General features: G+C 47.8%; 3 protein-coding genes across 6 annotated transcripts in view; 1 reads left to right on the forward strand and 2 right to left on the reverse strand.

Annotated features, from left to right (window-relative positions):
• The window catches only part of LOC142244084 (carbonic anhydrase 3-like), a 34,933-nt gene extending 32,560 nt beyond the window's left edge, over positions 1 to 2,373 (reverse strand). The window contains exons 1-2 of the mRNA XM_075316275.1: positions 2,138 to 2,373; positions 1,862 to 2,050 (exon numbers count right to left, since the gene is read on the reverse strand). Of these exons, the coding sequence (XP_075172390.1) occupies positions 1,862 to 2,050; positions 2,138 to 2,177 (229 nt within the window). The 5' untranslated portion in view covers positions 2,178 to 2,373. The remainder of the gene's footprint in view (positions 1 to 1,861; positions 2,051 to 2,137) is intronic.
• A 17,552-nt stretch (positions 2,374 to 19,925) lies between these two features.
• On the forward strand, positions 19,926 to 95,200 carry LOC142244085 (E3 ubiquitin-protein ligase RNF31-like). 3 transcript variants are annotated; one of them, XM_075316276.1, is made up of 15 exons: positions 19,926 to 19,967; positions 30,151 to 30,191; positions 34,000 to 34,045; positions 43,059 to 43,129; positions 46,787 to 46,957; positions 57,114 to 57,296; positions 59,530 to 59,628; positions 65,865 to 65,954; positions 72,464 to 72,566; positions 76,097 to 76,215; positions 80,060 to 80,173; positions 80,245 to 80,302; positions 81,853 to 81,931; positions 93,493 to 93,658; positions 94,924 to 95,200. In XM_075316276.1, exons 2-15 carry the CDS (start codon positions 30,156 to 30,158, stop codon positions 94,975 to 94,977), a joined length of 1,389 nt encoding a protein of 462 aa, XP_075172391.1. In that variant the 5' UTR covers positions 19,926 to 19,967; positions 30,151 to 30,155; the 3' UTR covers positions 94,978 to 95,200. The 3 variants fall into 3 exon arrangements, with proteins under 3 accessions (XP_075172391.1, XP_075172394.1, XP_075172393.1); XM_075316279.1 differs by lacking the exon at positions 57,114 to 57,296; XM_075316278.1 differs by lacking the exon at positions 46,787 to 46,957.
• Positions 95,201 to 108,243: 13,043 nt separating this feature from the next.
• Positions 108,244 to 144,179, reverse strand: part of IMPA1 (inositol monophosphatase 1) — a 78,893-nt gene continuing 42,957 nt past the window's right edge. For both annotated transcript variants that reach the window (XM_075353124.1, XM_075353123.1), the window contains exons 7-9: positions 115,895 to 116,003; positions 115,473 to 115,624; positions 108,244 to 109,111 (exon numbers count right to left, since the gene is read on the reverse strand). In XM_075353124.1, coding sequence (XP_075209239.1) covers positions 108,993 to 109,111; positions 115,473 to 115,624; positions 115,895 to 116,003 — 380 coding nt within the window. In that variant the 3' untranslated portion in view covers positions 108,244 to 108,992. The remainder of the gene's footprint in view (positions 109,112 to 115,472; positions 115,625 to 115,894; positions 116,004 to 144,179) is intronic.

A 144,179-nucleotide genomic window follows, 5' to 3' on the forward strand; every position in this document is an offset into this window, starting at 1 on the left:
TCCACAGACAGCTGTTTCGGGGTGTTGCCCCTCATCAGTGTAGAGTAGGATTCTGGCTAGGTGGGAGCAATGCCTAGTAGATCAACAAGACAAAACAATCACTGATCTCGGGGAGACCAGCCAGAGAAAACACTGCCAGCAGCCAACAAAGGCGCTCAAAACAGTGAAATCCTAGGTGCATTGCCCCCTGGGAAGTATGCAAATCAAAAAAGGTCCATGGAGCCTTTGTTAGGAGTCTCGACACAGAACTAGCCACTCAATATGGTGGTTATGGTGGTCTCCTAAAAAGAGCCACTCCTTGGCTAGGTCCTTCCTGGAGGGATATCTGGCTAGTTCTGTGTCGAGACTCCTAACAGAGGCTCCACGGACCTTTTTTGATTTACATACTTCCAAGGGGGCAATGCACCTAGGATTTCACTGTTTTGAGCACCTTTGTTGGCTGCTGGCAGTGTCTTCTCTGGCTGGTCTCCCCGAGATCAGTGATTGTTTTGTCTAGTATGGTGATGGACAGTTCAGCTTTTCAATCTCGGGCAGCGGTATGCTGGGCTGTCAGTATGGTGATGGACAGTTCAGCCATCCAATCTCAGGGCGGGGCGTGCTGGGCTGTCAGTATGGTGATGGATTGTTCAGTTGTCCAATCTCAAGCAGGGGTGTGCTGGGCTGTCAGTATGGTGATGGACTGTTCAGCGTTCAATCTTGGGCAGGGGCGTGCTGGGCTGTCAGTATGATGATGGACAGTTCAACCGTCCAATCTCGAGCCGGGGTGTTCTGATCTGTCAGTATGGTGATTAAAAGTTCATCCATCCAATTTTGGGCAGGGGCATGCTGGGCTGTCAGTATGGTAATGTACAGTTGAGCCGTCCAATCTGTGGCAGGGGCATGCTGAGCTGTCAGTTTGGTGAGGGATAGTTCAACCGTTCAATCTTGCGCAGGGGCGTGCTGGGCTGTCAGTATGGTCATGGAAAGTTCAGCTGCCAAATCGTATGCAGGGGCATGCTGAGCTGCGAGTATTGTGATTGACAGTTCAGCTGTCTAATCAGAGGCTAGGGCATGCTTTGTTTCCTCCATGTGTCTCCTATTTAGAGTGATTACCCGACTGTTTAAATTGCCTGATGCCTCCAAACTACTGGCAGTTGTTGCTTAGGCTCAGTGGTGTCTGCGTGATTTAAGTTCCTTTGTTCAGTATTTGATCTATTGTTACCCAACTTTGCACCTTTCTTCTGACTATCCAGTCACCTAGCCTCTTTACCTTTTACCTTGATCCGCTATCTTCCTGGAATTCTGACTTTGAACCATGACCTGACTACATCTTTTGTCCTTTGTTTATTATGAACACTCTTTGTATTTGACCCTGGCTCTCTAAACTACATAGCCTCATGGCAAACCCTTGAGTAGTGACTAGCTGAGTAGGGAGTGACTAGTGACACAGAATCTACTTACTCCAATAACCCTTCATACTCTGCTCTGTTTTCCACCCGTCTCTAGTGTGTGTGTGTATGTGTGTGTGTGTGTGTGTATGTGTGTGTGTGTGTGTTTGTGTGCATATATCCATATTGCACAAGATAATAGCAATGTTCATGGAAATTTAAATAGGAATCAGCAAATATTTGGCTTTAGCATTAAATGTATCTACACCTTTTGGGTGATCTTTATTCTTCTGCAATGTCTGCAATGCTACCATATTTCATTTTGATAGAATCTATTGTCTCATTGATTACAAAAGATCATACAAGGTGCCAGAATTCTGACATCCTAAGGATTAGTAAAATTGAAGGATTTCATGTATGTCCAGCGATATATACCAGATCAATTGTACAATTAAAACAGAAGCATCATTATATATAAGGTAATAAAGAATCACCTGATGAACCATCAAACATCACTCTCACTGTAGTACCATCATTAGCAATCGTCATAGAAGATGCTGCGCGGTAGGAAAAAGTCCATGGTCGCAGACTGCCATCATGCTTAATATACCGCGTGTGCAGCTCAATAGGCGATTGGCTTTCTCCTTTGGCACATGGGAAATAATCTGCCCAAGTGTCTGGACCTATAAGGTTAAAAAAAAAAGATTTACTATATATTTGTTATAATAAATATATTAATAAATATTTTGTATTGATAATATAGCACTCACCATTGAAACTGCCATATGCCCAGTCGTGTCTTCGTGACATCACTAGATGTACGTCCGTTTAGCAAGCCTGGATTGTCTGTTTGCAGGTACCCCTCTGTCATTTATAGATTGCTATAGCCGTCAGTGCTGAGACTGGGTTGACTCTTCCCCTCCCCTAGGTTCTGGGTGGACTTCATGGAATGGAAATGTTATGTTGACTAACGAGCCCTCCTGCCCTGCAGGAAACCATTCAAGATATTATGATCCCACCTCATATTTAGAAATTGCAGAAGATAAAAAGTTAATCTGATCACAAGGATGCATCACAAAGCCAAGCGCGCTCCGACACGGGCACTGAGATCCTGACAGTAACCGAATCATCTGAGATGGTGTGAGAAAATGTGTCACCCGAGCCAATGATATTGTCTGCGCTTAACACGTGCATGATTAGAACATTTATAAGTTCATCATGTCGTTATATAAGTGTGATTGAGATAAATGTGATAAATAAGAGACAAGCAGCTTCAGATTTCGTTAACAAGAACTGGGAAAATCTCAGAATTTGGTGAATGCAATTTATGTAAATAAAATTAAAGGTGAAGCCATACGTCAATGTGACATTTTATTTTCACAACTGATTATTTCTTCTTTATTTCCGATTATTAAAACCATATTATCCTGATATAAGACATTGGGGGATGAAAAATTGAGCGTAGCTTAAAGGGAACTTTCATCTGGTTTGTACTGTCTGATCCACACTGGACACTGGCTGCGTCATTGCAGCTATGTATGCTTTAGGGCTTATGCAGTCGTCCAGTGTTCTCGTACGAGTCCTATCCATGGTTTTCATGGATGGCAGTCATATCTCTGATAGTCCATGGGGTTATTCATACAGTTAGGTCCAGAAATATTTGGACAGTGACACGAGTTTTGTTATTTTAGCTGTTTACAAAAACATGTTCAGAAATACAATTATATATATAATATGGGCTGAAAGTGCACACTCCCAGCTGCAATATGAGAGTTTTCACATCCAAATCGGAGAAAGGGTTTAGGAATCATAGCTCTGTAATGCATAGCCTCCTCTTTTTCAAGGGACCAAAAGTAATTGGACAAGGGACTCTAAGGGCTGCAATTAACTCTGAAGGCGTCTCCCTCGTTAACCTGTAATCAATGAAGTAGTTAAAAGGTCTGGGGTTGATCACTGGTGTGTGGTTTTGCATTTGGAAGCTGTTGCTGTGACCAGACAACATGCGGTCTAAGGAACTCTCAATTGAGGTGAAGCAGAACATCCTGAGGCTGAAAAAAAAGAAAAAATCCATCAGAGAGATAGCAGACATACTTGGAGTAGCAAAATCAACAGTCGGGTACATTCTGAGAAAAAAGGAATTGACTGGTGAGCTTGGGAACTCAAAAAGGCCTGGGCGTCCACGGATGACAACAGTGGTGGATGATCGCCGCATACTTTCTTTGGTGAAGAAGAACCCGTTCACAACATCAACTGAAGTCCAGAACACTCTCAGTGAAGTAGGTGTATCTGTCTCTAAGTCAACAGTAAAGAGAAGACTCCATGAAAGTAAATACAAAGGGTTCACATCTAGATGCAAACCATTCATCAATTCCAAAAATAGACAGGCTAGAGTTAAATTTGCTGAAAAACACCTCATGAATCCAGCTCAGTTCTGGAAAAGTATTCTATGGACAGATGAGACAAAGATCAACCTGTACCAGAATGATGGGAAGAAAAAAGTTTGGAGAAGAAAGGGAACGGCACATGATCCAAGGCACACCACATCTTCTGTAAAACATGGTGGAGGCAACGTGATGGCATGGGCATGCATGGCTTTCAATGGCACTGGGTCACTTGTGTTTATTGATGACATAACAGCAGACAAGAGTAGCCGGATGAATTCTGAAGTGTACCGGGATATACTTTCAGCCCAGATTCAGCCAAATGCCGCAAAGTTGATCGGACGGCGCTTCATAGTACAGATGGACAATGACCCCAAGCATACAGCCAAAGCTACCCAGGAGTTCATGAGTGCAAAAAAGTGAAACATTCTGCAATGGCCAAGTCAATCACCAGATCTTAACCCAATTGAGCATGCATTTCAAATACAGACTTAAGACGGAAAGACCCACAAACAAGCAAGACCTGAAGGCTGCGGCTGTAAAGGCCTGGCAAAGCATTAAGAAGGAGGAAACCCAGCGTTTGGTGATGTCCATGGGTTCCAGACTTAAGGCAGTGATTGCCTCCAAAGGATTCGCAACAAAATATTGAAAATAAAAATATTTTGTTTGGGTTTGGTTTATTTGTCCAATTACTTTTGACCTCCTAAAATGTGGAGTGTTTGTAAATAAATGTGTACAATTCCTACAATTTCTATCAGATATTTTTGTTCAAACCTTCAAATTAAACGTTACAATCTGCACTTGAATTCTGTTGTAGAGATTTCATTTCAAATCCAATGTGGTGGCATGCAGAGCCCAACTCGCGAAAATTGTGTCACTGTCCAAATATTTCTGGACCTAACTGTATGTCTTGGAATTTTTTGTGGACCAAGTGGTGCGATGAAAATCATAAAGACATGTCCCATTTTGATCAGAGTGAATCAATGTTACAGGTGGGCCCCTGGTACCTCAATCCTTCATTGAACTCAGTGGGTTTTTTTACTTCTGAGGCCAGGGATGAGCTACAGGGTTCTTTATTCATGAAAAAAGGACCAATTATTTAGATCAAACATGTATTTTCTGCTGGCTTGTAAATTGCTGCTGGGGTCAGAGGTGGCTGAAGACCTATCACAGCCACCTCCACCCTTTTAACCCCTTCAGCCCCAGAGTGTTTTCCGTTTTTGTTTTTTTTGTACTCCCCTTCTTCCGAGAGCCGTAACTTTTTTATTTTTCTGTCAATCTTGCCATATGAGGGCTTGTTTGTTGCAGGACAAGTTGTACTTTTAAATGAAACCATAAGTTTTACCATATAGTGTCGCGGGCGGAGGAGGGACGGCTGCGCTCACCCACTGCTCGGGTCCGGCTGCTGCTGCTGCTCGGTGGTGGCTCGAGCGGTGGGCCGGATCCCGGGGACTCGAGCGGCGTTCCTCGCCTGTGAGTGAAATGGGGTGGTTTGGGTTTAGGGATATTGTCCGTGACGCCACCCACGGTTGTGGTGAGATTGGTGACACCACCGCTGCTCTGGACGGGGATCCCGGGAGCGATGACAGGGAGCAGCTTGGATGTTGGTTCTCCCCTCCGTGGGTAGGGAGGTTGGTTGTCCCGGGGCCCGATGAGGGGGTAGGAATGGATGGCAGGCGGTCTACGGGGCCTGGTGAGGTGTAGGGTCGCGGGGGCAGCGCTGTGCTGCACGGCACGGTGGTAATCACTCAGCCAGTAATTCACACGGAGTCTCTGGTCAAACAAACAGCTGGATGGACGGGTCCCACAGGCGGCCACGGTGTTCTCCTCCCGGTAGGTGATGGTGACTGCCTTTCCCACCGGTAACCCGCTCCCCAGCTTGGATGGATGCTGAAGGAGCCCTTTTTGCCCGCAGGCTCTGGCCCTGGGAACTGTAGCCTTGGCGGTGACTGTGTTTCCCTCTACGGTGTGAGCTGTTGCCTTCAATCGGGTCTTGACTGCTGGGAAACCCCGGAGGTTCCCTTCGCTAACGGATTTGACCAGTTTTACGGCGACTCCTAGCCTGGTTGGGGTCCGTAAGCCCTGCCGGATGGTGCTGGCTTTCCTTTGCTTTCCGATCAGGTACCGTCGGGCCACCGCCTGTCCACGGTCCTTACGGTTTGCTCCAACTAGCCTCTCCTGCAGACAGTCACCACCGTCTGCCAACCTTGCTGTTCCGTCCGGGCCACACACCCGGACGCCCTCAGTCTGCTCCTCTACCACTTCACTCCTCACTCCTCAAACTTCAAACTCTATCTGCCCTGCTTCCTTTTCCCGCCTCCAGGACTGTGAACTCCTCGGTGGGCGGGACCAACCGCCTGGCTCACCCCCTGGTGTGGACATCAGCCCCTGGAGGAAGGCAACAAAGATTTTGTGTTTGACTTCGGTGTGCCTAACTGGGGTGTGGGGTGTGTTGGTGTAGTACCTGTGACGACCTGGCTTGTCCAGGGTGCCACAATAGTGTGCTGGCAAAAAGCAAAAAAATCCCAAGTGTGGAGAAACTGCGAAAAAAGTGTGATCGAACAATAGTTTTTGGGATATTTCATTCACCGTTTTCACTATATGGTAAAACTGATGTGCTGTTGTGATGCCTGAGGTCGGTGCGAGTTTGTAGACATCAAACATGTATAGGTTTACTTGTATATAAGGGGTTAAAAAAATCACAAGCTTGTTCAATAAAAGTGGCGTACGTTTTACGCAATTTTCCAAAACCCGTAGCGTTCTGATTTTTTGGGATCTATGGCTCAGTGATGGCTTCTTTTTTGCGTCTCAAGAGGACGTTTCTAATGGTACAATTTTTGCACAGATGCTACGTTTTGATCACCTGTTATTGCATTTTGCGCAAAACTTGCAGTGAACAAAAACTGTAATTTTGGCGTTTTGAATTTTTTGCGGCTACGCCGTTTACCAGTCAACTAACTTGAGTTTACATTTTCATAGATCAGGCATTTATAAACGCGGCGATACCAAATATGTGTATATTTTTTTATTTTTTAACCCTTTCATTTTCAATGGGGTGAAAGGGGGGTGATTTGAACTTTTAGTTTTTTGGGTGTTTTTTATTTTTTAAAACTTTTTTTTCCTTTTTTTTTTAATTTTACTAGTCCCCCTAGGGGGCTATATGGATCAATAATCCGGTCGCTCTGCCATATCAGTAGATCTCAGCTACAGAGCTGAGAACTGCAGATACGCTGCTTTACTCTCAATGCCGGAAGTATGCCGACACTGAGAGAAAGTGACTCATTTTAGCTACAGGTATCATCACATGACCCTGTGCTACCATGGCAACCACCGAAAGTCACGTGATCACGCACGTGACTTCCGGTGGGGGCGACGGTAAGCAAAAGTAATGGCTGCGCACATATACATCTCGCTGCCAGACTTTGGCAGCGAGATGTAAGGGGTTAAAAGTTGCGGGTGGAAAGCGATTCCACTCGTAACTTGCAGGCACACATTTCAGCTGTTGAATAGAGCTGATATGTGCGCGGATCCTGCCAATGGTAGGGGGCGGGGATTAACCTCAAACGATCCGTGACGGATATATCAGTCATGGATCATGAAGGGGTTAAGGATGGTGGAACCTGGTCCCGCATGCTGACTATAGCTCTAGCTTTGCTCCCGCGATACCAGTCTTTGTGCATGGCGATCCAGTTGTTTATAAACTGTTGTATGCTATTTGGTGTGCTGTGGAAATATCCTTGTTGTTTGTTTATTGCCTCGCTGTACTTTAGTTCTCCCTGAGCACGTATTGTCTTTTCCCGTGTGTTCTTGCAGTGAGTTGAGTCTTGGTTTTTCCCTGTCTGTCGGTATTTATCAAACTCCTAACTACCCCCTACCTCACGCAGGGGTCGGCACCCTGGTAATACACGATACAATATGGTGCCCCCACTCCACGAGGGCTGTCCCTGAGATGGCTCTAATGCACCCAACAACAAATCATATACCGTATTTTTCGGACTATAAGACACACCGGACCATAAGACGCACCCTGGTTTTAGAGCAGGAAAATAGGAAAATAAAATTTTAAGCAAAAAATGTGGTCATAACACACTGTTATGGGGCGAGGATCTGCTGCTAACACTGTATGGGGGTAATGTCCCCAAATTCTCTACTAAGGTACCCTATCCTGGTAATGATCCTCCTGCCTTGTATATATATGTATGTATATATATATATATATATATATATATATATATATATGTCCCTTATCCTGGTATAGCTCCCATCCTGCTATATACTGCCATCCAGGTATGTGCCCCCATCCTGCTATATACTGCCATCCTGGCATATGGCCGCATCCTGCTATATACCCCAATCCTGGTATGTGCTCCCATCCTGCTATATAACCCCATCCTGCTATATACCCCCATCCTGCTATATACCCCCATCCTGCTATATACCCCCATCCTGGTATATGCCATCATCCTACTATATACCCCTATCCTGCTATATACCCCCATCCTGCTATATATCCCCATCCTGGTATATGCCATCATCCTGCTATATAGCCCCATCCTGCTATATACCGCCATCCTGCTATATACCCCCATCCTGGTATATACCCCCATCCTGCTATATACCGCCATCCTGCTATATACCCCCACCCTGCTATATACCCCCATCCTGGTATATACCCCCATCCTGCTATATACCGCCATCCTGCTATATACCACCATCCTGGTATATACCCCCATCCTGCTATATATTGCCATCCTGCTATATACCCCCACCCTGCTATATACCCCCATCCTGGTATGTGCTCTCATCCTGCTATATACTCTCACACTGCTATATACCCCCATCCTGCTATATGCCGTCATCCTGCTCATATACCCCCATCCTGCTCATATACCCCCATCCTGCTATATACCCCCACCCTGCTATATACCCCATCCTGGTATATACCCCCATCCTGCTATATACCCCCATCCTGCTATATGGCCGCATCCTGTGGCACACACAAAAAAAAAATAAATGTTCATACTCACCTTTCCTCGCTCCCTGCAGCATCGCTCCTCCTCCCATCTGTGTCAGCAGCAGCGCGCTGACCTGTATGGAGCCGGCCACGATCTCTGCAGCATCGCGATGTCCTCCTGTCTGTGCTGGCCGCGGCTGTGTGGACACGTGCGCACAGCGATGACATCATCGCTGTGAGCACCGCTAGTCTCCACACAGCCGCCGCCGGCAGACAGGAGGACATCGCAGTGCTGCAGGGATCGTTGTCGGTGAGCATACTGATTCACTGCCCCCCGCACTGATGATGATGCGCGGGGGCAGTGAATCCAGCCGCACATGATCACTTCAGGCTGTAGTTGCCAGGGGTGATCACGGCCGGCTGTTAATTATGCACGCATCCCCCGCCCATCATCCCGCCCACCTGCCAGCACCGGCTTCAGCGCTGAGATGGGCGGGAGGATGGGCGTGCATATTAAATGAGCGGAACCACGTGGTCACGGTTGGCGCTGCTACAGCCTGCTCATACCCCCGATGACCCGCTCCTCCGCAGCACCCTCATTCCCCGCAGCCATGCCCTACATTCAGACTATAAGACGCACCCCCCCCCATTTCCCCCAACATTTTGGGGGGGGGGGAGTGCGTCTTATAGTCCGAAAAATACAGTATATATATAAAGTGCCTGTGCTGAGGACTTAAACTGCATAGTACATATATGTATCAAATTTAAACAACAGGTGGCTTTACTGAAATGTATTGATATATTGTAGCAGCATTTAAATCAACAAAGTGCCTGTGCTTAATAAAGGTGCATAGAGGAAATTTAATGCAACCTGAGGATCGTGTATCTGGCTGTATCAGTGATGAGTATGTAAGGGGTGGGCAGACCCCTTACAAGGAAGCACAGGTTTTCTCTGAAGTGGTTAATGCTGTCCCCATAGAAACTGTAGAGGAGGGAGGAGGAGCCGGCAGCTTAGGGGGAAGGGAAGTGTGTGCTGAAGGCAGTTGTGTCCGGGAAGGGAGAGAGGAGACAGCCAGGGGCAGAGTGTGGAGCTGAGTGGGCAGAAGGAAAGAAAGAAAGAAGGGAGCTGGAAGAACAGGGAAGCCGGAGAGAAAAGGAGCGGGCGGAACCTCATAGTGCGAAGCAGTCCCGGTGTGGGTCCGGGCTGTGGGTAGCCAGAAGTGGGAGCCAGGTGAAGTAGAGTAGCCGGGCACATCCCCACTGGAGGAGACGTCAGGGCAGGCTTTCCCCAGCTAAGAAAAGAATGTGAAGTCATCTGTAACTGCCGGTTTTTGGAAAGAGTTATGAAATAAAGAATGTCTTTTATTTGCATCGAACCATGCCTGGAGAGTGTTTATACATTGGACGACATCTGCACCACCACACTCTGCCCCACCAAGACATCTCCCGTCCCGATAGTGACGGCGGAGCCAGGGGTAAGCCTGACAGAAGGGGCCACGACTACAAGCCCAGAGGCGCCCCTGGCACCCCGTTACAAGTACCCCTTACTGTCTTAGTACTATGCAGCTTTAATAAGCACAGGGTGCATTAGGGCCATCTCAGGGACAGCCCTCGTGGAGTGGGGGCACCATATTGTATCGTGTATTACCAGGGTGCCGACCCCTGCGTGAGGTAGGGGGTAGTTAGGAGATTGATATTAGGGTTTATGTTCTGACTAGGCAAACCCATCTCCCACCCAACCTCTGCAAAAGCACCTGCCCCTGACCCACTAAATGATTATTGTGAGGCAATTAGGGCACGAGGGAATTTGAGGCATACACAATCCTTTTTTTAAGCATATTTCACTGGCTATCCTTACTGAGCACTTTTTTGCAATTTATTATTATTAGATTTGAGCACCTTTCATACCTGCCATTAGGGTATTCTAGGGCAGGTTAAGGATAGCCGTCGAGGAGTGGGGGCGCCATATCGTTTTCCTTTAGGGTTCCAACCCCTGCGTGAGGTAGTGGACAGGAGGGAGGTCTATTTTTAGGGCTTTATCTTTAACCCTCCTCCCTTTTCCACCTGTGCACGTTAGTTATTGTGTGTCTTTTTGATGTTTTAAGAGATTCTAATAAAATTGATGATTTTAAGGGTTAATATACTATTTGAATATTCAGTGAGTATAATGAGCGGGGGTCAGGAGTGGGAGGCAGCAGAGCCGAAGACAGCACCGCTGGATACAGCTAAATATAGAAAATCTTTTTATTTAAGAGACCCGTGCTTTCTCCGGTACGTGTCACACTGATGTCACACGGATCACATCAGTGTGCAATCAGTGTGACACCCGTGCTGCCGGAGAAAAGACGGACATGTCTCCATGTTTTTGTGCGGGGTCACGAGGGATCACGCGGTCCATGTGAAAACACGACCGTGTGAGCACAGCATAGAATAACATGGGTACGTGGGGCATCAGTGTTAAAAACGGATGTCACACGTACCTGAAACACGAACGTCTGAAACCAGCCTAATACTGCAAGGGACAGTGGAAAAATTAGGACACAACGGCATCAATTCATCATTTGTGTTTTTTTAAGTCACTTTTCAACTTTTGTCTTGTGGTATTCGCTGACATTTATTCAGTTTATTCAGTTTCATTTAGTTAGTGCCAAACTCATCAAAATGTGTAAAAATAAAAAATAAAAATGGGCCTTTCACCTGTCACTAAGGAGAGTACATATATCTATATATATATATATATATATATATATATATATATATATATATATATATATATATATATATATACATATATATATATATGTGTGTGTAAAATGTCATTTAAAAAAAAAAGGAGCAGATAGAATAGTGAATGGATGCCAACAAAAAAAAGGCACAAAATTAGACAAAAAACAAGCTCAAAGGCAATAATAAATTGGGGCCATAGTTTGGTGAGGGTGTATTCTGGTATATTCATAGAGAGAGCTTTTCTGCCTCCGCTGCACCTCAGTACAGTGACACATACAGGGGATAAGGCTGCTTTCACACATCCGGTTTTTGCAATGCGGCACAATCCGGCACTTTCCAGGAAAATCGCAACCGTTTTTTTTTGCTGCCAGTTGCGTTTTTCCTGCATAGACTTTAATTAGTGCCGCATTGTGCCGCATGGGCTTGCGTTCCGTACGGTTTTTACCGCATACGGCAGATTTAGCCGATGCGGCGGCCGGATGGAACGTAGCCTGGCACGTTTTTTTGTGCAGCAAAAATACCCGCATCGCGCCGCATTCCGGCCGATGCGGTGCATTTTCCAATGCATCCCTATGGATGCCGGATGCGGCGCAAAGCGGTAAAAACCTCATCCGGCCGCCGCATGTGGTTTTTGCCACTGCGCATGCTCAGTGGCATGCCGCAAGCGGCAAAAACCGGACGGGCCGCATTTAAAAAACTTATGCAAAGGATGCGGTGTTTTCACCGCATCCGTTGCATAGGTTGCACAGCCGGATTGAGCCGCACCGCTCAAACAGGATGTGTGAAAGCAGCCTTAGTAAGGTGAAAGAATGCTACATCTGTCATTATTTATACCATTATTTTATGTTATTTTAAGCATGCAATTAATCCATGAGGTTGGGAAACAAAACTCTCCCATAATTGTGATGTATTTTCTGCTTTGAAATCTTCTAACATGCAGAGCACAGCTCAATTTAAGGCCTCTTTCACACGTCTGTGAAAAACACACACGTTTTGCACGCACGTGTAAAAGGTGCGTATGGCCCTCCATGTGCTATGATTTTGGAACATGTGTGTCTTCCATGTGCTATCTATGATATAATATCTCTCCAACACTGCCCCTATGTATAATGTACCGCCACACGATTACCCTCTGTATAATATCTCTCCCACACACTGACGCTCTGTATGATATCCCCCCACACAAACACTGCTTCTCTGTACAATATCTCACACACACACTGCCCCTCTGTATAATATCCACCCACACACTACCCCTCTGTATAATATCCCTCACATACGCTGCCCCTCTATATACTATCACCCCACACAAGCTGCTCCACTTTATAATATCCTCCCACACACACTGCCCCTCTTTATATCACCCCACACACACTATTCCTCTGTATACTATCCCTCCATACACACTGCACCTCTATATAATATCCTCCTGGTATAGATGTCCTCCTCCTGGTAAATATGTCCCCATCCTGGGCCCTTCCTGGTATGTATGTCCCCCTCCTTGTATATATGTCCACTTCCTGGGCCAATCCTGTTATATATGTCCCCATCCTGGTTTATTTGTTACCTTCCTAGCATATATGTCCACCTCCTGGTATATACAGTATGTCCCCTTCCTGGGTCCCTCCAGGGATATAAGTCCCCATCCAGGTTTTTGTCTCCACCCTGGTATATATGGCCCATCCTGGGCTCTTACTGAGATGTATATCCCTCTCTTGTGCACATTCTGGTATATATGTCCCCATCCTGATTTCTGTCCCCTTCCAGGTATATATGACCTCCTCCTGGTATATATCCCCTACCTGGGCTCCTCCTAGTATATATAGCCTTCTCCTGGGCACATTCTGGCATATATGTCCCCATCCTGGTTCCTGTCCCCTTCCTGGTATATTTGTCCTCCTCCTGGTATATATGTCTCCTTCCTGGTCTCCTCCTGGTATATTTGTATGCCACAAAAAGAATAAAAAACAAACATTTTACTCACCCTTCCTGGCTCCCACGTCATAAGGCGTCCTGTCTGAGCCGTGATGCATTTCAGCTGGATGTGCGCCCCCCAGACGTGCATGCAGCTGAAGCACATGCAATTTGCATGTGCTGCCCCTGAAGCGCTAGTTCACATGGATATTAGCCAGTGTAGTGGCTGAAGCAACATGGCCAGGCCCCTCTGCTGTGGCTGTGACTGGGGCCTGGTGAAGAGGCCAGGCCCCACTGCTCGGACCTGGGGCTTAATAAAGCTAAGTAATTAACCTGGGCCCTGGCCGGGCTCCCCTCTTCACTGGGCCCAATGTGTAATAGGGTGTCCAGTGCCCTACCGCCCTCAGATCGAAGTTGTGAGTAGGGAAAGTGCAATGTAAATGTTTGTGACTATTGTATGGTATTCTTGTGCTAATGTAATGCATTCTCCTGTAATACGACCGGCTGCCACCAGATGTCACAGGTTCCAGGTTCCCTTGGTGAGAAGGGATGGCTATAAGGAGTGACAGTGAAGAAGGGTTAAGTGAGAGGGTGGCTCACCAGCACAGGAAGAGATAAAGGAAAAGACAGCTTCCTGTTTCAGTTATATAAGGAGATGTTGCTATAGTGTGCAGAACAAGAAAGGGAGGACCAGAAGTATCAGAAGAGCGGAGTGGAGTGAACAGGGTGGAGGTGATTGAAGCAGGACAGAGACAGGACAGAAAGGAAAAGAAGAAGGAAGCAGCAAAGATATTTCAAGGGGTTCATCTGCAGTGGAGTGTAAGTCCAGTGGGTCATGGAGACGAAAAAGAAGCTGGTGCGCCCCCACATTAGAATGGCATCTGCCAGTACCTGTGGGAAAGAAGTTGCGGCGGGAGGGCAACTGGGTCCATCCGTCTGTGAGCCAAGCTGAACGATCAAGTACCATGTTGGAGAAGTGGGTCTGAAGTGGGAGGATAAGTCGCCCCATTACGGCCCTCCCTGTAGAGCCGAGCCGGTTACAGAAGCAAATGTACATGAAAGATGATGACGATGAAGACGTGTCTGCTCTAAGAAACTGGAAAGCAAATGTAAAGCATCTGTTCAGTAAAATCATTCAAGTTTTACCTAGTAGTCCTCTGCTTACTGAGCGCATGGGGCCTGAGGCCCATGGAAGTGAAAAGGAGCTGAAGGAGCTGGCTGAAGAAATGGAAGCGCAGCAGTCAGCAAATACCACCTCTACACCACATACACACTCCACTCTGCCCCCCCCCGTGTCTGTACTGTGTCGGGGTGGATTGAGGACCGCCATGACCCTCGCCCACGACTACCCCTCCCTGGCACTTTACACATGCATTGGTCATGGTTGTCATGCCCTCATGGCGGCCCTGACAATCCACGATGCTATATCCTTCCGTAGCAGAAAATGGAGTGAAATGATTTGAAGGCTTCTACATTCCCTATAGATCCTGATCAAAAGTCAGTGCAAGGGACAAGTTTATATTTGTACATCAGAAAGGCAGGACGCAGGGTAGACGATGTCCGTGTGTCTGGCACTTGTGAAGGGGCTCTGTGTTTGACACTGGCTAAGGTTGCTCCTGGGCTGAGCTCTCTGGCATGGATTACTTCGTGACTTTGGTCCGTGTTATGGATCACTGCAGCTTATGGAAACAATTTTTGCCTTTAACTACATTTTTTGATTTGTCGCCTTTGTTTACAAATTGGTTATATGTCAGCCTGAAGCATGCTATTCAGGGTGTTGGAGGTGTAATCCCGCTCGTTCACCCATTTCCAATGAGGTAATGTCCCAGACATGTTGGCACCTGTGAATTTTTACAGGGAGGATTTCTGGAAACGAGGACATTGCTATGTTTGGTGACATATCCCAGCTGATGTTTGCTTTACCAGGAATAAGCTCATCAAGCCATTGATTTAGTAAAGAATAGCTTTAGGCTGGGATCTGAACTATTAATGTACCGCTGCCAATCTGGTACTTAACTAGACATGCCAACATCACGAGTTATCCTTTAATACCCTTAGATATACCCTGCCAGTTTGGGCTGCAGCTGTTTTGTAGTTAGCAATTCTCAAAGAATAAAAGGAAAGCCGTTTCATTCTGCAGCTGATAAATAAAAAATAATTAATTGCTTTTCAAGATTTAATGATATGGCTTAGGCCATGTGCCCACAGGAGAACGGACCTGCGGACTTTTCTGCAGGTATTTCTGTCGCGGGCGGGGAGGGAGCCGTCGCTGCTGCGCTCTCACTGGCGCTCGGGTCCGGCGCTGCTGCAGCCTGCTGCTTGCTGCTCGCTGCTCGGTGGCTCGAGCGGTGGGACGGATTCGGGGACTCGAGCGGCGCTCCTCGCCCGTGAGTGAAAGGGGATAGTTTTTGGGGTTTGGGAAGTCGGTCCGTGACGCCACCCACAGTTTGTGGTGAGGTTGGGACACCACCGCTGCTCTGGACGGGGATCCCGGGAGCGATGACAGGGAGCAGCCGAGATGTTTCTCTCCCCTCCGTGGGTAGGGGGTTCTGGGTGGTCCCGGGGCCCGGTGAGGTGACTGGAATGTGGATGGCAGGGTTTGGTGAGGTGCAGGGTCGCGGGGTCACTCAGCCAATAACGTACACGGAGTCTCTGGTAAAACAAACGGCTGGATGGATGGGTCCTGCAGCCGGCTGCAGTGGTCACACCCGGTAGGTTGGCGGTGGCTGCCTTTCCCTGCACCTGTACTGTGTTTTCGGCCCCGATGGCTTCCCACCGGTAACCCGCTCCCCAGCTTTGATAGGCGCCGGAGGAGCTCCTTTTGCCCGCAGGCTCTGGCCCTGGGAATTGTAGCCTTGGCGGTGACTGTATTTCACTTCACGGTTTGGACGGTTGCCTTCAATCGGGTCTTTGCTGCTGGGAAACCCTGGAGGTTCCCGTCGCTAACGGATTTGACCGGTTTAACGGCGACTCCAAGCCTGGTCGGGGTCCGTAGGCCCTGCCGAATGGTGCTGGCTTCTCTTCGCTCCCCGGTTCGGTACCGGCGGGCCACCGCCCGACCCCGGTCCTACGGTTCCGCGTCGATCGGCCTCTCCTGCAGACGGCCACCACCGTCTGCCAACCTTGCTGTATGTGCCCGGGCCACGTGCCCGGGCCACGTACCCGGACACGGTCAGACTGCTCCTCACTTGCCACTTACTCCTTCACTCTCCCTAACTGTTCTGCTTCCTTTTCCCGCCTCCAGGACTGTGAACTCCTCAGTGGGTGGCGCCAACCGCCTGGCTCCACCCCACCTGGTGTGGACATTAGCCCCTGGAGGGAGCCAACAAGGATTTGTGTGTGACTGGTGTTCCTAACCGGGGTGTGGGGTGTGTTGTTGCAGTACCTGTGATGACCTGGCTTGTCCAGGGCGCCACATTTCCGCAGGTTCACGCAGCAACTCCCCGGAATCCGCAGCTATCCATTACTGCAGTATTTCTTCGGAATTGTTGCGGTAAACCTGCGTAAACAGTGCAGATTTCGTGCGGAATTCCTGTCCTCTATCTCCATAGTGGAAAGGCAGGATTACGCTGATAATTCCGCATGAATAATGGACATGCAGTTACGTGCTGCTGCAGGAAATCTGCAGCATTTTCCACAGCTGCAAATACCGCAGCATTGATACAGCACTCCTCAAATCCCATAGGATAACATAGGGAGTGTCTGTACTTGCGTAAATTCGTGGATTTATCTGGAAAATCTAGAAAATCCATGGGTTTTCCACAGCAAATTCCTCAGTAACTTTCTCCCATGGGCACATGGCCTTACAGGAAAAAAAACATTCATTGTGAAATTAAAGATGTTGTTTCACCTTAACCCTTAGGGTATGTGCGCACGTTGCTTTTTACCTGCTTTTTACCTGCTTTTTTGCTGCTTTTTCTTCTGCGCTGTTTAATGCCAAAATGGATGTGTTCTTCTATTCAAGCAAAGTCTATGGGAATTTGGGTTTCTTGTTCACACTATGTTGTTCAAAATGCTGCCTTTTTGTGGCAGAACTTTGGTCAAAAACTCAGCTTTGCAGTGCAAAACCCAAATGGCAAAAACAATTGACATGTTGCTTCTTTGAAAAGCTGAGTTTTTGACCAAAGTTCTGCCACAAAAAGGCAGCATTTTGAACAACATAGTGTGAACAAGAAACCCAAATTCCCATAGACTTTGCTTGAATAGAAGAACACATCCATTTTGGCATTAAACAGCGCAGAAGAAAAAGCAGCAAAAAAGCAGGTAAAAAGCAGGTAAAAAGCAACGTGCGCACATACCCTTACTGATATTGGACGTACTGGTACGTCCTACTTTGTAGTGACTTCCCAAAAATAGACATCCTGGAGAACGTGTGGGCACAGGAGTAGTGTACGCACAATCGCCGCTGGGAGCTCAGATTATGCGATAGGCGGCCGATCTTTGGCTGTCACAGCCAGGGCCAATGCCTGCACCATCCAGTACAGTTTAACCCTCTAAAAACCACAATCAAAAGTGATCGCAAAATTTAGAATCTTGAGAGCGGGAGTACGATCCCTCTCTCACCCTATCGGGACCACCACATTGTGATCACTGGAGCCCGATAGTGGCCATAATAGCAGAAGGTCAAGTAATAACCTCCTGTTCTGTCAACTACAGTGGCCTGTTAGACCACACCAGGAGCATGGTCTAACAGGCGTTCTGCCAGGGTCACACTGATAGGTGTAATGAATTACAATTTAATTTATATACTAATCAGACTAATAAAAGTCAAAGTCCCATAGAGCGACTAAGTAAAAAAGATTTTAAAAATGTAAATATATATATTAAAAAAAAAAACAACAGAAAATTAATAAAAATAACTATGTAATAAATACAAAATTTTCAGGAAAAAAAATCAAAAATAAAGAAAAAAGTACACATATTTGGTAATGCCACATTTAAAAAAATATCATTTAGGCATTTTCATCAAACCACCAGAAAAAAGTGAAATAAAATGATGAAACAACAGTCAAATGTATGTAAATATGCTATCCCTGAAAAGGTCATCATGTCCCGTAAAAAACAAGTCCTCAAATGGCTCCATCAGCGGAAAAATTAAAAAGCTATAGCTTTTAGAATATAGCGAGGCAAAATCATTTTTTTCTTCTAAAAACCGTTTTTATTGTGTAAAGGAGCAAAACATAAAACACATAAATGTCATATCGCCGTTATCGTATTGATACGAGGAATAAAGCCATCTTATCACTTTTACCCAACAGTTAATGTAAAAAAAAACCCAATCTCCAATTTGCTTTTTTTTAGTTCATTCTGCCTTCTCAAAATTGGATTAAAAAGCGATTAAAAAATGTTATATGCCCAACAATATCAATAAAAATGTCAATTGATCCCAAACAAAACAAGCCCTTACATGACTTCAGCAGAAAAATGGAAAACTTAGAGTGGTGTCCTTCGCCCCCCTGCAAAGTGTGACAGGAAGCTAAGCCTGAGAGATGAGCATTTTTGTTGTGCTCCCGCTGCAGGCACAGTTTCACCTGGCCCATGGCCTCCGCCTTTTCATGCACCATCAGCAGCATGTCCACTTCCCCGTCCCTTACCGCACGCCTTGCGCATTTTAAATTAGGTAAGTAATATATACTTGCAAACTTTACGGTATTGATAGGGAAATTAAAATACGTACTGTTTTTAGGTTGCAGCAGCAGTATATCTCCAGAAGGTCTGTAAGGCAATACACCCTGCCTATATGCCTCTAATCCAAAACTATCGCTCCTCCAGCAGCCATCTCTACACTAAATGCAGGACTTTTGTTTTAATGGTGCAGCAGTGGTATACAATTAAACACTACCTATATGCCTGCTTTAATCTAGACTCTCCCTCCTAGATCAACTTTCCTACTACACCATACTGCATAATGTAGACTGCAGGATGCTGATTACATTCAACCCAGGATATGCAGTAAAAAATAAAATAAATATATATACATGAAATGACAAATATTATTGTTATAATTGGTTCTGCTATTGTATATGGTAACTGCTCCATAGAGATAGGAACTTTGGGTCCCCCTATTGGGGTTACCGCCACCCATTTGGGTTTATAGATTTGAGCACCAAATTTGAACCTTCTGGAATAAAACTGCACTGAAACGGCATCAAAACCATTTTTGTGCATTTTTTTTTGCCAAAAGATGTAGATTTGGTGCTGAAATTTTTACACCATATTCCTGCACCCAATCAACACCTACACGGATAAAATCATCCAGATGTGAGAATGCAGCCTATAGAAAATTTTGAAGCATGCAACCTCATTGTGTACTTTGCCCGGTGTAGAACATCACACACCTATGAAAGTTATTTCATTATAGTTATCAAGTAACTGTTATGCAAATCTTTTACAGTTTTCATGCACAAGCTATTCTAATAAAACTACTGATCTCTTAAATTCCATATATACAAGAAAGTGCTGAATCCTCTAAACTATATCAAGACAAAAAAGGGTCAACATTGTGAGAGCAATTCAGAGCGGAAGCTGGCAGTGCTAGGAGGAGCCGCACAATGCATAATGGGTCTTGTATTTTCTGTATGACCTCTATTCTCTCCAGACCCGCACGGACCAGAGCATAGTCCTGTAAGTCATCATCCTTATTGTATATATTGTATTTATTATTGTACTGACATCCCTCGCTATGATATAGATGTATATAGTAGTAAAACTACACATAACTAAAACTAACAAATGAAACAAGTGTTTACTTGATCTTACCAGCTACTACCATCTAAGAATAGCAAAATAGGAATATACCCCTGAGGAAGACAGCTGTTGGCGGACCTAGTGGGGTTTGGTTCCTTTTCCCTCCACCATAGGTCACATGTCCTCATGCCTAGTTATTCCCATTCGTATTAATGTTGCATAGGTTGTGTGCATCCTGCAGGATACTCATTCACCTACGATTGAGAGTTGATATTTATATTATATATATTAAGATAGATATTTCATATGATATTGTCTGCCCTGTTTATTAATTTATTTGTGTGTACTTCTTTATCTCGATACTATGGGAGAAGGTTTGGGTGATGATATATTAATATATTATGTGCAATCCCATGTTCTGATATCTCACTTTGCTGTGATATTTAATTATTTTAGAATGTCTAATGCTGAATGTTGCGTTTCATAAAGAGATAATATTTCTTCTGTATTTTGTGCTGCTTTTTGTTAGATAAGGTCGGCTAGTGCCTTTATTACACACCATCCTTCAGTAGTTGCATTTACTTTCGGGTGTGGGTCACAGCACCGATTAATATCCCAGTGGTTCCTTTCCCTAATGTGTTCCTTTAATAAGAATACATTTATTGTCCTGACATTATGTGTATATTTCTATGGATATTAGCATAAATAACACCTAAGTCATTTACCTCCCAACCGTCCCGGATTCTGCGGGACTTGCACGATTTATCAGGGATAAATGGAGTGAATAAATTAAATTATCGGCCGGGACTCGGGACTCGAACTCGTGGAGCTGTGAGTTCATTGTTTCAAAGGCAGCAGCTCTAACCACTGAGCTACTGCCTCTATTGAAAGCAATAGGAAGATTTTGTTATCTTGACCTCTATACTGCAGGTGACACACCAGAAGCAGGGAATTCAGCAGCAAAGATGGATGGAGGGATGGATGAATGGAGGGATAGAGGGATGAATGGAGGGATAGAGGGATGAAAGGAGGGATAGAGGGAGGGATGGATGGATGATAGAGGGATGAATGGAGGGATAGAGGGATGAAAGGAGGGATAGAGGGAGGGATGGATGATAGAGGGATGAATGGAGGGATAGAGGGATGAATGGAGGGATAGAGGGATGAAAGGAGGGATAGAGGGAGGGATGGATGGATGATAGAGGGATGAATGGAGGGATAGAGGGATGAATGGAGGGATAGAGGGATGAAAGGAGGGATAGAGGGAGGGATGGATGGATGATAGAGGGATGAATGGAGGGATAGAGGGATGAAAGGAGGGATAGAGGGAGGGATGGATGGAGGGATAGAGGGATGAATGGAGGGATAGAGGGATGAATGGAGGGATAGAGGGATGAAAGGAGGGATAGAGGGAGGGATGGATGGATGATAGAGGGATGAATGGAGGGATAGAGGGATGAAAGGAGGGATAGAGGGAGGGATGGATGATAGAGGGATGAATGGAGGGATAGAGGGATGAATGGAGGGATAGAGGGATGAATGGAGGGATAGAGGGATGAAAGGAGGGATAGAGGGAGGGATGGATGGATGATAGAGGGATGAATGGAGGGATAGAGGGATGAAAGGAGGGATAGAGGGAGGGATGGATGATAGAGGGATGAATGGAGGGATAGAGGGAGGGATGGATGATAGAGGGATGAATGGAGGGAGGGATAGAGGGAGGGATGGATGCATGGATGATAGAGGGATGAATGGAGGGATAGAGGGAGGGATGGATGATAGAGGGATGAATGGAGGGATAGAGGGATGGATGGATGATAGAGGGATGAATGGAGGGATAGAAGGAGGGATGAATGGAGGGATAGAGGGAGGGATGGATGGATGATAGAGGGATGAATGGAGGGATAGAGGGATGAAAGGAGGGATAGAGGGAGGGATGGATGGATGATAGAGGGATTAATAGGGATGAATGGAGGGATAGAAGGAGGGATGAATGGATGGATAGAGGGATGAAAGGAGGGATAGAGGGAGGGATGGATGGATGATAGAGGGATGAATGGAGGGAGGGATAGAGAGAGGGATGGATGCATGGATGATAGAGGGATGAATGGAGGGATAGAGGGATGGATGGATGGATGATAGAGGGATGAATGGAGGGATAGATAGAGGGAGGGATGGATGGATGATAGAGGGATGAATGGAGGGATAGAGGGATGAAAGTAGGGATAGAGGGAGGGATGGATGGATGATAGAGGGATGAATGGAGGGATAGAGGGAGGGATGGATGGATGATAGAGGGATGAATGGAGGGATAGAAGGAGGGATGAATGGAGGGATAGAGGGATGAAAGGAGGGATAGAGGGAGGGATGGATGCATGGATGATAGAGGGATGAATGGAGGGATGAATGGAGGGATAGAGGGAGGGATGGATGCATTGATGATAGAGGGATGAATGGAGGGATAGATGGATGGATGGATGATAGAGGGATGAATGGAGGGATAGAGGGAGGGATGGATGATAGAGGGATGAATGGAGGGATAGAGGCAGGGATGGATGGATGATAGAGGGATGAATGGAGGGATAGAGGGAGGGATGAATGGAGGGATAGAGGCAGGGATGGATGGATGATAGAGGGATGAATGGAGGGATAGAGGGATGAAAGGAGGGATAGAGGGAGGGATGGATGGATGATAGAGGGATGAATGGAGGGATAGAGGGAGGGATGGATGGATGATAGAGGGATGAATGGAGGGAGGGATAGAGAGAGGGATGGATGCATGGATGATAGAGGGATGAATGGAGGGATAGAGGGATGGATGGATGGATCATAGAGGGATGAATGGAGGGATAGATAGAGGGAGGGATGGATGGATGATAGAGGAATGAATGGAGGGATAGAGGGAGGGATGAATGGAGGGATAGAGGCAGGGATGGATGGATGATAGAGGGATAAATGGAGGGATGAATGGAGGGATAGAGGGAGGGATGGATGGATGATAGAGGGATGAATGGAGGGATAGAGGGAGGGATGGATGGATGATAGAGGGATGAATTGAGGGATAGAAGGAGGGATGAATGGAGGGATAGAGGGATGAAAGGAGGGATAGAGGGAGGGATGGATGCATGGATGATAGAGGGATGAATGGAGGGATGAATGGAGGGATAGAGGGAGGGATGGATGCATTGATGATAGAGGGATGAATGGAGGGATAGAGGGATGGATGGATGGATGATAGAGGGATGAATGGAGGGATAGAGGGAGGGATGGATGATAGAGGGATGAATGGAGGGATAGAGGCAGGGATGGATGGATGATAGAGGGATGAATGGAGGGATAGAGGGAGGGATGAATGGAGGGATAGAGGCAGGGATGGATGGATGATAGAGGGATGAATGGAGGGATAGAGGGATGAAAGGAGGGATAGAGGGAGGGATGGATGGATGATAGAGGGATGAATGGAGGGATAGAGGGAGGGATGGATGGATGATAGAGGGATGAATGGAGGGATAGAGGGATGAAAGGAGGGATAGAGGGAGGGATGGATGGATGATAGAGGGATGAATGGAGGGATAGAAGGAAGGATGAATGGATGGATAGAGGGATGAAAGGAGGGATAGAGGGATGGATGCATGGATGATAGAGGGATGAATGGAGGGATAGAGGGATGGATGGATGGATGATAGAGGGATGAATGGAGGGATAGAGGGAGGGATGGATGGATGATAGAGGAATGAATGGAGGGATAGAGGGAGGGATGAATGGAGGGATAGAGGCAGGGATGGATGGATGATAGAGGGATGAATGGAGGGATGAATGGAGGGATAGAGGGAGGGATGGATGGATGATAGAGGGATGAATGGAGGGATAGAGGGATGAAAGTAGGGATAGAGGGAGGGATGGATGGATGATAGAGGGATGAATGGAGGGATAGAGGGAGGGATGGATGATAGAGGGATGAATGGAGGGATAGAAGGAGGGATGAATGGAGGGATAGAGGGATGAAAGGAGGGATAGAGGGAGGGATGGATGCATGGATGATAGAGGGATGAATGGAGGGATAGAGGGAGGGATAGAGGGAGGGATGGATGATAGTGGGATGGATGGATGATAGAGGGATGGATGATAGAGGGATCTATAGATACACGACAGATAATAGATAGATAGAGATAGAATCATAGATAGAATCATAGATAGATAGAATCATAGATAGATAGAATCATAGATAGATAGATAGAGAGATAGAATCATAGACAGATAGAATCATAGATAGATAGAGAGATAGAATCATAGATAGATAGAGGGATAGAGATAGATAGATAGATAGATAGATAGATAGAGGGATAGAGATAGATAGATAGATAAATACTGTATCTTAATGTTGGTGAAAGAGTCAAATTCATTTGTTCCCATAAAACTACTATAAAGAAATGAGGAAAAAAATACAAATACAATTTTTTTTTTTTTTTTATCTTCACCACCTTGGATTCAAACCAGCAACGTTCAAAACTTGTGTCCAGCAACCTCCTGGCTTTCCTAGCTGCTCTAGCTGTTGAGCCACTAGGATTGATGATATCAGAGGGAGGATTTCACATAAATGAACCTACAATGCAGCCTCTTACACAGCAGATTACACAGAACACAGCATTGTACAGAGCAGCATCTCTATATCCTGTATTCTAGAGGGAGAGGAAAAGAGGATTTTTTTTCTTCTAATAAAGTTACTAAAAATAATAAAAAAAAATAGAATAATGTAATTTTATTGCACTTTTTTTTTAAAATAATAAACATCACAAATCAGCAAATAACATGGACATATTTGGTGTCCCTGTAATCGTAATGACCTGAACAACACAGCGATCAGATTATTTATGGGGATCGGTAAATGGCGGGAAAAAAAAGGCGCAATTTATTATTTTTCTTTATTAAAACCCATAAAAAATGTAATAAAAATTGATCACTGAGGCCGTGTTCACACATAGCGTAAATGCTGCATTTTTTCTGCAGGTGTCCGCGCAACGAGTGCAATAACAATGTTCTCTGATTATTGCGTGTTTGCGGTATTTTTTATGCATTGTCCCCTTATTTGATACATGTTTGTTGCTGATGTGAATCCTGAAGCTTATAAAGAAAGAAACACCAAATCCGCACAGTTCAGCGGCGTCTTTCCACGCACCAGGAGCGGAGATTTCAGGACGTCTCATCCACTTTGCTTGGACAATTAGTCCATATTCACATGTAGTGTAAATGCTGCATTTTTTTCTGCTGTTTTTTTGCACATTTATTCTGCTGTGTTTAATTGTCCAAGTAAAGTGGATGTGATTCCATGAAAAGACGCTGATGAATTCTGCGGTTTTCGGGGGGGGGGGGGGTTTGTCTGGAGGTTTCTATGTGGAGCTTAAAAAATGCAGGAAAAAGCTTCTCTGTACAATAAAAACACTTAAATACGCAGATTCACATCTGAACCAAAAACGCATTAAATAATGGAGAAAAGGCAGAAAAAATGCAGCAAAAATGGAAAAAACAGAGAAGATTGTTATTGTGTAGTTTGGTGCAGACAGAAACAAAAAGAAACAGAATTTATGCAACGTGTGAACACAGATTGATAGGCACAAATAAGCAACATGTCATATAGTGACACATAGAAATATAAAAAAATTCTGACTGCTATGAATATGAATGAACAGTCCACGGCATCTGCTGAATGACCCTTACTGCCAAATGGGTGTGGCTAGGGGTGTGGCTAGGGGCGTGGTCAAAATTTGCCTCTTTCCTTTCTTGAAAAGTTGGGAGGTATGCATTATTGTTACTTGTCTACCTTTGATCTACTGTGTACATGACGGCCACTTTGCTAAAACTATGGGCCTGATTCAGCAAAACCTTTTACGCCAGTATTCTAGCTCAAATGTCTTTGAAAGATCTCAAGCTTTTGGAACACCACAAGCCAGCACTAAAATGTTGCCATTTTTGTTGGTCTCACAACATTTTTACTCAGATCTCACAAAGTGGTTGAACATTTGCTTGTCAATCCCTGCTGACCAAATTCATGAGGAGTGGTGGCATTTTTTATGCACCAATTCGTACACCAGTCCTTGACTGCAGAAAGATTAGTAGGGAGGTGCACGCAACTTTTTAGATGTGCCTGAGTCCCCTAATTAGACAACCCTTTCTCAAATACAATGTTTGCCCCGTTTAAACAACAACATGGTTTGGGGGTAAGTTTACCTCCCAATAAAGGCAAACACCCGAACATCTGCGTCGCTCCTAGGTCCTCCTGCAATCCACAGCGAGCGCTCCCTGCAGGTCTTCGTGTGTTCCACAGCGGTCCTTCTCTACTTCTATCCAGCAGGGAGGACCTGGGAGACGCTGTGGAATGCATCCCTCGGCTCTCAGAGACAGACACACACACACACACACAGATCTGATAGCAGTAATTTCACACACATCCGACCGCAGTAACATCACACATCTGGTGATACTGCACTGTGCAGGTCCTCTATGCATTCCACCTCAGGTCCTCTATGCATTCCACCCCAGTTCCTCGATGCATTCCACATCAGGTCCTCTATGCATTCCACCTCAGGTCCTCTATGCATTCCACCTCAGGTCCTCTATGCATTCCACCTCAGGTCCTCTATGCATTCCACCCCAGGTCCTGTATGCATTCCACCCCAGGTCCTCTATGCATTCCACCCCAGGTCCTCTATGCATTCCACCCCAGGTCCTCTATGCATTCCACCTCAGGTCCTCTATGCATTCCACCTCAGGTCCTCTATGCATTCCACCTCAGGTCCTCTATGCATTCCACCCCAGGTTCTCTATGCATTCCACCCCAGGTCCTCTATGCATTCCACCCCAGGTCCTCTATGCATTCCACCCCAGGTCCTCTATGCATTCCACCTCAGGTCCTCTATGCATTCCACCCCAGGTCCTCTATGCATTCCACCCCAGGTACTCTATGCATTCCACCCCAGGTCCTCTATGCATTCCACCCCAGGTCCTCTATGCATTCCACCCCAGGTCCTCTATGCATTCCACCCCAGGTACTCTATGCATTCCACCCCAGGTCCTCTATGCATTCCACCACAGGTCCTCTATGCATTCCACCCCAGGTCCTCTATGCATTCCACCCCAGGTACTCTATGCATTCCACCCCAGGTCCTCTATGCATTCCACCCCAGGTCCTCTATGCATTCCACCCCAGGTCCTCTATGCATTCCACCCCAGGTCCTCTATGCATTCCACCCCAGGTCCTCTATGCATTCCACCCCAGGTACTCTATGCATTCCACCCCAGGTCCTCTATGCATTCCACCCCAGGTCCTCTATGCATTCCACCCCAGGTCCTCTATGCATTCCACCCCAGGTACTCTATGCATTCCACCCCAGGTCCTCTATGCATTCCACCTCAGGTCCTCTATGCATTCCACCTCAGGTACTCTATGCATTCCACCCCAGGTCCTCTATGCATTCCACCCCAGGTCCTCTATGCATTCCACCCCAGGTCCTCTATGCATTCCACCCCAGGTCCTCTATGCATTCCACCCCAGGTACTCTATGCATTCCACCCCAGGTCCTCTATGCATTCCACCCCAGGTCCTCTATGCATTCCACCCCAGGTACTCTATGCATTCCACCCCAGGTCCTCTATGCATTCCACCCCAGGTCCTCTATGCATTCCACCCCAGGTCCTCTATGCGTTCCACCCCAGGTCCTCTATGCATTCCACCTCAGGTCCTCTATGCATTCCACCTCAGGTCCTCTATGCGTTCCACATCGTCTCAGGTCCCAACAGCAGAACAATGTCAGTGGATGTGTGTATGTGACTTTAGTGCAATCGCATGTGTGTTTATGTGTGAGAGAGTGGAGGTATCCTGGATCCAATGTGTGTGTGCGAGCGGACCTGATAGTGACGCAAATCTCTGTGGAAGAGCTCATACGCCATCGGCGTATCTGGTGAGTACGATTGCGGGGTCTGTCTTTTCTCTTCTGGGGGGGATCTGCTTCTATTATGAAGTGTCCTGCAGTATTCTTTAATTTTTTTTTTAGCTGCATGGAAACTTCATTATTGAACCACAACTAGGGCTTATTTTTGGGGTAGGCATTTAAGACTATGTGCGCACTTTGCGTTCTTACCTGCGTTTCAGGTGCGTTTTGAGCTGCAGCGTTTTCATGCCAAAATGCATGCGTTTTGATTTTCCAGCAAAGTCTATGGAAAATGGGGATTTCTTGTGCGCACTTTGCTGTTCAAAATGCAGCGTTTAATTTGCATATTTTTGGGCAAAAACTCAGCGTTCAAAGAAGCAACATGTCAGTTGTTTTTGCCATTTGGGCTGCGTTTTGCTAACATTGAAGTCAATGAGAAGTAGCAAAAATCAAGCAACATCAAAATTCCAGCATTTTACCTGCTCTTTAGCTGCAGAAATCATGCGTTTATGACATCAAAATAATGGAATAATCTGTCCCTTTACACACACACATAGTCCGACAATTAAATTATTGAAAAATATTAATTTATTGTTATTTTAGCCATAAATGGTAAAAACCGCTATAATTATATTAAATATAACTATTTTCGTTATGATTTAAATAATTATATTTGTTTTTGTTTTTTTTTTTCCTTTTTTTCATAGTGTTTGACTGTTTAAACTTTATTTAGCAGTGTCAAAGTGCATCTGTCTTTACGCAATGGAAAAGCATGTAAAAGCGCTAAAAACGCAGCTAAAACGCGTATTTATCGCGTTTCTGTGGTCAAAAGCAACTTTGGCAAAAGCAATTTCTGCCAGAGGATGTGTTTAGAACTGCAATTAGGATGACGCAAAGTGCGGACACAGCCTTAGTACGAAAAAGCTGAGAATTCCTGCTAGGGCTTATTTTTGGGGTAGGGCTTATTGTAAGGGAAATAGACAGATAGATAGATAATACCGTGTTTCCCCGAAAGTAGGACCCCCCCGAAAGTAAGGCAGGGTGGGGGTTTCGGGGGGGTCCGCCAATGTAGGGCACCCCCCGATTGTAAGGCAGGGTAGCGGGGGGGCCGGGGAATGTAAGGCCGCCTATGGGTGGTGGTCGCGGCGTAATGTAAGGCCGCATATGGGTGGGGGTCCCTGGGGAAACAGGGAAACAGGAACTTGCCGCTGTTCCCTCGCTCCATCCAGGCCTTCTCCAGTCTCGTGCCACCCGTGGTCCGCCTCCGGTGAATGGCCCCCGCAAGGCTCCCTGCTGGCCATCAGCTCGAGCTGTGATTGGCCAGTCAGCCGGCTCGCAGCTGATTGGCCCTCAGCTCGAGCTGCGATTGGCCAGTCAGCCGGCTCGCAGCTGATTGGCCCTCAGCTCGAGCTGCGATTGGCCAGTCAGCCGGCTCGCAGCTGATTGGCCCTCAGCTCGAGCTGCGATTGGCCAGTCAGCCGGCTCGCAGCTGATTGGCTGAAATCAGCCGCGACGTCACCGCCTGCAGGCTCGCTCCGATTTCGGTAAGTTACGAAACTCTGTGTGTGTGTGTGTGTGTACGGTATGTGTATGGGTGCCGTATGGGGCTGTATGTGTCAGTGTGTGTGTACGGTACCGGTACGATATGTGTGTGGGTGCCGTGTGGGGCTGTACCGGTACCGTATGTGTCAGTGTGTGTGGTGGCAGAGTGGGGGGCAGAACCACTGTATGGGGAGGCTGCAGGGGGGAGGAAGGGGTGGATGCCGGATCTCAAACAATGGGGAGGCTGCAGGGGGGAGGAAGGGGTGGATGCCGGATCTCAAACAATGGGGAGGCTGCAGGGGGGAGGAAGGGGTGGATGCCAGATCTCAAACAATGGGGAGGCTGCAGGGGGGAGGAAGGGGTGGATGCCGGATCTCAAACAATGGGGAGGCTGCAGGGGGGAGGAAGGGGTGGATGCTGGATCTCAAACAATGGGGAGGCTGCAGGGGGGAGGAAGGGGTGGATGCCGGATCTCAAACAATGGGGAGGCTGCAGGGGGGAGGATTGTCATTTTTTTTCCAATGTAAGGCCTCCCCCGAAAGTAAGGCAGGGTGGGACTTTTGGGGGTAAAATTAATGTAAGACAGGGCCTTACTTTCGGGGAAACACGGTACTATAAGCCTTTGTATTATGACATTTGTTTCTGTTTCACAGATACTATGAAAATAAATGCACAAGGATATAGCTGCTTCCAGGTCAGTTATATTTGTTATAAACGTCTCAGAAGCCTCTCATCAGACACATTACAAGCAGAGTTTTTACCTTTTGCCGTAACTGTTGTATTAAATTTTAATATTTGTAAATGAATAGTACACATGAAAATAAGCAACTCTGTAATATATCTTATCAGAAAAATCGGCTTCTTTCTCTCTCAGAATTGATCAGTCGTTATCACAATTCTCAAATCTGAGCTAAAATCTGTATTCAGTGAAGACTTTCCCATTACTGAGATAGGAGATGGCAGCTGGTGCTGGTGAGATTCTATGATGATGGGAGGAGCTAGAGACAGCGGAATGACACAGAGCGAGGAGCTAGAGGCAGGGGGAGGAGCTAGAGGCAGAGGGAGGAGTTAGAGGCAGTGGGAGACGCTAGAGGCAGGAGCGAGGAGTTAGAGGCAGAAGGAAGAACTAGAGGCAAAAGGAGGAGCTAGAGTCAGAAGGAGGAGCTAGAGTCAGAAGGAGGAGCTAGAGTCAGAAGGAGGAGCTAGAGGCAGAGGGAGAAGCTAGAGGCAGAGGGAGGAGCTAGAGGCAGAGCGAGGAGCCAGAGGCAGAGGGAGGAGCCAGAGACAGAGCTCCTCCCTTCTCCTCTCCTTTCTATCTACATAGAATCTCATCAACACCAATTGCCACATCCTCTCAGTAATGGGAAAGTCTTCCCTGAATACAGATTTTATCTCAGAATTGAGAATTTTGACAATGACTGATCAATTTTGGCAGAGAAAGAAGAAAGATAAGAAATATTACAAAGTTGCTTATTTTGATGTGTTTTATTTATTTCTGGAATAAAAATGAAAAAGATGGTTACTCTTTAAAATCAGTGATGTGTTAGAAACCTTTTTCTTCCTTACATCGCCTCTTGCTTGATTTACTTTCAATGTTTATCACTAAAATATTGGCCCATCTGTGACACATTTTAAGTCGTGTCCTCTGTTTTCTAAGATACCCTTTTTCCTGATATATTTCAAAAATATCTACTGTACTGAGGCATAAAAAGTGTATAAACACATAATAACTCACAAAATAATTTATGTAAATTCGGACAGAATTCTGATGCATTTCGCTTATAAAATCTTCAGAATGCTTATTGTGACTTTCCTACTTTCTTTGAATACAAATCTAATCTAAAACTACAGCTTTCTCCTCTACTGTATACAAAAGACTCCTCTTTGTTAAACCTTTATGAAAAGATGCTAGTAGTATTGATGAGTAAGGATGAGTGAACCTAAACTGTAAAGTTCAGGGTTCGTACCAGACTTGAACATGGACTAAATGTAAAAGTCTGTATCCAAGTTTGAAGTTCAGGTAATGTTCGTATGTTAATAAAGTTTGTTGAAAAGCTGCAGAGCAGCCAATCAACAAGCTTTATTGCATGTGGATATTGCCTGAAGCTGGGGGCTGGTATGATTAGGTTGGGAAGGTCCATAGTTATTTGGCCACTACCAGCCTAAAAATAGCAGCCAACAGCCGCCCCAGAAGTGTCAGCTCCCTTGGCTGTGCCAATTTTGGCACTTTGCCCGGCTCTTTCTGTTTGCCCTGAAGCAGTGGCCATCAGGGTAATATTTGTGGGGTTGATGTCACCTGTGAATTGACAGCTGGCATCAAACCCAGTAGTTAGTAATGGGGAACATCTATCAGACACCATCATTACTAATCCAGCTGGGTCATCATTTGCTTTTTTTTTATATTTGCTTTTGTATTTTGTCTGGTGGTGGTGTTTTTACAACAAATTCTTCAAAATGGTGCACTCGGTTCATGAATTGAGCACATAGACAAAAATTGACTTTTCTTCTAGCATACAAAAAAATCATTCAAGGGGAGCCATTTAAAAAAAATAAAAAGGGGGCAAAGGAAGAGATCAATATGGCACAAACAAAAAAACAAACATAAACCAATAAATAAAGTGCAAATGCAATGATGAATTCGCCTTATATATCTCGACTGACTAATATGAGGCAGATCCCTGTTCAGCGTCTCCATGAATTGATTCCTTTCACTGTGGATCCCTCAGTAAACTGGAACAGGGTTGGGAGAAGCTGCCGAGGACCAGCCTTAAGGTCCAGTCACACTAAGCAACTTACCAGCGATCCCAACAACGATAGGGATCGCTGGTAAGTTGCTAGGGGGTTGCTGGTGAGATGTCACACTGCAACGCTCCAGCGATCCCACCAGCAACCTGACCTGGCAGGGATCGCTGGAGCGTGGCTACACAAGTTGCTGGTGAGCTCACCAGCAACCAGCCACACGTGCAGAGAGCAGGGAGCAGCGCACACTGAGCGCTGGCTCCTTGCTCTCCTAGTACAGCACACATCGGGTTAATTACCTGATGTGTGCTGCAGCTACATGTGCACAGAGCAGGGAGCAGCGCACACTGCTTAGCGCTGGCTCCTTGCTCTCCTGGCTACAGCACACATCGGGTTAATTAACCCGATGTGTCCTGCAGCTACACGTGCACAGAGCAGGAGCCGGCACTGACAGTGAGAGCGGCGGAGGCTGGTAACAAAGGTAAATATCGGGTAACCAAGGACAGGGCTTCTTGGTTACCCGATGTTTACATTGGTTACCAGCCTCAGCAGAAGCCGGCTCCTGCTGCCTGCACATTTAGTTGTTGCTGTCTCGCTGTCACACACAGCGATCTGTGCTTCACAGCGGGACAGCAACAACTAAAAAATGGCCCAGGACATTCAGCAACAACCAACGACCTCACAGCAGGGGCCAGGTTGTTGCTGGATGTCACACACAGCAACATCGCTAGCAACGTCACAAAAGTTGTTCGTTAGCAGCGATGTTGCTAGCGATGTTGCTTAGTGTGACGGGGCCTTAAGACTAGTCTCAGTGTTTCAGACTAAATTATACTTGGCTATAATGGTACACAGCCAATCACTGATTCATGCTATATATTTTATAGTCGGCATCTGTGTTTTATCAGCAATGTTCAGATTTGTGCCGCTAATCATGACTCAATCTCTGAGAGTGGTGTTTAAATGGCATCGTTGTCAGCTACTGATAAAAAAAATGCTAATCAGTGCTAGGGGCTTACTTGGACTAGAAGGCACAAGGCAGCTTGTTCTGTACTGATAATCTCCTGCTGATAAAACACTGATTGTATTGAAACAGCAAAACACAGCCTAGTAACTGACACATCACTAGAATTAAGGGTGCTTTACACACTGCGACATTGCTAGCGATCTCGTTAGCGATGTGACACGCCAGATCGCAGATGCGATCTGCCGAGATCGCACATGTGACCGGCACTACAAAAATGACCTATGTGCGATCTCGGCAAATCTTATCTGTGATCTGCTGTGTCACATCGCTAACGAGATTGTTAGTGATGTCGCAGCGTGTAAAGCACCCTTTAGGCTAGTAAAAGATTACATAGCAAAATCCTGCTGACAGATTCAATTTAATGTGCAAAAGTGTTATTTATAATACTATTTACTTATTATAAATGTATAAAATAAACACTTTAAAATGGTTTATCCAGCATTTTAAAAAAGATGTCTTATCCCTAGAATAGGCAATCAATAGTTAGGTGGAGGGACGACTATTGGCACCTCCTCTGATCTGCTGTTTGAAGAGTCCGCGGCCGCTATACTAGGGATAAGACATCAATGTTAGTATTATTATTTATTATTATAGCGCCATTTATTCCATGGCGCTTTACAAGTGAAAGAGGGTATACGTACAACAATCATTAACAATACAAAACAGACTGGTATAGGAGGAAATATTAGGCCAAATGAACTAGTGAGCATGCTTAATAAATGACATCTTATTATTTCAGATTTTTATTCAACGCTGTTTGCTGTGGTTTTGCTGTAAAAAGACAGGTAAATGTTAATCAATGGTTAATGCAGCTGGGTATTATAATAACACTGTATATGTTTATAGTGTACGAATATTTAAACTGAAAAATGTGCAAAGTAATTAAAAAACTACATTAACTTTTTTTTGGAACACCTTATTTGTGGATGTTTTGAGCCTATAAACAATTCCATGGTATTCATGCATTGTTTGGATGACATTATTTCCCATTTTTCATCATGTTATCTTCATAGAGAGGGATAGGGGAAGATATCTTAAAAGTCACATATAGGGCATGCTACACTTAAAGTGAATCTGTCAGCAGGTTTTTGCTAACGCATCTGAGAGCAACATGATGTAGCCAAAGAGACCCTGAATCCAACGATGTATCACTTAGTTTACTGGGTGCAGTGGTTCTGACACAATCAGAATTTTTAAATTTAGCATGTAGTAGAGCTGAAAGAGCTGCCCTACCCACACCAGGCTCTCTATATACAATTTCTATAGACAGTGAGATTCTAATAAAAGCAGGGGCAGTGCCATACTAGCTGATCTCTAGCAGACCTAAGCAGCACAGATAATCTCCTGAAGCTAAAACAAAAATTTCAGGTAAACAGCACAGGCCTTATTAAATGAGGCATTGCTGAAATTTCTATGTTATGTAGAGAGGAGGGGACCCATGTATGTTCAGGTTCACCGGGTTCAGTCAGACTTTAGTTAAAAGTTTGTTTTGAGACCCAGACTTGACCTGAACTTGTTCCTAGACCTCAAACCCCATTTAAATCAATGGGGACCCCAACTAACGAGCCTGACGCAAGTAACAACTACTGTATAATGGAAGTCGATGTTTGGGCACTTTGGCTCTCCGCCCCCACATGTAAGCAGCCATAACCAGAGCATTCCTGGGGAAAGGAGGGCAGGGTTGTTTGTTTTTTTGATACAGAGCATCCGAAAATGTTGTTTTTACTCCCAATGAGAGCCGGAGACTGCAAAGGGCTTTCACTGGGCCGAGCACAGAGCGTACCCGAACACAGCGATGCTCCATTGAGTGTTAGCAAACAAACAGTATGTGAAATCGGAGACAGACTTTTCTTAAAAAAACATTTTCGGGTTCAAGCCTCGGACACCCAGAGTTCGGTATGAACTTTGATCTTTACAGTTTGGGTTCGCTCATCTCTAGTATTAATCCTTGCAGCATGCTGTCTTCAGATTACATAGCAAAAACCTGCTGACAGATTCCCTTTAAAGAAAATAGATTTAAAAAAATTCACCAAGAAAGAAAAAAAAAAAAAAAAACAGCAACAAAACTAACTGCAGTGTATTATTATACATCTATTTCAGTAAGGTCGAGAAATATTTGGACAGTGACTGAATCTCCGTGATTTGGTCTCTGCATGCCATTATTTTTGAAATACAGTGCCAGTGTCCCACTTGCGATTGCCTCGCGTGTATCTCGCGCGAGTTTCGCGGTGCATCACCCGGCACGGACTCAGTCTCCTCACAGGAGTGGGTCGCTTACATGCATCTCTGTGCAGCTAAGACAGTCCTGTCCGGAGAGTATGCGGCCGTGACGGGTGATGCAACACGAGACTCGCGCGAGATACACGCGAGGCAATCGCAAGTTTGACACCGGCCTGAGTTAAAGGGATTGAAAAAAAATATCCTGGTAAACGATTAGGAATTGGAACCATTTTTGTACAAAGGATTCTCAATTCAGGAGCTCAAAAGTAATTGGACAAATTAACTTTATCATAAAAATAATGTAATGCAATATGGAAGTCACCAAACAATGGATTTCCTTCTCTGTAGTGCTTTAGGGGCCTTTTCTGCAGCTGACTTTAGTTGTTGCTTGTTTGTGGGTCTTTTTGCTTTGTTTTGTCTTATGCCTGTGAAATACAGGCTCGATGGGGTTGAGATCTGGTTATTGACTCAGCCATTGCTGAATATTTCACTTTTTTGCCTTAAATACTTTGTCTTCTGTGGAATCTGAGCAGAAAGTATCGCACAGTACACTTCAGAATTCATGCAGCTGCTCCTTTCTTCAGTCACATCATCAATAAACACTAGTGTCCCAGGGCCATTGGAAGCCATGCATGCCCGGCCATAACACTGCCTCCACCCTGTTTTACAGTGGATGTTCTGTGCTTTGGAACATGAGCTGTTCCAAGCCTTCTCCACACTTTCTTCTTCTCATCATTCTGGCACAGGTTGATCTTAGTTTCCACAGAATGCTTTTCCAGAACTATTCAAATTGGAAAGAAGACAAACTCTAGCGCCACCTATTGGAAGTAGCGATCCTAAAAGTCAAAATTGGTCTTTTAACAAGCCTTTTCATATGACCTAAGATATATGCCAGATCAGAATCCCAATTTGCAGACATGGTGTTTCGGGGTGATTGCCCCTCGTCAGTGCAAAGTATGGGTATCTGATCTGGTTGTATGAGAAGCTATGTGGGGACCATGGGGAAAGACTATTCTCCTTATGGAGACCTGACAAACCAGTCTGGCTGCCAGTGGTAAGGGGACTTATAGATGCAATGCCCCTCTGGGAATTATTCAAATTGTCTCTCCAGGAAAGGAGACAAACTCTAGCACCACCTATTGGAAGTAGCGATCCTAAAAATCAAAAATGGCCTTTTAACAAGCCTTTTCATATGACCTAGGATATATGCCAGATCAGAACCCCAATTTGCAGACACCGTGTTTCGGGGTGATTGCCCCTCGTCAGTGCAAAGTGCGGGTATCTGATCTGGCTGTATGAGAAGCTATGTGGGGACCACGGGGGAAGACTATTCTCCAGAACTAGGCACCTTCTTTAGATGCTCTTTGTTAAAGTCTAGTCTGGCCTTTGTATTTATTTTTAAAGCTGATTAATGGTTTGCACCTTGTGGTGAACCCTCTGTGTTTGCTTTCATGAAGTCTTCTCTTTATGGTAGAGTTAGATAATAAAACACCTACTTCCTGGAGAGTGTTTTTCATGTGGGTGGATGTTGTAAAGGGGATCTTCTTCACTATGGAAAGCTTTCTTGGATCAACCACTACTGTTGTCTTCTATGGACGTCCGGATCTTTTTTGAGTTCCCAAGGTCATCATTGTTATTTTTGGCAAATGTATTAAACTGTTGATTTGTCCATGATTAACATTTCTGTTATCTCTTTCATGGATTTCTTCTTTTTTCAACCTAATGATGGTCTGTTTTACTTCCACTGAGAGCGTCTTTGACTACGTGTTGTGAGTTCACAGTAACAGCTTCCAAGTGCAAATGCCACACTTAGAATCAGCTCCAGACCATTTATCTGCTTAAGTGATGATGGATTTATAAGGGAATAACCCATGCAGCCTATTCAAGAGTGTTTTAGAAAACTGTCCAATTACCTTCTGTCCCTTGAAAAAGTGGCAGCTACATAGATGTGTAATTCCTAAATCCTTACTCTAATTTGGATGTGAAGGCCTCAAATTAAAGCTGAGAGTCTGCACTGTAAACCCATATTGATCATATAACTGTGTCTTGAATATGTTTGGGCAAAGAGCTAAAATGACAAAACATTTGTTACTGTCCAAATATTTCTGAACCTAACTACGGTAACTTTCAGTCAGGGTTGCCAACTTGACGTTTATCTTTTCTGGACGGTTTATCACAAAATCAAGGACTGACAATATTTTTTACGGATACATTGTAAAACCATTATAAATCATTATGATTATAACTGATCCAAGTTCATAGCTCATAGTTCTGATATTTTTTTTAAGCAGCACCACTCTTATCATTACAGGACTAGAAACTCATGTGCACTGCAGTCCGGCACACCCCCTCCTTTGATTGACACCTCACTGGAAACGTACAATCTCAATAGAGAGCCATGACTAAATATGACTAAAACTAAAAATTCAGATTGTGTCAGCACTGCTGCACCCAGTAAACCAAGTTAATATCATTGGAATCAGAATTTCTTTGTCTACATTATGCTGCTCTCAGATGAGGTAGCAAAAACCTGGTGGCAGATTCCCTGTAAAGTGTATTAATGAGCAATTTGTTTATGCGTTTTTCAAAGCAAACCCCACTCTAAAATATGCCTCAGCACATGAGGGGTTTCAGGCTTTTCAAAAGGAGAGTTTAAAATGTACCAAATGTGTTTACTCCCAAGTAATTTATTAACCAATTTGTGTTCTTAGTATCTTCATTTTACAACTATATTCTATATAGCCAGTGGCTTAACTAGAGCTTGATGGGCCCCCACACCGTAGACCGACACTCGGGGTACGGGATAATGATACCAACACTCAGGGTACAGGATAGTGTCGCTGGCACTTGGCTCTTTCCCTCAGCACTTGGGTTTCCCATGATCTGAAATCTCTTTTTCTTTGAACACCCAGCTTCCCTATGTTCTGATATCCATCTTGTCCTCAGCACATACTGTAGCTTCCAAATGCTCTGCTATACATCTTTCCCTCAGCACCCAACTTTTCCATGATATCAGAGCATAGGAAAGCTGGGTGCTGGGGGAAAGAGCCTTTTTCCCTCAGCACAAAACTTTCCCATCCATGCTTTTATCTTTGTCCACCCTCGTATGCAGCTCTCCAAATGCTACAATGGCACCCACATAGCCTTCCATATAGTATATGCAGCCCCCATAGTCCTTCATATTGTATTATGCAGCCCACATACTGTTTAGTGCACACCCATAAGCCTCCATATATTATAATGCTGCCCCATAGTCCTCCATGTTTTATAGTGCAGCCCCCTAGTACTTCATATTATCTTATGCAGCCCCAATACAATTTAATGCACCCGATAGGCATCTGGAGCACCCCATGAGGCCTGGGGGGTTGCTCGTTGCCGGGCCAGTGAAGGGTCAGGGGGATGTAACGTGTGGCCTGCCCGGTTTCGTGACCCCGAGGTAGCCACAGAAAAGGAGATGGGAAGAGATGATGGGGGTTGTAGTGGGATGATTGTCGTGATACCACCTGCGGTACGCGGCCAGGGATTGGCCACCGCTGTGGTTGCTGTCCTCCGGGGCAGATGGTAATTGCACCAAAGATGGCCCCGGGGAGGATGATGAGGGGAGTAGTAGTGGTAGTAGCCGTTGGCGCTGAAGCGCGGGGCGCCGGTATTAAGAGTGTGAGTCGACTGCTGCAGTTCCAGGTGTCTTTACTCACTGTCCTTGTATTGCCCGGGAGGCACCGGTCACCGCCGTGCTGGGTCCTGTCGACCTCGGATAACTTGGAAGAAGCCACCGGTATTTGGAAAGTGTCCTATCCAAGGGGTGTCCCTTCAGAAGAGGGGGGGACCTGGGCTGAGTGTCCCGCTCCAAGCCGCAGGCACCGTGAGAAGAAAAAGGAAAATATGTGGTGTTGTGTCGCTAGAACTGAAGTCCCGACTTGACTGCCGAGTTTGTGTGAGTTGCTCCTACCTCTACCCAAGTTGAACCCGCCCCCCCAGGTGGTTGTCCTTGTGACCGGAAAGTCCCAAGCTTCATGATGGCCAACTCCCTGCCTACCCTAGTCCAGGTCTCCAGTGAGAAGGCTCCTAAGCTGTATGTAAAGTGTAAATGTGGAACACCGGTGATTAACCCCCCCTTTACCAGAGGTGAATACTGCACCTTAAATGAGGTGCAATACCCTGGGGCGACTGGAGCCGAAGGGTTGCCACATTTCCCCACAGCAAATGGCAGCACACCCGGGCTGTAAACAAACAAAGTTAGTATACCGCAATTTTTTAGTATGCAATAACAGATAACATTCTTTCCTTTATGGGAGGCACCAACTATCAACAGTTTCAAACATTTTCAACAGTTACCGGTTATCAGTATCATCATGCAATAAAACATCAACCTTTGCATATGTAAAACAGTTATTCTTGTTTGGCTGCTAGTGGTACCAGAGAGCTAGTCCCAGCCCTCTCGCTCTGGGCACTCAAGGGACATCCCCGGGCAAAGTGTCCAACCTTGTCACAGCGCTGGCAGATCAGCTGCCCGTCGGCATCGTACCGGTCTGGGACTTGTGGTAGCGGGTTTCTCGTGCATCGCCGCCAAGGAAGGTCATTAGCACTGGAAGCCAGTTCAATGGTTGCAGGTTGCTGAGTCCCTTGTGTAAATTGCACCGCTTTGGTCAGAGTAGTTATACCTTTGATCAATTCCAGGATCTGGAGCCGCAATTCATTGATGGAGTCCTCACCCACTGTGTGTTCTGTGGCTCCCACCCGCACTGGTGTAGCTGGTACTAATCCTGGTTGCTGTAGTACAACGCTGCTGTGATCCGGCTCACACAATGGACACAATACGCAGCTGGGTCTGGTGGGCGTCGGACAGAAGCCCCTTGATGAATTGATCAGTCAGCAGGCGGTTCTCATCTTTCACCTCCTCCGGTTCCACCTGCCGGACAGCTCTCCTGAAGATTTAAAGCACAGTCCCAAATACTATCATGCACCTTTTGCTTGCATCCGTAAAACCGCATCTTTATCTCAGCTGTTGTATGGGTATCAAAGGTTTCCTTGAGTTTGATCAAAATGTCCTTTGCTACTCTCTTATCGGTCTCCGGCCAGAACTTGACTTCTTGTCTGGCTGCCCCGGTCAATTGGCCAATATGGACGCTGGCTTTCTGGTCTTTCGTCATAGGGTACACCCGGAATAAACTGTAAAGTCTCTCCTTGAAGTCAGCCAGGGTATATGCCTCCCCGGAATACTGCAGTAGCCACGTTGTCACTGGAAAAAATGGCATGGTAAATGGTAGCACTGGAGCTGGGGTCAATGCTGCAGCTCTAGCAACAGGGATGGTTTGGTCTCTTTCCTCCCTGGATATGTCTTTGCAGGCACAGGGTTTCCTGCTGGTTTCTGGCAGTGGGCCTCTCTTTTGCGCTCTTTCTGGGCTCCACCCACACTTTCGCACTCTTTTCGGGTACCACCCACAATGGCATACCCCCTCTTTTCCCGCGCAGAATAATCAATGGCGACTGTCCTTTTTAAGCAATACATTTAACACAGTCCAGTACAGGCACACAGTACCCAGGTCTTGTCCGGGCACATTATCCTGTTCGTGATGCCAAGTGGATCAACCCACAGGGCCTGGGGGGTTACTCGTCGCCAGACCGGCGAAGGGTCAGGGGGATATCACGGGTGGCCTGCCCGGTTTCATGACCCCGAGGTGTCCACGGAAAGGGAAATGGGAAGAGATGATGGGGGGTGTAGTGGGACGATTGTCGTGATGCCACCTGCGGTACACAGCTGGGGATTAGCCACCGCTGCTGTAGCTGTCCTCCGGGGCGGATGGTAATAGCAGCAAAGATGGTTTCACCCACCACAGGTGGAGTGGGCCCCAGGGAGGCTGATGAGGGGAGTAGTAATGGCAGTGGCTGTCGGTGCCAAAGCGCGGGGCGCCGGTAATAAGAGTCCGAGTCGACTGCTGCGGTTCCAGGTGTCTTTACTCACTGTCCTTGTATTGCACGGGAGGCACGTTGTGCTGGGCCTCATCGACCTCGGATAAGTTGGAAGAAGCCACCGATGTTTGGAAAGTGTCCTATCCAAGGGGTGTCCCTTCAGGAGAGGGGGGACCTGGGCTGAGTGTCCCATTCCAAGCCTAAGGCCTCGTGAGAAGAAAAAGGAGAAGTGGTGTCGTGTCGCCAGAACTGAAGTCCCGACTTGACTGCCGGGTGTGTGTGAGTTGCTCCTACCTTTACCCCAAGTGGAACCCGCCCCCCAGGTGGTTGTCCTAGTGACCGGAAAGTCCCAAGCTTCACGATGGCCAACCCCCTGCCTACCCTAGTCCAGCTCCCCAGTGAGAAGGCTCCTAAGCTGTATGTAAAGTGTAAATATGGAATATGATTAATCCCCCCCCTTTACCCGAGGTGAATACTGCACCTTAAATGAGGTGCAGTACCCTGTGGTGACTGGAGCCGCAGGGGTGCCACACATCCATGTATTATAATGTAGCCCCATAGTCCTCCATGTTTTAGAATGCAGCACCATAGTCCTCCATATTATATTATGCAGTCCCCATACCATTTAATGCATTCCCATAGTCCTCCATGTATTATAATGCAGCCCCATAGTCCATGTATAAGGTGTCCTTCATATTGTATTATGCAGCCCACATACCATTTAATACACCCCTATAGGCCTCTGGCCACCGTGTACTCAATCATTGAAGAAAAGAAAAAAAAAAATACTCACCTCTCCTCATTCCCCCGCTGCTCCATCCTCCCCTCTCCTTGTTCCCCTGCTGCGCCGTCCTCACCTCTAATCGTTGCCCCACTGCTCTGGTCAGTGTCCCACACTCTGCTGCACTAAGTCTAGTGTGAGGGGGAGAATGATAAAGGATGGAGCAGGGCGCTCCACTCCCTCTCTCGTCAATGCTTTGTGCAATGACGGGCGAGGGCCCGTGGGTGAGGAGGGTCTGGTGCCGCTGCTGGAAGTGGTCCCCCCTAACTCACAGGCCCTATAGCGGCCGCGTGGTCTGTCACTGAACAGTGCAGCTCCTGTCTTACAGAGTGGAGCTGGCTGCTTCTCTGTAGGGCGGGCGATGGGACCCTAACCCTGCTGGGCCCGGTCACAGTCGCAATCTCTGCGACCGCTGTCATTATGCCACTGTATATAGCTGTAATGCAGTTTAAATGTTAAATATTCAATATTTGCATATATTTTTTGCATACAATGTGCTATTGTGTTCATTCTTTAGTTTACAATTTGCACCTGTAGAAATGCAAAATTACAGTAATGACATAAGGAATATCAAAAAGATATTAGTAAATTAGGATGTGAAAAAAACTATCATGAGCGAAACATGCACGGGACAAAAGTCGAAACATTGCTATAGGTAACGTACCAGATCAGGTTCACACACGTGCACGACCCCTTTTGTTTTTACTGTCTCCATTATTTTGAAAGTTACAAATATTGCGGCGTGCAGTATGAGTTAATAATAATCATGAAAACTAAATGATGGATCATGTTCAGTTTAGAAAATTTGGCATTACACTTTTCAGAATAAATTAACAATAAAAAGCTCGGAAAGTTTAAAGTATTTATTTCTGCTTTTTATCCAACAGAAAATGGCAATAGGATTCCAAACAGTAACGTTCCCAAGAAAAAGACAGATGAAGCAACAAATGGCTTACATGTATGTTTGTGCTGTTCTTTTTATGCGGCCTTGTCATACCCTGGATTCATCTTTATACTAATCATTATGAATTAATGTCATGTTATAGATTACATTATTGTGTATTTATAAATACTGCTATATTAACATTACCAATACTTTTAAAGGGGTTGTCTGGTGTACAAGAAAAGTCATATCATTTTCTTAGAAATCTTAAAAACTTAGCTATTCAATTAAGTTAGAGAAAAAAGACTTTCCTTTATATCATCAAAACAGCCGGTGGCAGACCAAGTACAGAAGTGGAGGGAGTGGAAATATAAATAAAGGGGGTCAAAAACAGTGACGTAACTTGAGTCCTATGGGCCCTGGTGCAAAATTTGGAACCTGGACCCTCCCCAGCCAGTTGGTCAGATGGTCCCTGTAGTCTTCTAGACCCTATAAAAGATATATGTATTCACGCCCCACCTCCACAAAAAAAAAAAAAAAGATTTCAGATAAAATATGTAAATCACATAATAGACATAGCAATAAGGTCATTTTCTAAGTAACACTTCTAAATAGTAGTCTGTTTCCCTGAAAATAAGACCTTTGCCAAAAAAAAGGCCTAGTAGGATTTTGGGGGCTTTTTTTAGTATGCATAAAATAAAAGCCTTACTCGAAAAATAAGCCCTAGTTGTGGCTCCATTAGGAAGTGTCCAGGCAACAAAAAGGTTAAAAAATAAAGGCCCTGTCACACACAGAGATAAATCTGCGGCAGATCTGTGGTTGCAGTGAAATTGTGGACAATCAGTGCCAGGTTTGTGGCTGTGTACAAATGGAGCAATATGTCCATGATTTCACTGCAACCAAAGATCTGCCAAAGATTTATCTCTGTGTGTCACGGGGCCTTACAGCAGGACTCTTCATGAAAGAAAGCAAACATCCCCAAAAGAAAGCAGATATCTCCAAAAAAAAGCAGGGATAAATACCACCAGACCATGACCAGACCACATATAACTACCACACTGTTACTGATTACTACCACCATACTGCTCATTATCAAAATCCACAAAGCTAACACTAGCATTATATACACTTATATGATCTATAGAGCTACTGGTGACTACTAGTGATATTATACACAGAAGCTTCGTAGATGATATAAGTGTATATACAGTAGTATACTTATATCATATAGGTGTAATAGTGTTCCCTATTCTGTCTTCCTTCAGTAATTAAGTCCCCCACTTGCTCTTATAAACTACTAATGTATGCTCATCAGTTTGGCCACCATGCAATAATTACTGTATGTCCCATCTTATTATAGTGTCCCCATCATGTACCCTTTCTCTAACAAATGTCCTCCATTCTGCAATAATATCCCCTATTCTGTAATACTGTCGCCACACCACAGTAATTTTGTTCCCCACTTGCTACCATAAACTAATAATGTATGTACCTCATTTTTGGCACCCATTTAGTAATTATGTCGGCCATGTATTCATAATGCCCCCCTTCTTGGCCCCATCCTTCAGTAATGTCCCCCATTTTGTAATAATGTTCCCCGTCCTACAGTAACTTTGTCCTCCCCTCACTTGTTTCAATAAACTAATAATGTGTGTTCTTCACAATAAAGATTGGCTGGTGGTATGTTTAGTTATTGTAGAGAAAGGAGCTTGTGGTTCTCTGTTCCTCAAAACATTTCAACTGAATATGTCCAAGGAAGCATTCTTGCACGTGCCCAGTTGTGTTGGCATCCTTTGCGACAGTGATTGTCATGGTCAGAAATATAAGTTAAAGGGGATTTAAGTTCCAGGCATGAATCTCTGCAATCACTCCTTCTCTCAGTAGCTTCCAAAATCCTACAACTGTACAATATGCACACTAAAGGCCGTTTTACATGCCGCGATATAGTTACCGATATTGCTAGCGTGCGTACCCGCCCCCATCGGTTGTGCGACACAGGCAAATCACTGCCCATGGTGCACAACATCGCTAACACCCGTCACACATACTTACCTGCCTAGCAACGATCGCTGTGACCGGCGAACCGCCTCCTTTCTAAGGGGGAGGTTCGTTCGGCGTCATAGCGACGTCACAAAGCGGGCGCCCAATCAAAGCGGAGGGGCGGAACGAACATCCCGCCCACCTCCTTCCTTCCTCATTGCTGGCGGGATGCAGGTAAGGTGAGGTTACTCGTTCCTGCGGTGTCACACGTAGCGATGTGTGCTGCCACAGGAACGACGAACAACATTGTACCTGCAGCAGCAACAATAATTGAGATTAGGGGGGCATGTCACCGATTAGCGATTTTGAACGTTTTTGCGACGATTCAAAATCGTTAATAGGTGTCACACGCAACGGCATCGCTAACGCGGCCGGATGTGCGTCACAAATTCCGTGACCCCAAAGACATCGCTTTAGCGATATCGTAGCTTGTAAAGCGGCCTTAATACCAAGACTATGCAACAGCGCTCTGCTATTAATGAATACAGGAATTCCACTATTCTACACATGTAATAAAGTGAGGTACTCAATAACCATATTTTTTTATTAATAAGAGTGTAATCCATTCATTACATGTGTTGCAATAGTGGAATTATTTTATTCATTAATTGCAGAGCATTGTTGCACCATGTTTGTGTCTATGTCTGTATATTGGCCACATTGGTTTTTACGCTTGAGAAAGACACTTAGGCGGGCGTTACACGTTGTGACATCGGTAACGATATATCGTCGGGGTCACGTCATTAGTGACGCACATCCGGCGCCGTTACCAACATTGCAGCGAGTAAACCCTAGGAGAGACGATCACTGATCGCAAAAACGTCAAAATCATAGATCGGTGACACGTCGCTCCTTTTCATAATATCGTTACTGCTGCCGATACGATGTTGTTTGTCGTTCCTGCAGCAGCACACATCGCTATGTGTGACACCGCAGGAGCGACAAACATCTCCTTACCTGCCTCCACCGACAATGCGGAAGGAAGGAGGTGGGCGGGATGTTATGTCCCGCTCATCTCCGCCCCTCTGTTTCTATTGGCCGGCTGCTTAGTGACGTCGCGGTGACGCCGAACGCACCTCCCCCTTGAAGGAGGGATTGTTCGGTGGTCACAGCAACGTCGCCGACCAGGTATGTGCGTGTGAAGCTGCCGTAGCGATAATGTTCGCTACGGTAGCAATCACCACATATCGCATGTACGACGGGGGCGGGTGCGATCACGCTCGACATCGCTAGCAATTGCTAGTGATATCGCAACGTGTAAAGCCCGCCTTAGTGTTCATTCCTAAATATTGAGAATAGTAGGAAAAGAAGCTGCTTCACATGTGACCAGAAGTATGCAAATTGCATATAAGTGGAGGATCACTACAGCAGGGAAACAGCATAATCCTGACTGTGTGAAAAGTGCACACAGTTAGGATTTGTCTCGCTGCAGATGAATGGAACAACTGCAGAATTTAATACTTTTCCTAGAAATCCCTTTAATTTTTTGTACAATTCATAAGCAGGTAACAGTATTTTTTCCATTTAAATTATACAATTGTGTTCCATTTATTTTCAACACAATATTTTGCCTGCAGTTTCCAATCATTTCGTAATTAGCACTATTATTATGTTTTTTTTTTCCATTATTACCATATTCCTAACATAAAGAAATCTGGAAATATACTCAATTATTGTCATTTTCAAACCCAGGTATTAGAAAAGAAACAAAGAATCTATGAAGATTTATGTAAGATCAACTATGGCTCCTGGAGAATGGAGGATATACAAGAAGCAGTTTCTTCCTGCCCAGATTACAGCTCCGCTCACCAGTACCTGTCACACGAGTGTCAGATTTGCTGTGAGCAATACCCATATTCAAAGGTTACTTCTTTTCTATTACTAAATGCAACAATATGAAGCAAATGGAACAAAACAATGATAGTAATTACTAAAAATAATAATGCACTGTGTGGAGTGTCACATAGTTTCATGGTACCATCGCAAGATTTAGGATTTATAACACTAATCTAACACAGGACAAAAACTAGCCATTGGCTTCCTTTTCATGGCCAAACAGATTCCTGCTAGTCCATGGCCTCTGATTTTACACATTGATTTTATATCTAATTCTAGTATACACCATTGGGTAACGTGTTATAAAGGCATTTTCAGTAAACGTAGTACTACATGGTAGCACAGAAGTATATGCAACTCGGTGAAGTGCGTGAAGCCATAATCAGTGTCATGCCGGGGTGAGGGAACACCTGTCGTGCAGTGCAAGAGGAGGGGTATGCCAGGGAAGATATAAAGGTAGACATTGACACTAGGGAGAGGGATCCCTACCTAACTCACCTGTGGCTGATTCCTGCGCTCCCTAACGTCCCTAGATGGGGCCTTTTCCCTGTGTGCGATCATGTGCCTAGGCCCTGGTTGACCCTGCACTTGCCCTGACTAGTGTGCAGGCCAGCAGGACATTAGTCTTACTACTAATTTAATGAGAGACAGAAACAACAAACTCCAATTCTTCTCCTGAGAAAGACTCCACCAAATCCTGCTGGAAAGAGAACCACAGCTTTCTCCAGAGACAACTCCTTCACGAGTCAGCATAGAAATGAACTATAGCCGGCAAAAAAGAGAGCGAGTAGTGGGTTTATATAACAGAAGGGAGTGACTGAAGCTGAGAATAACATCAGTCTCAGCAAGAAAGAAAAGAAACATTAACCCCTTCAGCACTGTATGGAATTTAATACGCTCCCATTCAGGATAGATGATGAACAGTTTTTAAAACGGATCTGCGATCAACTAAACGCTGTGACCTTCTGATCCCAGATCCCCCGAAGATCTCAGCAGGGTGCGACAATTAGATTTCACAATTTTAGACTCTCAGAGCTGGCACTTATCCATAACAATACTATAGAGGTGGCGTAGGAATTATTTTCCTTCACTTTACAAAGCAAGGAAATAGAAAATTGATTTTTCTCAGTCCTGTCTCTCTGGAACTGGCAGTTCAGCATCAGTTCTTGCTACCCAGTAGCAAAGTAAACAGGATTATCAGAAGACCCCATAGTAGCTTCACAATCTCCTAAATCAGTCAGGTAGTTACAGGGGGAGCAGAGGGGCCCACCGGGAGCGACCCCGGCTCAGCAGCATGTATCAGCTGTTAAGTAGGTAAACGCTATCTGCCTGGAGATCAGACTCATTACTCAGGAGTTAGCCCATTTCTTGCATAAGCTTCTTTTAATGATGCAATACATTATTTTAGAGGGTTATTGTGGTTGCATTGCTGGCTTTCCTCTAGGGCTACTGTTCAATATCTATTGGCAACAATAAAAGAGAATTTAGGCCCCAATTCATCAAAGCAATTTCACCAGAATTCTGTCAGAAGTCACAAAGACTTGGCTCAAGTTGTTGCTTAGAAATGTTTCAACTTTTGGCGTTTTCATGCCAGTTTCTCCCAGCTCCTCCAAATTGGTGGCGTTGGGATGGGACAGGGTATGGCAGTGGAGTGACTCCACACCTTGTGTAGTTCATGATGAGCTGTGACGTTCCCTATGCCAGAAATCTCACTCCAGTTGCTGACTGGAGTAAGATGTGCTTGAGGTGTACACCACTAGTCAAATGCTCCAGATTCTTGAAGGGGTGTGCACATCTTAATGAATCAACAGCGTCTGACTCCACTACACCCACTCATCAAGACCTGCAAGAAAACTGGCATTCTTAATAAATCAGGGCCTTCATTTTAAGCCTCACTCATGCGGCTGTAGATTCTCTTATACGACAGAATCGGGCCAATTGCTAATGAAACTCAGCTGAAACTCTGATCAGAGTTTGAGCTGAGTGTCAGTTTATTGTGACCCTATTCTCTCAATGATGTGGAGAAGGCGGAGAATTTAATTTCTCCATCTTCTCCATTGATGTCATCTGAGCGTAGTCCAATTTTTTCCCTGTTTCCACAGACTTGAATGGATACGTAACGTCCGATATACTGCCAAACGCAGCATGCTGAAAAAATACACCAATACCTTTTCTCATGCCAAATCAGCATATTAGATTAGATTAGATTAGACAGCATTATTATTGCACAGGTGCGCCTTAGGGTACCTTCACACTTTAGCGATGCAGCAGCGATCCGACCAGCGATCTGACCTGGTCAGGATCGCTGCTGCATCGCTACATGGTTGCTGGTGAGCTGTCAAACAGGCAGATCTCACCAGCGACCAGTGAACAGCCCCCAGCCATCAGCGACGTGCAAGCGACGCTGCGCTTGCACGGAGCCGGCGTCTGGAAGCTGCGGACACTGGTAACTAAGGTAAACATCGGGTATGGTTACCCGATGTTTACATTAGTTACCAGCGCACACCGCTTAGCTGTGTGTGCAGGGAGCAGGGAGCCGCGCACACTGAGCGCTGGCTCCTTGCTCTCCTAGCTACAGTACACATCGGGTTAATTAACCCGATGTGTAATGCAGCTACATGTGCAGAGAGCCGGAGCCGGCAGCACAGGCAGCGTGAGAGCTGCGGAGGCTGGTAACTAAGGTAAATATCGGGTAACCACCTTGGTTACCCGATGTTTATCTTAGGTACCAGCCTCCGCAGCTGCCAGACGCCGGCTCCTGCTCCCTGCTCGCTTCATTTGTCGCTCTCTCGCTGTCACACACAGCGATCTGTGTGTCACAGCGGGAGAGCGCCTTTGAAGAAAACGAACCAGGGCTGTGTGTAACGAGCAGCGATCTCGCAGCAGGGGCCAGATCGCTGCTCAGTGTCACACACAGCGAGATCGCTAATGAGGTCACTGCTGCGTCACAAAAAGCGTGACTCAGCAGCGATCTCGGCAGCGATCTCGCTGTGTGTGAAGCACCCCTTAGGCTGGTCACAATGAAAAGGCCACTCTAAAATGTGCAGTTTTATCACACAGCACAATGCCACAGATGTTGCAAGCTTTGAGGAAGCATACAAATGGCATGCTGACTGCAGGAATGGCCACCAGAGCTGTTGCCCATGAATTGAATGTTCACTTCTCTACCATAAGCAGACTCCAAAGGCATTTCAGAATTTGACAGTATATCCATCAGGCCTCACAACCACAGAACACGTGTAACAACACCGACCCAGAACCTCAACATCCAGCAACTTCACCTCCAAGATCTTCTGAGACCGGACAGCTGCTGTAACAATCGGTGCGTAACCAAAGAATTTCTGCACAAACTGTCAGAGACCATCTCAGGGAAGCTCATCCTGTGCTCGTCATCCTCATCATGGCCTCCACCGGACTGACGTTCAACATCCTAACCAACTTGAGTGGGTAAATGTTCACATTCTATGGCATCTGGCATGTTGGAGCGGTGTTCTCTACATGAATGAATTCTGCTTTTCACTGTACAGGACATAAGGCGGACTAGCAAATGGTGGTTACACCAAATGCTGACTGTTTTTTTTTACCCCCACCCCCCACACCCTCCCAATACATTAAAACTGCACATTTTGGAGTGGCCTTTTATTGTGACCAGCCTAAGACACACCTTTTGAATAATGCTGCTGTCTAATTAGCATTTTGATATTCCATACCGGTGAGGTGGATGGATTATCTCAGCAAGGAGAAGTGATCACTAACACAGATTTAGACAAATTTGTGAACAACATATGTGAGATAGAAAAAGTCTAAGGCTATGTTAGCACGTGTGCGCTCTGCACCGCACCTAAAAGGTGCGCTTCAGAGCGCAGCTGAAAAGCTCCGTTCTGAAGCGCATGGTGCCGCAGAGAACGTGCGCTCTGCATGCAGCTCCTGCCATAGACAGAGCAGGGGCTGCCGGCAAAGCGCACGGAAGAAGTGACATGTCACTTCTTAGAACGCGCGCTTCAGGCAGCAGCTGAAGCGCTGCGCTCTAAGACGCCACGTGCGCACGTCTCCTGCACAATCTCCATAGATTATGCAGGGGACGCAGGACGAATGCAGTTACGCTGCGCTACAAAGCGCAGCGTAACTGCATGTAATACGCACACGTGCGCACATAGTCTTAGATCTTTGAGTTCAGTTCATGAAAAAAGAGAATTTTGTTACTTACCGTAAATTCTTTTTCTTATAGTTCCGTATTGGGAGACCCAGACCATGGGTGTATAGCTTCTGCCTCCGGAGGACACACAAAGTACTACACTCAAAAGTGTAGCTCCTCCCTCTGAGCTTATACACCCCATGGAGATCCAGATCTAGCCAGTTTAGTGCAAAAGCTGAAGGAGAATAGCCACCCACAAATAAAAACAGAGCAAGAACCGGAACAACCGGAGACTCTGTCAACAACAACAGCCGGTGATAACACAAGGAACAAGAAAGTGCCAACAGGCAACAGGGAGGGTGCTGGGTCTTCCAATACGGAACTATAAGAAAAATAATTTACGGTAAGTAAACAAAATTCTCTTTTTCTTTATCGTTCCTATGGGAGACCCAGACCATGGGACGTCTCAAAGCAGTCCATGGGTGGGAAATAAACCGAAAAACTAAGAAGTAGGCAGAACCTAACTTCACAAGTGGGCGACAGCCACCTGAAGGATGCGTCTGCCCAAGCTCGCATCTGCCGAAGCATGAGCATGCACTTGGTAGTGCTTTGAAAAGGTATGCAGGCTAGTCCAAGTGGCAGCCTGACAGACTTGTTGAGCCGTAGCCTGGTGCCTGAAAGCCCAAGAGGCACCGACAGCCCTGGTCGAGTGTGCCTTGATCCCCGGCGGGGGAGGCACCTGAGAACACTGGTAGGCGTCCGAAATGGTCGACCTAATCCAACGGGCTAAGGTCGGCTTAGAAGCAGAGAGGCCCTTGAGCCGACCTGTGGTTAGCACAAAAAGAGAGGTGCACCGCCTAAGAACAGCGGTGCGAGATACATAGATCCGGAGCGCACGCACCAGATCCAAAGTATGCAACGCTTTATCAAAGCGATGAACAGGAGCCGGACAAAAGGAAGGTAGGGTAATGTCCTGGTTAAGGTGGAAAGGAGAGACCACCTTAGGAAGAAAGTCCGGAGTCGGACGGAGAACCACCTTGTCTTGATGAAAAACCAAAAAAGGTGACTCCGAAGAGAGCGCAGCCAAATCAGAGACTCTCCTGAGGGAAGTTATGGCCACTAGAAAGACCACTTTCTGTGAAAGCCGAAACAAAGAAACCTCCTTAAGAGGCTCAAAGGGGGGTTTCTGCAAAACCGTGAGGACCAAGTTAAGGTCGCAGGGATCCAAGGGCCGCCGGTAAGGCGGAATGATGTGAGACGCGCCCTGCATGAAGTTGCGGACCTGAGCCAGCCGGGCGAGACGCCGCTGGAACAGCACTGACAGAGCTGAGACTTGTCCCTTAAGAGAGTTGAGGGACAGTCCCAGCTGCAGACCGGACTGTAGAAAGGACAGAAGGGTCGGCAAGGAAAATGGCCAGAGAGGATGGCCGGAAAAGCGACACCAGGACAGGAAAATTTTCCAAGTCCTGTGATAGATCTTGGCGGAGGAAGACTTACGGGCCCGAGTCATAGTGGAGATGACTTCAGGAGGGATACCAGAAGTCGTCAAGATCCAGGACTCAAGAGCCACGCCGTCAATCTGAGAGCCGCAGAATTCTGGCGGAAAAATGGACCTTGTGAGAGAAGGTCTGGACGGTCCGGAAGATTCCACGGCACCTCTACGGACAGAAAAAGCAGGTCTGGGTACCAAGCTCGCCTGGGCCAGTCCGGAGCAATGAGAATGACTCGACGGCCCTCCAGTCTGATCTTGCGCAGAACTCTGGGCAAGAGCGCTAGAGGGGGAAACACGTAGGACAGACGAAACTGGGACCAGTCTTGAACCAGAGCGTCCGCGGCGAATGCCTGAGGATCGTGGGAGCGAGCCACATAAACCGGAACCTTGTTGTTGTGATGGGATGCCATTAGGTCCACGTCCGGAGTGCCCCACTTGCGGCAGATTGACTGAAACACTGCCGGATGCAGGGACCACTAGCCGCCGTCCATGGTTTGACGGCTGAGATAATCTGCCTCCCAGTTTTCCACGCCTGGGATGTGGAATGCGGATATGGTGGACTTGGAGTCCTCCGCCCATTGAAGGATGCGTTGTACCTCCAACATTGCCAGGCGGCTGCGTGTCCCGCCTTGGTGATTGATGTAGGCAACTGCTGTCGCGTTGTCTGACTGGACTCGGATGTGCTTGCCCGCCAACAGGTGGTGAAAGGCTAGGAGAGCTAGAAGCACAGCTCTGGTTTCCAGCACATTGATCGAGAGGACTGACTCGGACGGAGTCCAAGTGCCCTGCGCTCGGTGGTGGAGATATACCGCTCCCCAGCCGGACAGACTGGCATCCGTGGTGAGAATCACCCAGGACGGGGTCAGGAAGGAGCGCCCCTGAGACAGAGAGAGGGGTCGAAGCCACCACTGAAGAGAGCTCCTGGTCTGTGGCGACAGAGCCACTAACCTGTGCAAGGAGGAAGGCCGCTTGTCCCAACAGCGAAGAATGTCCAGCTGCAGTGAACGCAGATGGAACTGGGCAAAGGGAACAGCCTCCATTGACGCCACCATCTGACCCAGCACCTGCATCAGGTGCCTGATGGAATAACGGCGGGGCCTCAGCAGAGCGCGGACCACCAGTTGGAGGGACTGCTGTTTGACTGAGGGCAACTTCACAAGTGCCGGCAGAGTGTCGAACTGCATCCCTAGGTACGTGAAACTCTGGGTCGGAGTCAGAGTGGATTTGGGAAGATTGACAATCCACCCGAATTGGGCTAGAGTGGCGAGAGTGAGCGAGACACTCCGCTGACAGTCTGCGCTGGATGAAGCCTTGACTAGAAGGTCGTCCAGGTAAGGAATCACCGCCAACCCCTGTAGGTGCAGAACTGCAACCACTGCTGCCATGACCTTGGAGAATACTCGAGGGGCCGTGGCTAACCCGAAGGGGAGAGGCACGAAATGGAAATGTTCCTCTCCGATTGCAAAACGTACCCAACGCTGGTGTGAAACTGCAATTGGCACATGCAGATAGGCATCTCTGATATCGATGTATGCCAGGAAATCCCCTTGAGTCATTGATGCAATGACTGACCGCAGAGACTCCATGCGAAAATGCCGCACCTGAACATGCTTGTTGAGAAGCTTGAGATCCAGGATGGGCCAGAAGGAACCGTCCTTTTTGGGGACTAGGAAGAGATTTGAGTAGAAACCTCTGAACCGTTCCCGGAAGGGAACCGGTACAATTACTCCGTTGGCCTGCAGGGATGCCACGGCCTGTGAGAAGGCGGCGGCCTTGGAGCAGGGGGGAGTTGACAGAAAAAATCTGTTTGGCGGGCTGGAAGAGAATTCTATCCTGTAGCCGTGGGAGATGATATCCCGCACCCACTGATCGGAGACGTGTTGAAACCACACGTCGCCAAAGTGGGAGAGCCTGCCACCGACTAAGGACGTTGCTGGCATGGACAGATAGTCAAGAGGAGGCTGCCTTAGTGGCAGCAGCACCTGCGGTCTTCTGTGGACGCGCTTTTGTGCGCCAGCTGGATTTTTGGTCCTTAGCAGTGTTAGTGGACGAGGCCGAGGGCTTAGAGGACGACCAGTTGGAGGAACGAAAGGAACGAAACCTCGACTGATTCCTACCCTGGACAGGTTTCCTGGTTTTGGTTTGTGGCATGGAAGTACTCTTCCCGCCAGTAGCTTCCTTAATAATTTCATCCAGCTGTTCACCGAACAGCCGGGACCCAGCAAAAGGGAGCCCCGCAAGGTACTTCTTAGAAGAAGAATCTGCCTTCCTCTCTCGAAGCCACAAGGTCCTGCGGATAGCGAGGGAATTAGCCGAAGCCACCGCAGTGCGGTGAGAAGCCTCCAGCATGGCAGACATGGCATAGGATGAAAAAGCCGAAGCTTGGGAAGTTAAGGCAACCATCTCAGCCATAGATTCCTTAGTAAGGGAATGCATCTCCTCCAGAGAAGCAGAGATGGCTTTGAGAGCCCACACTGCTGCAAAAGTCGGGGAGAACGAGGCCCCTGCCGCCTCAAATACAGATTTGGCCAGAAGGTCAACCTGGTGGTCTGTGGACTCCTTAAGCGAGGTGCCATCAGCCACTGATACAACGGTCCGGGCTGAGAGTCTAGACACCGGGGGGTATACCTTTGGTGAATGAGCCCACTCCTTGACCACCTCAGGTGGAAAGGGAAAACGGTCATCAGAACCACGCTTTGGGAAGCGTTTGATAGGGCAGGCCCTGGGCTTGGTCACAGCGGCCTGAAAACTGGAGTGGTTAAAGAACACACTCTTCGTCCTCTTAGGCGAGGTAAACTGGTGCTTTTCTGCCAGAGAGGGTTGCTCCTCTGATACTGGCGGATTGAGATCCAGTACAGAATTAATGGACGCAATCAAATCACTAACATCCGAGTCACTGTCGGACAGACCAATGGGGCACATGGAGGTAGTCTCCGAGCCCCCAGTAAAGGCATCCTCCTCATCCTGCGAGTCAGCATCTGAAACCGAGCCGCGGGACGAAGGAGACGGGGTCCTGCGTCTCTTATTAGAAGGACGGGGCCCGGGACCAGATGATGAATCCTCTGGGAGCTCCGGTCCTGAAAGAGACCTAGCAGCAGAGGCACCCTGCGACGGGGGCTGATGCATGCTCAGGAGAGTCCTGGACAGATGTCCCACGGAGTCAGCAAAAGACTGGGAGATAGACCTGGTTAAGGATTCTACCCAAGCCGGGGGTTCAGCCACAGGAGCCGGAGCAGCCTGAGAGACCCCTGGGGGTGCGATTTCAGGCTGAGGCATCGTCAGGTTAGAGCAGGCATCACAATGTGGATAGGTGCTCGGTTCCGGCAGCAGGAGCTTACATGCAGTGCATACTGAAAACAGCTTTGGCGCCTTGCTCCTCGTGTGTGACATGCTGCTGGAATGAGGGCTCTGCCAGAATGACCCCCAGAGAGTATATACAGAAGGTCCACAACCAGAGGTTGTGGCTTACCAGACCGCTGGAGCGGTTTGTGTGCCCTCCAGATCCCGAAGCCCGGACTCCCAAGCACCTCAGCAGGGATGCTGCAGACCAGTGGTGATCACAGGGAAAAACGCTGAGAAAATGGCCACCGGAGTGAAGAGAGGGGGCGGGACTCACTCTGAGAGCGGGATCTGGAGGGCCAAAGAGATTCACAGGGGAGGAGACATGTACTCAGTGAGGAGTGTCTCTCCCCTTTGTAGAACGGCCGCTGGGCGGAGCCGCGCTGTCCCTCTGCATGAATGACATGCGAGGGCAGTGAAACCAAAAGTAGGCCTCCGGCGAAGCCGGGGCCTAAATTTGAGTGGTGCGGCCGGCGCGCAGGCACCATCGGCGCGGTTCTCAGGCAACAGCCAGAGAACCCGCCGGAAATGTCATAAAAATCACTCAGCACACTCTCCCACAACAATAAAGTACAAAGGACCCCCATATATAAACGTCTCAGGTACTTAGCTTGCTGAGACGCAGGGTAGGCAGTCCCTGGGGATGAGTGCTCCGGTCCAGCAGGATCCTGAAGGGCTGCGGATGGAGACCGGTCTCATGCCAAGCATGGAGAACCGTGCTGGCTCCCACTTCAAGCCAGAGCCCCGGAGGGATGGTGAAGGAGCACGGCATGTAAGGCTCCAGCCTGGGAATCAACCTTAACAGCACCGCCGACACAGTGGGGTGAGAAGGGACATGCCGGGGGTCCAGGCTTGGACCCGCTTTTCTTCAAACTCTTTCCAAAAAATGAAAAATCAGATGAGAATGCATGTGTGGATGTGACCTCCTGAACACAAAGCGATAAACTGGCTAGATCTGGATCTCCAGGGGGTGTATAAGCTCAGAGGGAGGAGCTACACTTTTGAGTGTAGTACTTTGTGTGTCCTCCTGAGGCAGAAGCTATACACCCATGGTCTGGGTCTCCCATAGGAACGATAAAGAAAATGGAAGCAAAAGCTGATCAATCAATCACAGCAGGAAAAAGATAAAAGAGGAGAAAATGAAAGGCATAAATTTGAGGATATAGGTGTGTGCAGTAAATATGTGTGATATGTATGTTCATTATCTTATCTTTCAGTTTGTGAAAATGACGCACTGCAATTGTGCCTTCTGTGAAATATGTTTCATTCACCATTTCTCCTCGGTAATCAAAGAGAAAAGTATTATCCACGTGGTGTGTCCTATCTGCAAAATGCCAGATCTGGAGAATGAAGGCAACTCAGAAGAATCCATGGAGTTTTTTAATTTATTGGACACTCAGGTATCAAATAAAAATTGATATAAAATGTAGCGGACAAATGTGCTAGTCATAGTGTACCGCCCTGAGAGGGGCCCGGCCGCTTCTCCGCCGCTCGGGCCGAGCCGCTCGAGGTCCGGGCTCGGGTTGTCGGTGGCACGAGCGCCTCCGGACCGGGGGCCACTTCGCTCTATTAAAGGGGAGGCAGTGGGGTGGTGGTGGTGTGGGCCGAGGCGCGCAGCCAGGTGGGCCGCGTTGTCGTCCTACGGGTCGTGACGCCACCCACGGGTCGTGGTGACGGGATGCACCACCGCTGCGGCTGGAGTGAAGGTGGGCTCGTCCGGGATCGGTGTTGCGGCCGCAGCCTAGATGTTAGCCCCTCCGTGGGTAGGGGCGGTGTGTCCCGGGGCCCGGTGGGGGAGAAGGGGGTGCTGGCGACGATGTTGTTGTCGAGGTGCAGGGTGCCGTGCTGTGGTGCAGTGTCGTGCCCGGATGGCACTGGTGTACTCACGATTAATTCACACTCAAAGTCACTGGTAAACCAAAGTGCGGGTATGGTCGGGTCCCGCAGCCGGCTGCTAGTGTCTCCTGTGAGGTTGATGGTGGCCCCTTTCCCTTGCACCTCTTGTTGTGGTTTTTCGGCTCCCCTGCCTGGACAGTGGTAGCCCGCTCCCCGGCGTTGAGCGGCCGGAGGAGCCCTCGGTTGCCCGCAGGCGCTGGCCCATCGGATGTTTGGCCCTTGGCGGTGGCTCTCACCCGGTATCGGTGGGCTTTTGCCTTCTTTCGGGACTTTGGGTGTGGATGAACCCGTGAGGTCCAGCCAGTGATCAGTCAATTTGCCTAAACTCAGTGGCTTCTAAGCTAGGACGGGGTCTGAGTACCCGGTTTCTGGTGCTCCGGTACACGGTTGACTCCCCGGTTCAGGGCCGGCGGGCTCCAACCCTGGCCCGGTCCCTACGGTTCCGCCGGCTGCTGTACCGATACTCCTGCAGGCGGCCACCACCGTCTGCCTGCCTGACGTTTCAAGGGTCCCAGGCTCCTACCCGGGTCCCTGACAGCTCTGCAACTCCACTCCTCTCACTGTCACTCTCAAAACTGTTCTCCAACTCAACACTAACTGTATTTCCTGCCTCAGGACAGTAGTCTCCTCGGTGGGCGTGCCTTTCCGTCTGACTCCGCCCACCTGGTGTGCCCTACTGGCCCTGAGGGAGGCATCAGGTCTCCCTTTCGGGTGACGGGTGTGTCCTCACAGGGGATGGGGGGTGTGTGTAGTGTGGTACATGTTGTTACCTGTGACCCCTGGGGTCCAGGGCGTCACAATAGCAGAGCCCATATAAAGTATTTTTGGAAGAGTTTTTGTGTTCATAATGTCAGAGAATACAAGCCATTTTGTATTCTATAGAAATCATCTTGTCTTATAACTGAATGAGATCATAGGGCTCAGCTAACACTGATGGGCGGGGAAGTTTCACATTTCTACACACACCCCTGCGACTCTTTTTCATGCATTTCTTTCGTGTAATTTCTAGGTTTGAGGTACTTTATAAGCTGGTCACGTGATGTAATAAAGTAGAAACGTTCAGTACACCACAGATGGTGTGTGCTGTATTGATTTCTCCAAACACATGTAAAACTAATTTTAGTAATTTGGAGCTCCAAGGCCATAGAAGCAGAGTATTTCACTCACAATAAAAATGTTTCATTGAACACTAAGGCTATGTGCGCACTAGAGCTTTTTACCCGCGGATTTACCTGCGGATTTGCCGCGGAAATTTCTTGAGAAATGTCTGCAATCTTTGTGCAGACATTTCCCAGCAAATTCTATGGAAAAAAAAAATAGCTGTGCGCACTGGTGCGGATTTTTCTCAAGAAATTTCCGCGAGAAGAATTTCTCGAGAAACTTTCTTGAGAAAATGAACATGTCCATTATTTCCGCAGGTACCCTGCGGATTTCGGCACTACAGCCTGCAGAAATCCGCAGAGAACCACCCGCGGGAAAATCGCGGCAATTCCGCGGCTAATCCGCGGCAAATCCGCGGCAAATCCGCATGCGGATTTGGTGCGGATTTTTTCCGGAGGTCCGGAAATCTTTCACTCCCAGAAGTTTCTCGAGAAATTTTCTTGAGAAACTTCACATTTCTAGTGCGCACATAGCCTTAGTCACATTTGTGTAAATAATTCCTAATTCAGAATTTCTTTCCAGATGTAATTGCAAAACTAATGTACACATGCATCTTAATGTTTCCTGTTCTTTTAGATTCATCACTATCTGGATACAGAAACACATGAGTTGTTTCAACGTAAGCTCAGAGACAGAGCCCTATTGGAAATGCCCAATTTCAGCTGGTGCAGTCATGTAAGTGACAGACTAATCACATTTATCAAATATCACCATATTGTTTTGTTTTTGTTTTTTTTAAATGAATCTGTCAGCAGGTTTTTGCCACCTAATCTGAGAGCAGCATAATGTAGAGACAGAGACCCTGATTCCAGCGATGTGACACTTATTGAGCTGCTTGCTATAGTGTTTATAAAATCACTGAGATTAACATTAGAGGACTACTTGGACTGCTGCTACCACTGATTGTCATTTTTCTGCCTATGCACAGAGTACACAGAAAGCTGCCGTCAACCAGTGATGTTAATGGGGTTATACAGAGCTCAGCATTCAAAAAACTGTAGGTCTGCAATGAGTAAAACAGTTTTTAATAAAGTGCGGAAAGCAGCCCAGGGGGTAATACATTGCTGGTATTAGGGTCTCAATCCCTATATTATACTGTTCTCAAATGGGGTGTCAAAAACCTGATGACAAATTCCCTTTAACAAAATGTAACATTTAATGATAGTTATTAATTCCTGTAACAAAAAGGAGACAGCTGCACTGTGCAGTGCTAAGATATGTGGAACAATGAATATGGGAATATAGACATGCATTACTGCTATGAAAAACATGTAAAGATTGAGATACTTAGTACACAAAAATGGCCAGTTTTATGTGAGCCCAACAACCAATGGCAGGGCGAGAGAGGCATTGGTTTATATAGTTAACCTATATATAATTGTGGAGGTGGCCTGAGCTGTAGCTTGTTTGTTTAACCCTTTAGTGACGGAGCTAATTTTCACCTTAATGACCAGACCAAATTTTGCAATTCTGACCAGTGTCACTTCATGAGGTTATAACTCTGGAACGCTTCAACGGATCCCGGTGACTCTGAGATTGTTTTTTCGTCACATATTGGACTTCATGTTAGTACCAAATTTAGGACAATATTTTTTGTGTTTATTTATGAAAAAAATTGAATATTGGCAAAAATTTTGAAAATTTAGCAATTTTCAACTTTTGAATTTTTATACCGTTAAACCAGAGATTTCTGTGACACAAAATAGTTAATAAATAACATTTCCCACATGTCTACTTTACATCAGCACAATTTTGGAAACAAAATTTTTTTTCGTTAGGAAGTTAGAGGGGTTCAAAGTTTATCAGCAATTTCTCATTTTTACATCAAAATTTACAAAACCAGTTTTTTAGGGACCACATCACATTTGAAGTGACTTCAATAGGCCTAGATGACAGAAAATACCCAAAAGTGACACCATTCTAAAAACTGCACCCCCCAAAGTACTCAAAACCACATTCAAGAAGTTTATTAACCCTTCAGGTGCTTCACATGAACAAAAGCAATGTGGAATGAAAAAAAGCAAAAATTAAATTTTACCTAAAAATGTTGCTCTAACCCAAATTTATTCACTTTTAGAAGAAATAACACAACAAAATGGACCTCAAAACTTGTTCCCCACTTTCTTATGAGTGCGCCGATACCCCACATGTGGTCAGAAACCTCTGTTTGGACAAATGGGAGGGCTCGGAACAGAAGGAGCAATATTTGAATTTTGGAAAACAAATTTGGCTGAAATAGATTGCGAGCACCATGTTGCATTTACAGGTCCGCTAAGGTACCTAAACAGAAGAAATCCCTCACAAGTGACACCATTTTGGAAACTAGACCCCTCAAGGCTTCTATCTAGGGGTATAGTGAGCATTTTAGATCCACAGGTACTTCACAGATTTTGTTAACGTTACGTTGTCATATTGAAAATTTTAATAATTTTCTCAAAAATGTTGCTTTAGCATCAATTTTCTCACTTTTTCAAGAGGTAATTCCAAAAATTTGACCTCAAGGTTTGTTAACCACTTTTTTATGAGCGCGGTGATACCTCACATGTGGTCTGAAACCTTTGTTTGGACAAATGGGAGGGCTTGGAACGAAAGGAGCAATATTTGAATTTTAGAAAGGAAATTTGGCTGAAAAAGATTGCGGGCACCATGTCGCATTTGGAGGTCCCCTAAGGTACCTAAACAGCAGAAACCCCGCACAAGTGGCCCCATTTTGGAAACTAGGCCCCTCAAGGAATTTATCTAGATGTTTGGTGAGTACCCTGAACCCTCAGGTGCTTCACAGAATTTTATAACGTTGAGCCATGAAAAAAAAAAAATAAAATTTTACCACAAAATTGTTATTTCAACCAGGTAGCTTTTTTTTTTACAAGAGTAAAAGGAAAAAATTCAGCATAACATTTATTGTGCAATTTCTCCTGAGTTTGGCGATACCTTATATGTGGTGGAAATCAACTGTTTGGGCGCATGACAGGGCTCGGAAGGGAAGGAGTGCCATTTGACTGCAAAATTGGCTGGAATCAATAGCGGACGCCAGGTTGCATTTGGAGAGCCCCTGAGGTGCCTAAACAGTGGCGGTCCCCCACAAGTGACTTCATTCTGGAAACAAGACACCTCAAGGCTTTTATCAAGGTGTATAGTGAGCAGTTTGAATCCACGAGTACTTCACAGAATTTGATAAGCTTAGGTTGCCATATTGAAAATTTTCATTTTTTTCACAAAACTGTTGCTTTAGCATCAAATTTCTCACTTTTTCAAGAGACAACAACAAACCGTGGACCCCACAGGTTGTTATCCAATGTCTTATGAGCACAGGGATACCCCACATGTGGCCAAAAACCTCTGTTTGGATAAATGGGAGGGCTTGGAATGGAAGGAGTACCATTTGAATTCTGGAAAAGTTGAAATAAATTGCGCGCACCATGGCACATTAGCAGGGCCCCTTGGGTACCTATACATTAGAAACCCCCCACAAGTGACCCCATTTTGGAAACTGGATTTTATTCAGGAGTATAGTAAGCATTTTGAATCCACAGGTACTTCACAAAAATGTTGCTGTAGCAACAAATGTCTCACTGTTAGGCTATGTGGCCATGATCCAGCGACACGGCATCTAGTACACAGTGTCAGCCTCCTGCAGAGATGTGAGTGTTGTCCACGGGAGAACGCAGCTGCCCAAACCCACGATTTGGGTTCAGGCCGCTGTGGAGCTCTATGCTACCTGCAGAGAACACTCATCTCCGCAGCATAAATTGACATGCTGAGGCTCGGGAAGCTGCGCCACAGGTCGGTTTATGCTGCGGAGAAAAGAAGCACATTGGGCATGGGATTTCTAAAAATCCTTCCACTGTGCTTCTACTGCACAACGCAGCGTTATGGACACAGGGAAAACACTCTGCGCCCAAAACGCTGCAAACCCTGATTGTGGGCACACAGCGTAAAATGCTACAATGGATGAATGGATAGATGTCAAACAAATATAACGTCCCATTCCCCTGCATATTCTAAGCTGGCACCCTTTAGTGCCTTTCATGTGGCACTAAAGGGTGCCTAGCCTTGTATTTAGCCCCCCAAAAAATTAATAATTAAAATAAACGACGTGGGGTCCCCCCTATTTTTGATAGCCAGCTAGGGTAAAGCAGACAGCTGTAGCCTGCAAACCACAGCTGACAGCTTCACCTTGGCTGGTGATCAATTTGGAGGGCTCCCCAGGCGTTTTTTAAAAAAAAAAAAAAACGTGGGGTCCCCCCCAAATTAGATCACCAGCCAAGGTGAAGCGGACAGCTGGGGTCTGGTATTCTCAGGGTGGGAAGAGCCATGGTTATTGGACTCTTCCCAGCCTAAAAATAGCAGGCCGCAGCCGCCCCAGAAGTGGCGCATCCATTAGATGCGCCAATCCTGGCGCTTCGCCCCAGCTCATCCCGCGCCCTGGTGCGGTGGCAGACGGGGTAATATATGGGGTTGATACCAGCTGTAATGTCACCTGGCATCAAGCCCTGGGGTTAGTGATGTCACGGCATCTGAACAGATACCCGACATCACTAACCCAGTCAGTAATAGAAAAAAAAAAGACAAAAAAAAAATTTATTTGAAAAAACACTCCCCGAAACATTCCTCTTTTACCAATTTATTGAAAATAAAGAAATTCCGGTCGCTGTAATCTATTTTGGAGGTCCCACGCCGGCTCTGGATCTTCTAGAATATGGGGGGCACGTTCAGGGAACGTATCCCCCATTTTCTGGAAGAGCAAGCTCTCCATGAGCAGTGTGGGTGCAGTAATCTGAGAATACTGCACTCACACTGCCCCGGTCCAACCTAGGGCAGAGTGACCTGCAGTAACCTCATTCCAGAATATGAGGGGCACGCTCACAGAACGTACCCCCCATTTTCTGGAACAGCAGCCTCTCCATGTGAGGAGTGTGGCTGCAGATCACTGCACTCACCCTCCCCCGGTCCACAGTGGAGCCTGTGCATCAGCGACGTCAGCAGGATTCCTGCTTGCAGGGATCCAGCTGACAGCCGCTGTCTGCGCATGCGCCGCCAGCATTGAAGAAGGAGGCGGCGATCGCGGGCCCGGAGCGGCAGACAGGTAACGTATAACCGGGGGCTTGGGGGGGGGGGTGACGGGGGGTGACCTAGTGGGACCTGGGGACACCTTTCTGCCGCATGTGACGTGTCACATGCGGCAGAAAGAGCAGAATGAAAGCGGCCGCGCGCTGTGCGCCGCCATCTTCCACGCTCCGGAGGGGGGTGGTGGCTCTGGAGAACCGGAGGGGGCTCCGGTGACCAGAGGGCTCCGGTGGACCGGAGGAGGGGTCAGGGGGAGGACTGCAGAGCCGGCGCCGGCGGCAGTTTTCTGTGCGCTTCGGCGCCATTTTGGATGTCCGGTGGGGGTAGGGGTGGGGGTGGGGGACTCTCCGGTACCGGGGGCTTTGGGGGCACTAGGGGGTTAGATTTCTTTCTCATCTGACATGTTTGATCATGTCAGATGAAAAAGAAATCAGTTTTACCGGCCATTTCTTTTTTTTTCATGTGTTCGTCGGTATACAGTGTATACCGCCGATCACATGATCGGGGTCCAAAAAAAACACCCCGATTCATAATCTGGGGGGTCTCAGCTACCCCCGGTAGCTGAAACCCCCGAGATTTTCGGTCGCTGGGGGGCGCTACAGGGTTTTTTCGGGCCGCCGCTTTAAAGCGGCGGAACAGAATAAGTACCCTGTTTTGCCGCCGCTTTAAGTCGTACGGCCGTCGTTATGAGGTTAAACGTAATAAGAATATCTGTGTATGTAAATAATCAAAATATAAATGTAGTAGCATAATTATCTGTGTGTCTATGTAGCAATTGCACAGACCTATAATATATTTCAAAGCTGTATAGGCATGAAGGGGTTACCAAGAATAAGTGAACAGATGTACAAACGATGGAAGTCTTTTAATGATGAGTAAAAGTCTTATCAGTAGTGTTCACACAGAAAGAATGTACAAGGAACAAAGATGTGTTTTATAATATGCTGAGAGAAATTAAGGAGTGGAATACTCCTTACTCCCTGTTTAGCTCCAAGGCCGAAGTGGCATTTTTGTATAATTAAGTTTCTTTCAAAATACACGAGTCAGTTGATGACGCTGGCTGAAGGAGAGAACATGTCTGTGTGTTCATTGTCTGTTACATTGATATATCGGCACTGATATACAGCTAATACGGCACCGTCTCTGGATTCCCTGTCTGAAGATACCACTAGCAGTCTTCACCCAAAATTCTTCCCTTGACATAATCTCTCTGTTACAATGAACTTCATGAGACTCTTAATCAAAGACCTGAATGTGTCTTTCTTGTTAAGCATCTCCACATGATACGGCTGGCGATCGAATCATTCTCTGCTACCTGAGTGAATAAAGTCTCCTGTCTCTAACAATAGGGACCCAACAAAGAGAGGTCGCCTTGCCAATGGCTGTTGGACTCACATAAAACTGGCCATTTTTGTGTGCTATCTCAATTTTTACATGTTTTTCATAGCAGTAATGCGTCTATATTCCTATATTCATTGTTCCACATCTTAGCACTGCACAGTGCAACTGTCTCCTTTGTGTTACTATGTTTCATGTTCAGTTTGCACCTGTTCACATTAGAAAGGTAGGATGTGCCATCAGTCTTTTTCTTAGTTATTACCGTAATTCTTGGCCACCAAACAAAGGCATATGTGTCCATAAGACAAACCCACAGATTCTCTGTGCTACGGCACAAGGTCTATGCCCTTAAATTCTGAAATAACATGAATATATTAGCAAAATACACTTTAGTTTGTGTTTTTTTCTGTTGGTTTATTGTCATTCCATGCTTATAGCTAAGTGTTCATTTTATACAAGGCAGTTCTCATGAATGAGGGTCTCATTATTATCTGTTTTGCATCCAGTGTCCATTTGGCATCTTGCATGAAAGAGACACGTTACAAATGGAGTGTCCAACATGTAAAAAGAGCACTTGTTTCAACTGTAAGGAACAGGTAAGTGCATGATTTATAGGGAACCTGTCACAAGGTTAATAGTATGTAATCTTACAGCAGGATAATGTAGGTACAGAGACCCTTATTCCAGTGATGTGTCACTTAGTTTACTGGGTGCAGCAGTTATGATGGAATCAGAGTTTTGTCTGCTGCAAATCTAGCAGAGCTTAGTTACTGAGCCCTCTGTAACCCTGCACACGCCACAGTTTTTTGTGCAGATTGTATAGTGACCGAAAGCTGCTGGGCTGTGATTGAACCTGGAAGTGCAAATCCAGATGTTTTGCAGTGATAATCTCCTGCTGATAAAACACTGATTATATTGAAACTGCAACATACAGCCCAGAAAGTGACACATCGCTGTAGTCAGGCTCTCTACTCCTACATTATGGTGCTCTCAGATTACATAGTGAAAAGCTGCTGATAGATTCCCTTGAAAGGCTTTGTCCACTGATTGGAAATATTTAAAAAATAGGCCCATGGCAGTCCTGAAAAAATAAACATACCTACTGGTTCACCATGCATTGCAATCTATTGTCCCAGTACTTTTCCCTATCTCTGGACATATGAGTCTACACTAAGGATGGCTTTTTAGGAAATAAATCAATTATGTTTCATTGGATAATTTTGGAGGAAATGCACGATAAATGGAAAAACAGTGAAACTTCATGAGGATTCAGACTTGGCATGTTTGGCCACCATGTCTTTGAAAACAATACTCGGGATACTGGGGCCTTTTTATTCTTCAGTAACACACTGCTCCACTGCCTGGCGACTTTCTAAAACCCAGAGGTTCTGATCCAACATTGTAAACTGACAATTGCTTTCCGGAGCCATCGAGGCTTGAAATTACTTTTACGCTTGCCTCGCCTCAGACACTGCTGATTTGTGATACATGAGCATCGTGTGCAAGTCTGTGCGGCACATTGGGGAAAGAACAGAAAGCGGACAATTTGAGCACAGTGGTTGGCTGTGTAATAGAACATCTGTGCAGTGCAGAGGCAGAGCTACATACAAGGCACTGCTCTCTACCGAAGTCACACTCACAGCACTACTCTCTACCTGGTCCACACTCACAGCACTGCTCTCTACCGGGGTCACACACACAGCACTGCTCTCTACCGAGGTCACACACAGAAATGCTCTCTACTGCGGTCACACACACATAGCACTGCTCTCTACTGCGGTTACACACACATAGCACTGCTCTCTACCGAGGTCACACACAGCAATGCTCTCTACCGAGGTCACACAGACACAGCACTGCTCTCTACCTGCGCCACACACACAGCACTGCTCTCCAGCTGCGCCACACACAGCACAGCTCTCTACCTGCGCCACACACACAGCACCGCTCTCTACCTGGGCCACACACAGCACTGCTCTTACTCTCTACCTGCGCCACACACACAGCACTGCTCTCTACCGGGTTCAGCACTACTCTCTACCTGCGCCACACACACACAGCACTGCTCTCTACCTGGGCCACACACAGCACTGCTCTCTACCTGGGCCACACACAGCACTGCTCTCTACCTGGGCCACACACAGCACTGCTCTCTACCTGGGCCACACGCACAGCACTGCTCTCTACCGGGGTCACACACACAGCACTGCTCTCTACCGGGTTCAGCACTACTCTCTACCTGCGCCACATACACACAGCACTGCTCTCTACCACCTGGGCCACACACAGCACTGCTCTCTACCTGGGCCACACACAGCACTGCTCTCTACCTGGGCCACACACAGCACTGCTCTCTACCTGGGCCACATGTAAATCAGTGCTCTCTACCTTGATTCACATACAGCACTGCACGCTACCTGGGTCACATGTACGGCAGTGTTCTCTACCTGGGCTAACATACAGCACTGCACGCTACCTGGGATCACACATAGCGCTGCTCTCTACCTGGGTCACATGTACGTCAGTGCTCTCTACCTGGTTCACATGTACGTCACTGCTCTCTACCTGGGTCACATGTACGTCAGTGCTCTCTACCTTGGTCACATGTACGTCAGTGCTCTCTACCTGGGTCACATGTACGTCAGTGCTTTCTACCTGGGTCACATGTACGTCAGTGCTCTCTACCTGGGTCACATGTACATCAGTGCTCTCTACCTGGGTCACATGTACGTCAGTGCTCTCTACCTGGGTCACATGTACGTCAGTGCTCTCTACCTGGGGTCACACACAGCACTGCTCTCTACCTGGGGTCACACACAGCACTGCTCTCTACCTGGTGTCACATGTAAGTCAGTGCTCTCTACCTGGGTCTCATGTACGTCAGTGCTCTCTACTTGGGTCACATGTACGTCAGTGCTCTCTACCTGGGTCACATGTACGTCAGTGCTCTCTACCTTGGTCACATGTACGTCAGTGCTCTCTACCTGGGTCACATGTACGTCAGTACTTTCTACCTGGGTCACGTACGTCAGTGCTCTCTACCTGGGTCACATGTACGTCAGTGCTCTCTACCTGGGTCACATGTACGTCCGTGCTCTCTACCTGGGGTCACACACAGACCTGTACGCTACCTGTACAAGGACAAGATGCTCCATTAGACATCATTTGACCGTAGCTCTGTGTATTGTACATTGAAGAAGCTGCTTTCCTTAATTCACCAACCTTCAGGTAACATACAGTATACAGTATATGTGAGGATTTGCTTTACCTTTATTAGCAATCTGCTAATTTTTGTTTAATCTGCATTATTTCTGATTCTGGTAGACTATTTTGGGGCTAATCAATTTCCATAAAGTTATAGTTTCAAGTCGCAAAGATGATCTTAGGAATTAAAGCAATAATCCCTCTGAATATGTCCTAAATGCCCAATATAAATGTATGGCATATCCACTTATTTAAGAGCTAAAATATATATAGCCCATTAGCACCTTCCTGATATTGGGCATACTGGTATGTCCAATGTTGGGTCCCCATGTATAATACAGGCTCAGGGATTCATTTCAGCAGATAATGGCCACATCACACAGCCATCACCTGCCTCTAGATGATAACACCTTAAATGACTCCGTCAGTCTCTGACCGTGGCAATTACGAAGCAAGTGGTGCATCAATACTCTCGCCCACCGCCCGCCCCTGCGATGCGGTCACAGGATACCAATGGGTTGCCATGGAAGCCGAGGGCCTGCTAAAGACCCTGTGTGTCTGCCATAATGGTGCACCTTTGAGGACCAGTCTATGGCTGAGAGGAGACTGTGATTTTTAATATATACTGCAGTACTGTGACATTGCAATATATAGTATAAGCAATTGGATAATTGCAGGTTGGAATCCCCCAAGGACAGTACAAATAAACAAAAATAAAAAACATTTTAATCACCTCCTTTTTCCTCCATTAAAAATAAAAAGTAATTTAAAAAGTTATAAAACAAACATATACATATGTGGTATCCCAGCCTCAGTTATAGTCTGCTTTAATTAAACTGAATAAACCAGATCGGTTGATTTCTTAAAAGGAAAACAAAATCTAAATTGCGGTTTTTCGGTTGCAGCAACACCACAAAGAAGACAAAAAAAAAAATGTAATAAATATAAATATCTTCTCTACACTAAAATGGAATCAATAAATATGTCTGAAAAATGGGTGCAAAAAACAAATCCTCCCCAGCTCCATCTACTAAAAAAATGAAGAGATTACAAATCTCTGAAAATGGTGTCATGACGGCTTTGGGATAGTGGGGAACTGGGGTCTCTAAACTGTCCCTCAAGCTAGGGGGACTCTATGTTATCCTTAATCTCATGGATACTCCTAATGGTGGTAATGCCTGAGTCTCCTTCCTGGCCCTGCTCCTGACCAGTCCTGATCTGATTCCAAATTCCCCCAGGGAGGGCCAGGACAGGAAGTATAAAAACACAGAGATAAAGACAGACAAGGGAAAACGAAAACTCTGTCACATAGCATGCATTCACAAAGGTAAAGACTATAAGAGATTCAGGAGGAAAAACAAGAGCAGCAAGAAACTTGTCACACTTGTCTTTGGCTTTAAACTCACCGAGTGTCATGACAGCATCAGATGCTGTTCAGATTACAGACTCTGACACTCCTCACTATGCTTTCTCTGATGCTTCTGAGTTGCATAGGCAGCCTCGGAAATGGACCAGCTGTGTGCTCATTAGTAATTGAACTAACAGGAGTTAATTTCTGCTAGCCTGCTGGTTCAATATAGAATCAACGTGACAGATCAAATAAATGTTGCGGGAGAGCTATCACAGTTACTCCCTGTTTTTTTAAGTTGGAGGAATTTGTCTTCCTATGCTGACTATAGCTTTTCTAAACCGATTCATGTGTTCCCAAAACAGGTGATTTACTGCATGTTGCTTGGTGTGCTGTGGAATTCCTCCTGTCGTCTGATTATTTCCTCCCTGCATTAGTTTTCCTCCTTATCGTTTGTTGTCTGATAACTCTGCGTGAGTGTGCTTTGTGATAGTTTTGGTTTCCTCTGTTTATCTATCACTGTTGGTGTTAACATGCTCTTGACCCCCCCACCCCCCACCCTCCTCTCTTGGAGTAATGAGGGAGAGGGTACCAGATCAAGGTTGGTAAGAGCAGAGTTAGGCTGGCGTCTCAGACATTTTCACCATCAGAGGTAACTCTGAGATGAGGGATATCCAGGGCCCCCCCCTAGTCTGAGGGCCATTCTAGGAGATTTGATCCCTTCTCTCCCAAGGTCACTGTGATTGAAGAATAAAACAGGGGTAAACTCCACAACTGCTCCAAGCAATAAGCACAACTTTCACCAGAGTCTTGGACACTACACTTCACAGATCAACATAGAATAAACTATAGCTGGCATGGGTAGAAGGACTCCACCAGCATAAATAAAAGGGGAGCAGATCTGATAGGTCTCTCCACAACATGTGATTAAAGGAGCAAGCAGACTAGCAGAGATTAACTCTTGCTAGCCAGCCTATGAATAAGCACACAGCAGGTCAACACACAAGTCTGCCTGTTGATTCCAGACACCAGATAAAACATTGGGCGGAGTGTCATAATCTGCAATCTGAACAGAGGCCAATGCCGTCATGACAGTTGGCGAAGTTTGTTGAAAAAGTCTGTGTGACAAATTATCACACAAGCAAAATTTTCTTTTTTTGTTCTTTAATGAATTTCCAGGTTTTTTTCCCCACTTATTAAAAAAACTATATGTTTGGTTTCTCCATAATCACTCTGACCAGGAGAATCCTATTGCAAATTTATTTCTAGAATACATCAAACACAGCAAAATTTCAGCCCACAAAACAAACTCCATATGGCTATGTGACAGAAAAATTAAAAAACAAAAAAAAATTCATATTGGAACCTGGGCAGCAATTAATTATGAAATTATGACTTTAAAGTTATCAGAATGGATATAAAAATAGATGAAAAATTAATAGGCTTGAAATTTAAAAAAAAAAAAAAAAAGCAGAGAGCAGTGACAATATATGATCAGAGATGGTGACTGGCCCCAACCTACTGCTTAGGCCTGTTTCACACGTCAGTGATTCTGGTACGTTTGTGCTTTTTTTTAAAACGTACCAGAATCACTGACATACGCAGACCCATTATAATCAATGGGTCTGCTCACACATCAGTGATTTGTCACTGAACGTGTCTCCGTGCAGCGTGCACCCGTGGCCGTGATTCTGCACGGAGACATGTCAGTTTTTGTCTGGCATCACTGATGACCCATGGACAACACTATGGTGTGATCCGTGAAACACGTACAAGAAAATCATGGACATATTAAATATTAAAAATTTTCAACTTACCTTGCCTGTGATTCGCTGTGCAGACTCTACTTTCGGCAGCTCCTGCCTGGCTCATGAATATTCATGAGAGCAGGAATAGCCGACCAGGAAATAGCTGCAGAGAGCGGTGGGCGGACGCTGGAGAGCCGAGGAGATCAGCACCATGGACAGCAGTAGTGAAGGCAGGTGAGTAATGTCCATATGCAATCACGGATCACGGAGGGACATGTGCGTGTTTTACACGTCAGTGAAGAACGTCTGTATTTTTCACTCACGTGTGAAACAGGCCTTAGAAATACTCACTACAGCACAATATCACAGGATAGAAGGAAAATATTAAGAAACTGGCTAAATTCATGCAGCAGATTACCCGGAGCTAATCCCTTTCTTCTCAATTTATGGGCTGTTTCATAATAGTCCATATTTTTGGTGCATGAACACTTTTGTATAAATAGATGAAGTAATTTGGACTTTACCCTCAAGCTGGACTTTATTAGTAAATTAGAGGGCTAAACCTGGCTTGTTAGGACAAGATACAAGAATTTTAGTAACTTTGTATGTTATTCAATAAGAAAGTGGCAATTATGATCCATTCTTGTAGTCACTAGTGCAGCGAAACTGTAACATTGTTATAATGATTTATGTAACATTTATGTATACATTGCTACCAATTAACAACAAAATATATCAGTCACGTACTTTAGGATATCCTTTACTAAGAATAATTTGATACTTAAAAATATGTTTTACTTCACAGTGGGAAGATGTACATGAAATACTGAGCTGTGAGGAGTTTAGAATGTGGAAGATGCAATATCAAGATAAGAAGCTCGATGCCTACCTTGCCAAGAATGGAATTGGTATATTCATATATAAATATATTAGCAACCTTGTAAGTGGATCCAGCAAAATGAGAAGATGCCAGGTGGCAGTAAACAATTGTTCCAACTTTATTGAACAATTAAAATTCCAGAGCTCATGACAAGTAATATGCAGGAAACGCGATAACGGACTACATGTTTCGGCGGTATAAAACCGCCTTCCTCACAGTCCCAGACGAGTCCTGCATATTACTTGTCATGAGCTCTGGAATTTTAATTGCTCAAAAAAGTTGGAACAATTTTTTACTGCTACCTGGCATCTTCTAATTTTGCTGGATCCACTTACAAGGTTGCTACTATTACTTGGACGTTTCCCCAGTCCGGACTAGTGCAACTAAGGAAGACCAGGTATTATTAATGGCATGAGCTCGGACTGGTTAGCTGGTCTATTACTATTTGTTGGACATACAGTTAGGTCCAGAAATATTTGGACAGTGACACAATTTTCGCGAGTTGGGCTCTGCATGCCACCACATTGGATTTGAAATGAAACCTCTACAACAGAATTCAAGTGCAGATTGTAACGTTTAATTTGAAGGTTTGAACAAAAATATCTGATAGAAATTGTAGGAATTGTACACATTTCTTTACAAACACTCCACATTTTAGGAGGTCAAAAGTAATTGGACAAATAAACCAAACCCAAACAAAATATTTTTATTTTCAATATTTTGTTGCGAATCCTTTGGAGCCAATCACTGCCTTAAGTCTGGAACCCATGGACATCACCAAACGCTGGGTTTCCTCCTTCTTAATGCTTTGCAAGGCCTTTACAGCCGCAGCCTTCAGGTCTTGCTTGTTTGTGGTCTTTCCGTCTTAAGTCTGGATTTGAGCAAGTGAAATGCATGCTCAATTGGGTTAAGATCTGGTGATTGACTTGGCCATTGCAGAATGTTCCACTTTTTTGCACTCATGAACTCCTGGGTAGCTTTGGCTGTATGCTTGGGGTCATTGTCCATCTGTACTATGAAGCGCCGTCCGATCAACTTTGCGGCATTTGGCTGAATTTGGGCTGAAAGTATATCCCGGTACACTTCAGAATTCATCCGGCTACTCTTGTCTGCTGTTATGTCATCAATAAACACAAGTGACCCAGTGCCATTGAAAGCCATGCATGACCATGCCATTGCGTTGCCTCCACCATGTTTTACAGAGGATGTGGTGTGCCTTGGATCATGTGCCGTTCCCTTTCTTCTCCAAACTTTTTTCTTCCCATCATTCTGGCACAGGTTGATCTTGGCCTCATCTGTCCATAGAATACTTTTCCAGAACTGAGCTGGCTTCATGAGGTGTTTTTCAGCAAATTTAACTCTGGCCTGTCTATTTTTGGAATTGATGAATGGTTTGCATCTAGATGTGAACCCTTTGTATTTACTTTCATGGAGTCTTCTCTTTACTGTTGACTTAGAGACAGATACACCTACTTCACTGAGAGTGTTCTGGACTTCAGTTGATGTTGTGAACGGGTTCTTCTTCACCAAAGAAAGTATGCAGCGATCATCCACCACTGTTGTCATCCGTGGACGCCCAGGCCTTTTTGAGTTCCCAAGCTCACCAGTCAATTCCTTTTTTCTCAGAATGTACCCGACTGTTGATTTTGCTACTCCAAGCATGTCTGCTATCTCTCTGATGGATTTTTTCTTTTTTTTCAGCCTCAGGATGTTCTGCTTCACCTCGAGAGTTCCTTAGACCGCATGTTGTCTGGTCACAGCAACAGCTTCCAAATGCAAAACCACACACCTGTAATCAACCCCAGACCTTTTAACTACTTTATTGATTACAGGTTAACGAGGGAGACGCCTTCAGAGTTAATTGCAACCCTTAGAGTCCCTTATCCAATTACTTTTGGTCCCTTGAAAAAGAGGAGGCTATGCATTACAGAGCTATGATTCCTAAACCCTTTCTCCGATTTGGATGTGAAAACTCTCATATTGCAGCTGGGAGTGTGCACTTTCAGCCCATATTATATATATAATTGTATTTCTGAACATGTTTTTGTAAACAGCTAAAATAACAAAACTTGTGTCACTGTCCAAATATTTCTGGCCCTGACTGTATATAGTGTGTGTCCTGGCCATTAACTTGAGAACGGTGGCAGCCATGGGCATAGAAGTGGTGTCTAGGTATAGTAAAGTAGCCATGTGCTACGCAATGAAACCACCTATAGCGCCACCTGGTGGAAAACAACGGAATTAGCATTTTTATCTCAAAAACGGAACGAAAGAGAGAAAAAAAAGAGAATTAAAAAATTGTAGGCCATCATCAAATCAATACGAATCGACACCTTGCATACAGAAATGCTATGATATGAAACGCATGACCCCCCAAAACACTGAATGCTGGTCACGCATTTGGCGCTCATTTAACTTTGATGTTCAAAGTGGCCACCGTCAGCTGCAATGCACATCTGGACTCTGGACAGCATACTGTATCTTGCTGCACGTTGTGCAATATGGTAGGTGAGACGTTTGCACAAGCATCTGTGATACGTCATTGCAGATCCTGCAATGTTGGTGGAGGGGTCGCATACACCTGCTGTTTGATGTGACCTCACAGAAAGAAGTCCAATGGGGTCAGGTCAGGTGAGCGTGGAGGCCACTCCACGCAGCCACCATACCCAATGACTTGTAGGAAGGTCTCCATGAGGTATCGCTTCACGTCCGCAGCCTTGTGAGTTTTACACGTTCATAGCATTTCTGTATGCAAGATGTCGATTCGTATTGAATTGATGATGCCCTACAACTTTGTAATTCACTTTTTTTCTCTATCTCGTTCCGTTTTCGAGATAAAAATGCTAACTCCGTTGTTTTCCACCAGGAAGCGCTATAGGAGGGCGGACCGATTCCTAGCTAGTGCATTGATCCTTTGTATTTTTCTTAGCGACATTGGACATCTTCTTGGATGACATCACTTCTGCATCGCAGCATCCGCTACATCTGAAAAGTCATATCACCCAACCTTATGGTGGACTATTAGTTTGCAATTAGTTTGGTAACGCAAAGGATTTATGCACACGGAGTCTTATAGACGCCGATGCCGCCACCTGTGACTCTTTTTTGGGATATTTTTATGGCGGCATTGCTGCTGCCATCTTTTTTTTCAGGAGTGATTTGATACTAGTTTGCTTTGTTATATTTTGCACAAATCTGACAGAATAACTTTGTGACCTGCTCCATTTGATGGCATATTATGGCGCTATTGTACAACCACTATGCACCACGTGGCAGCCCACCGAGCACTTACAGCTCCATAGTACAGAGCTTCAGGGGAACGCGCGCTCATACAGCCTCTCGCACAAACCTTTGTCACGTGCGAGACCTAAATAATGGAGTAGAAACTGCAGTTTTTGTGGCAATTTATTTTTATTAAGAATTCGGTTTGTCTGGCACTACAAATGAATTAACTGTATTGGAAAATACTGTATTTTTTAACGTAATTGTATGAATTGCCATAGTGTTGTACAAAATCTACACTGCTTGCGGTCATCTTATTTTTGTGCCTCTGTACAGAGTGTCCATCGTGCAGATTTCGGTTTGATTTGTGGAAAGGCGGATGCTTACACTTTAAGTGCACACAGTGTCAGTATGATTTCTGTGGAGGATGTGGAAGACCCTTCTATCAGGGATCTGTAAGTGCAAGCCGCATTATTAATAATAATAGTAATGTTTATTTCTGTCGAACAAATATATTATGCAGAAGTTTCAAATTCAGAGGATACATGTACAAGCAAGATCAGACATTACAGGTCAGCTCATTATTCAACGACAAAAGTGATTGTTCTGCTCACAAGAGCTTGCAATCTATGAGGAAGTAGGGAAGACTACAGTTGGTGTGAATTGATTAGCACAATTTGGTTTAATGGCCATGACAATAATCTGTGGTTGTGGAAGGAGGTGGATGTTTTGCTGCATTTCGCCCTGAAGACATCAATTGTGATGTAGTGTGAATTATGTCTTGCATCATGATCAAAGTAATGTGTCATGTAAATTGTGATGTGATATATAATGTGTAGTGGTGCTTTATATGTTAGGCTGACAGAGTCAGAAGTGGTTAATAATTGGGACTATCCCATAGGGGAGTGACTAGGATATAGAATAAGTGATGGTTTCCTGTGGAACATCAGATAGGGCCTAGTGTGTGGCAGATACAGGCCTATAGTCTGAATGATCATCAAGACCGCATGCAGTGGGTGACCTGTGTTGAGAATGAGAAAGGAGAACCGGGACAAATATAGTGTGATCCTGAAGGACAAACAGAGACACAAGGATAGTGGTAGAGACTAGGAATGATCGAATACCTCAAATATTCGGCTTCACGAATATCCGACGAATAGGTCGCCGCTATGCGAATATACGATGCGCCATGTAAGTCTATGGGAAGCCCGAATAGTTCCGAATAGTTATTTGGGTTTCCCATAGACTTACATTGCGGCGACCTATTCGGCAAATATTCGCGAAGCTGAATATTTGAGGTATTCAATCATCCCTAGTAGAGACCCATTGTGAAAGACAGGGTCAGGTCCAAGGACTGACCATAGAGCGGTGTGATCCAATCAGAGGAGTTCAGAGAAGGGACATTTAGTAGAAAGGCCCCAAGTATCTTATGGCTTCAAAAGCTAACGGGCCAACATGGACTAGATTGTGAGATGATGGTGTGCCCTTGGCTGGAGTTCCCTAGGCATCAGAAAGCATGAAAGCTTGAGTCCGGCCATAGTGGCACACCCTCACCGCTACAAGGAGAATCAGACAAGAATCAGACAAGAATCAGACAAGGAACCACAGGAAGAGAAAATTACTTTCACCAACTTTCTTGGTGCTAGGTTGGGCTGTGGAGAAACAAACTACAACAGTAGGGACAGAAACAATCAAGCTGGGTCTGAAGTGAGTGTGACAAAAGTTGCCTTGTGTCAATGAAACGTAGAGAAGTTGTGTACCCGCTATCTTGTGTACATAATTGTCATCAAAAGACTTAAGTAAAACTACTATATTGTTTTAGCTGATGGTCTCTCTTCTTGAAGGGGTTAACATCTGGTCATGGCCAGCCTATGACATAGGCATTATGCAGCCTGCATGGGCGTATTGCCCCATTAGTGAAAATCCACACACCCAGCCAGGACCCCATCTTTCATGTAGCATGGCAGGATGCAGAAAACCCAGACCTCACGCCCATGACTACCACCCCGTGCCACACTACAGTTGCTGCATAGGTGCCCTGAGAACCGCCTCTTACCTGACAGCTCTCCTTTTGATTAGCCGACCTGGCATGACATCTTCATTGTGGAGTAACGCACACTGACTTTGCGCTAGGCCAGCCAATCAAAAGCGGAGCTGTGGATGAGTCAGGTAAAAGGCAGTTCTCATGGCTCTAATTCTACAGCCACAGATTACCGATGTGGTCAATGGACTGGGACAGGGGAATTGATTCATACCAACTCTAGAGATGACAAAAAAGATAAAACCTGCTTATATTGTGTAACAGACCAGTATTTTTTTTTATAATGAATAATGTACTAACAGGTCACCAGCGACTATCTGTATATGTATAAATAAAGCGCTAATGTGTACATGGAGTATGTGTTATACTGCTGAAAAAGGGACTAAAGGCCCCGTCACACACAGAGATAAATCTTTGGCAGATCTGTGCTTGCAGTGAAATCATGGACATATTGTTCAATTTGTACACAGCCACAAACCTGACACTGATTGTCCACAATTTCACTGCAACCACAGATCTGCCAAAGATTTATCTCTGTGTGTGACAGGGCCTGAAGTTCTGAGTAAAAATGTAGGTGGTGTAAATGGAGAGAAGTTAGGTTATTAATGTGATTAAAGGGGTTTTTCTACAAAAATGTTTTAAAAAAAACAGGCAGTGAAATGTTTTACCTCACAAAAAGAATCAGATACCATCCCGTGCTGTAACGTTTGTATACTCTCTTTTGCCTCCCTGGCCCAGGAGATGTGGCATGAGCAGATCATGTCTCCGTACCGTCAGACACTGCCATTACACAGCACATAGCAGGGGCACATACCGTATTTTTCGCTTTATAAGACGCACCGGATTATAAGATGCACCCCAAATTTAGACGTAAAAAAATAAAAACGGGGTCCGTCTTATACTCCGGTGTTGTCTTACCGGAGGGGGGCAGCAGTAGTGGTGAAGCGGGGTAACAGGAGGCAGAGGTTGTGCTGGCAGGCGTGGCGAGTCAGTGGTGGCGGGGTCCGTGGTGGCGGCAGCAGTGGCGGCGGTTGAGTCATGCAGCAGGCCGCTGCGGTTAGTGTCCCAGTGTCCGCAGTCCCGGTTCAAATGATGGCGCCTGGAGTGGCACATTTGCAGATGGAGCTCTCATCCAAGAGCTCCATCTGCGCACGCGCCTGCTCCCCGCACCATCATTTGAAACTGGGACCGCGGACAAACTGGGTAACCTGCTGCACAGCCGCCCACACGCACAGAGTGGCAGCCTGCAGGCTGCCCGCCCACCCTGCGTGCAAGCGGCCGGGTACCTGTGCTTGCGTGCGGGTGGTGGCCAGGTACCTGTGCTTGTGTGTGGGTGGCAGCTGGGTACCTGTGGCTGTGTGCGGGCGGCAGTTGGGTGCCTGTGTGCGGGAGGCAGCTGGGTGCCTGTCGGTGCCAGCTGCCGCCCGCACACAGGGACCCGGCTGCCATCCGCACGCAGCCACAGGCACCCGGCTGCCGCCCGCACGCAGGCACAGGCACCCGGCTGCCGCCCGCACGCAGGCACAGGCACCCGGCTGCCGCCCGCACGCGGCCACAGGCACCCGGCTGCCGCCCGCACGCGGCCACAGGCACCCGGCTGCCGCCCGCACGCAGGCACAGGCACCCGGCTGCCACCCGCACGCAGGCACAGGCACCCGGCTGCCACCCGCACGCAGGCACAGGCACCCGGCTGCCACCCGCACGCAGGCACAGGCACCCGGCTACGACCCGCACGTAAGTACAGGTACCCGGCCGCCCGATCGCCGCACAGACAGGACCCCAGATAAAGCTATATTCTGATTTTAATACGCACCCCTCATTTTCCTCCCAAATTTTTGGGATGAAAAGTGCGTCTTATAATTCGAAAAATACGGTATATAAGATTATCTCAGCAAAGGAACATTTTTCTAATCACATCCAATTGTATAAATTATTATTATTCTAAGATCTATTGATTAAAATCAACTTTGAAATTAACTTTGTGGGAAAACCCCTTTAAGCCTTCCTATAAAGATGCATTTGCATGAATTCATACACCCAAATGAAATGCAATCTGGCCGTTTGTACATTAAAGGTGTTGTGCACCCCTGATTTACGAGCATTTATAAACCTTGAGAATGTTTTTCATTTCATATATCTTCCATTTTATGTTTACATGCCTTATCAGACCAATGTGTACAATAGCTACAAGGAAACTCTGTCCCTATTGTCTGAGGAAAGTGAGTCTCAGTACATTTCATTTCCTCTTTAACTCCTAGGAATGTGACTTCTCGGACGATTGCCGAGGGAAAGGGTTACACGCTCATCACGCACGGGATTGTTTCTATTATTTGAGAGACTGGGATGTAAGGAGACTGCAGAAGCTTCTTCAGGTAAAGTCATCTTCCAGAAGAGGTCTCGTGAGGTTCGGTGTAAAATTTAATATATTCTTTAATACTTACAGCAAAATGGAATAAAGTACAAGAGTGACAGAACTGAAGAGTTGCCAGGACCCTTTGAAGGTAAACTCGCAAATCATATGTCATTTCTGCAGGTCCTATTGAGTGGAGCGCTCAGATATCTCCGGCTGAGAATGAATAGAGGAGTTACACCTGCTCAACCTCTGCGCCACTCAGGCAGGACTCGATCTAGCGCCGGTCTTGGGACAGTGGGGATCCCAGTCCGAGTGCCAGCGATTAGGGTTTTATCTAATATCTCAACGATAGGGGATAACGTCCAAACTGAATTTCAAAGTGCTTGATTGAACAACTTTGCAATTTACCGCTTAATCTCAAGAACAGATGGATTGTTAATTTTACAGTTCACTGGCCACCCAGCATCTTCAAAATGGCCGGTTGCCTAAGGAAGGATCATGTACAATACGCAGACTCTATACTTTAGGCCCACTTATGCCACTCTGAAGCTGTCGAAAATGCTGGATATGACCTGCCTCATTGTCCCGGCACTTCTCCCTTGTCGCAGAGTCAAAGCTGCCTCTGCTGCCTTCATGGTAGAGCGCTGTCTCTGCTGCCTTCATGGTAGAGCGCCGCCTCTGCTGTCTTCATGGTAGAGCGCTGTCTCTGCTGCCTTCATGGTAGAGCGCTGTCTCTGCTGCCTTCATGGTAGAGCGCCGCCTCTGCTGCCTTCATGGTAGAGCACCGCCTCTTCTAGCTTCATGGTAGAGCGCCGCCTCTGCTACCTTCAAGGTAGAGAGCGCCGCCTTTGCTACCTTCATGGTAGAGCGCCGCTTTTGCTACCTTCAAGGTAGAGCGCCGCCTCTGCTAGCTTCATGGTAGAGCGCCACCTCTGCTAGCTTCAAGGTAGAGCGCCGCCTCTGCTAGCTTCAAGGTAGAGCGCCGCCTTTGCTACCTTCATGGTAGAGCGCCGCCTTTGCTACCTTCAAGGTAGAGCGCCGCCTCTGCTAGCTTCAAGGTAGAGCACCGCCTCTGCTACCTTCAAGGTAGAGCGCCGCCTTTGCTACCTTCATGGTAGAGCGCCGCCTCTGCTAGCTTCAAAGTAGAGCGCCGACTCTGCTAGCTTCAAGGTAGAGCGCCGCCTCTGCAAGCTTCAGGGTAGAGCGCCGCCTCTGCTACCTTCATGGTAGAGCGCCGCCTCTGCTACCTTCATGGTAGAGCGCCGCCTATGCTACCTTCATGGTAGAGCGCCGCCTATGCTACCTTCATGGTAGAGCGCCGCCTATGCTACCTTCATGGTAGAGCGCCGCCTATGCTACCTTCATGGTAGAGCGCCGCCTATGCTACCTTCATGGTAGAGCGCCGCCTATGCTACCTTCATGGTAGAGCGCCGCCTCTGCTACCTTCATGGCAGAGTGCTTACTTTGGACCAGTGGCGCAACCATAACGCTGGCCAAACTGTCAGTCTTAAGGAACAAACAGGAAGCTGGGAGACAGAGGAGTAGTACACTCCTGGAAATTAATCATGTGTAAACCCCTTTAATGTATCCATAGCTTAACCAACATATTCTAGTCTAGCTGTAAAAAGATAGAATGAATCATTCCTGCGATAAATGCACAGAGACAAATGTTCAATCAAATACATTATTGCTTTTTAGGATTCTTTAAATTACGGAGCTCCACATTTCAGAAGAACACAGAGAAGGCAGAGAGCGAAGAAGACAAAGACTCCAATGAGTAGGTTATAAAACTCACGATATCTGCAAATCTAAATATAAACTGTTCACATTATATTACGGCTTGTTTAATGTATTAGCTTTTATCTTTTATTGTTTCAGGGGAGCATTCGCCATATTAAAGGGAACCTGTCAGGTGCAATATGCACCCAGAACAATGAGCAGTTCTTGGTGTATATTGCTAATCCTTGCCTAATTGTCCCTGTATACACTAGCATAGATAAAAAGAGATCTTTATTTCTAAAGATTTTTTATCAAATGTTAATGAGGCCAGCGACTAGTCGCAAGGGCATTAGTCCCTTGGCTAGTTGGCCCCCTTACCATGTAAGCACGCCCCTGTGGGCGTGCTAACATGGTGGTGAATGCGCAGCATCAGAGGCATGGTTGATCTCACCGCTCTCTGCTGCCACTGCGCCAAAAGCTGGATTTCGGCTCAGTGCACATGATCAGAAGTCCAGGACTTCTGGTCATGCATACTATGAAGCTGGGTCTACATGTCCCGGCTTCAAACTGGTAGTGCGCATGATCGGTCGGAAGTCCAGGGACGTTCTGATTGTGCGCACTAAGCCGAAAACCAGCGGTGGCAGCAGAGGTGCGACCATGCCTCTGTGCATTCATTAGCATGTTTGCACGCCCACAGGGACGTGCTAACATGCTAAGGGGGCCGACTAGCCAAGGGAACTAACGCTTTTGTGACTAGTCTTCATTAGCATATTATATAGAATCTTTAGAAAAACCTTTCCTAAATATCTTTTTATCTATGCTAGTGTATTTAGGGACGGTTTGCCAGGGGTTAGAAGAATGGCTCATGGTTCGGGGTATATATTGCACCTGACAGGTTCCATTTAAGCAGTATTAATACTGCCCCCATCATGCTGCTCCTTTTTTATACTGTCCCTGCCATACTAACTTCTCTTTACTGCTCCCCCACAGTCACCTCTCCATTTTGTCCCCATCACAATGTTTGCCACATGTTGCTGTATCTATACCATCGCTCCACACACTGTCCCAACTTTGCAAATGATCCCTCTATTTCCTGTACTTCCACACTATTCCCCACATGCTGCCCACAATACCCTCTTACACTCCCCTCCATTCAGCCAGCTTTCCACGCTGCTCCCCCTCCATACTGTACTCCCACATGCTGCTGTCCCCTCTCTTTACTGACACCCATAATGCCCCCTCTCATACTGTCCCCTCCATACAGCCACCTTCCCACGCTGCTCCCTCTCTATTCTGTACCCCATTACACTTCCGCTCATCTCTAGGTACTGTGTGCAAGAAATGATATCACTTCACACAACCCCTTTACATGGTCCAGCTCAGTGCTCTCTGAGTATAGACAGGAGCTGAATTTCCTTTACAGTCTGTATCCTAGGCTGGTGAGAGGTTACCGGTGCAATACACTGCCGACGTTACACCAGGCTGACAAATTTAATGCCACACTGGAGAATCTGGAAGATCAGGAAATTTGCAGAGCTCCTGTCCACAGTCAGAGAGCACGGACCTGGACTGGAATTGCTGGAAGCAATCTGCTAATCTCTTCTGTTACCCCATGTTGTGCCCTTAGTCTACCACCACCACCCCTCCTTCTGTATCTTCTGCTCTTATAGAGGGTTTATGTTCCACACTGTCTTTGGCGCCTGTTTGGTGCAGCAGAGATGAAGGTCCGACACTCACATTGAGTTGCATTTGCAATGTTAAGTATATGTAATTAAAAAGGTTTTTTTTCCTGTGTTATCTCATTTGGCCACATGAGGTCGCTCTTTCCCACGCTATTGCTCATCATTACAGGAGAGTTTCAGAGCCCATTTGTTTGAAAGAGTTTTAGTTTAATATCTACTGTAGTGTACTTGTTTTTAGCAAGTTACATTTGTTATAAAAGATGGAGGAATGAAATCAAGCGAACTAATGATGCAATTTTGTCCTGCTGGGTCCCAGGCTGCTTAAAGGGAACCTGTCAGGTGCAATATGCTCCCAGAACCACGAGCAGTTCTGGGTGTATATTGCTAATCCCTGCCTAACCATCCCTGTATACACTAGCATAGATAAAGAGATCTGTAGAAAAAGTATTTCTAAAGATTTTATTGTATGCTAATGAGCGCGGGGACTAGTCCCCTGGGCGTTAGTTCCCTGGCTAGTCGGCCCCAGTAGCATGTTAGTACAGCCCTGTGGATGTGCTAATGAAAACGCAGCATCACAGGACGATCTCACTCCCCTCTCCGCTGCCATCGCTGGATTTCAGCTCAGTGCGCATGACCCCAGAGGTTTGGTCATGCGCACTACTTCAGTTTGAAGCAGAGACGTGTACACCCGGCTTCATAGTGCGCATGACCCAAACTCCGGGATCATGCGCACTGAGCCGATCTCACTCTGGTGGCGCAGAGGTAAGTGAGATCATCCTGTGACGCTGCACATTCATTAGCATGTTAGTACGCCCACAGGGGTGTACTAACACGCTAACGAGGGGCGATTGGCCGGGGAACTAACGCCCAGGGACTAGTCCCCTCGCTCATTAGCATACAATAAAAGATCTTTAGAAATACTTTTGCAAAAGCTCCCTTTATCTATGCTAGTGTATACAGGGACGGTTAGGCAGGGATTAGCAATATACACCCAGAACTGCTCGTGGTTCTGTGTGCATATTGCACCTGATAGGTTCCCTTTAATGTGGGGTGTTCTGCAGTAAGTATTAATTGGATTTGGTGGAAGCAACGGGCATAAAAAGGATCATTTTGTGCTTGAATTTCTGTTTGAGGTGTTCAACAAAACTATAAAGTTTGTGTGCAAAGAATATAGACGTTTTAATTTTGGATTTCGCGAGGTAGCTCTGTTCTGTCCTTGGATACCTGATGATTTGGAAATCCATTTGCATGGAAAAAAAAAACTTTGCAGATACTGGCTTCATTGTTGAAGATTAGGTCTTCAAATAAAAAAAATTAAAAAAAAATTTAACACGTCAGTAAATTTAATTTTTTACCGGTGAGATAGCACTTGTCTGAGGGGGGAATAGAGGGGGGCACAGTATGTAATTAAAGGAGAGTCCTACTTCATGCTGGATATAGTTACATACGTGGCAATATAAGACTGGCCGCTGACTTATGGAGTAGCAGGTAAATCCTACAGGCTCCTCTGTGTGGTTTGGGTGCTGCTGGTGTAGTAAGAGAGTCAGATTAAGGCTATGTGCGCACGTAGCGTAATTTCATGCATTCACGCTGCGTCTTGCACTGCAGCATAAATGCATGCGTCCTGCATTCCCAGCACACTCTATGAAGATTGTACATAATCCGTGCGCACGTTGCTTTTTTGAACGCAGCGATTTCAGTCAAAAATTTGACAAAATCTCTGCGTTCAAAAATGCAGCATGTCACTTCTTTCCTGCGCTTTGGATGCTGCTCCCACTCTGTCTATGGGAGAGGCAGCATCCCAAGCGCATGAAACCAGCATCCATTCTGCAGACACACTGCATCCATTATGCAGTGTTTCTGCAGCGATTTGAAGCACACATGGACTGCCAAATTGCTGCAAAATTTGCAGCATGGACATGACGCAACGTGCGCACATAGCCTCTTTATAAGCACCTGTGTCCTCTATTCAGCACTTTAAACCTTTAGAAAAAGCATTTGTCACCTCTTGCAGATTAGCCCTTTAGAAGCAGCTATGTCCCCTCCCTTTGGTTGGTCTGCAGACTACACAGTGACATCTTATTACTTGTCAAATAACAATATTTCGGTAAGAGTTGTAAGTTTGACTCCTTGTTGAAATGGGGGAAAAAAGGTTAGATTTGTTTTTCATAAACGAATCAGTGAGAACTGAATCAGTGAACTTATTCACAATGTTTGTGTGTCAGTTTAGATAAATGTATGACAAAAATAGGTTAAATCAATTCTACAATTATATTCAAAGGACAAGTGACTCGACGAAACAGGCAACATGATGAGTCCAATCTACCGTAATCCTGCCGATCCAAGTACAAAGCTGTATACAATAAGCCCCCCTCTCACAGTTAATATCTCCTTGAGAAGAGAATTTCCAAGGATTGAGCTAACTGTGGTAAATGGAGATAAAAAATTTGCAAAGCTGTAATATTGAGGCAAATTAACGGATTATATAATGTGTAAAAATCCTTGTAATTCAATTAAGGGTACCTTCACACTTTAGCGATGCAGCCGCGATCCGACCAGCGATCTGACCTGGTCAGGATCGCTGCTGCATCGCTACATGGTCACTGGTGAGCTGTCAAACAGGCAGATCTCACCAGCAACCAGTGACCAGCCCCCAGCCAGCAGCGACGTGCAAGCGACGCTGCGATTGCACGGAGCCGGCGTCTGGAAGCTGCGGACACTGGTAACTAAGGTAAACATCGGGTATGGTTACCCGATGTTTACATTAGTTACCAGCGCACACCGCTTAGCTTAGCGCTGGCTCCTTGCTCTCCTAGCTACAGTACACATCGGGTTAATTAACCCGATGTGTACAGCAGCTACATGTGCAGGGAGCCGGAGCCGGCAGCAAAGGCAGCGTGAGAGCTGCGGAGGCTGGTAACTAAGGTAAATATCGGGTAACCACCTTGGTTACCCGATGTTTATCTTGGTTACAGCTTACAGCAGCTGCCAGATGCCGGCTCCTGCTCCCTGCTCGCTTCATTTGTCGCTCTCTCGCTGTCACACACAGCGATCTGTGTGTCACAGTGGGAGAGCGCCTTTGAAGAAAACGAACCAGGGCTGTGTGTAACAAGCAGCGATCTCGCAGCAGGGGCCAGATCGCTGCTCATTGTCACACATAGCGAGATCGCTAATGAGGTCACTGCTGCGTCACAAAAAGCGTGACTCAGCAGCGATCTCGGCAGCGAGCTCGCTGTGTGTGAAGCACCCCTAAGTGTCACTTCTTGCACTGTTCTCAGAACGGACAGGTCATCTTTAATTGAAATAAAGAGCAGTTTGATCAGTACTTCCTGAACATGTATTAAAGCACCACTCCAGTGTGAGTGTGAGTGTGAGTGTGAGTGTGTGAGTGTGTGTGTGTGTGTGTGTGTGTGTGTGTGTGTGTGTGTGTGTGTGTGTGTGTGTGTGTGTGTGTGTGTGTGTGTGTGTGTGTGTGTGTTCACCGCTGGAGTGGTGCTTTAAATCTAAGCTCCCGGTCTTACACTCACTCTCCAACACCTTCACTTTTTTTCCCCTAACGTCGCTCCAGGCCCATGGTGCCATCTTGTAAGCGCAACGTCTGATCAGCCAGAAGTCAGAATTTACATCACAAGCGCTCAATGCATCTCTATGAATGCCAGCATTAGGTCAGAACAAGGCTCTCAGACTTCTATTGAGCTGTGATCTCTCCTGCGCTCCATAAAACACTGGAGCTGCCAGCAGGTCAAACTAGAGACAGGAAAGACGCTGATAACCGCTGAAAGAAGGGAATTTTGTTTACTTACCGTAAATTCCTTTTCTTCTACCTCCAATGGGGAGACCCAGACAATTGGGTGTATAGGCTATGCCTCCGGAGGCCGCACAAAGTATTACACTAAAAGTGTAAAGCCCCTCCCCTTCTGCCTATACACCCCCCGTGCTCCCATGGGCTCCTCAGTTTTGGTGCAAAAGCAAGAAGGAGGAAAAGAATTATAAACTGGTTTAAAGTAGATTCAATCCGAAGGAATATCGGAGAACTGAAACCATTCAACATGAACAACATGTGTACACACAAAAAAACAGGGGCGGGTGCTCGGTCTCCCAATTGGAGCTAGAAGAAAAGGAATTTACGGTAAGTAAACAAAATTCCCTTCTTCTTTGTCGCTCCATTGGGAGACCCAGACAATTGGGACGTCCAAAAGCAGTCCCTGGGTGGGTAAAATAATACCTCGTGATAGAGCCGTAAAACGGCCCCTTCCTACAGGTGGGCAACCGCCGCCTGAAGGACTCGTCTACCTAGGCTGGCATCCGCCGAAGCATAGGTATGCACCTGATAGTGTTTCGTGAAATTGTGCAGGCTCGACCAGGTAGCTGCCTGACACACCTGCTGAGCCGTAGCCTGGTGCCTCAAAGCCCAGGACGCGCCCACGGCTCTGGTAGAATGGGCCTTCAGCCCTGAGGGAACCGGAAGCCCAGCAGAACGGTAAGCTTCGAGAATTGGTTCCTTGATCCACCGAGCCAGGGTTGATTTGGAAGCCTGTGACCCTTTACGCTGGCCAGCGACAAGGACAAAGAGTGCATCCGAGCGGCGCAGGGGCGCCGTCCGAGAAATGTAGATCCTGAGTGCTCTCACCAGATCTAACAAGTGCAAATCCTTTTCACATTGGTGAACCGGATGAGGACAAAAAGAAGGTAAGGAGATATCCTGATTGAGATGAAAGGGGGATACCACTTTAGGGAGAAATTCCGGAACCGGACGCAGAACCACCTTGTCCTGGTGAAACACCAGGAAAGGGGCTTTGCATGACAGCGCTGCTAGCTCAGACACTCTCCGAAGTGAAGTGACTGCTACTAGAAAAACCACTTTCTGCGAAAGGCGTGAGAGAGGAATATCTCTCATTGGCTCGAATGGTGGTTTCTGAAGAACCATCAGCACCCTGTTCAGATCCCAGGGTTCTAACGGCCGCTTGTAAGGAGGAACGATGTGACAAACCCCCTGCAGGAACGTGCGTACCTGTGGAAGTCTAGCTAGGCGCTTCTGGAAAAACACAGAGAGCGCTGAGACTTGTCCCTTAAGGGAGCCGAGCGACAAACCCTTTTCCAGTCCAGATTGAAGGAAGGACAGAAAAGTGGTCAAGGCAAAAGGCCAGGGAGAAAAACCCTGAGCAGAGCACCACGACAGGAAAATTTTCCACGTCCTGTGGTAGATCTTGGCGGACGTTGGTTTCCTAGCCTGTCTCATAGTGGCAATGACGTCTTGAGATAACCCTGAAGACGCTAGGATCCAGGACTCAATGGCCACACAGTCAGGTTGAGGGCCGCAGAATTCAGATGGAAAAACGGCCCTTGAGATAGCAAGTCTGGTCGGTCTGGTAGTGCCCACGGTTGGCCGACCGTGAGATGCCACAGATCCGGGTACCACGACCGCCTCGGCCAGTCTGGAGCGACGAGGATGACGCGGCGGCAGTCGGCCCTGATCTTGCGTAACACTCTGGGCAACAGTGCCAACGGAGGAAACACATAAGGGAGCTGAAACTGCGACCAATCCTGAACTAAGGCGTCTGCCGCCAGAGCTCTGGGATCTTGAGACCGTGCCATGAACGTCGGTACCTTGTTGTTGTGCCGGGACGCCATGAGGTCGACGTCCGGCACCCCCCAGCGGCAACAGATCTCCTGAAACACGTCCGGGTGAAGGGACCATTCCCCTGCGTCCATGCCCTGGCGACTGAGATAATCTGCTTCCCAGTTTTCCACGCCTGGGATGTGAACTGCAGAGATGGTGGAGGCCGTGGCTTCCACCCACATCAAAATCCGCCTGACTTCCTGGAAGGCTTGCCGACTGCGTGTGCCGCCTTGATGGTTGATGTATGCCACCGCTGTGGAATTGTCCGACTGAATTCGGATCTGCTTGCCTTCCAGCCACTGCTGGAACGCTTTCAGGGCAAGATACACTGCCCGTATTTCCAGAACATTGATCTGAAGCGAGGACTCTTGCTGGGTCCACGTACCCTGAGCCCTGTGGTGGAGAAAAACCGCTCCCCACCCTGACAGACTCGCGTCCGTCGTGACCACCTCCCAGGATGGGGGTAGGAAGGATTTCCCCTTCGATAATGAAGTGGGAAGAAGCCACCACCGAAGGGAAGCTTTGGTCGCCTGAGAGAGGGAGACGTTCCTGTCGAGGGACGTCGGCTTCCTGTCCCATTTGCGTAGGATGTCCCATTGAAGAGGACGCAGGTGAAACTGCGCGAAAGGGACTGCCTCCATTGCTGCCACCATCTTCCCCAGGAAGTGCATGAGGCGCCTCAAGGGGTGTGACTGGCCTTGAAGGAGAGATTGTACCCCTTTCTGTAGTGACCGCTGCTTGATCAGCGGAAGCTTCACTATCGCTGAGAGGGTATGAAACTCCATGCCAAGGTATGTCAGCGATTGGGCCGGTGTCAGATTTGACTTTGGAAAATTGATGATCCACCCGAAACTCTGGAGAGTCTCCAGGGTAGCGTCGAGGCTGTGTTGGCATGCCTCTTGAGAGGGTGCCTTGATCAACAGATCGTCCAAGTACGGGATCACCGAGTGACCCTGAGAGTGGAGGACCGCTACTACAGTAGCCATAACCTTGGTGAAAACCCGTGGGGCTGTTGCCAGGCCGAACGGCAGTGCCACGAACTGCAGGTGTTCGTTTTCTATGGCGAAGCGCAAGAAGCGCTGGTGCTCTGGAGCAATCGGTACGTGGAGATAAGCATCTTTGATATCGATCGATGCAAGGAAATCTCCTTGGGACATTGAGGCGATGACGGAGCGGAGGGATTCCATCCGGAACCGCCTGGTCTTTACGTGTTTGTTGAGAAGTTTCAGGTCCAGGACAGGACGGAAAGACCCGTCCTTCTTTGGGACTACAAACAAGTTGGAGTAAAAACCGTGGCCCTGTTGCTGAAGAGGAACAGGGACCACCACTCCTTCTGCCTTCAGAGTGCCCAGCGCCTGCAGAGGAGCCTCGGCTCGCTCGGGAGGCGGGGATGACCTGAAGAATCGAGTCGGGGGACGAGAGGTGAACTCTATCTTGTAACCGTGAGACAGAATGTCTCTCACCCAACGGTCTTTTACCCGTGGCAGCCAGGTGTCGCAAAAGCGGGAGAGCCTGCCACCGACCGAGGATGCGGAGTGAGGAGGCCGAAAGTCATGAGGAAGCCGCTTTGGTAGCGGCACCTCCGGTGGTCTTTTTAGGACGTGACTTAGACCGCCATGCATCAGAGTTCCTTTGATCTTTCTGAGGCCTTTTGGACGAGGAGAATTGGGACCTGCCCGCGCCCCGAAAGGACCGAAACCTCGACTGCCCCCTCCTCTGTTGGGGTATGTTCAGTTTGGGCTGGGGTAAGGATGTATCCTTTCCCTTGGATTGTTTGATGATTTCATCCAAACGCTCGCCAAACAATCGGTCGCCCGAAATTGGCAAACTGGTTAAGCGCTTTTTGGAAGCAGAATCTGCCTTCCATTCCCGTAGCCACAAGGCCCTGCGTAGTACCACCGAATTGGCGGCTGCAACCGCCGTACGGCTCGCAGAGTCCAGGACAGCATTAATAGCGTAAGACGCAAATGCCGACGTCTGAGTGGTTATGGACGCCACCTGTGGCGCGGACGTGCGTGTGGCTGCGTCAATTTGCGCTTGACCTGCTGAGATAGCTTGTAGCGCCCATACGGCTGCGAATGCTGGGGCAAAAGAAGCGCCGATAGCTTCATAGATGGATTTCAACCAGAGCTCCATCTGCCTGTCAGTGGCATCTTTGAGTGAAGCCCCATCTTCCACTGCAAGTATGGATCTAGCTGCCAGTCTGGAGATTGGAGGATCCACTTTGGGACACTGAGCCCAACTTTTGACCACGTCAGGGGGAAAGGGATAACGTGTATCCTTAAGGCGTTTAGAAAAACGCTTATCTGGACAAGCATGGTGATTCTGGACTGCCTCTCTGAAATCAGAGTGGTCCAGAAACATACTCGGTGTACGCTTGGGAAACCTGAAACGGAATTTCTCCTGCTGAGAAGCCGACTCCTCCGCCGGAGGAGCTGAGGGAGAAATATCCAGCATTAGATTGATGGACGCAATAAGATCGTTCACTATGGCGTCCCCGTCAGGAGTATCAAGATTGAGAGCGGCCTCAGGATCAGAATCCTGATCAACTGTCTCTGCTTCATCAACCAGAGATTCCCCCCTCTGAGACCCTGCACAATATGATGATGTCGAGGGAAATTCTAAGCGAGCTCGCTTAGTCGGTCTGGGGCTGGGGTCTGTGTCAGAACCCTCAGCCTGGGACCCATGAGATACCCCGGGAGGACATTGTTGGTCCAACTGAGGTGGGCCAGGGAACAAAGATTCAACAGAGTCCCTGTGCTGAGATACCGGCCTGGACTGCAAGGCTTCTAGTATCTTAGCCATAGTCTCAGAGAGTTTTGCAAACTCCGTCCCCGTCACCTGGACAGTGTCAGCAGGTGGCTCCCCCTGGGCCCCTCTTAGCAGAGGCTCTGGCTGAGTAAGTGCCACAGGGGCCGAACAGTGCACACAATGGGGGTCAGTGGAACCTGCCGGTAGCGGGGTCGTACATGCGGCGCAGGCAGCATAAAAAGCCTGTGTTTTGGCACCCCTGCCTTTCGTGGGCGCCATGCTATTATCTTCCCTGAGCAACACAATAGGGTATATAGCCAGAAATCAACTGTGCACCATACAGTGTAAAATATATATACCATAAACATATAATGTTACACTACTGCACAATGGGGCTAGCACCACAGGTGCTGCTTACCACCCGCTTAAAGCGGTTGTGAGGCCACCAGAGTCCCTTGCCTGGGTCTCCCAGACTTTGTCCCCCTCTGCAGCGTCCGAGGAGCTGACAGGAATGGCTGCCGGCGTCCTGAGGAGAGGAGGGAGCCGTGGGCGTGACCCAGAAAGTGCGGGAACTGGTGCCCGCACTGTGCACAGTGAGGGGGGTGGAGTATGCAAAGCATGCTCCAGCCCTCAGTGCTGCTCGTTCTGTGCAGCGTCCCGCCCTTCCCCTGCCTGTCAGGGCTGGGGGTGGGAAGAAAAGAAACTAGGCCGCAAAAAGCCGGGGACTCTAGTAATGAACGCGGCCGCCGTAAAAGCGCGGCCGGCGTGGAAGTCCCCGGCGCACAAGTCCCAGCCGCGCCGCGGTGTTTCCATGGCAGCGGCGGTCAGTGCGGCAGTCCCTATACATAAACACACTCAGCAACGCTGAGTGTGTAATGGCACATATTAACCCGGTCAGCGCCGCGGTCCCCGGTGCACTAGCACACCCAGCAAAGCTGGAGTGTTGCTGTGCGCTGTCCCCACAGGGATACAGAGTACCTCCAAGTAGCAGGGCCATGTCCCTGAACGATACCCGGCTCCTATCCAGCAGGCTCCACAGGAGTTGTGGATGAAGCATGGTCTCAGTGCCTGGAGACCGATAGGATCCCACTTCACCCAGAGCCCTAAGGGGGATGGGGAAGGAAAACAGCATGTGGGCTCCAGCCTCCGTACCCTCAATGGATACCTCAACCTTAACCACACCGCCGACAAGAGTGGGGTGAGAAGGGAGCATGCTGGGGGCCCTATATGGGCCCGCTTTTCTTCCATCCGATATAGTCAGCAGCTGCTGCTGACCAATCTGTGGAGCTGTGCGTGCATGTCTGCCTCCTTCGCACAAAGCAAAAAAACTGAGGAGCCCGTGGGAGCACGAGGGGTGTATAGGCAGAAGGGGAGGGGCTTTACACTTTTAGTGTAATACTTTGTGCGGCCTCCGGAGGCATAGCCTATACACCCAATTGTCTGGGTCTCCCAATGGAGCGACAAAGAAATACCAAGGGGCAAGTATAAGGCTGGGGGCACCACTAGTGGTGAAATTTAAAGAAAGCCATGCTGGTGTGGTGCTTTAAGCTTTTCATTTTGTTACAGAGAAGACAAGGAATACTTGGTGAAGATGATAAATACAAATTTCCTGGATCCAGCTGATCTGTACACAGAGAAAGAAATGGAAGCAGAGCTTCAACGATGGAATTTAACCATTCCAGAACACTGTAGTGAGGGCAGACATGAAGCATATCTGCAGAAACTACACCTGGTAAGGATCAGGGCAACACGTCAATGTGAGACAACCTGTAACCATTATAGTCTACAAGCTGTTTACATGGCTGTGTTTTTTAATGGAACAAACACTGGCACCATTTGTTTTGTGCATGTGAATAATACAGACATGTGAATGAGTCTTGACTGATAGTAGCAAATACCTCCAATTAGAAATGTAGTATAGTTCTCCTGATTATAGGTTTCTTACCTCATGTGCAGGGCATTGCAGATTACATATCCACGGTTACAACCACTAAGCTGCAGTGCCCTGCACATGAGGTAAGAGACATGTATTGTTTTCTTAATTAGCTGTCTCTTACCTCATGTGCAGGGCATTGCAGCTTAGTGGTTGTAACCGTGGATACCTAAGCTGCAATGCCCTGCACATGAGGTAAGAAACATAGCTAATTAAGAAAACAATACATTTCTCATTGGGGGTATTTGCCAATATTATTAATACATCTATTAAGTATTGGGATAAAATCTTGGAGATTGGAATAACCCTTTAAATGTGTATGGCTCCTCAGAATCGGTAATATATAAATGAAGTTAATTCACTTTAAAGAAAGTCATGTGAGCAATAGAAATGTGTAGAGGAGTGTGGGCATTCTTACCCCCAACATCCTGCCCCTGCACAGCATTAGTCTATATTGGTCCTGGAAATAATGGGAAACCAAAAAACTTTCACACTATACCCTACAACCATCAGCTATTAATATGCTAATTTAACCTGGAGCATCGGGGAATGAAATAAATTACAAGCCCTTCTTCTACTCAGGACCACCAGGGAGTAAAATATGAACGTACTATTAGACCCTAGACCTGCTGGGAACTTTTATTGGTATGAGATATTTTTGTTCTATGGACATGTTTCTTGTAGATGCTCAGTTTTCAATATAAAACCATCAACTAAACACTAGCGGAGGTGATGTTTTTGTCCATTTCTGTGACTGGACAGTTATCAAGCCGATACATCAGCTGTGGTTACCTGAGAGGACTCTGCTCCTGGGCTAACCATGGAGGTTACCTGGGGAAACTCGCACCATATCACAGTGGGATGGCAGGGTGGGCAGCTGGGCCCACCAACTCAATTTACTGAAAACTGTGCTAATATCTATTCCAGCTGACATAAAAACTATCTATTGACTCCCGGTGATGGTTCGATTAACCTTACATTAAATCAATAACAGTTTGCCCATGGTAGAGATTGTAGCTGGACATTTCTTAAGTCTAAAGTATTTTCTTTTTTTATCTCTGCAGAAAATTAAGCAAGAAATCCCCCTCTTTGTGAATCTGGAGTTATATGAAGAATGAATCCGCAAAGAAAAACTTTTCTAATTTCATGAATGAATGAACTTCTGCAGTGGCGAGTGGTCGGTCCTAAACCCTGCACCCTCCTATGCAGAATATTGACTGCACATTTTACAATGGGTTACAAACCAAACTCCTTATGTTCCACATCACCTCTCAATAACAAATAACACTGGACTTTGACAAATATATACAGTATAAATAAATATATATATAGATATATAAAACCCTATGGATGCAATTACTTAAAGTGAATGTGTCAGGTCCCTAAGGGCGTGCTATCATGCTAATGAACGTGCAGCGTCAGGGGATGATCACTCACCTCTCCACTGATATCGCCGCCCAACACTGGATTTCGGCTCAGTGCGCATGACACCGGAGTTTGGGTCATGTGCACTATGAAGCCCAGTGTACGCGTCCTGGCTTCAAACTGAAGTAGAGTGCATGACCCAAACTCAGGGATCATGCTCAGTGAGCCGAAATCCAGTATCGGGTGGCAATGGCAGCGGTGAGGTGAGTGAGATAATCCTCTGACGCTGCGTATTCATTAGTATGTTAGCACACCCACAGGGGCTTACTAACATGCTAATGGAACCGACTAGCCCGGGAACTAACGCCCAGGGGACAAGTCCCCTCGCTCATTAGCATATGATAAAAGATCTTTAGAAATACTTTTTCTAAAGATCTCTTTATCTATGCTGGTGTATACAGGGACGATTAAGGCTGCTTTACACACAATGATCTCGTTAGCGATGTGACACACCAGATCGTAGATATGAATTGCCGAGATCGCACATAGGTGGTTTTGTGCTGCTCGTGGCTCTGGGTGCATATTACACCTGACAGGTTCCTTTAACTCACTTGTCATTTAAGGTACCTTTTTAAACTAAGCTTTCGTGTGCACGTAGAAGAGGAATGACACCAGTTCTGTCATTGCACGACCTGTATTCAGCATTTTCAGTTCTCTCTGACCAAGTGAGTGGAAACTAGCTCCTATGACGCCTCCCATATACTGTACAGAGATGGGGAATCTGCTCGTTTCACAGGTAGCCATAGTATGGAGGACCTGATACAGCAGCATGGAGGATGCTCTGCAGTACTGACCTGTGTGGCTGTGAATCCAGCTCTGTACGGAGGTGTAACAGTATCTGACGCTGCAGTCCTTGCATCTCTCAAGGCGCTGAATGTCCCGAGTTCTCACTGCTCTTCTCCATATTACGGGGTATAACCTGATACCTCACTGCTGGAAGTACATCTGCTTTGAGTATGACAGTTGAGTTGTTTTTTTCTACAGATAACATCAGGGGGCAGGGCACGTGGAAGAAGCAGAAGTCTCTAATACGATATTACAAAGTTTCTTCTAAACAGTTGTATTATGGATTTATTCAAAGTTTGCTGAAACAAGTCGCCGATACTTGGTTTTCAAGTGCTGAATTACTTCCATCAGAGTAGGACACAATGAAGTAGCGGGCAGCTGACCAGCCATCTCTTCTCAGACCTGACCCAGCACAGAGACAATCCCCGCCTTGGCTGCAATTCCTTCCTTCAAGCCTTGGAGGATGAGGTAAAAAGACGAAACGTTCATGTGCCACGTGACCATATAACCAACAGCCACCACCTTCTATAGGCCAAGAGTCTGACAGTGCGCAGACCACATTTCTAGCTAGCTTCTGTGCCATATGGTGTATCTGGTAGCCGCGGAGTGCCATTACAAGGCACGCGAGACACATATACGATATTTACACATTGCTAACCTTTCTAATCACGCCACTAAAATAGAGGAGACGAGTGATGCTAATAATATAATAATAATAATAATAATAATATTGGAAAACACCAAAGTCTTACAAAACACAGTATAGGAGGACAATAAAAGGAAGACCGTGTTTAAAATATTTTTGATAGTAAATAATGTTTACTGTGAGGTGTCAAGCCTGAGAATGAATATGCTCAAAAAACAATCCATGAACTTAAAGCGCACTAATCACCAGGATTTATTGATATATGTTTTGGGACTCGAGTCAATACGGCAAATTGCATCTTCAGAGAGGAGAGGACTTGAGCTCTATTGCCACCTATTGGGAGTAGCAAATTCAGATTCTGGTTTGACCGTTATCCTAAAGGTACCGTCACACATAACGAGATCGCTAGCGAGATCGCTGCTGAGTCACAGTTTCTGTGACGCAGTAGCGATCCTGTTAGCGATCTCGTTATGTGTGACATCTACCAGCGATCAGGCCCCTGCTGTGAGGTCGCCGGTCGTTGCAGAATGGTCCAGGCCATTTTCTTCAAAGGCGATGTCCTGCTGGGCAGCACACATCGCTGTGTTTGACACTGTGTGACAGGGTCACAGTGACTGCTGAGATCGTTATACAGGTCGCTACTGCGACCTGTATCATTCCTGCGTCGTTGGTAAGGTGTGACTGTGTGACATCTCACCAGCGACCTCCCAGCGACTTACCTGCGATCCCTAACAGGTTGCATCGTTTTCGGGATCGCTGGTAAGTCTTAAGGCCCCGTCACACTAAGCAACATCGCTAGCAACATCGCTGGTAACGAACAACTTTTGTGACGTTGCTAGCGATGTTGCTGTGTGTGACATCCAGCAACAACCTGGCCCCTGCTGTGAGGTCGTTGGTTGTTGCTGAATGTCCTGGGCCATTTTTTAGTTGTTGCTGTCCTGCTGTGAAGCACAGATCGCTGTGTGTGACAGCGAGACAGCAACAACTAATGTGCAGTGAGCAGGGAGCCGGCTTCTGCTGAGGCTGGTAACTAATGTAAACATCGGGTAACCAAGAAGCCCTGTCCTTGGTTACCCGATATTTACCTTTGATACCAGCCTCCTCCGCTCTCACTGCCTGTGCTGCCGGCTCCTGCTCTGTGCACAGATAGCTGCAGCACACATCAGGCAATTAACCCGATGTGTGCTGTAACTAGGAGAGCAAGGAGCCAGCGCTCAGTGTGCGCTGCTCCCTGCTCTGTGCACATTTAGCTGCAGCACACATCGGTTTAATTAACCTGATGTGTGCTGTAACTAGGAGACTGGGGGCTGGTCACTGGTTGCTGGTGAGCTCACCAGCAACTCGTGTAGCCACGCTCCAGCGATCCCTGCCAGGTCAGGTTGCTGGTGGGATCGCTGGAGCGTCGCAGTGTGACAGCTCACCAGCAACCTCCTAGCAACTTACCAGCGATCCCTATCGTTGTTGGGATCGCTGGTAAGTTGCTTAGTGTGACTGGACCTTTAGTGTGTGACTGGGCCTTAAGACATATGGCAAGGTTCATTAAAAGGGTCAATATTTACTTTTAGGATTGTTACATCCAATAGGTGGCAATGGAGTTCAAGTCCTCTCCTCTCTGAAGAGGCAATTTGCCCTATTGAGTCCCAAAACATATCAATAACAGGTTTTCCAGTATTTGTATAACTCGGAGGGGTCAAGTGACTGAATTGATGGGGCATTATCACGTCCAGAAGAACATCTGAATGGTAAAATTTGATATGTAGTAAAACTGCTCTAAAGTGAACCTGTCAGGTGTAATATGCACCCAGAATCATGAGCAGTTCTGGGTGTATATTGCTAATCCCTGCCTAACTGTCCCTGTATACACTAGCATAGATAAAGAGATCTGTAGAAAAAGGATTTCTAAAGACCTTTTATTTTATGCTAATGAGCGAGGGGACAAGTCTCCTGGGCGTTGCTTCCCTGGCTAGTTGGCCCCATTAGTATGTTAGTACACCCTTGTGGGCGTGCCAACATGCTAATGAATGCACAGCTTCAAAGGATGATCTCACTAACCTCTCCGCTGCAATCGCCGCCCGACGCCAGATTTCGGCTCAGTGCGCATGATCTCGGAGTTTGGGTCATGCGCACTATGAAGCCGGGTGTACACGTCCTGACTTCAAACTGAAGTAGTGCGTATGACATGATCCGGGGTCATGCGCACTGAGCCGAAATCCAGCATCTGACACAATCATCCAAACAAAAAGCCTCATGGTTAAACCTTATGATCTCAACAGGGTCATACTGGAACGGGGTATGATTTAACACTAGAACTACTGAGGTAGTCATTTAGACTACTTTGCACCATGTATTTCTATATAGGTGTCACGAGTCCAGTAGTTCTAGTGTTAACCCACCAGAATGTCCCAGAGACAGCACACTCCAAAGGACTAGTCTATAAACAAGAAAAACTGAGTATTTGCGTGCAAATATTTAATAATTTTAATATAAATTATTACAATTACATATAGGAAACATTTGAGAAGCATAGATCCGGGAAAAATACATAAGGTCCCCGTGAATCACCCAAACCATTAGAATGAACATTGTCAGGAGAAAATCTCAGTATGCAAAAAATATGGCAAATGACTGCAGCTATATAAAGTGCGGTGCAAAAGAGGATAAAGAATAGGAGGGCTATATCAAGAAATTCATAAAATATATGTTGAGTTATAATAGCCACCTATGTCTGGTAAATATATGAACACTCACCAAGGAAGGTGCTAAATAGGAGCATGGCCACATTTGAAACAAAATGCAAGGAGGGTAGAAAAATTCATGATGGATAAATTCAACTCCATAAGGGACCAAGGCGGACGAAGCCAGCAGAAATTGCTTACCGGTATGTAGGTAGTTCAGGGGGACCAGTCAGAGGGGACCTCCGACGGCCGTTTCGAAATACAGAGACCGCTTCTTACGGGAGGAGAAGTGTAGTGTCTGTTAGGTAGACCAGCTCTTATATGTCTGAACACCAAATCATGTGATTCCTCACATGACCAGAAGCCGGAGGGCAGTGGGGACGTGCCGCGCGTGCGCAGCACCGCATCTGAATGCAGATACTGCGCACGCGCAATCCACGCTGCAGAGAGCAGGGCAACGGGAGGGACGTACAGAGTGCCAGCACTCCAGCACGTCACACTGCGCCCACACAGAAGTGCGGATCGCAGGTGACGACCAGAAACCGCACTCCCCCGCCCCCCCCGGTGACAGACAAAAGGAGCAGGGAAGTAAATAAGTGAAAAAAGGTATATAGTCATCCAGAAAGGGGGAAGCACATGGGTCACACGTCACCAAGCATATAGCAACCGGCTCAGAAGGGGGACGAGTCACCAGCTGATGAGCCAGGATATACTTAAAGTGGAAAGGGACCCATGTGACAAACCCCATAATCAATGAATCTGGATAGAGAAGTGTATATAATTAACATTTTACTCCAAAAATGGTCTAAAAATGGATAAGGATTTTTATATATGTGTCAAAAATATAAATGTTGCAAAGGTCACTAAAGTGGGGCCAGAGGACAGGAGAATAGGACAAATGGGATTAGATGTATGGAAAAGATACTCGCACTACTACGTAAACAGAACCAAGGCACAAAAATTGTGCATAAGAAGTGTGTATAAAGTCAGTTTATATACAAAGCACATAACACATTTTATTTAAAAATGCGCTAGAGTATATCACGTCAGATGTCCATCTTTATTCCTGAAGTCCTTCCACTTATGATGGCCTCAGTCGAAAAGAAGAGACACCGAAATCAATCAGTACGGATGACAAGATTAAAAACACTAAACAATATAAAAAAGAAAGAAATTAATATCAAAACAATACACAGAGTTAAAAACACATCAAGGAAAAAGACTAAGGTTATACATTTTTCATCAGAATCAGATGGGTAAATACAACGGGGGATTGATGTCGTTCATGGCGGTATAAGGGGCGGCAATTTAAAAGAAGCGCCTAGCACAATGTGAGACCCGGTGGATCGCCGTCCTTGGCCCGCTGTCCCCTGCCGGATTGAATGAATCCATCAGTTTTGCACCTTATTTTATGAATCCAGCTCCCTAAGTGGTTTTGTATATATGAGGCCTAACTATGTCAGCCCCATTTGAGCTATTTTCACCGCCCATTGTATTTACCCATCTGATTCTGATGAAATATGTATAACATTAGTCTTTTTCCTTGATGTGTTTTCCTTGATAGTACCAGTACAGCACTAGCCTAAAGCCCGCTCTACACGCTGCAATGTATCTTACAATGTGTCGGCGGGGTCACGACGTAAGTGACGCACATCCGGCATTGTAAGGTACATTGCAGTGTGTGACAGGTACGTGCGATTGAACGGTAATACGTTCATCGCATACACATCGTTCATTTCTCTAGAATTGAACGTCAGATTGTTCATCGTACCCGGGGTAGCGCACATTGCAGTGTGTGACACCCCGGGAACGATGAACAGATCTTACCTGCGTCCTGCGGCTCCCGGCCCACAATGCGGAAGGAAGGAGATGGGCGGGATGTTTACGTCATGCTCAGCTCCGCCCCTCCACTTCTATTGGCCGGCTGCCGCGTGACGTCGATGTGACGCAGAACGTCCCTCCCACTCCAGGAAGTGGATGTTCCCCGCCCACATCGAGGTCGTATGGAAGGTAAGTACGTGTGACGGGGGTTAATAGTTTGTGCAGCACGTTCAACAAATTAAACGTGCTGCACATACGATAGGGGCGTTGCAAACCGCATACGATATCGTATGCGAAATTGCAACGTGTAAAGTAGGCTTTAGATTATAAAGGAAAAGCCTGCTGATTGGTGCACTTTAAAATGATTCTGTCTGGAATAAAGCGGGCTTTACATGCTACGATATTTCTAGCAATTGCTAGCGATATCATACGCAAAAGCACCCGCCCCCGTCATGCATGCGATATCGTGTGATCGCTGCCGCAGCAAACATTATCTCTACGGCAGTGTCACACGCACTTATCTGGTCGGCGTCGGCGCTGTGACTGACGAACAATCCCTCCCACAAGGAGGAGGTGCGTTCGGCGTCACGGCGACGTCACTAAGCGGCCAGCCAATCAAAGCGGAGGGGCGGAGATGAGCGAGACGAACATCCCGCCCATCTCCTTCCTTCCGCATTGCGGGCGGGACGCAGGTAAGGAGATGTTCCTCGCTCCTGCGGTGTCACACACAGCGATGTATGCTGCCGCAGGAACAACATCATTTAGGATCTCCTCTCCATGGTGAACGATTTTCACCACTTTGGAGGACGTTTAAGGTCGCTGGTGTTACACGCTGCGATACCGTTAATGACGCCGGATGTGCGTCACCAACGACGTGACCCCGATGATAAAACATTAACGATATCGTAGCGTGTAAAGCCCCCTTTACTCTTCGTTGTCCATCCCCTGGATAGGTGATGAATAGTGATGAGTGAGCACTACCATGCTCGGTTACTCGTTAAGAGCAATTTAATGTTTGGATGGGCATGACTCTAGTACCCGAGAATAATGAAAGTCAATGGGAACGTGAGCATTTTTCCAGGAAATCTTCCAGAAAAATGCTCGAGCCCCCCATTGACTTCCATTATACTCGGGAACACTAGAAACCTCCATCTGAGCGTCCAACTGGAAGTACAGACCTCCCAAACATGGTGGTGCTCGCTCGACACTAGTGATTAATGCTAGATCACCAGGAACCCGACAGCTGCAACCCCCACTGATCCCCAGACTACGAGATATAAAGCCATGAGTTGTGCCGCAAGAAGAGTTTGAAGCCATGGCGGTGCAGGAATAAAGACTTCGCTCTACAATACTCCTTAAAATAAACCTGTCTTCTAACCTTATGCACTATGACTTGTTTGTAGGGCAGACACCTGTCAATCATAGCGAGCCGGGCAGATGAAGCCTCTCAAACATTTCTAGCCAAACCATATAATGGTGGGGGCAAAAAGAGGCTATTTAAGTGAGGTGGTTTAATGCATGGTGAGACATTGCATCTGGCACCATCCGTGAGAAGACCTCAATTTTGAGGTTACCTGTGACTCCACCGGTCATTATACCCGGATATCCATTGTGTGGCCGGAGAATATAGAACATCTCCTGATGGACCCCCAGACACCCTGAGGGAGAAACGCGTTGGGATGGGACGAGTGATGAGTATTGCATTTAATATCTGCAGTGTGCTATTATAGATGTGCCATAGGATATAACTTGATGTCTATTTATCATGAGGTATGAATAGTGGGATGTTTGATCTACTGGTATTGGAACATCAGTCTTCTTATTGTGTATGTGATGATGGTTTCTGGTAGTTATAATATACATCCTTGTATACAAAAAACAGTATGTTTTGATAATTATTGACCTAAAGACGTATATTACGTATATTTTGGACATTTAAGTGACCTGCACACTGCACTAACACTGTTGTGGTGATGGTGGTAGTTTATTGTGGATCTGAGGGTCAGTGAGGGACAGCCGCCAAGGAGCGGGGGGCACTGAGTATTAGGGTGTTTACACTCTGCTGGTAGGTGGGGGAAGTTTAACAGGGAGCGTATTAGCCCGCCCCTGCCTAATCAAAATCCTCTAAAAAACATCCTCGAGTGGCGCACGTGTTCCTACCTCTCTATTTATCCACCTCTTAGTGGCTATTGTTTGTGCACTGTATTGATAGTTTTTAAAGAGATGACTGAATAAAGATATTTTTAAAATAGGGAATTATTTTTGGCATTCTAGTTATCCCAATAAATATAACAATCAGTAACAGAGATGCAGCACTGAGATGTTAAAGGGAACCTATGTCATACACACAGGCGGGCATTGAGGTCCTGCGCAGGCGAACTTTGATCTGACCTGAGCAGGGCAGATCCAAGTATTGTAGTGCGCCTGCACGGGACCGGCGAGTGTGTATGACGTAGGACGCGTCATGCACCCAAGCTTCAAAAGAAGGAGGACAAAGATGGCTCAAACAGGAGGCGCCGCACCCAGAAAACGGAGACACCCATCCGACCAGTCTGCACCGAACCGACCATTTAGGCGAGTATTATAAAGTGATTTTTACATTCTACACAGCGGCCTGAGCTCTTATATACAGCAGGTTAGAATGCTGTATATAAAGGCCGCTTTACACGCTACGATATATCGGGCGATATGTCATCGGGGTCATGTCGTAAGTGACGCACATCCGGCATCGTTTGACATATCATAGCGTGTGACCGCTACGAGCGACTGTGAACGAACAAAAATACTCACCTTATCGTTGCTGTTTGACACGTCGCTCATTTTAAAAAAAAAAAAAAAAAAACGAACATCCTTCTGCGCGCCGGTTGTTCGTCGTTCCCGAGGCAGCACCCGTCGCTCCGTGTGACACCCCGGGAACGATGAACTGCAGCTTACCTGTGGCCGCCGGCAATGCAGAAGGAAGGAGATGGGCGGGATGTTTACATCCTGCTCATCTCCGCCCCTCCACTTCTATTGGCCGGCCGCTGTGTGACGTCGCTGTGACGCCGAATGTCCCTCCCCCTTCAGGAAGATTATGTTCGCAGCCCACAGCGAGGTCGTTCGGGAGGCAAGTACGTGTGACGGGGGGTTACCGACTTTGTGCGACACGGGTAACAAATTGCCCATATCGCACAAACGATGGGGGCGGGTGCGATCGCACATGCGAATGCACGATAAATTGATACGTGTAAAGCGGCCTTTAGAGACCACTGGTGGTGGCCGCAGTTTATAGGCCCCAAATCTGGTGACAGGTTCCCTTTAACATAACCATACACCGGCTTCTACCCAGCCCCAGTGTCAAAACAATGTTTTTTCTAAAAGAGAGCAGTGCTTTAGAGCTACAGATAGCCAATTATGATAATCAGATCTGTCACTGATCTTGGTGACACGTTCCCTTTACTGTGGTGTATTTTTAACTGTACTTTGTAAAAAGTAAAAAAAAAAAAAAAAAAAAAAAAACATACTCCTAATGGAAATGTTGATGGGTACCGACATTGAATACATTAAGGGATTTTTTGCAAACAACTACATTTAAAAATGACTGCAGAGATCAGCCAAAGAATATGCATTTTGCCGGTTACCCTTTAAAGGCTATGTGCGCACTAGAAAATGGAATTTTCTCAAGAAAATTCCGCAGGTATTCAAAGATTACTGCACCCGCGGTAAAAAGCCGCGGCAAACCGCACCCGAAAACCGCATGCGGTTTGCTGCGGTTTTACCGCGGTATTGCCGCGGTTTTGCCGCGTGCGGGTTGGGATGTGCTTTATTGCATTCAATGCAATAAAGCACATTGGAAAAAAAAAAAAAATCATTTCACTCTGAGATAGATAGATAGATAAAGAGACAGAAGTATAGATAGATAGATAGATAGATAGATAGATAGATAGATAGATAGATCGCTGCATTTCCCACGGTCGGCAGTGAGTTCACATTACCGGCCGTGGGAAATGACCAGTAATTACTTCTGCTGTCTCGCTGCGAGGCTGCATTCATTCAGCGCTGTGTCTATCGCGGCTGGATATAAGCAGCGCAGGATGCCGGAGCTGTGGATTACGCCGGAGCTTTGTTTTGGGAGGGGTTAATAAAAGGGTGAACGAGGCTTGTTTGTTTTATTTAAAATAAAGGATTTTTCTGTGTGTTTTTTCACTTTACTTACGGGTTTGATCATGTCAGCTGTCACATAGACGCTGCCATGATCAAGCCTGGAGTTAATGGCGGCGATCCGCCACCATTAACCCCTTGTATTACCCTGACCGCCACTGCTACTCGGCGGCAGGAAGAGCCGGGGACACGCCGGTGCTGCCGCATAATGGATGCGACAGTCCCGGGGCAGCTGCGGCTGATATTCTCGGTTGCGGGAGGGGGAGTGAGGCGGGGGACATTAACCCTGCCCCTCGCCCTCCCCAACCTGAGAATACCGGGCCGCCGCTGTGTGTTTACCTCGGCTGGACGGTAAATATACAGCGGAGCCCACGTTCTTTGTTTTCTATATTTACGTTTTCTTTCTATGTGTGTTCTATGTGTCTGTGTCTGTGATCTATGTCTGTGATGTCTGTGTGTGTGTGATCTGTGTTTGTTTACTCTGCTTTGCTTCCTCTTCCTGTAATGACATCACTTCCCTGCAAAACCGCAGACAAGCGATGTACATTACCGGAGGTAAACCGCGAAATACCGCAGGGAATAACGCAGGAAAACGCAGTGAACCGCACAGAATTTGCTGCCTGCGTTATTCCCTGCGGGATTTCATGATTAACATTGGAGTCAATGGAGTGAAATCCCGCAGCGATGTGCGGAAACGAAGTGACATGCAATTGTTTTTGCTGCGGGAATCCCGCAGCAAAACATGCAGCTGTCAAATTCCGTCTAGTGCGCACAGGATTTTTTTTGCCCATAGGTTTTGCTGGTGATTCACTGCAGAGATGTTATGAACATTTTCTGCAGCGAAACATGCAGCAAATCCGCGAAAAATCCGCGGCAAAATCCGGTAAGTGCGCACAGGGCCAAACTCTACTCATTTGTGCGCCGGTTCTGCTTCCCATACACACGGCTGTACCGTGGCTATATGTTACAGCCCAGAAGACGCAAGACTATTGAAACTTGGATCTCCAGTTGGAGCAACGGTGGTTGATTTGGTTTTTAAGGACATTATATAGACCCTAAAATGTAAACATATTTAGGAAGGGACAATGAGACTAACAGCCATGCTGATGTTCTCAGCTCCAAGATCTAATTTGGCAAATCAAAGTGACAATGATTTCATGCAGTCTTTTTTTCCATTGACAGGTCGCCCTTTGCTTTAGTCAGAACCACAAAATTTTAAATGTGAAAGTGAAGTATTTACCGTATTTTTCGTTTTATAAGACACACCGGATTATAAAGACACACCCCAAATTTAGAGATATAAAAAAAAAAAAAATATGGGGGTCAGTTTTATAATTTGGTGGTGGGAAAGGTGGGATGGCAGCAGGGATTACAGGTGGCAGGGTCGGTATAAGAGTACGGTGGCGGTGCAGAGGGGCCCAGTTACTCACTGCGGGCTGTGGCGCTGCACTATCCTGGGGGGGGGGGCAGCCGGCCCTGCACTATCCTGGGGGGGGGGGCAGCCGGCCGTGCACTATCCCTGGGGGGGGGGCAGCCGGCCCTGCACTATCCCTGGGGGGGGGGGGGGCAGCCGGCCCTGCACTATCCCTGGGGGGGGGGGGGGGGCAGCCGGCCCTGCACTATCCCTGGGGGGGGGGGGGGCAGCCGGCCCTGCACTATCCCTGGGGGGGGGGGGGGGGCAGCCGGCCCTGCACTATCCCTGGGGGGGGGGGGGCAGCCGGCCCTGCACTATCCCTGGGGGGGGGGGGGGGCAGCCGGCCCTGCACTATCCCTGGGGGGGGGGGGGGCAGCCGGCCCTGCACTATCCTGGGGGGGGGGGGGGCAGCCGGCCCTGCACTATCCTGGGGGGGGGGGCAGCCGGCCCTGCACTATCCTGGGGGGGGGGCAGCCGGCCCTGCACTATCCTGGGGGGGGGGGGCAGCCGGCCCTGCACTATCCTGGGGGGGGGGCAGCCGGCCCTGCACTATCCTGGGGGGGGGGCAGCCGGCCCTGCACTATCCTGGGGGGGGGGGGGGCAGCCGGCGCTGCACTATTCTGGGGGCAATCAGCGCTGTACAATGCTGGTGCTCGCTGCGGGCGGTGAGGCACCACCATGCTGAAGATGTCAGCGGTGAAAGCTTCAAAGAAATGGCGGCCGCAGTCAGTGTGTACGCAGATGAGAGCTTGAGCCATCTGCACACGTGCCTACTCTGGACGCAATTATTTGAAAGTCCTTACCGCCGTCATCTTCAGAATGGTCGGTGCCTCGCCGCCCAAAGCTTCGCAGAGTTGACCAGGCCGACCCGCCGCCGCACAGAGCCTAGAAGAGCAGGGCCGCCTGCTGCCACACCGAGCAGAGCCGCCCGCCGCTGACCCCTTTTCACCACCCCCTGGTAAGCTACATTCGGGTTTCAAGACGCACCCCTTATTTTCCTACCAAATTTTTGGGAGGACAAGTGTGTCTTATAATCTGAAAAATACGGTACTTACACACACAGCTGTGGTGGAATAAACATTTCCAGTCTAGCTCATACCGATGGTAAGAGTTATGTCTTTAGACCATATAGGACTCCCAAGAGCTACAGCAGGCATTGCTTTTAAAAATAAAAAATAAAAAAAAACCGTAATGAGCCCAAGAATCATACCCAAGAACGCAGCATGAGAGACAGTTATGCTACAAGATATAAGACTGCTCTGATAGGGGTCTTCCCCACTTAGCCGGTCACCAACCCTTCACCTCCAGATAAGACACATCATAGAGCTGCGGCTCTAAGATTTTCCTCGGAGATCGGCAATGCTGTCCACCCAATGTCCCGGGTGCGTCATTACATCTTATAGATCAACAACTTGTCCCCTAACCTAATCAGAGGAGATGACTACACATATTAAAGGGTTAATCCCAAAATAGTTAAACATTTACATTGTTAACAACTTTAATAAAATTAAATACATTTTTATTTCAGTGTGGCACACACACAGAGATTGGTCAGTGCAGCATAAGAGGTACAGTACAATTGGTGAAGGCGTAAGACGCTCACTGAGGATTGCATTGGAGCGGGCGACAAATCTATTAGGAATACAATTTGCATAATCAACCCTACGAGACATCTGCCAGTCTTCAGATCACTTCAATTAGCCACATTTTCTTTGCAAGGCTTTTTGCACTTAAACATACTTTGGAAACTCAAAAACCATGGAACCCTGCATACAAGTCACCTACCCCAAACCATAGTCCCCTTAGGGATATCCCAATAATAAAAACCAGCAAACAGTGGCTACAGGAGCTTAGGGCATAAATATAAGAGTTCTTGAAAAATTCTGTACATGGAACTGAAATTCTTCTTTAAAAAGGAAGTTAACCAATTAAAAAAGAAGAAAAAAAGAAACCAAAACACAGCAGTAAGTGCAGTATAACGATGCGCTTCATCTTTCCCGGCTATCCCAGCACAGATACAGCATTGGTCCTCCTAGTCCTGGGGTGCAGACGACACAAGCAGGCCACATGGAAATAATGAGTGGCTGCAGCGTTCACTGGTCATAAATGGCAACAAAACTCAGTCCTGTAAAATATGGTATGTGATCGCAGAAACTAGATAACTCCATGAAGTCCACAAATGTCTTATTCTAAAATTTAAAGTGCATATATAGAAGAAATGTGTTTTTACTCCTTGCTGTCGTCCCGCACCATTGGTATGATCTGAAGTTCTCTGGCGATACGTTCTCCGATTTCCTTACTGCTCGCAGCAATCACTCTACGGGACATCAGGTCAAAATGTCCTCCTACAAGACACAGGGATAGAAGGTCCTGAAAAGCTTTTAAATTACCTGCTATTATCAGAAACTGCAGCAGTTTGGCTGGGCTACAGCACGACTATGGTAGCAACACCTGTCACACAAGCAAAGTGTTCTAGAAATCGCTGCTACATCATAGTACAATATAAGGGAATGGGTATCGGATTACAACCCTGAGGGTACTGTGCCCATAACAAGCAAGTTACAGGAGGACCTTCAAAGATTTATTTTTTTTTGGACTTGCTTGTGGCAGTACCTGCAGGGGTCACAATGGGACACCAATCACTTGTATTAAAGGGAACCTGTCACCAGATTTGGTGACTATAGGCTGTGGCCACCACCAGTGGGCTCTTATAATGGTCGGTACGGTGCAGACGGGTCTGATGGGTGTCTCTGTTGTCCGGGACCACCGCCTCCTCTTTCGGCCATCTTTGTTGTCTTTCTTCTGAAGCCGGGGTGCATGATGTGCCCTACGTCATGCACACAGGCCGGCATTGAGGTCCTGCGCAGATGCCCTTTGATCTGCCCTGAGCAGGGCAGATCAAAGTATTGTAGTGCGCCTGCGCAGGACCTCAATTCCGGCCTGTGCGCATGACTTAGGATGAGTCTTGTACCCCGGCTTCAGAAGAAGGAGGACAAAGATGGCAGTAAGAGAAGATGCCGCACCTGGACAACAGAGACACCCATCTGACCAGTCTGCACCGTACCGACCGTTTAGGTAAGTATTATAAAGTCATTTTTACGTTCTACACAGTGGCCTGGGCTCTTATATATACAGCATATTAGAATCTATATATATAATTGCCTTATTCTGTCTGTCTGTCTGTCTATCTGTCTGTCTGTCTGTCTGTCTGTCATGCTCCAAAATTGTGTCCTTACGGTGACACAAAGCTGATTGGCCGCTGGGCTCGCCATGGCCCCGCCCCCCCACACGGATTGGCCGCTCATCCAGGCTGCGCCCCCACACGGATTGGCCAGCCGCTCGCCCAGGCTCCGCCCCCCCCACAGATTGGCCTCTCGCCCCGGCACCCTGCAGGCATTGGCAATTCGGCCACGCCACGCCCCGCCCCCCTCACGCAATGCACGCTAGCTCCCGCTCGCACGGGAGTGGTGTGGATACGTTGGTAACCATGCTCGCATGGTTACAAGCGCATCAAGGTCCTGCTGCGGCAGAAGATCCACACGCACACACATAACAGCACACACACAAACATACACACACATCAGATCACACTCACCCTCACACACACCTCACACACACACCTCACACACACACCTCACACACACACCTCACACACACACCTCACACACACACCTCACACACACACCTCACACACACACCTCACACACACACCTCACACACACCTCACACACACCTCACATCCACACACTCACAGCATCCGGCGATATCGCTTGCTTCTCGGCCTCGATACTGTGCTGTTGTGACCTTCCAGGACCTGACGGAGGATCACATGGCCAGAGGCATGTGGTATCTCCGGATGTTGTGAGTGTGAGCGCGTATGTGCGATGTCGTCAGTGTCTGTGAGTGGATGCGATCGGGTGTGTGTGAGTGGATGCGATCGGGTGTGTGTGAGTGGATGCGATCGGGTGTGTGTGAGTGGATGCGATCGGGTGTGTGTGAGTGGATGCGATCGGGTGTGTGTGAGTGGATGCGATCGGGTGTGTGTGAGTGGATGCGATCGGGTGTGTGAGTGTCGGCAGAGGAGCACGGCGTGCTGGAGGAGGCTGGGAGCAGAGAGGCTGATCATGGGGAAGGCTGGGAGGGGGAGGCTGATGCTGGGGGAGACTGGGAGGGGAAGGCTGATGCTGAAGGAGGCTGGGAGGGGGAGGCTGGGAGGAAGGAGGCTGGGAGGAGAGAGGCTGATCCTGGGGAAGGCTGGGAAGGGGAGGCTGATGCTGAAGGAGGCTGGAAAGAGAGAGGCTGATGCTGGGGGAGGCTGAAAGGAGAGAGGCTGAGGCTGGGAGGAGAGAGGCTGATGCTGGGGAAGGCTGATGCTGAGGGAGGCTGGGAGGGGAAAGCTGATGCTGGGGAAGGCTGGGAGGACGGAGGCTGGGAGGAGAGAGGCTGATCCTGGGGAAGGCTGGGAGAGGGAGGCTGATGCTGGGGGAGGCTGGAAGGAGAGAGGCTGATGCTGGGGGAGGCTGGAAGAAGAGAGGCTGATGCTGGGGGAGGCTGATGCTGGGGGAGGCTGGGAGGAGAGAGGCTGATGCTGGGGGAGGCTGGGAGGAGAGAGGCTGATGCTGGGGAAGGCTGGGAGGAGAGAGGCTGATGCTGGAACAGAGAGGAGAGGCTGATGCTGGGAGGAGAGAGGCTGATGCTGGGATGAGAGAGGCTGATGCTGGGATGAGAGAGGCTGATGCTGGGGGAGGCTGGGAGGGGGTTGGCTGATGCTGGGGGAGGCTGGGACGAGGGAGGCTGATGCTGGTGGAGGCTGATGCTTGGGGAGGCTGATGCTGGGGGAGGCTGGAAGGAGAGAGGCTGATGCTGGTGGAGGCTGATGCTTGGGGAGGCTGATGCTGGGGGAGACTGGGAGGGGAAGGCTGATGCTGAGGGAGGCTGGGAGGGGGAGGCTGGGAGGAAGGAGGCTGGGAGGAGAGAGGCTGATCCTGGGGAAGGCTGGGAACGGGAGGCTGATGCTGAGGGAGGCTGGAAGGAGAGAGGCTGATGCTGGGGGAGGCTGGAAGGAGAGAGGCTGATGCTTGGGGAGGCTGATAGTGGAAGGCTGATGCTGAGGGAGGCTGGGAGGGGGAGGCTGGGAGGAAGGAGGCTGGGAGGAGAGAGGCTGATCCTGGGGAAGGCTGGGAAGGGGAGGCTGATGCTGAGGGAGGCTGGAAGGAGAGAGGCTGATGCTGGGGGAGGCTGGAAGGAGAGAGGCTGAGGCTGGGAGGAGAGAGGCTGATGCTGGGGAAGGCTGATGCTGAGGGAGGCTGGGAGGGGAAAGCTGATGCTGGGGAAGGCTGGGAGGACGGAGGCTGGGAGGAGAGAGGCTGATCCTGGGGAAGGCTGGGAGAGGGAGGCTGATGCTGGAGGAGGCTGGAAGGAGAGAGGCTGATGCTGGCGGAGGCTGATGCTGGGGGAGGCTGGAAGGAGAGAGGCTGATGCTGGTGGAGGCTGATGCTTGGGGAGGCTGGGAGAGGGAGGCTGATGCTGAGGGAGGCTGGGAGGAGGGAGGCTGGGAGGAGGGAGGCTGGGAGAGGTAGGCTGAGAGAAGAGAGGCTGATGCTGGGGGAGGCTGGGAGAGGGAGGCTGATGCTGGGGGAGGGTGGGAGGAGGGAGGCTGGGAGGAGAGAGGCTGATGCTGGGGAAGGCTGGGAGGAGAGAGGCTGATGCTGGGGACAGAGAGGAGAGGCTGATGCTGGGAGGAGAGAGGCTGATGCTAGGATGAGAGAGGCTGATGCTGGGAGGAGAGAGGCTGATGCTGGGAGGAGAGAGGCTGATGCTGGGGGCAGAGAAGCTGATGCTGGGGGCAGAGAGGCTGATGCTGGTGCAGCATGGGGGATGGAGCACGATGGGGGGGGGTGCGCAGCATCGGGGATGGAGCATGATGGGGGGTGCGCAGCATCGGGGATGGAGCACAATGGGGAGTGCGGAGTATGGCGGATGGAGCACGTTTGGGAGTGCGCAGCATGGCGGATGGAGCACGTTTGGGAGTGCGCAGCATGGCGGATGGAGCACGTTTGGGAGTGCGCAGCATGGGAGATGGAGCACGATGGGGGGTGCGCAGCATAGGGTATGGAGCACGATGGGGAGTGCGCTGCATGGGGGATGGAGCACGATGGGGAGTGCGCTGCATGGGGGATGGAGCACGTTTGGGAGTGCGCACCTCCCCCCAACACACACACACACACACACACACACACACACACACACACACACACACACACACACACGCACTGCACAACACACCACACACACACACACTGGGAACCACAAACAACTGCCCTACACAGACACCCACACACACAGACAACGCTGCACACACACAACACCCAAACACCACGGCACACACAAATATACGCACATACCGCACAACACACACATTGCACAAAACATACCTCCCCCCAAAACACACCACACACACACAAACCGCGCAACACACACACACAACGCTACAGACACACAGCGCTCCACAAACAACGCAACACACGCAACACACATACAACACCGCTCTCACCCCCCGTCACACCCAGACAACACCCAGAACATGTACAGCCCCTACACAAACACTTGGTAACTACACACAACAACATCTATATATATATATGTGTCGCCCTGGGCAAGCCAGGGGACACAGGTCACACACCACCACACCCCACACCCCAGGTAGGCACACCTAAGCTGAACCAAAAATCCTTGTTGCCTTCCTCCAGGAGTCTGATGATGCACACCAGGGGGTGGGCCAGGCGGTTGGCTCCGCCCACCAAGGAGCTCACAGCTCTGGAGGCAGGAAGTGTCAGGCAGATAGCCCCGGGCAGGGGAAGAGTGAAGTCCAGTGAAGGGCTAGAGTAAACAACAGAAAAGTGGAAAAGGAGGAAAGCAAGAAGTGGTGACAGAGCAGAGAGTGTGCCAAGCCTGAGAGCCCAGCTTTGTGTAGGGCCAGCACAGCAAGGTCAGCGACGGCGGTGACTGTCCGAAGGGGGACCGTTTGGAAGTTCCTGGAAGGACCCCGTTGGCTGTGTGCCCGGTGGTCTGGAGCAGTGTTCCGAAGGACAGTCAGCACCAGGGCAGGGGCCTCTCGGACCCCGGCAAGGCTAGGAGTCGCCAAATTTGCCGAATCAGTCAGTGAAGGGGACGTAGATTCCCCCAACAACCAAGTCCCGATTGAAGGCAACAGTCCAACCTGTACAACAGAGGCACCGCCACCGCCAGGGCACCAGTCTTTGAGGGCCAGCGCCTGCGGGCAAAGTGTAGTGCTCCTCCGGCCCAGCTTGAAGCCGGGGAGCGGGTTACCGGTGGGGACCCATCGCAACCATCCGTACATACAGGTGCAAGGAAGAGGGACATCACCGTCACCTACCGGGGAAGCAAAGCAGCCGTCTGTGGGACCGTCCTACCAGCCGTTGGTTTACCGTACAAACTGTGTCCGTGTCTCAGGCTGAGTGAGTACCACCGTGCCGCAAGGCACAGCGCTGCCCCGCGTCCCTGCGCCCACCAGGCTCTGCACCTCACAAGCCATCACCGGGCCCCGGGATCACCAACCCCTACCCACGGAGGGGCAACACAACACCTGGCTGCTCCATATCACCATCCCCGGGATCCCCGTATTAAGCAGCGGTGGTGCTACAAATCACCACAACCGTGGGTGGCGTCACGGACATTATCCCAACACCCCAAAACCCCCTTTCACTCACGGGCGAGGAGCGCCGCTCGAGGAAAACCCCCGGGATCCGGCCTACGGCTCGAGCCACCACTGAGCAGCTGGACCCGAGCAGAAGGGGTGAGCGCGGTGTGCTGACACCCTCCTCCCCGCCCGCGACATATTATATAACAAAAATCATACATGAACTACACAATACGTAAATTCTAGAATACCCGATGCGTAGAATCGGGCCACCTTCTAGTACTGTATATAAGAGCCAATGGTGGTGGCCGCAGCTTATAGTCACCAAATCTGGTGACAGGTTCCCTTTAAGATGCAATGAAGCAACAACACCTGGCCAACTTTAGCAATGAAGAACTATGGTGGGCCAAAGTCACTCTATAGTCCCAGCCTTATATTCACATGTAAGTAGACAATTCAGGTGCAGGGCACATGTATAGCCCAGAAAATGTACAAGGCAGGTTATGTGACCATATGGGCAACTCTCCAGTCATGGGACATGCACTGATTACACAACTCTGGAGCATCTAGAACACTAGATTTTACCATTCCACTTATGAATCTGACAATTGGGTTTCACCAGTTGGGGTCCGCACACCGACACTGTCCAATCAATGCTGACAGTATCAGTGCGGGGACACACGCCTGTGACAAGGGAAATGGTAACACCACATTGTAGAATTATTCAGAGAATTAAGGCCCTGTCACACATAGAGATAAATCTATGGCAGATCTGTGGTTGCAGTGAAATTGTGGACAATCAGTGCCAGGTTTGTGGCTGTGTACAAATGGAACAATATGTCCATGATTTCACTGCAACCACAGATCTGCCAAAGATTTATCTCTGTGTGTGACAGGGCCTTTATTCCAAAATTTCTTGTCATTTATTTTGTGCTATTGTTCCAAGAAAAGATGCTCCAATATAGTTATTTCTCGAAGATTGCAAGTACTTACTAAACAAACAAGTCAGGAAAGCCACAAGGTTTGGACATCACAGATATACAAACCTTCTGCATCCAGCACAAGCCCTCCGGCCTCCGTGACAATGACTGACGCAGCCGCCACATCCCAGCAATGGATCCCCATCTCATAATAAGCATCAGCGCCTCCTGTAGCCACCAGGCACATATCTACAGCAGCTGTGCCCACGGCCCTGATGCTACAGGAGAGAAGAAAAATGTGCATTATAGCTTTAAATACTGATTAACCCTTTAATGACCCAGGTCAAAAATATCAGTCACTGAGCTGAGAGCATGGCACACATAGCCGGTATCTGTGCTTAATTGCCAGGGCTGGACCCGAGAGCTGGCCGCTGCTGTCAATATCTAAATGGAGTGCACCAGCCTTCTATTGGATCTCCACACGGATTCGTGAAAAACCAATGGGTCACCACAGGATTCGGAGGCCAGAAAGACACACACTCGCTTACCCATGTATTGGAATACACAGCAGCCTCTCCATGTTGGACAGAACAATTTTCATAACTTCAGGGTCCCGATTTGATCCCAATTCGGTAATAATCATTGACTTTGTGATATCTGGAAGCCAAGAAATGCAAAAATTAATTGTCTTCTCAAACCAATTTCCCTATCATACTTGCAAATAGTTTGAAAAAGGTATTCATTATACACAGACACAGACAGACAGACACAGACAGACACAGACAGACACAGACACAGACAGACACAGACAGACACAGACAGACACAGACAGACACAGACACACACAGACACACACAGACACACACAGACAGACACAGACAGACACAGACAGACACAGACAGACACAGACAGACACAGACAGACACAGACAGACACAGACAGACACAGACAGACACAGACAGACACAGACAGACACACACAGACAGACACACACAGACAGACACACAGACAGACACACAGACAGACACACAGACAGACACAGACAGACACAGACAGACACACAGACAGACACACAGACAGACACACAGACAGACACACAGACAGACACACAGACAGACACACAGACAGACACACAGACAGACACACAGACAGACACACAGACAGACACACAGACAGACACACAGACAGACACACAGACAGACACACAGACAGACACACAGACACACACACAGACACACACACAGACACACACACAGACACACACACAGACACACACAGACACACACAGACACACACACAGACACACACAGACACACACAGACACACACAGACACACACAGACACACTGCATTATATGCAATGATAGAAGCCTATAATACAAAAAGTAATTTTGAGATGAATACCAGCACACAGAACAGGCCTAAAGAGATCATGTGTTACTTTTTAATAACCAAGAATCAAACAAGTGTGCTTCCATAAAGTATTTAGATTTATATACACAACTACACCTAATAAAAATAAACAATTGGATGATTAACCCCTTAGTGACGGAGCTAATTTTCACCTTAATGACCAGACCAAATTTTGCAATTCTGACCACTGTGTCACTTCATGAGGTTATAACTCTGGAACGCTTCAACCGATCCCAGTGATTCTGAGATTGTTTTTTCGTCACATATTGGACTTCATGTTAGTACCAAATTTAGGACAATATTTGTGTTTATTTATGAAAAAAAAAAATAATTTTGGCAAACATTTTGAAAATTTAGCAATTTTCAACTTTTGAAATTTTTATACCGTTAAACCAAAGAGTTGTGTCACACAAATTAGTTAAAAAATAACATTTCCCACTTGTCCACTTTACATCAGCGTGATTTTGGAACCAAAATTTTTTTTTGTTAGGAAGTTAGATGGGTTCAAAGTTATCAGCGATTTCCTATTTTTACATCAAAATTTACAAAACCATTTTTTTAGGGACCACATCACATTTGAAGTGACTTTGAGAGGCCTAGATGACAGAAAATACCCAAACGTGACCCCATTCTAAAAACTGCACCCCCCAAAGTACTCAAAATCACATTCAAGAAGTTTATTAACCCTTCAGGTGCTTCACATAAACAAAAGCAATGTGGAATGAAAAAAAGCAAAAATTAAATTTTACCTAAAAATGCTGCTCTAACCCAAATTTATTCACTTTTAGAAGAAATAACACAACAAAATGGACCCCAAAACTTGTTACCCACTTTCTTATGAACGCGCCGATACCCCACATGTGGTCAAAAACCTCTGTTTGGAGAAAAGGGAGGGCTCGGAACAGAAGGAGCAATATTTGAATTTTGGAAAGCAAATTTGGCTGAAATAGATTGCGGGCACCATGTTGCATTTACAGGTCCGCTAAGGCAGAGGTCCCCAACTCCAGTCCTCAAGGCCCACCAACAGTGCAGGTTTTTGGGATTTCCTTAGTATTGCACAGGTGTTAATGTAATTACCTGCCCAGGTGCTGGTTCCAACAGCAGTGCAATGCTAAGGAAATCCTGAAAACATGCACTGTTGGTGGGCCTTGAGGACTGGAGTTGGGGAACCCTGTGCTAAGGTACCTAAACAGAAGAAACCCCTCACAAGAGATGCCATTTTGGAAACTAGACCCCTCAAGGCCTCTATCTAGGGGTATAGTGAGCATTTTGGACCCACAAGTATTTCACAAAATTTTGTTAACGTTACGTTGTCATATTGAAAATTTTAATAATTTTCTCAAAAATGTTGCTTTAGCATCAATTTTCTCACTTTTTCAAGAGGTAATTCCAAAAATTTGACCTCAAGGTTTGTTACCCACTTTCTTATGAGCGCGGTGATACCTCACTTGTGGTCTGAAACCTTTGTATGGACAAATGGGAGGGCTTGGAACAATATTTGAGTTTTGGAAAGGAAATTTGGCTGAAAAAGATTGCGTGCACCATGTCGGATTTGGAGGTCCCCTAAGGTACCTAAACAGCAGAAATCCCCCACAAGTGACCCCATTTTGGAAACTTGGCCCCTCAAGGAATTTATCTAGATGTTTAGTGACTACCCTGAACCCCCAGGTGCTTCACAGAATTTTGTAACGTTGAGCCATGAAAATAAAAAAATAACATTTTACCACAAAATCGTTACTTCAATCAGGTAGTTTTTTTTTTTACAAGAGTAAAAGGACAAAAATTCAGCATAATATTTATTGTGCAATTTCTCCTGAGTTTGGCGATACCTTATATGTGGTGGAAATCAACTGTTTGGGCGCATGGCAGGGCTCGGAACGGAAGGAGCGCCATTTGACTGCAAAATTGTCTGGAATCAACGCCAGGTTGCATTTAGAGAGCCCCTGAGGTGCCTATACAGGGAAGCTCCCCAACATGTGGCCCCATTTTGGAAAATAGACCCCTCAAGGAATTTATCTAGATGTTTAGTGAGTACCCTGAACCCCCAGGTGCTTCATAGAATTTTATAATGTTAAGCCGTGAAAATAAAAAAAAAAAAAAATTTACCACAAAGTTATTTTAACCAGGTAGCTTTTTTTTCACAAAGGTAACAGGAAAAAAAATGCACCATAAAATGTATTGTGCAATTTCTCCTGAGTTCGCTGATACATCAGATGTGGTGGAAATCAACTGTTTGGGTGCACGGCAAGGCTCGGAAGGAAAGGAGCACCGTATGACTGCAAAATTGGCAGGAATTATTAGTGAACGCCATGTTGCATTTGGTGACCCCCTGAGGTGCCTAAACAGTGGAGCTCCCCCACAAGTGACCCCATTCTGGAAACTAGACCCCTCAAGGATTTTATCTAGGGGTATAGTGCATTTGAACCCACAGATACTTCATAGAATTTCATAACCTTAGTTAGTCAAATTGAAAATTTTGATTTTACTTTTTCAGAAAAATGTTGCTTTAGCACAAAAATCCTCACTTTTTCAAGAGGAAATACCAAAAAATGGAGCACACAGTTTGTTATCCAATTTCTTATGAGCGCAGTGATACCCCATATGTGGTGAAAATAGCTCTGTTTGGACAAACAGTAGGGTTCGGAACGGAAGGAGCATGATTTAAATTTTGTAAAAGTTGAAACAAATTGTGGGCACCATGTCGCACTTGCAGGACCCCTAGGTCACCTGTACAGAAGTAACCCCCACAAGTGACCCCATTTTGGAAACTAGATCCTTCAAGCACTTTATTCAGGGGTATAGTGAGAATTTTAAATCTACAGGTACTTCACAAAAATGTTGCTGTTGCACCAAATTTCTCACTTTTAGGCTATGTGCCCACAATCTGGCGACACAGTCTAGGATGCAGTGCGAGCCCTCATGCAGAGATGTGAGTGTTGTCCACGGGAGAACGTAGCAACCTGTGTATACACTCCGGGTTCAGACCGCTGCAGACTTTATTCTTCCTTCGAAGAACACTTCAGTCTCTGCAGCATAAATTGACATCCTGCTGCTCAGGAAGCCGCGCCGCAGGTCAGTTTATGCTGCAGAGAAAAAAAGTGACGTGGGCAGGAGATTTCTAAAAATCCTTCCACTGTGCTTGTACTGCACAACGCAGCGTTATGGACGCAGTGAAAACACTCTGCATCCAAAATGCTGTAAATCCTGATTGTGGGCACATAGCCGCCTAAAGAGCTAGGATCGATGGATGGATAGATGTCTAACACATATATAATGTCCTACCCCCTGCATATTCTAAGCTGGTGCCAGTTAGTGACTTTCATTGTGTTGTGCCTTGTATTTAGCCCAAATATAAATAAATAATTTAAAAAAAAAAGAGAGAATTTTGTTTACTTACCGTAAATTCTTTTTCTTATAGTTCCGTATTGGGAGACCCAGACCATGGGTGTTTAGCTTCTGCCTCCGGAGGACACACAAAGTACTACACTTAAAAGTGTAGCTCCTCCCTCTGAGCTTATACACCCCCTGGAGAACTAGATCTAGCCAGTTTAGTGCAAAAGCTGAAGGAGAATAAGCCACCCACAAGTAGAACCGAGCAAGAACCGGAACAACCGGAGACTCTGTCCACGACAACAGCCGGTGATTACACACGGAACAAGAAAATTGCCAACAGGCAACAGGGAGGGAGCTGGGTCTCCCAATACGGAACTATAAGAAAAAGAATTTACGGTAAGTAAACAAAATTCTCTTTTTCTTTATCGTTCCTATGGGAGACCCAGACCATGGGACGTTCCAAAGCGGTCCCTGGGTGGGAATAAACAGAAAAAACTAAGAAGTAGGCGGAGCCTAACTTCACAAGTGGGCGACAGCCGCCTGAAGGATGCGTCTGCCCAAGCTCGCATCTGCCGAAGCATGAGCATGCACTTGGTAGTGCTTCGAAAAGGTATGCAGGCTAGTCCAAGTGGCAGCCTGACAGACTTGTTGAGCCTGGAGCCTAAAAGCCCAAGAGGCACCGACAGCTCTGGTCGAGTGTGCTTTGAAAAGCTTGAGAGGTGCACCGACTAAGCGCAGCGGTGCGAGACACATAAATCCGGAGAGCACGCACCAGATCCAGAGAATGCAGCGCTTTCTCAAAGCGATGAACAGAGGCCGGACAGAAGGAAGGCAAGGAAATGTCCTGGTTAAGGTGGAAGGGAGAGACCACCTTAGGAAGAAAGTCCGGAGTCGGACGGAGAACTACCTTGTCTTGGTGAAAAACCAAAAAAGGTGACTCTGAGGAGAGCGCAGCCAAATCAGAGACTCTCCTGAGAGAAGTTATGGCAACTAGAAAGGCCACCCTTTGAGAAAGACGATACAAAGAAACCTCCCTAAGGGGCTCAAAAGGGGGTTTCTGCAATACCGTGAGGACCAAGTAAAGGTCCCAGGGATCCAAGGGCCGCCGATAAGGCGGAATGATGTGAGACGCGCCTTGCATGAAGGTGCGGACTTGAGCCAGCCGGGCGAGACGCCGCTGGAACAGCACTGATAGAGCTGAGACTTGTCCCTTGAGAGAGTTGAGGGACAGTCCTAGCTACAGACCGGACTGTAAAAAAGACAGAAGGGTCGGCAACGAGAATGGCCAAGGAGGATGGCCGGAAGAGCGACACCAAGACAGGAAAATTTTCCAAGTCCTGTGATAGATCTTGACGGAGGAAGACTTACGGGCCCGAGTCATAGTGGAGCTGACTTCAGGAGGAATACCAGAAGCCGTCAAAATCCAGGACTCAAAAGCCACGCCGTCAAATTGAGTGCCGCAGAATTCGGGCGGAAAAACGAACCTTGCGAGAGTAGGTCTGGACGATCCGGAAGATGCCACGGCATCTCTACGGACAGTTGGAGCAGGTCCGGATACCAAGCTCGCCTGGGCCAGTCCGGTGCAATGAGGATGACTCGACGGCCCTCCATTCTGATCTTGCGCAGGACTCTGGGCAAGAGAGCTAGAGGGGGAAACACGTAGGACGGACGAAACTGGGACCAATCCTGAACCAGAGCGTCCGCGGCGAAGGCCTGAGGATCGTGGGAGCGAGCCACGTAAACCGGAACCTTGTTGTTGAGACGGGATGCCATTAGGTCCACGTCCGGAGTGCCCCACTTGCGGCAGATTGACTGAAACACTGCCGGGTGCAGGGACCACTCGCCACCGTCCACGGATTGACGGCTGAGATAATCTGCCTCCCAGTTTTCTACGCCTGGGATGTGGACTGCAGATATGGTGGACTTGGAGTCCTCCGCCCATTGAAGAATGCGTTGGACCTCCAACATTGCCAAACAGCTGCGTGTCCCGCCTTGGTGATTGATGTAGGCAACCGCTGTCGCGTTGTCTGACTGGACTCGAATGTGCCTGCCCGCCAACAGGTGGTGAAAGGCTAGGATAGGTAGAAGCACAGCTCTGGTTTCCAGCACATTGAGTGAAAGGGCTGACTCGGACGGAGTCCAAGTGCCCTGTGCTCTGTAGTGGACATATACCGCTCCCCAGCCGGATAGGCTGGCATCCGTGGTGAGAATCACCCAGGAAGGAGTCAGAAAGGAGCGCCCTTGGGACAGGGAGAGGGGTCGAAGCCACCACTGAAGAGAGCTCCTGGTCCGTGGCGACAGAGCCACTAACCTGTGTAAGGAGGAAGGCCGCTTGCCCCAACAGCGGAGAATGTCCAGCTGCAGGGGGCGCAGATGGAACTGGGCAAAGGGAACCGCCTCCATGGACGCCACCATTTGACCCAGCACCTGCATCAGGCGCCTGAGGGTATAACGGCGGGGCCGCAACAGAGAGCGCATCGCTAGCCGGAGAGACTGCTGTTTGACTAAGGGCAACTTCACAAGTGCCGGCAAAGTCTCGAACTGCATCCCTAGGTACGTGAGACTCTGGGTCAGAGTCAGGGTGGACTTGGGAAGATTGACAAGCCACCCGAATTGGACTAGAGTGGCGAGAGTGAGCGAGACACTCCGCTGACAGTCTGCGCTGGATGGAGCCTTGACCAGAAGGTCGTCCAGATAAGGAAGCACTGCCAACCCCTGGAGGTGCAGGACCGCAATCACTGCCGCCATGACCTTGGTGAATACCCGAGGGGCCGTGGCTAACCCGAAGGGGAGAGCCACGAATTGGAAATGATCCTCTCCTATCGCAAAACGTAACCAACGCTGGTGTGATACTGCGATTGGCACATGTAGATAGGCATCTCTGATGTCGAAGGACGCCAGGAAATCCCCTTGGGTCATAGAGGCAATGACTGATCGCAGAGACTCCATGCGAAAATGCCGCACCCGGACATGCTTGTTGAGAAGCTTGAGATCCAGGAGGGGCCGGAAGGTACCATCCTTTTTTGGAACTAGGAAGAGGTTTGAGTAAAAACCTCTGAACCGTTCTCGAGCAGGAACTGGTACAATCACACCGTTTGCCTGCAAGGATGCCACGGCCTGTGAGAAGGCGGCGGCCTTGGAGCAGGGGGGAGTTGAGAGAAAAAATCTGTTTGGCGGGCTGGAAGAGAATTCTATCCTGTAGCCGTGAGATATGATGTCTCTCACCCACTGATCGGAGACTTGCTTTAACCAAGCGTCGCCAAAGTGGGAGAGCCTGCCACCGACTGAGGACGTGGCTGGAGCGGGCCGAGAGTCATGAGGAGGCTGCCTTAGTGGCAGAACCTCCTGCGGACTTCTGCGGACGCGCTTTTGTGCGCCAGTTGGATTTCTGATCCTTAGCTGAGTTAGCGGACAAGGCGGAAGGCTTAGAGGATGACCAGTTGGAGGAACGAAAGGAACGAAACCTCGATTGATTCCTACCCTGGGCGGGTTTCCTGGTCTTGGTTTGTGGCATGGAAGTACTCTTCCCGCCAGTAGCTTCCTTAATGATTTCATCCAGCTGTTCACCAAACAGCCGTGAACCAGCAAAAGGGAGCCCAGCAAGAAACTTCTTGGAAGAAGAATCTGCCTTCCACTCTCGAAGCCACAAAATCCTGCGGATAACAAGAGAATTAGCTGAAGCCACCGCAGTGCGGTGAGCAGCCTCTAGCATTGCAGACATGGCATAAGATGAAAAAGCTGAAGCCTGAGAGGTTAAGGTAACCATCTCAGGCATAGATTCCTTGGTGAGGGAATGCATCTCCTCCAGAGAAGCAGAGATGGCTTTGAGAGCCCACACTGCTGCAAAAGTCGGGGAAAACGCGGCCCCCGCAGCTTCATACACAGATTTGGCCAAAAGGTCAATCTGACGGTCAGTGGAATCCTTAAGTGAGGTGCCGTCAGCCACCGACATAACGGTCCGGGCTGAGAGCCCAGACACTGGAGGGTCTACCTTTGGGGAGTGAGACCACTCCTTGACCACCTCAGGTGGAAATGGAAACCGATCATCAGAACCACGCTTTGGAAAGCGTTTGTCAGGGCAGGCCCTGGGCTTGGTCACAGTGGTCTGAAAACTGGAGTGGTTAAAGAACACACTCTTTACTCTCTTAGGCGAGGTAAACTGATGTTTTTCTGCCAAAGAGGGTTGCTCCTCTGAGACTGGCGGATTGAGATCCAGTACAGAATTAATAGAAGCAATCAAGTCACTAAAATCTGAGTCACCCTCAGAGAAATCGATGGGATACATAGCCTCCGAGCCACCCGTGAGGGCATCCTCCTCATCTTGCGAGTCAGCTCTTGACCTGACTCCTGCCAGGCATGGAGACCGTGCTGGCTCCCACTTCAAGCCAGAGCCCAGGAGGGATGGTGAAGGAGCACGGCATGTAAGGCTCCAGCCTTGGAAATCAACCTTAACAACACCGCCGACACAGTGGGGTGAGAAGGGACATGCCGGGAGTCCAGACTTGGACCCACTTTTCTTCAAACTCTTTCCAAAAATCAAACAAATCAGATGAGAATGCATGTGTGGATGTATGCCTCCTGAACACAAAGCGATAAACTGGCTAGATCTGGTTCTCCAGGGGGTGTATAAGCTCAGAGGGAGGAGCTACACTTTTAAGTGTAGTACTTTGTGTGTCCTCCGGAGGCAGAAGCTAAACACCCATGGTCTGGGTCTCCCATAGGAACGATAAAGAAATTACGTGGGGTCCCCCCTATTTTTGATAGCCAGCTTCACCTTGGCTGGTGATCCAATTTGGAGGTCACCCCAAGCTGTTTTTTTATAATTATTTATAAATGATTAAAAAAAAAAAAAAAAGTGGGATCCCCCTCAAATTGGATTACCAGCCAAGGTAAAGCAGACAGCTGTGGCCTGGTATTATCAGGGTGGGAAGGGCCATAGTTATTTGGCCTTTCACAACCTAATAATAGCAGGCCGCAGCCACCCCAGAAGTGGCGCATCCATTAGATGCGCCAATTCTGGCGCTTCGCCCCAGCCCCTCCCGTTGCCCTGGAGCGGTGGCAAATGGGGTAATAAATGGGGTTGATGCTAGATGTGTAATGTCACCTGGCAGCAAGCCCAGAGGTTAGAGATGTCACAGCATCTAAACAGATACCCGACATCACTAACCCAGTCAGTAATAGAAAAAAAAATAAAGACGACAAAAAAAAATTTATTTGAAAAAACACTTCCCAAAACATTCCCTCTTTCACCAATTTATTGAAAATAAAAAAAGTCCGGTCCACCGTAATCCATTTTGGAGGTTCTGGACCTTCTAGAATATGGGGGGCATGCTCAGGGAACGTATCCCCCATTTTCTGGAAGAGCAAGCTCTTCCTGTGAGCAGTGTGGGTGCAGTAATCTGAGAATACTGCACTCATACTGCCCCGGTCCAACCTAGGGCAGAGTGACCTGCAGTAACCTCATTCCAGAATATTAGGGGCATGCTGAGAGAACGTATCCCCCATTTTCTGGAACAGCAGGCCCTCCATGTGAGGAGTGTGGCTGCAGATTACTGCACTCACGCTCCCCTGGTCCACAGTACAGCAGTATGAGCAGCAGCGAGGTCAGCGTCCCTGCTTGCAAGGAGCTAGCTGACAGCCGCTGTCTGCACATGCGCCGCCAGCTTTCCAGAAGGAGGCGGAGTGATCGTGGGGACCGGAGCAGCAGCCAGGTACCGGGGAAGACCAGGGGCTAGGGCTGACGGGGGGTGACCTGGCAGGACCTAGGGACGACTTTTCTGTCGCATGTGACATGTCACATGTGACAGAAATGAGGGAAGGAGGATGAATGCGGCCACGAGCTACTGTGCGCGTCGCCATCTTGCATGCTCCGGAGGGGGAGGTGGGATTGCTCTGGAGAATCGGAGGGGGCTCCGGGGGACCAGAGAGCTCCGGTGTCCCGGAGGAGGGCTCAGGGGGCGGACATTTCCCTCCAATCTGAAATGTTTCATCATTTCAGATCAGAGGGAAATGAATGAAGAGCCGGCGGCAGTTTTCAGCGCGCGTCGGCGCCATTTTGGATGTTCCGGTGGGGAGGGTTGATTTCTCCGGTACCGGGGGCTTTGGGGGCACTAGGGGCTTATATTTCTTTATCATCTGACATGTTTGATCATGTCAGATGAGAAAGAAATCAGTATTTGCCATTTTTTTTTTTTTAATACGGTGAATACCGGCGATCACATTATCGGGGTCCAAAAAAGAAAAAACACCCCGATTCATAATCTTGGGGGTCTCAGCTACCTCCGGTAGCTGAAACCCCCGAGATTTTCGGTCGCTGGGGGGCGCTACAAGCTTTTTCCGGCCTGACGTCTCAAAGCGTCGGAACAGAATAAGTACCCTGTTTTTCCGACGTCTTGAGACGTTAGGCCGTCGCTATGGGGTTAAAAATCAAGAAAAAATGAAAGTAAGGGGAGGCCGATGAGAAACAAAATAATGAAGATAAGAAAATACTAAAGATTAACCACCAAATGGCAGAAGAATACCAAAAGTGATGACAACAGGTGAGTATATTTAAAGGGAACCTGTCAGCAGAAATTTCGCCCCAAACCTAAAAGATTCCCCCTCTGCAGCTCCTGGGCTGCATTCTAACAAGGTTCCTGTTGCTATTGTGCCCCCTGTGAGACCAAAATAAAGACTTTATAAATTCTTACCTTTTCCTATGCAAATCTTTTTTTATAGTCACGGGGGCAGGCTCTCTTGCCTCAGTTATTCTCCCTCCTGGTCCTTTATGCTGTCCCCCATCGCTCCTTTCCATAGCTGATGACACCGCCCAGTGCTCCTGCGGTCCCCGCGCATGCCCAGTGCCAGTCTCACAACACTGAGCACTTAGCACAGTGTGACCGCTGGCGACGTGTGCAAGCGCTGGCCAGATGACCCCACGTCACCTCTTACCCATTTTTCCCTGGAGCAGGAAATAGATGGGAAGTGACGTGGGGTCATATGGCCAGCGCTTGCGCAAAACGGTGGAGGCAGAGGGGAAAGCGCGAGCACGAGATTATGGGCGGGTACTTGCTGATGACAATCACAGCGTCGCCCATAAGCTCTTGCCGGCGCACACGTCACCAGCAGTCACACTGTGCTAAGTGCTCAGTCCCGTGAGACTGGCACTGGGCATGCGCGGGGACCGCGCAGGAGCACTGGGCGGTGTCCTCAGCTATGGAAAGGAGCGATGGGGGACAGGATAAAGGACCAGGAGGGAGAATAACGGACGCAAGAGAGCCCGCCCCCGTGACTATAAAAAAAGATTTGCATAGGAAAAAGGTAAGACTTTATAAAAAGTCTTTATTTTGGTCTCACAGGGGGCACAATAACAACAGGAACCTTGCTAGAATGCAGCACAGGAGCTGCAGAGGGGGAATCTTTTGGGTTTTGGGCGAAATTTCTGCTGACAGGTTCCTTTAAAAGAAGGGAATTTTGTTACTTACCGTAAATTCCTTTTCTTCTAGCTCTTATTGGGAGACCCAGACGATTGGGGTATAGCTACTGCCTCCAGAGGCCACACAAAGCACTACACCAAAAAGTGCAAGGCCCCTCCCCTTCTGGCTATACCCCCCCGTGGTATCACGGGTTCTCCAGTTTTAGTGCCAAAGCAAGAAGGAGGAAAGCCAATAACTGGTTTAAACAAATTAACTCCGAGTAACATCGGAGAACTGAAAAACCGTTCAACATGAACAACATGTGTACCCGCAAACAACAAAAACATCCCGAAGGACAACAGGGCGGGTGCTGGGTCTCCCAATAAGAGCTAGAAGAAAAGGAATTTACGGTAAGTAACAAAATTCCCTTCTTCTTCAGCGCTCTATTGGGAGACCCAGACGATTGGGACGTCCAAAAGCTGTCCCTGGGTGGGTAAAGAAATACCTCATGTTAGGGCTGCAAAACAGCCCTCCCCTACGGGGGTGTCACTGCCGCCTGCAGGACTCTTCTACCTAAGCTGGCATCCGCCGAAGCATAGGTATGCACCTGATAATGCTTGGTGAAAGTGTGCAGACTGGACCAGGTAGCTGCCTGGTACACTTGTTGAGCCGAAGCCTGGTGTCGTAATGCCCAGGACGCACCCACGGCTCTGGTTGAGTGGGCTTTTAGCCCTGAAGGAACCGGAAGCCCCGCAGAACGGTAGGCCTCTAGAATTGGTTCTTTGATCCATCGAGCCAGGGTGGCTTTAGAAGCCTGCAACCCCTTGCGCGGACCAGCGACAAGGACAAAAAGTGCATCGGAACGGCGCATGGGCGCCGTGCGGGAAATGTAGAGTCTGAGTGCTCTCACCAGATCTAACAAACGTAAGTCCTTTTCATACCGGTGAACCGGATGAGGACAAAAGGAAGGCAAGGATATATCCTGATTAAGATGAAATGAGGATACGACCTTAGGGAGAAACTCCGGAATGGGGCGCAGCACTACCTTGTCCTGGTGGAACACCAGGAAGGGAGCCTTGGATGACAGAGCTGCCAGCTCAGACACTCGCCGAAGCGATGTGATCGCAACGAGAAACGCCACCTTCTGTGACAGGCGAGAAAGGAAACTTCCTTCAGAGGCTCGAAAGGCGGCTTCTGGAGAGCAACTAATACCCTGTTGAGATCCCATGGATCTAACGGCCGCTTGTACGGGGGTACGATATGACAGACCCCCTGTAGGAACGTGCGCACCTTAGAAAGACGTGCTAGACGCTTCTGAAAAAACACGGATAGTGCCGAGACTTCCCCCTTAAGGAAGCCGAGCGACAAGCCCTTTTCTAACCCCGATTGCAGGAAGGAAAGAAAAGTAGGCAATGCAAATGGCCAGGGAGACACTCCCTGAGCCGAGCACCAGGTTAAGAAAATCTTCCACGTTCTGTGGTAGATCTTAGCAGAGGTGGACTTCCTAGCCTGTTTCATGGTGGCAACGACCCCTTGGGATAATCCTGAAGACGCTAGGATCCAGGACTCAATGGCCACACAGTCAGGTTCAGGGCCGCAGAATTCCGATGGAAAAACGGCCCTTGGGACAGTAAGTCTGGCCAGCCTGGTAGTGACCACGGTCGGCCGACCGTGAGATGCCACAGATCCGGGTACCACGATCTCCTCGGCCAGTCTGGGGCGACGAGTATGACGCGGCTGCAATCGGATCTGATTTTTTGCGCAGTACTCTGGGCAAGAGTGCCAGAGGTGGAAACACATATGTGAGCCGGAACTGCGACCAATCTTGCACTAAGGCGTCTGCCGCCAGAGCTCTGTGATCGCGCGATCGTGCCATAAATGCCGGGACCTTGTTGTTGTGCCGAGACGCCATTAGGTCGACGTCCGGCACACCCCAGCGGCGACAGATTTCCTGAAACACGTCCGGGTGAAGGGACCATTCCCCTGCGTCCATACCCTGGCGACTGAGGAAGTCTGCTTCCCAGTTTTCTACGCCCGGGATGTGAACTGCGGATATGGTGGATGCTGTGTCCTCCACCCACATGAGGATTCGCCGGACTTCCTGGAAGGCTTGCCGACTGCGCGTCCCTCCTTGGTGGTTGATGTATGCCACCGCTGTGGAGTTGTCCGACTGGATTCGGATCTGCTCTCTTTCTAGCCACTGCTGGAAAGCTAGTAGGGTAAGATACCCTGCCCCGATTTCCAGAACATTGATCTGAAGGGTGGACTCCTGCTGAGTCCACGTCCCCTGAGCCCTGTGGCGGAGACAAACTGCTCCCCACCCTGACAGACTCGTATCTGTCGTGACCACTGCCCAGGATGGGGGTAGGAAGGATCTTCACTGTGACAATGAGGTGGGAATAAGCCACCATTGCAGAGAGTCCTTGGCCGTCTGGGAAAGGGAGACTTTCCTGTCCAGGGAGGTTGACTGCCCGTCCCATTGGCGGAGAATGTCCCCTTGCAGTTGGCGCAGATGAAACTGCGCAAAGGGAACTGCCTCCATGGCTGCCACCATCTTCCCTAGGAAGTGCATGAGGCGCCTTAAGGGGTGCGACTGGCCTTGAAGGAGAGACTGCACCTCTGTTTGCAGTGAACGCTGCTTGTTCAGCGGAAGCTTCACTATCGCTGATAGAGTGTGAACTCCATGCCGAGATACGTTAGTGATTGAGTCGGTGACCGATTTGACCTTGCCAAATTGATGATCCACCCGAAAGTCTGGAGAGTCTCCAGCGTAACATTCAGGCTGCGTTGTCATGCCTCAAGGGAGGGTGCTTTGACGAGTAGATCGTCCAAGTAAGGGATCACCGGGTGTCCCTGAGAGTGCAAGACTGCTACCACTGCTGCCATGACCTTGGTGAACACCCGTGGGGCTGTCGCCAGACCGAATGGCAGAGCTACGAACTGAAGATGGTCGTCTCCTATCACAAAACGTAGAAAACGTTGGTGCTCCGTAGCAATTGGCACGTGGAGATAGGCATCTTTGATGTCTGTTGAGGCAAGGAAGTCTCCTCGAGACATTGAGGTAATGACTGAGCGGAGGGATTCCATCCGGAACCGCCTGGCGTTCGCATGCTTATTGAGCAGTTTTAGGTCCAGAACAGGACGGAAGGAGCCGTCCTTTTTTGGAGCCACAAAGAGATTGGAGTACAAACCCTCGCCCTCGTTCCTGAGGGGGGACAGGGATCACCACTCCTTCTGCTCTTAGAGCGTCCACCGCCTGCAGCAGGGCATCTGCTCGGTGGGGAGGTGGGGCCGTTCTGAAGAATGGAGTCGGAGGACGAGAACAGAACACTGTCCTGTGCACGTGAGCACAATGTCCGTCACCCACCGGTCTGTGACCTGTGGCAGCTAAATGTCGCCAAAGGCGGGGGAGTCTGCCATCAACCGCGGATGCGGAGAGAGAGAGAGAGCTGAGAGTCATGAGGAGACCGCCTTGGTAGCGGTTCCTCCGCTTGCCTTCCTTGGGCGTGATTGAGCCCGGCCGGAATCTGAGCCCGTCTGAGGTTTTGTAGCCCTTTTGCACGAGGACAATTGGGACCTGCCCGAGCTTGGGAAGGACCGAAACCTCGACTGTACTTTTAGGACAGCATTAATAGGGTAAGTCGCAGTGCAGACATTGCGGAGTTACGGACGCCTCTGCGGTACAGATGTACATGTGCTCAAGGCCAGCTGCGCAAGAACAGCTGAAAAGGTTAGGTTGCCTATACGGCTGTGAATGCCGGAGCAACCGACACGCCGATAGCCTCCTAGACAGATTTCAACCAGAGTCCATCTGTCTGTGAATGGCATCTTTAAGTGAAGCCCCATCTCCAGTGCAACTATGGCTCTAGACGCAAGCCTGGAGATTGGAGAATCCACCTTTGGACCCTGGGTCCAGCGCTTGACCACGTCAGGGGAAAAGGGATAACGTGTATCTTAAAAACGTTTGGAGAAGACGCTTATCTGGTAAGCGTGGTGTTTCTGGACTGCTTCTCTGAAGTCAGCGTGGCCAGAAAAATACTCAATATCCGTTTGAGATACTGAAAAGGGACTTCTCCTGCTGTGAAGCTGACTCCTCCACTGGGGGAGCTGAGGGAGAAAGATCCAACCTTCCATTGATGGACGCTATAGGATCATTCCGTATGGCGTTACCATCCGGTGTATCCGGATTGATAGCGATGTCAGGATCAAAGTCCTGGAGAGCTGCCTTATCATACAGAGAGTCCTCCTGGGACCCCCCCGTTCCAAATGAGGTTGGTCAGGAAGATTGCCCATGGCCTGTCTGGACTGCAAGTCTCTATCTTATGACAATATATCTGTCGAAACTGCAACTCCGTCCCTGTCCTTGGACAGGGATGACAGGTGGTTTCTTTGGCCACGACTAGTAGAGACCCCGGCAGACGAAGTGCTAGAGACCCCGGCAGACGAAGTGCTACAGGGGAGCATGCACACAATGGGACGGTGTCATGAACAGCATCCCATGTAGTAAAAACAGCACTGAAAATCTGTGTTGCTTTTTTGCCGCTGCCGACTAGCCATCTAGAAGTATATAGCCAAGATTGGTGACCGTACAGTGCAATGTATAGCATACAAGCATAAAGTACAAATGAACACTGCAGCACAAGCAATACAAGCAGCATAGAAGCCTGTGCCCTGGCACCTCTGCTCTTCTGCTGCTGTAGACTAGTCATCTAGGGGAATATAGCCCAGAAGAGTGACCATACAGTGCAATGTATAGCAAACAAGCACAAGTACAAATGCACACTGCAGCCCATGCAATACAAGCAGCATAGAAAAAAACCTGTGCCCCAGCACCCTTGGTTTTCTGCTGCTGTAGTCTAGCCATTCCAGGAGAATATAGCTAAGACTAGCGACTGTACAGTGCAGTGTATAGCATACAAGCATAAACACAAATGAACACTTCAGTACGTGCAATACAAGCAGCCTAGAAAGCCTGTGCCTTAGCACACCTGCTTTCCTGCTGCTGATGTGTCGCTCTCCAAGCGGGCATATAGCGACCTATGCAGTTAAAATACACATGTACACACTGCAGTATATATTGGGGTCAGCACTATGTGTGCCGCTTACCGCCCGCCTATAAGCGGGTGTATGGTCGCCACCGTCCTGCCTGGTTGCCGAAAGTCCGAGCTCGGACTGCAGTAATGGCTGCCGGCGTCTTCCCCAGCTCGTGTGAGGAGGGGCGGGCCGTGGGCGTGCCCCAAGTCAGAGCGGGAATCCGGCGTCCGACAGTGTGCAGTGAGAGGGCTGGAGCATGTAAATAAGGCTCCAGCCCTCGGCGCTGCTGATTGCTCAGCGTCTGTCCCCTTCCCTGAGTGACAGGGAGGGGGCGGGAACGAAGCGGCACTAGGCCGCAGAAGCCGGGGACTGGATTTATAAGCGCCGCCGCCGTAAAAGCGCGGTCGGCGCCCAGTCCCCGGCGAACTACAAGTCCCAGCCGCGCCGCCGCTCCCGGAGCGTCCGGCGCGGTAGTTCCCAATACACAAAGTCACTCAGCAAAGCTGCAGTGACTGTAACCCTTTACTGTCCCCGGCGCACTAGCACACCCAGCAAGTCTGGAGTGTGCTGTGCCTGTGTGTACGGGGACACAGAGTACCTGTAATGGTGCAGGGCCATGTCCCTGAACGGTACTCCAGCTCCGTATCCAGCAGGTTCAAATGGGTCTGTGGATGGAGCCCGGCGTCAGAGCTTTGAGGCCGGCAGGATCCCACTTCCTCAGAGCCCCCCAGGGGGATGTGGAAGGAAAGCAGCATGTGGGCTCCAGCCTCCGTACCAGCAATAGGTACCTCAACCTTACAACACCATCAACGGGTGAGAAGGGAGCATGCTGGGGGCCCTATATGGGCCCTCTTTTCTTCCATCCGAAATAGTCAGCAGCTACTGCTGACTAAAATCTGTGGAGCTATGCATGGATGTCTGACCTCCTTCGCACAAAGCTTGAAAACTGGAGAACCCGTGATACCACGGGGGGGTATAGCCAGAAGGGGAGGGGCCTTGCACTTTTTGGTGTAGTGCTTTGTGTGGCCTCCGGAGGCAGTAGCTATACCCCAATCGTCTGGGTCTCCCAATAGAGCGCTGAAGAAAGCACAAATGTATATATTCAGAATTAATAGCAATATAAGTTAAAAAGTTACACCTATAAGGATTGTTGCAATGAGTGCAATATTATACACAAATTTGAATCAATAGTGAGGGAATACAAAGGCATTATAGTAAGATATACCCATAAGTAAAAATAGAAAGCATTACTTGCCCCATCTGCCTCAACCTCAGACCCTGACGCGCATTTCGACCAGTTAGTTCTAATTTTTTCAATAATATTGCTGTTCTGTGGATATACATATATATGCGCTTTTTGAGAATTTACCGCAGGTTCTCAATGAGATTGAAAGCAGGGGAATTTCATGGCCAACAATTAATTGTTTTGTTCGTGGAGTCACTAATTTATTACTTTTGCCTTGTACTAGATTAGTGAGATAAGTTGTTTTTGGACAATGTTTAGATCCCATTCTTAATTCATGCTACTTAGGCAAAATTTGTGAGTCCACCCCATGTATGACAAGCCCCCACATGTAAATAACCTCAGGATGCTTTATTGTTGGCATGACACAGGACTTCTGGTAGAGCTTATCTTTTCTTCTCCAATCATTCTTCTAGTTTTCCCACAGGCAGAGTAAATTACTTTATTCCAGTCGTCTGCAGCCAATCCCTGTACTTCCTACAGAATGTCAGTGTGTCCTTGATGTTTTTCTTGGAGAGTCTTCTTTGCTGCCATTCCTGACACCAGGTCAACCTCCAAAATACGGTCTCATTGTGTGTGCAGATGCACTGACACCTGCCTGCTGCCATTTCTGAGCAAGCTCTGCACTGGTGTTAAACATCCCATAAACTGACTCCTTAGGAGACAATCATGGCACTTAGTGGACTTTCTTGTGAGCCCTGAAGCCTTCTTCATAGCAACTCAAAAAACAGATTTTTGTGTACTCACCGTAAAATCGTTTTCGCTTAGCCATCATTGAGGGACACAGGACCATGGGTGTTATGCTGCTTATCCATAGGAGAACACTAAGTAGATGCAAAGATGTTAGCTCCTCCCCTGCAGTATACACCCCCTGGCCCAGCCAGGCTACTTCAGTTTTAGTACACAAGCAGTAGGAGAACAAGTAACAAAAAACGTGAGTGAATACTCATAACAAAAAAGTACTGAGACAGAAAAAAAAGCTAAGGTCCAACAGGGCAAAAGGGAGGGTGCTGTGTCCCCCAATGATGGCTAAGAAAACTATTTTACGGTGAGTACACAAAAATCCGGTTTTCTCTGACGCCTTATTGGGGGACACAGGACCATGGGACGTCCTAAAGCAGTCCATGGGTGGGTAAACAATAAACAATGCAACCCAAGGAATAGGAACCAGTCCCAGATAGTGGAGTACCTATCTCAGTAGGTGCTCCTGGCTATCGTTTGCAGAATTTTCCTACCTAGGTTCGCCTCAGCCGAAGCCTGGTTATGGACTCGGTAATGCTTTGAAACAGTATGTAGGCAAGACCAGGTCGCAGCCTTACACTTCTGTTCCACTGAAGCCTGATGCCTAATGGCCCAAGAGGCGCCAACTGCTCGCGTGGAAGGAGTCCGCAGCCCACTAGGAATGGGCTTGAGTTGCAAGCGGTAGACCTCCTGAATCGCAGAACGAATCCAGCGAGCCGGCATTGCCTATGAAGCTGCCTCTCCTTTCTCAGGCCTTTCAGGAATGACGAACAAGGAGTCTATGTTCCTAAAGGGGCTGTCCTGAGTACGTAATATCTGAGAGCCCTCACAAGGTCTAGCGAATATAGAAACCTTTCCACCCTATGGACTGGGTGTGGACAAAAGGAAGGCAGAACAATGTCCTCGTTCATATGAAACAGGGAAGTAACCTTCGGAAGAAAATCCAGAAGGGGGCGTAGAACCACCTTATCCTGATGAAAGATCAGAACGGGTTCACGGCAAAAGTGCTGCCAGTTGCGAAACTTGTCTGATGGACGTAATCGCCACTAAGAATGTTACCTTCCAGGAGAGAAGAGCAAGAGAAGATTCCTTAAGAGGTTCAAAAGGGGACCTCTGGATACCGTCCAAAACGAGATTGAGGTCCCATGGGTCAAGCGACCGTTTATACAGGGAAACTAGATGGGAAACACCCTTGAGGAAAGTCTTGACTTGCGGATTGCAAGCTAGGCGGTATTGATAGAATATTGAGAGAGATGAAACCTGCCCCTTAAGGGAGCTGATGGCCAACCCCTTTTGACCTGACTGCAAAAAAAAAAATCAAGAATTCTGGGTATCGCCAGAGGCATAGGTTGGACATTAGATTCCCTACACTGGGAAAGGAAAGTTTTCCACGTACGGTGGTAAATACGGGATGAAGCCCGGCTTTCGGGCACTGTACATGGTGGAGATGACCGTGGGAGAGAATCTCGCTCTTGTTAAAATCCAGGTCTCAATGGCCAGGCCGTCAGCTGCAGGGCTCTGGAGTTCTGATGGGAAATGGGCCCTTGAGTCAGCAGGTCTGGGATGCTTACGAGGTGCCATGAGCAATTGTACTAATTCGGCATAATAGGCGCACCTGGGCTAGTCCGGTGCTATTAGTATCACCAGGACTCCTTCTGCCTTGATCTTCCGGATTACTTGCGGCAGCAGGGGCAGAGGCGAAAAACATGTAAGGTAGACGGAAGCGAATTCAGGAGACTAGAGCATCTGCGCCGATGGACTGTGGATCACGTGACCTGACTAAGAACGCGGGTACCTTTGCGTTCAACCTGGAGGCCATTAGATCCACGTCTGGTGAACCCCAGCGAGTGCAGATGTGCGGGAACACTTCTGGGTGGAGAAACCACTCTTCGGCGGCCAGGCCTTGGCGACTTAGAAGATCCGCCGCCCAGTTCTCTACTCCCGGTATGTGTAACGCTGAAAACACAGACCCCCGCCGATTCGGCCCAGGTGAAGATCCTGAGGACCTCGAGATAAGCTGTCTTGCTGCTGGTACCTCCCTGCCGATTGACATAGGCCACAGCTGTTTCATTGTCCAATTGGACCCGAATCAAATGACCTGCTAGCAGAAGGGGGGAATGACCTGAGCGCGAGAAAGATTGCGCTCATTTTTCAGGATGATTTCTGGGAAAGGAAGACTCCTGGGGCGTCCAACGTCCCAAAGCAGTGTGGAGCCAGTATGCTGCTCCCCAGACTAAGAGGCTGGCATCCGTGGTCAGGAGTAGCCAGTCCACTTGGGGGAGAAAAAACTCCCTCTCGATATGGAAGAGGACTGAAGCCACCAGCAAAGCGCATACCTGACTGAAGGTGTCAGGTGAAAAGTTCGTCCAAGGAAAAAGGAGCTCTTGTCCCAGGCAGCTAGAAGCGCAAGTTGCAGTGGGCGGTGGTGTGGCTAAGCGAGCAGCACTGCCTCTATAGCCGCCGCTATCCTACCTAGCACTCTAATACTGAATCGTATGGAGCGAAAGGAGTATGTAGAAGGCAGTGTACCGCTTGTTGTAGAGCGGTCGCCTAGTCTTGAGGGAGAAAGGGTGTCCAGGGACATGCCCAGGGAGGTGACGGATTTTGACGGGACCGGAGATGATTTGACTGGAGTCAGAAGCCGCCCTAATTGGGATAGGGTTCTCACAGATCTGTACGCTGGTTGAGCCCTTGATGAGGAGGTCATCCAAGCAAGGCAGAACAGCCACTCTCATGGCGTGAAGGGCACTCATGGCGGCCGCCATTACCTTTGTTAAGACCCTTGGTGCTGTGGCAGAGCCGAGGGTAGGGCCACAAATGAAAAAAGGCAGAAGTCCTTAACAGCGAAGCGGAGGAATTTTTGGTGAGCTGGAGCGATGGGTATGTGCAGGTAAGCGTCCTTGATAGCTAGGGAGGCAAGGAATTCTCCTTCGACCATAAAGGTAATAATGGACCCTAGGAATTCCATTCTGAATCTCCTTACGTGCACATGTTTGCTCAGGTGTTAGAGGTCCAGGATGGGTCGAACTGACCCGTCCTTTTTTGGGGACCACGAGAGGTTTGAATAGAAGGCCTTGAACCTATCGCCGTCCGGAACAGGTACCATCACCCCCGCCGTTTGGAGGGAGTGGATCGCTGAAGAGAAGGCCTCGCGGTGTTTTGGAGCCTTTGGGGGGGTTTGAGTCCGGAATTCAATGTGTTAACCAGAAGACACAAGGTATCACACCCATTTGTGGTCTAAGGCGGCAGCCCAGATGGAGGAGGACAAAACTCCTCGGTTTTTGTCTAGACTGCCAGGACTCGGTGGACTCGGGGAGGGCTGAGAAGGTCGGGCCCTGCGTGTCTAGTAAAAAACATCCTGGGCTAGAGTTGGGGAAGGGAGGTACTCTTTTTTTTTTTTTTTTGTCTGATGTCACGGGAGGAAAAAAAGAGCCTGTCCAGACGATCGGCAAACCATCGGTCTGGAAAGGAGTACTGTGAGAGGCTTCTAAGAGACAAAGTTCGCTCTCCATTATCAGAACCAGAGGGCCTTACAGATGGCTATGGTATTTGAGGCGGCAATAACTGCGCAGGTAGCAGCGTCGAGGGAGGCCTGCATGAGGTACTCTGCCACCGCAGCAATGTGAACTGTTACATCTGTGAGGGTCTGAGGGAAACTGGTAGTCCTGGTGCCTGTGCGACCCACACGGAAGGGGAGAGGGACCCGCAGCCTCAAGGCGGAGCGATCGAGCTGCTCCACTTCTCTGTCTGTCGGGTCCTTGAAGGAGGATCCATCAAGTAAAAGACAGGAGGGTCCTTCAGGCAGGCGGAAGCCGGGTGAGGGTCCACCGAGGCCGGATCGGCCCAGCCCTTAGAGACAGCTAAGCCAAAGGGGTACTGTGACTACTTGAGATTACAGATACCGAAGCGGCGTCAAAAAACTTTTTTTTGTTTTTTTTTGTTTGAGGTTTCTTCACCCTTTTAAAAGGAGACCGCAGGGTCAGTAGTAGTGGATGGGAGATCTTCCACATTCAGAGTTTTGGTTGATTGCTGCAATAAGCGAGTCCATCGCAGCTTGATCGCTCGGGGAGGTTGAAACCAAGGAATCATCCCGGTACAAACAGGAGCCAACATCTTTGCATCTACTTAGTGTCCTCCTATGGATAAGCAGCATAACACCCATGGTCCTGTGTCCCCCAATAAGGCGTCAGAGAAACATCTCTTTAACCCCTTCAACCCCGGCCACTAAAACACCCTAATGACCGGGCCATTTTTTGCAATTCTGACCAGTGTCACTTTGACAGGTTATAACTCTGGAATGCTTCAACGGATCCTGGCGATTCTGACATTGTTTTTTCATGACATATTGTACTTCATGTCAGTTGTAAATTTAGGCCGATACTTTTTGCGTTTATTTGTGAAAATTTAGGAAATTGTGCGAAAATTTTGCAATTTTTAAACTTTAAAAATTTATGCCCATAAATCTGAGAGATATGTCACACAAAATAGTTACTAAATAACATTTCCCACTTGTCTACTTTACATCAGTGCAATTTTCGAAAGAAATTTTTTTTTCGTTAGGAAGTTAAAAGGCGTCAAAGTTAATCAGCAATTTCTAATTTTTCCAACAAAATTTACAAAATAATTTTTTTTTTAGGGACCACATCACATTTGAAGTGACTTTGAGAGGCCGAGGTGACAGAAAATACCCAAAAGTGACCCCATTCTAAAAACTGCACCCCTCACACTGCTCAAAACCACATCCAAGAAGTTTATTAACCCTTTAGGTGCTTCACAGGAACAAAAGCAATGTGGAAGGAAAAAATGAAAATTTTACTTTTTAAACACAAAAATGTTACTTTAGCCATAAAATTTTCATTTTTACAAGGGAGAAAAGAGAAAGTGCACCCTACAATTTATTGTCCATTTTCTCCTGAGTACGCAGATACCTCATATGTGGTGGAAATCAAATGTTTGGGCACACGGCAGAGCTCGAAAGGGAAGGAGCGCCATTTGAATTTTTGAACGCAAAATTAGCTGCACTCATTAGCGGACGCCATGTCAGGTTTGAAGGCCCCCTGAGGTGCCTAAACAATGGAGCTCCCCAACAAGTGACCCCATTTTGGAAACTAGAGCCCTCAAATAATTTTTCTAGATGTTTGGTGAGCACTTTGAACACCTGGGGGCTTCACAGAAGTTGATAACGTTGAGCCGTGAAAAGAAAAAAAAAAAATTTTTACCACAAAACTGTTGCTTCAACTAGGTAGCTTTTTTTTTCCACAAGGGTATCAGGAAATAATGCACCATAAAACGTATTGTGCAATTTCTCCTGAGTATGCAGATACCTCACATGTGGTGGAAAGTAATTGTTGGGCGCATGGCGTGGCTCAGAAGAGAAGGGCACCATTTGACAGCAAAATTGGTTGGAATCATTAGCGGACGCCATGTCACGTTTTTAGACCCCCCCTATGGTGCCTAAACAGTGGAGCTCCCCCACAAATTACCCCATTTTGGAACTAGACCCCTCAAGGAATTTATCTAGATGTTTAGTGAGCCCTTTGTACCCCCAGGACTGAAAGTTGATAACGTTGAACCGTGAAAATTATTTATTTTTTTTTATTTTTTTTTTAAATTTTTGCAGCAACAAGGTAGCTTTTTTTTTTCTTTTTACAACTGTATCAGGAAAAAAGGCACCATAAAACGTATTGTGCAATTTTTCCCCAAGTACGCAGATACCTCATATGTGGTGGAAATCAATTGTTTTGGCGCATGGCGGGGCTCAGAAGACAAGGAACGCCATTTGACTTTTCAAACGCACAGACGCAGTGCACTGATCGGCCGCTGCAGGAGGCACGGTCGGATGAGATACAAAAAGCGCTGGGGATACGGAAAAAAAAAAAAAAAAAAAAAAGTCACGCCAAAAATTGAGCAGGGATGCTGATCCGCGCTCAGCGGGACGCATGGACAGATGTGATACTTATTTTTCCGTATCCCCGACGCTTTTTGTATCGCATCCGTCCGTGCGTCCCGCCGAGCGCTGATCAGGGATGCACATAACGGATCGGCATCCCTGCTCAATTTTTGGCGTGACTTTTTTTTCCGTATCCCCGATGCTTTTTGTCACGCCAAAAATTGAGCAGGGATACCGATCCGTTATGTGCATCCCTGATCAGCGCTCGGCGGGACGCACGGACTGATGCGATACAAAAAGCATCGGGGATACGGGAAAAAAAGTCCCGCCGAAAACTGACCACGGATGCAGATACGTTATCTGCATTCCTGATCAGCGCTCGGTGGGACGCACGGATGCATGAGGTGTAAAAATGGACAGGGGATAGAGGAAAAAAAAGAAAAAAAAAAATTATACTCACAGTACCCAGAGGATTAGCAGGAGGAACAGCTTTACAGCAGCAGCCAGCAGGCAGGAAGTTGGACAGCTCAGCAGAAGACCCAAGAAGAAGGACCCAGCGATGGAGGCAGATGTGATCGGCGGTGAAGACAGGTAAGAGGACGTCGGGGGAACAGCAGAGGAGGAGGGGGACAGCAGAGGGGGAGGGGGACAGCAGAGGGGGAGGGGGACAGCAGAGGGGGAGGGGGACAGCAGAGGGGGAGGGAGATACCGGAGGAGCTGCAGAATAGAGATCACGGGGGAGGCCGGCAGATTGGGATGTTGGGGGGGCAGATCGGGATGTCGGGGGGGCAGATCGGGATGTCGGGGGGGCAGATCGGGATGTCGGGGGGGCAGATCGCAGGGGGGCGCGGGCAGGGGCATTTAAGGGAGCGCGCAGGAGCAATCACAGGAGCGCGCAGGGGCTGCAAGGCGAGCACAATACTCACCGCTCCTGCTCCGTGACAGCAGCGTTGGCATGGTACCACTAGTACCAGCCAGTGCTGCACGCTGCAGACATGTTGGGGGAGGGTCCCCAGACCAGCACAGGCCTGGGGAGGGCGGCCACCAGCAAATCAAACCGCCCCACTGCACACTGATTGGAGCGATTGCGCGTCATAGCACGATCGCTCCAATCAGTGCTGCAGGGGCTGGGGGCGGCATGTTTGAGATCCACCTATGATCTGCTGTACCTGCTACGGCGTCTCATAGCTGGATCTCACAGTAACGCACTATTTCCGGCATTATTTTTACCGAAATCAGTGCGAAAGATGTGGTTGGTGGTTCAGATTTGAACAGCCAATCACATCGATCGTCGATGGGGGGTGGCGATGCCACCCCCCCTGGGGTGAAGCAAAGGTCCCCTGCTGTAAGAAACAGCAGGGGACATCATTTGAAAGCCGTTGCTATGGCCACGGCAATCAAATGAACTTTAAGCAGTAAAATTACGTCCCTGGTCGTTAAGTCACGTTAAAATAGGACGTAATTTTACTGCCCGCGGTCGTGAAGGGGTTAAAGTTCTTGATGCTCGGATAAATTGTTTATTTAAGAGTAATCTTACACGCAACACCATCCTTGCTTGTTTCCTTGGAGATAATTCTGATTAACAGAAGACGACAAGATTTCAAAACAACATCCTCCTTTCAAAGCAACCAGTCTGCTCATATAACTCAATCAGATCAGCTGCCTTGTCCTCGTTGAGGGTGCGTGCCCACGATCAGTGTTTGCAGCGTTTTGGATGTAGTGTGTTTTCGCTGCGTCCAAAATGCTGTGTTATACAGTACAAGCATAGTGGATGTATTTCTAAAAATCCCGTGCCCACTGTGCTTCTTTTTTCGGCAAAGCGCAGCGAAAACTGACCTGCAGTGCAGCTTTCCAAGCCGCAGCATGTCAATTGTTTGCTGCGGATTTCCATGTGTCCTCCGTAGGGAGAACACAAGGGAGAGACCGCAGCTCACTGAACCCTGATCGTGGGTACAAGCAGCTGCAGTCTCCTGCGGAGAAGACTCGTGGCCCCACAGGTCAGGACCCGCCACGTCCAGGTCCTGATCATGGGCACATACCCTTTCACGTTCTCCTGAGCTAATGAGATCACTGAAATGTTGTTACTTACTATTATTGTGATCAAGTTCATTTTCACAGCAAGGAAAAGACAGTTATATAAAAGTGATCGACTGAATTGCAAAAAAACAATGAAAATCGAGCTAATGCAAATTGCCACTATAAAAATCTAAAGTAACAAAGTTTGTGAAAACCAAAATTGGTGTCACTCAAAACTTTTGGCCACAACTATAGATCGAGAGGTTTTTAAGATTTTGCTACAATTTTTTTTTCCATTATCTGCATATTGGTAACATGTCTATCGATCCAGTGATATAATGACTTTTCCTTCTTGGTGTTCCAATTTCAATATTGATGAATGTATAAATAATTAGCACAAGTATTTAAAGCGAATATGTCAGTAGGATAAACCCCTCTAAGCAGTTAGTTATGGAAAGTTTAACCTTTTTCAGCATAAAGGGATCGAGGCAAAAGAAGGGAATTTTGTTTACTTACCGTAAATTCCTTTTCTTCTAGCTCCTATTGGGAGACCCAGACAATTGGGTGTATAGCTTCTGCCTCCGGAGGCCACACAAAGTATTACACTTTAAAAAGTGTAACCCCTCCCCTCTGCCTATACACCCTCCCGTGCATCACGGGCTCCTCAGTTTTGGTGCAAAAGCAAAAAGGAGGAAACGTATAAATTGGTCTAAGGTAAATTCAATCCGAAGGATGTTCGGAGAACTGAAACCATGAACCAAAAGAACAATTCAACATGAACAACATGTGTAGACAAAAGAACAACCAGCCCGAAGGGAACAGGGGCGGGTGCTGGGTCTCCCAATAGGAGCTAGAAGAAAAGGAATTTACGGTAAGTAAACAAAATTCCCTTCTTTGTCGCTCCATTGGGAGACCCAGACAATTGGGACGTCCAAAAGCAGTCCCTGGGTGGGTAAAAGAATACCTCGATAAAAAGAGCCGAAAAACGGCCCCCTCTTACAGGTGGGCGACCGCCGCCTGAAGGACTCGCCTACCTAGGCTGGCATTTGCCGAAGCATAGGCATGCACCTGATAGTGTTTCGTGAAAGTGTGCAGACTCGACCAGGTAGCCGCCTGACACACCTGCTGAGCCGTAGCCTGGTGCCGCAATGCCCAGGATGCACCCACGGCTCTGGTAGAATGGGCCTTCAGCCCTGAAGGAATCGGAAGCCCAGAAGAACGGTAGGCTTCAAGAATCGGTTCCTTGATCCACCGAGCCAAGGTTGACTTGGAAGCCTGCGACCCCTTACGCTGGCCAGCGACAAGGACAAAGAGCGCATCCGAACGGCGCAGGGGCGCTGTGCGAGAAATGTAGAGCCGGAGTGCTCTCACGAGATCTAACAAGTGCAAATCCTTTTCACATTGGTGAACTGGATGAGGGCAAAAGGAAGGTAAGGAGATATCCTGATTGAGATGAAAAAGGGGATACCACCTTAGGGAGAAATTCCGGGACCGGACGCAGAACCACCTTATCCTGGTGAAACACCAGGAAGGGGGCTTTGCATGACAGCGCTGCTAGCTCAGACACTCTCCGAAGTGATGTGACTGCCACCAGGAAGGCCACCTTCTGCGAAAGGCGTGATAGAGAGACATCCCGCATCGGCTCGAAAGGTGGTTTCTGAAGAGCCGTTAGCACCCTGTTAAGATCCCAGGGTTCCAGCGGACGCTTGTAAGGTGGGACTATGTGGCAAACTCCCTGCAGGAACGTGCGGACCTGCGGAATCCTGGCTA

This window comes from Anomaloglossus baeobatrachus, chromosome 6, assembly GCF_048569485.1.
Source record: "Anomaloglossus baeobatrachus isolate aAnoBae1 chromosome 6, aAnoBae1.hap1, whole genome shotgun sequence".
In the NCBI taxonomy this organism is placed as follows: Eukaryota; Metazoa; Chordata; class Amphibia; order Anura; family Aromobatidae; genus Anomaloglossus; species Anomaloglossus baeobatrachus.

Bases quoted from the DNA above. Each gene is read 5' to 3' on its own strand.
- LOC142244085 (XM_075316276.1), top strand. From the start codon at position 30,156: ATGAAAATAAATGCACAAGGATATAGCTGCTTCCAG. The intron at 46,958-57,113 runs GTTACTTCTTTT...CTTATCTTTCAG, and splicing joins AGCAATACCCATATTCAAAG to TTTGTGAAAATGACGCACTG. The intron at 76,216-80,059 runs GTAAGTGCAAGC...TTTAACTCCTAG, and splicing joins GACCCTTCTATCAGGGATCT to GAATGTGACTTCTCGGACGA.